The 121,896-nt window shown below is 40.9% G+C and overlaps 1 protein-coding gene across 9 annotated transcripts; it reads left to right on the top strand.

Annotated features, from left to right (window-relative positions):
- The first annotated feature begins 3,208 nt into the window (after positions 1 to 3,208).
- Positions 3,209 to 111,131, top strand: MYO1B (myosin IB). Of its 9 annotated transcripts, none has more exons than XM_038142173.1 (32): positions 3,209 to 3,403; positions 18,862 to 19,002; positions 32,299 to 32,414; positions 51,260 to 51,354; positions 54,245 to 54,349; positions 57,308 to 57,354; positions 60,013 to 60,076; positions 68,333 to 68,431; positions 68,829 to 68,932; positions 69,824 to 69,971; positions 70,640 to 70,758; positions 71,499 to 71,585; positions 71,907 to 71,972; positions 81,223 to 81,228; positions 82,325 to 82,429; positions 83,765 to 83,827; positions 84,574 to 84,774; positions 87,031 to 87,257; positions 87,429 to 87,629; positions 88,655 to 88,748; positions 89,178 to 89,327; positions 91,429 to 91,497; positions 93,078 to 93,164; positions 93,477 to 93,563; positions 96,224 to 96,310; positions 99,430 to 99,504; positions 99,901 to 100,035; positions 100,875 to 100,981; positions 103,457 to 103,589; positions 105,085 to 105,237; positions 106,133 to 106,260; positions 108,820 to 111,131. In XM_038142173.1, the coding sequence occupies exons 2-32, from the start codon at positions 18,868 to 18,870 to the stop codon at positions 108,941 to 108,943; spliced, it is 3,417 nt and encodes a 1,138-aa protein (XP_037998101.1). In that variant the 5' UTR covers positions 3,209 to 3,403; positions 18,862 to 18,867; the 3' UTR covers positions 108,944 to 111,131. The 9 variants fall into 9 exon arrangements, with proteins under 9 accessions (XP_037998101.1, XP_037998100.1, XP_037998102.1 ...); XM_038142172.1 differs by lacking the exon at positions 3,209 to 3,403 and adding an exon at positions 3,722 to 3,798; XM_038142174.1 differs by lacking the exons at positions 3,209 to 3,403; positions 81,223 to 81,228 and adding an exon at positions 3,722 to 3,798.
- Positions 111,132 to 121,896: the final 10,765 nt, after the last annotated feature.

Here is a 121,896-nt window from a genome sequence, read left to right as displayed (position 1 = left end):
ATTGACATCTAAACTGTTTTCCACTCTATCAAGGAAATGCTGTATTTATGGGGTTTTTTTGGTTTTGGGTTACTCTTGCTGACTCAATTTCTTCATTTATGGATAGGAAAAAAAATTGATCTTGCCTAGTTAATCTCACCATATATGGAAATTTTATCTCCAAAAATATTAAATAATAAAGACATGGCAATCAGTGAATATCCTTCAGTATGAAAGATAAAGAAAAAATAGGGATGATATATTTTTCTTTTTTTTTAGCAATCACAAACTAATTTTAAGTTACAAATAATAATACCTGGCTTAAGTACTGATTTGCTAATTCTGGTATTTAAAAACATGGTTCAACCAGCTCATTTGAGAAACCTCCCATCCAGTTTTAATTGATACCATCAGGTGTCTGTATTTCTGGTGAGCTATCCTCATCCTAGCACCATGAACTGAGTCTAGATTCCTTTCCCGCCTTGCTGCAAATCCTGACAGGCTGTGCAAATGGCAGTTCACAGTAGTTTTGTTCTCTGAAGTGGCTGGGTCAGCTCTTCTTTCCCCTCTCTTCCTTGCAAGGTTGGCTAGGAGGTGCTTCCAGCCCCTGACTAGCACTCTTCTGATTGCCAGGGACTGTCAGAGGCCACTCCAGGGGCTGTTGTGTGTTTGATTCATGGTTTGTCTGGCTAAATCATACCCTAAATCTCCACAGTTTGGCCCTTTCGCTCTCAGTTTCACAGTGGGTTTTGTACCCAGCTCCTTGCCTTGAGAAGCTGTAGACTGTAAGGCGGCAATCAAGAAACTGTAATTCTTGATTGGAAGCATCCAGAAAAAGAAAAGGAAAAAAAAAGTCATTTGTAAATAAGCAGCTCTGAAACTGCTCTGATGTACACGGATGTTTGTTACAGCTTTTGGTAAATTGAGATGCAGGACCTGCAAAAAGGGATGCAGACATATTCCCATTTTCTTCTCTGAAATGGCTGTAGGCTGTTGGTGAACAAAGCCCCTGCCTATGCCCCTTCAGGGTGACATCTGTGGGCTAAAGAAAGCATATTCAATGATTCAGTAGTTGGAAATTCCCTTAAATATCCTGCAGGTTACGCTTCGTGTTTGAGAGAGACCTGAATGTGTGCTGAATACTGATTATCCCTGATCTCTTATATGGCCCAGGAGATACTATTTGCCTTTAAGAAAGGAGCCATATTTTACAGAAAATAATTCTTGGTGTCTGACTGATCATCTGTGACCAGGCATGTCTTTCAGTATGTTTATTATTATTATTATTATTTACTGCAGATAATTTCAGTGGTAATTATGTAGCCCAGTAGATGTAGTAAAATGAAAAATATTCTAGATTGAATTGGCTACTCTTTGCATGGCACTTACTTGTTTTGTGGAAAGAAGACAGGTTTTGGGACTAATGTTTCTTCCTTTGCTTGCTCTACGAAGCAAAGAATGTAAGATACAGTGACAGGCTGCTAATTCACATTTTATAGTGAAATTGGAAAATTGCCTGAGAATAGGGATGGATAATGAGGTATCTTCTTTCCCACAAACCTGAAACAAGGCAGGGAATAGAGTGCTGGAAGGCTGGGAAAAACTCTGGGTAATTTTTGTTTGTTTCCTGGAGGACAAGGCAACTTCACAAATATATTATAAATATTATCTGTGTTATAAATATTACCAAAAATCAACAGTGGTCATGGATGGAAGTTCTGTTTACAGGAATCTAAGCATCAAATGGGCAGGAAGAGAGCACCTGAGAAGGAACCAGTGTTACCCCTTTTGAAGCACCATGGTAGGACCATGGAAGCAAAGCTGCACTGCTTTATTCCCCTGTGACCCTTCTCTTTGGATCAAAGGGAGAATTTTAACCTCTGAGTAAAAATTTTGTATTTCAATGCTATGACAAGGGCTTACGATAGTTTTAATGTATTAAGTTGAAATATGTACTTTCTCAGTGAAATGCTTGCAGTCACTGTCTTGGGTTGTTTCTTTTTGTTCTGTGTGTGTTGTAGAAAATTAGTGTTGAGTGGACAGTAGTTGCTTTCCTTACTGAGACTTGTTTACATTTAGATTTGGAGTAAATGAAATTTTAAAAATACATCAATATTGTTTCCCTTTGTTATTTGGGAAAGAATGCAATAACTATCTCCCAGAAAGTAAGTTGAGTCATGAGAAAAGCACTTACCTGAAGGGGTAATGGTGCTGCTCAGGAATAGTTCTTGCCTGTGCCTTTCTCCTAAAGAAAAATTAAGCTGAAAGCTAAACTATCCTCCTGAGAATACCTGCATCAGTCTGTCACTGTTTCCACACAACTGAGTTTTGACCAAGCACTTAGTTCTTCAGCAGGAAAAATATTTTGTTGAAGTAGTTTTTGACCACTTCTAATGAATGCAGTAATTAATTTCACAGATATAAAAAAATAAGGGCAAGACAAATCTTAGGAGCTAAGTATCTGTGCTGAAAATAATAAAGCAGTGATGAGTCTATGAATCAGCAGGGTTTCAAGGCTCTAGTTCCTGGGATGCACCTGGAAGCTGTCTCCAACATTTCTACAGTTACAGATTTGAAAATTGTGAAAACACCTTCTCTTTCTATAAACAGAACGACTACAAGAAAGATGTGTATCTGAAAATGTAGTATTGACTTTGAAATACCTGAAGGGTTTTAACGAGGAGGGGTTTTAGAATGCATATTGCATCTTCACAGTGCGATTCTGATCGCATTGAATCTCGTGATGTTAAGCTGGATTTCTTCCACATCCTAAAGAGTTCGGGTTGTGTATCTGCAGTTCAGGTCCTCTTCTCACTGTTATCTAGCAAATATAGGTTTAGCTTGGGGTTGTATGGAAGCTAAATGCTGTTTAAAAGCAACCCAGCTTGGGAGAAGCCTGCTTGCAAACACGAAACAGTAATAAAATGTGCTAATTGGTTTCTTAGGAAAAAATCACCAGCAGTGAAACTTTTCACACGGGGTATTTCGCCAGGAAGTGTGTCAGTGTAATATACAGACCTGCATTCTCCATCTCATCTGTGAATGGGGAGTTTTCACGGGGGTGGGGAGAAACCTCAGTGCCAGAAACACAATATGAGCCCTTTAGGGCTTTTTCTTTTTTGCCCCTCCTTTCGCACAATAGGGCAGTCGCTCTCCATTGTTGGCGGCTCCTGCGCTTATCAGGGGCAGGATGGGGCAGATAAGCTATGTTTAGTCAAAGCTTGCTGAAAATACATTCGGCTGCTTACACTTAGCTGAGAAATCCCTGAAAACATTATTGCCCAAACCGACTGGGAGCTGTTTGGGTTGCGCACCAAAACAAGCCAATTTCTCTTTTCACTCAGTTTTTCACGGCTCAAGGTGAGGGTGAAAGAAATGAACTGGAGAACTGCAGAGCGGGCGGGTCTGAAGCGCGGGACACCAGGTGAGGAGGGCGGCGGCTCGGGGGTCGCGGGGGTGCGGTGCAGCCCCGGGGTTCGGGGGTCGCGGGGGTGCGGTGCAGCCCCGGGGTTCGGGGGTCGCGGGGGTGCGGTGCAGCCCCGGCGTTCGGGGTCGCGGGGGTTCGGTGCAGCCCCGGGAGCGGGCGCAGCCCAGACCCCGCGCAGGGAGCGGTGCCCGCCGGGCGGCGCTGCGGGCCCGGGGCGGGCGGGCGGCGGCGCCTCCGCCCCTGCCGGGCGGGCGGCTCGGGGCGGGGAGGGGCCGGGGCTGAGCCCCGCTCGCTCCGCTCGGGCTCCTCGGCAGGGCAGCGTCCGCCGGCGGCTCGGGGCGGGAGGCGGCGGGCGGTCGCGGGACGGCGGGCAGCGCCCTTCGGCGGCAGAGGTACAGCTCCCCCGGGACTCCCCGGCCCGCACGGCTCCCTTTGTTTGGCGGCACGGGCAGCCCGCCCGGGACACGCCGCGGGGATGGGGTCGGCGCTGCAGCGGGCGGTGCGGCGGCTCGGCGCCGGCTCTCCTGTGAGGAGAGGGCGGCGGGGCTGGGTGCGGGTGCCGGGCACGGCAGCCCCGGCGCCTCCTGGGCGCCCCTTCCCCGCGCAAAACTGCGGCTCCGGGACTCTCTGCGTGCGCTGTGGCCGGCGTGGAGCTCCGGTGGATGGCAGCGGGGCTGGGACAGCTTCATTTGGGCACGAACGCGGTGCGCACACACCGCGCAGGGACGGTCCGGGGCTCGCTCCCTCAAGTATGAAAGTGTGCGTGTGTGCGTGCTCTTTCTGGGAAGAGAGCGTGGCATCTGTTTCTTCTTGTCTAAAATAATTACCCTGTGTGCGCGGCTTTCCTGCATGCAAAAGAACGGGCTCGGCTGTGGGGCTCGGGGGAACCGTGGGAAGAGAGCTGGTAACTTGGAGCAGGATGATGGATTCTGCTGTCGGGTAACAGCAGAGGAAGACTTGAGGAAGGGCTTTCCAAGGCAGGGTCATTGTCCCAGAGAACTTCCCTGAGGGGACGGCTTGGTGTAGCCTCCCAAGGAAGACAGCCCGTCTGCGCCCATGGAGGATGTTGGGATTCGGTGTGGGACGTCTGCTGCCGCTGTTTTGGGAAGGGCATCCCTTTGTTCCTCGGAGTGGCCAGGCTCCCCGCTGGAAAACAATGGCCTTCCTAGCAGAGCCACAGGGAGCGGGGCTGGCGGGGCAGGCACCAAGTGGTCCAGTGCTCACTTGCCTTGCCTACGGTAGCTCTGTGCTCACACGTGCTGTTTGCCTTTTCCACTAATTTTATGCTCTGAAATTTCAGACCTTGTCATTAAATCAGTCGCTATGTATTTAGTCAGGACCACTATTCTAAGGGACAGACGTAACAGGAACGAAATAAAAGCTAACTGCTGTTAAAATGTATGTCAGAGAAACTATTTAAAATCTATCCAGATTGGAAATGGCCACTGGCATAAAGGTCAGGTAAAACTCCTGACTTCGCGATTTTTGTGTGGAATCATGAGCCTTCCATATCCGTCTGTCCTATTGTTAATTGTGAATTAAGGCTGGCAACAAGCTGCCCATCCTTCCCTGCATGAATCATCACTTTGTCAAGCCCTGTGTTAAAAACAAGGCTTTCCCCAAAAGTGTGCAGTGTTAAAGAACATTAATAGTCTGACCCATCTGTTAAAGTAAAGTTCAGTCCTTGGCTGCTTTTAAACGTATGAAAGGTAAAGACATTCTTCTCATCATGTGCTTTTATTTCCAGTTGTCCCAGGCCTGAGTTTAAGAATGTCCTCAATTTAGTGCTTAAAGCAATGCGCTGCCTCTGGCTTAATTTTGTGTGAAGGTGTGAGGGTTGGAGCGTTCCCACTCTTCCCAAAGTAACATAAAGTGGTCACTGCTTGTGTTGGCTTGTAGCAGTTACAGGCCTGTTAGGTTGCCACAAGTTCCTCCATATCCTTAGGATGTTTCTGAAACACCTTTGTGTGTTGGATATGTAAAAGGGTTCTGGCTCCTTATGAGCACCACGGACAGATTGAGTGCTCAGCAAGGTGAAGGCAAAAGGACTCATGGAAGCATCTTAAATCACAGAAGTGTGCCTTTTTTTTTTTTTTTTTTTTTTTTTTTTTTTTTTTTTTTTTTTTTTTTGAATAGAGGCGCTGTTAAATCACACCTGTGGGGAGGAACTCTGTGGAAATGATGCCAGGGGCCGGCAGTTTAGCTCTGTCGTGTTAGCCCTTTCAGGCATTGTGCAAGACTCGATGTAATTGCCTTTAGAAGGGCAAATGTACATTGCAAGCCTACTAGTGCTTCTGGGGGAAGGGAAAATAAAAGTCTGGCGAATGAGGAGAGGAAGTGGGAGAGAGCAGTTGGAAACATAAGCAAAGTCATTAATTTTTCCCACTGTGCACTCTTAAGAAACTGCTGGCAACATACTGGAGATACTCTGCCTCATGGAAGTGTCAGGGTCTCGCTTCACATGATTCTCTGAGATCATCTGGTTTCCCTGAGCTCTGTGGGAACAGAAATTCCTCATGTTGGAGTCTGATCTCATCTTCCTTCGGCAGCAGTAGTAGCAGTGGCTTGGGAATTGGAGAGGAAGGTGAAGAAAGTGCCAGTGGGACGGTTTGGGGAAAAGCTCAGTTCTGGTGTAGGCCAAGCTGGACGCTGCTCCCTCCTTTCATTTGCCTTGTGTGGTCAGAGCTGGGACAGATGCTGACATACCCACCCAAGTTCAGTGCCCTTTCAGACTGCTGAGCTTATTTAGCACAGCCCGTGCACCAGAGCGTCCTTTGAATCTTACCCTATGTTTCATTCATCTTTTTTTACTGCATTAATGAACAGCAAACTGAAATGGAAAGTGGTGGCTTGAGTGACTGTACGCATCAAGCTTGGGGAATTTCCTGAGTTTGATGAAAGACAAAAATAAAGGGGGTTTTTCCCCTCCCTTATAGCTATGTAGTTAGTCTGTTAAATTCTCAGAGCCTTCTAAGTAGCCTCTTCTGTTTGTTGTGGGACTACTGGCAAAAATTTTAGGAAGATTGAAGTAGCAATGACCAGCCCTGGAGTCTGTAACTTGATCTACAGCTTTTTCTCTTCAACTGGGAAAGGAAGTAACAGCTCTTGTTACACCCTTATGTAACCTCTCCATTCATAACCTCCAAAAAAGAAGGAAACCAGAGCTTGATTTCTGATGTATAAGCTAACATCAAGGCATGCTTTGTCATAAAGAAACAGTAAAGAATAACATTTTCTTCTGTTTTGCAGTTCCCAGAATGGAAAAAAAAGCCCCAAAATCCACAACCCTACCAAAAGTTAAACATTTTAGTTTTGTGCTGATGGGACAGTGGAAATCTCTGCATCTCTTTGTCACATGCTGTGAAGTAGTTGTTAAAGAGGATACTGGAACTACAAGAGGGTGTTTTTGTGGGTCTTGTCTGGTGTGTTTGAGCATTAGTCTCAAAACATTCATCCTTTGCAGTTATGCCCCAGTTTGCTTGTGGTTTGGGAAAACTTTGGTCTTTTGGTATGTATTACTCCAGATTTTGGTTCTAAACGGTGTGGAGACCAGGATCTCTTTTTTTGGTTTATTTTGCTTGGTTTGGTTTTTTGTTTCCTGATAGTGGCACAGCTTTTAAAGAAAACTGTACAGAAAGGTAATCTTTTTGCTTCTCCCAACTCCATTTTACTGGGAAATGTCCCATTTGGGATCACCAAGGAAACTTGTATCCATTTTTTGATATATATTTTACGCTTGATAGCGAAGTCACCATGGCAATGAGAAAGTTTCAGTGAGAAAGACTGGTGCTTAAAAATACAGTTTCAGAGGCTGAGAAGAATTATCAAGTCCCCTTTCCAGATGCAAACTGGTTGGGGAATTCTTCTATGCAGACCGTAAAGCAGGAGTAATGGACCCCAGAGGCCAGAACAACATCCTTTTTCCAGTGCTCCCACTTTTGGGAGGAAAGCAATGGAGAGATGGTCTCCAGCCTGAGTGACCACATTTAACCCTTCAGCAAACAAGCTGAAGGCTCAAGAAAGGAATCAATAAGTACCAAGGAGTAAGGGCGAGAAACATTTACTGTCACTAAGATTTTCTTTCATTTGCAGGGGCGGGGAGTGGTAATTGCCTTTTCTCTGGCTTTGTGAAGTGCTGCTTTGCAATTGCTTCTTCAGTGTGGATGTACTGGTTTACTTCTCCTTGTTCTCCCTGTCTTGGAGAGGCAGAAACCCTTCCAAGGGTCTTCTACTGGCAGAAATCTTTATGTTGTTGGGCAGGAGGACCATGAGAGCAAAAGAAAATAAGAGCCTATATCAAGGAGCAACAGAGGAATACGTGCTGAGTAACAGAAGGGTTGGCGGGTGTTGTACTATCAGAAGTGCTTCTTGTAGATTTCTTTATTTTTGAAATGAAGGCAGCAAGGAAAGACTAATTTTTCCTTTCTGTAAGCAGAAACCAGTTTTTAAAAGCATGTGACCACAGCCTGGTCAGCAGTGGTACAAGTTTCCTGGGCTCACAAATATGCTTTGTATGTGAGCTCTCTTGCTGTTTGCTTGATGCTTCTTTTTCTGTACTATTCTATAATTTTCATCGTTTGTACACTCCAAAGTGCTACTGGGGGTACTTTGAATTGAAATAAGAGTACAAATATAAAATTACAAATAAGAAAAATTAAACTGTAGGCTTTGCTACAATGAGAAAAAACCCAGGAAGTGAGGTTTCTACTCTTTTATATGCATTTTCTTTATGGAGTCTGTTCTCCTTTTGTCTACAAGACTGTACTGGTGTTTGAAGATCTTTGAAATCCTGGGCCTTAAGGTAACCAGCAGTTTTTATGCACAGTGGAGCATATGCAGTGTCCTGACACTGTGCTTAAATCCTTGCCAGTAACCTTTGAGAACCTGCACCTCAGAAATGAGGAAACTGCTGAGTGCTGAAGGGTTGAATTCTGTATCTTGGGAAAGCACAAGCCAAGGAAGTTACTCTGTGTTTTAATGCCTTTGTGTTAAAACAATTTGAAGCACAATTAAGGGTATCCTTAAAGACACTGTAGTGAGAAGTCAGCCCTGCTGTTAGGAGAGGTTTTAAAGGGAGTGAGTTGCTATTAGTCCTCTGCACTGTTTCTCTATGGAAGCAAATAAGCAACTTAACATAGAGACACTGGTGAAGAGATGAAGGGGTGCCATTTTTTCTGTGCCTCTGGGAACCAGTTCACTGTCCACTTAATAGCTTGGCTAGAGCTTCATGTTTGAGGGCTGAGAAGAAGGCTCCTCCTAGCAGAGCTCACGCTTACCTGATGTGAAAGAAGGGATACCTAGGATGTCTAACTTCCAGCAAAAATAACAGCTGCTCTACCTTTTCATCAAGAGAGGCTTGGAGACAGGGCAGCAGAAAGGTGGCAGAGGTTGAAAGGCAGATAATTTTTGGGAATAGTTAAGGCTACAAGATAAACATGGTTGCTGGACTGTCTGGAGAGCCTTACTAACTTTTACATGTGCAAGTAGGTCTGTGACTGATGGAGCATTTGAGATTTGTTGTGCAGAGCAAGCTAGGGAGGTGCTAATTCCCTGTGAACCTTTGGAGAAGGAAAGAGTCGTTGAAGGGGTGAGAATCAATCCCTCTCTCTATGAGGGAATATTCCTGGTAGTGATGAGGAAATATTGCTCAGGATGTACCAGGAATCCTCTGTACACCCTGCTCAGTCAAGATGGTTCAAATAGGAGATGGGGCAGAAAAGGGTGATTGGGATGGTCAAGAAGGATGGAAAAGCCACTGACAGGGAAATGGGCAATACTGGCTATGCATTATATGGAATGAAGTCCATTGAAATAAACTTTTATTGATACTTCCCCGTGAGGGAGAAAACACATTTAAATTTAAAACCAAAACCAAACCCCAGCAGCATTAGCAAAAGCAAGAAGAAGTGGATATTAGTTGATCAGGAATAAATTTAGTCTGTGAATAAGGCACACCATAAGGACTGTTTCTCCTGGAGAAGGCTGAAAAATGACACTCTGGAGCAGTGCAGTGTGGTAGTCGTGGCTGTGGGGTGCAGTGGTCTGGAGCACACAGAACAGATACAGCTTCAATTGCCATTGTTCAGCTCACGGGCTGTCAGGCTGACAAGCTAAAAGGGCTCTGGAGATTACCTCCAGTGATCAAAGAGTGCAGGGCTCTGTTGAAACAAAGTTCACTCCAGGAGAAACCCTGGAAAATCTTTTGGCAAGCAAGGGCAGAGCTGGAGCTCCTTGTGCCTTGTAACATTTCTGGAACACGGGGAGCTTGCCTGTATCTCGTGTGAATAGAACTTTTTGCTTCCTAAAAACTGCCAGATGATAGTTGTCACTGAAACACAGCGAGGGGAAACTTAGTAGCTGTGAGTGTGTGCCGAGTTTGCCTGCCACGGGACCGGCTGTTTTCCGTCTGTGCAAGGGAGTTGCTTTCTATTGATGTTTAAGAAGGTGTCCCTCTCTAAATCTGTGAAGTGTTCTATTTTATTTGGAAAATCTCTGTTTATCGTGCTAGTTGTTAATAAAACCACTGTCTGCTGGCTTTTAACTTCAGGGACATCTGGACAAGAGTGATTACCGTGTGTTGAAATGCAACTTCATGAACTGCTCCCATTGTCTGAAATATCTCTTGTACAATATACAGGAAGAGCTGGAGATGGCTGGATTTAGAAATTGATGACTTTTATCCTCCAGTTCCAGGTGTCTATCTGAAAACTACTGTTGAGGATGAAAATGACAAAATAGTGGATATCGGTCAACCACTTGAGATGAGCAGACGTGACTTAGTACATGTAATTTATTTAAGCCTTACCTTCTCTTAGATTTTTTACCATCTTAGGTTTGGGCAAATAATGCTTCCTCTTCCTGCAGTGCTTGCCTCCAAATTATTTTTTTCCCTCCCTTTATTAAAAAATAGCAGTGTCTTGCTGGACCGAAATTGATGTGCAGAATAGACAGTGATGGCAAGTGGTGGGGTGAAACCTTGCTCTGCTGTTTTACCTTGGCAGCTACCCCTGGGAGAAATAGCACTAGTTGGGTCTGACTTCCTGCAGGTTTTTCTCTTGTGATGTGATTGACTTGCAAAGAAGTAATAATTTCCACTTGAAGCTTTTTCTGCAGCTAGGGAATTTCGCAGAGCAATTTTTCTGCTCTGTGGTACTTAATGAAGGATTTGTTCTCCTCGAAGCCCATGTCTCTGATGGAACGCTTGTGCTCAGATCTCCTCTCCTGCTTGCTTTTGCATGCAAAATCAGCTGTCCTGTTGTCCTTTACTCTGTCCTTTTGAATGAAATTCAACATTAGACACATCTGAGACAGTAGATGCATAGACCCAAGAGATGAACAGCTTGCATGATTTGTCTTATTTTCATAAAATACTAGGCTGAAAACATTCCAAATCTTACTTACAAATATTTCAAGGACCCCATCAGTAAGGTTTTCAGGAGGCGAAATTGCAATGGGCTAGAATAAGACTTTTGGGGTGGTATTTGGGCTACTTCTTTTCCTCCTGTTTTAAATGGAAAAGGACAGGGAAATTTTTGCTTTACCAGACTTTTACTGCTTGGAAGATGATATGGGTGCATGGAAACTGTGAAAACAGTGAGTGCCACTGGAAGCTGTGAGTGCCAACTGCTCTAGGGGTTAGGGTGTATGCTCAGTTATTGTGGCTGGCTGATGCTGGGTAGATACAGGCACCAATGCCTCTCCTGGGATCTGGATTTCCTGAAGCTCCTGATTAGGTTTGTGTTCATCTGTGACCGGTTTTAAGCCTGGTTCAGTGACTGTCGTGCCGACTTTCTGTGGCTGCTTTTCCTTCTGCTGTTGGCAGCTGAGTGCAGCTGTGGTGTTACCTGGCCTGTTATTTCGTTTTCTGCATATCTTCAGGGCTTATCACCCACTGCTTAACAGGCAACAAAGCATTTGAGCACAAGATTAGCGTGTACTCTGGTATTTTAACCCTGTAGTATTAGGACATCTCTTAGTACCTACCTTACCAACGATGTAAATTTGTGTTTGCTCGGGTTGCTCCACCTTGAGCAGCTCTTTTGCCTGTATCAGGGATGTGTGGTTGCCGTGCTGGCTGCAGGAAGGCGAGGCTTGCTTTCTGCCCATCTGCTTGTGTGGAATAGAAAATAAAAATCCCATTTTGGTCAAATATCTTGATTACAGCTGATTGTTGGATTGCTCCCGAGGGACTGAAACCTCAGGTGAAAGAAGTGATCTGACTTTGTGAGGGCTGATTGACTGATTGTAAAGGTGTTTTGTGGGCATCTGCTACTGAGAGCTCTTTTGAACGCAAGCTCTAGTGAGGTGGCAAGCTGCTGGTGTGTGACATACAGCAAACAAAGAAGATCCCCTAATATAAACAAACACTACCTTGGTTTTTGTGCCCCTGTTCTGCAAATGTAACCTTTGGATTGGGCAGGATCCCCCAAAATTGGCAGAAAACTTTAAGCGGCAGCTTGAAAGATTAAGATAATCAGTTTAAAAGTGCACCCACTGCTTAGTGGAGTTTGGCTGTCCAGTAGTAAAACATTTTTTGGTTCCTTTCCTGAAAGAATGAGGATGTTTTCTATGTGTCCATATCCCTTACAACTTTTTCTAAGTTGTGTTGTCCAAACACTGTCAGTCTGAAATCTAGTCTTTGGTTTAGGGGGAGAAGGCAGGAGCTTTGACAACTTTTGGCTTTGCAGTCACGTTTTGTTCCTTATTTTGAAAAAGATTCAAGGAAGTCTTAGCAAGGTGTATGCAAAAAAATGGACCTCCTTTGTTACTGAATACTTTACCCCTTTCTGTAGATGTGGACCTGGAATGATTATAAAACTCTGTGGCTGGGAGATGACTAAGAAAAGCCTAAATATAAGAAACCACCATGGATCCTGTTTCTGCTGAACTCAGTGGGAATTTAACCAGAATTTTGGACTGTAAATAGCCTTGGTAGTGAAGACCTATTTCTAGATGCATTGAAAACACCCAAGGTGTTATCCCCATTAAACTAATTAAAGAAAAAAAAAAAAAAAGAAAACAAGGAGTCCAGAATAACCATTTACATAAAATGCCACTTCACACCTATAATCTTTGGAGCCTGTCAATATCATCCAAAATGTAAAGGAACGTTTTAAGGGTAAAAATGGAGTAGCAGACATATTTTGACTGTATTTTCACAGCTGCTAAAGAAGAGTGCCTTAGCAACGTTGAAAGACCCAAATGTTTTTCCCAAAACCTGGTGTGACTGACCCAGATGAGTTAAAGCGAGGCAGAAAGTTGACTTAGGAAATAGATCAGCCCCAGAGTGTGATTACTGGTGGCAGTTATTGTGTTGTGGTTGCAAAATAATTATCAGAAGTAATTTGAAGACATGTACTGCTGGGACTGTAAAGTATGAATAATAGAATAGATATATCCCATGGTCTCATAGAGCAGGTAATATCCATGCTAATGTTATTCAAACCACTGGGAGAAAAATAACAGAAAGTAGCCTTAGAGAAATGCAAACACAGCCCCCTCAGGCTGCTGAATTAGTTGGTTTTTTTTAGTTGGTTTTTAAGGCAGAGAATGAGGGCAAAGCTGTATCTTCTGCATACATGGCTCATGTGATTTTGGTTTTGTGGTAAGGCACTGTGCACCTTTTTGGTGACACCAGAGTTGTTCATAGTCTCATCATAATGTGAACAGAAGCCTGAGAGAGGCAGCTCTCTCACTTTAGGCGAGAGATTACTGCTTAGTGTGGGTTGTAACCAAGCTGTAAATAAATGTAAAAATAAAAACCACCCCACCCCCACACCTAAACAAAAACCCTAAAACCCCCCAACAAGCCCCAAAGAACTTCAGCAACAACCGAACCTCTCACTTCTTCATTTTTGAAGAACCTGAGTCCTGGTAATGAAGGAAGTTTCGTCCAATGTTTACATCCGGAGGAGATGATGTCCCAGCAAACATTTTGTCCATGTCCTAATGCGGGCTAATTATCCCACTATCAGTTTTTCTAAACTGCAGTTAAGTCTCCATTGTTAAACTATTAAAGGACGATATTGCCTCAGTGGTTGCAGCTGTTTGTTCAACAGTACCTTAAGTACTGTTGAACCTGATTCTTTCTTGAAAATTACCCAATCTTTAGATAAATGCGTGGTGTTTGGTAGCAGAGGCCAGCGGAGCATTCGTTTCTCCTGTGGAATTCTCTGGTCAGATCTTCTGTCATCTAAATTGCAGTCACCGGTGCGAAACTGCCCTAATCTGATGTTGCTGAAGGGCTGTTCCCATTTAGCTGATGCTGAATGCAAACATTCCTGCGGTCCCAGTACAAAAACACCCCGTAATGCCGCATTTTACTTCTGTAATTCATCAGAGCTGCTTGTTGTGAAGTGCTCGGGGAATCCGGTACACGTGTGTGATGTTCGGTGCCCACGGAAATGTAAGAGAGGTTGCACAAGGCTTCAAATAACAGCTCTTGCTTGGTAGGTGAGATGTGAGAAACATTAGCTAATTCAAAAGCTCCAAATTATAAACTTTTCCAGTTTGGAAAACACTGATTTGTGCAGTAGGACTGTGAGAAAGGAAGGAATTCAGAAGCTCTTCAGACACTGGCGAAACCAAAAGGAAAGATGGAGAGTCAGAGGAAGCCTTTAAGTTCTTTGAGTGCTTTTACTGATGATGTGATATCCATTAACATTCCTTCCTGAAATTCGTCTGTCACGTTCCTCAAATCCATTTTCTTGCAGGAAAAACACCATTTTCTTGCAGGAGAAACAGAGGGCTGCAACATGGAGCCGGTTTCTGCACGCTCTTTTCCACAGGACATGGATGTGTCAGAGCAACAATTGAGAGCAGTCCCAGCTGGGAGGGAGGGTGCAGGTGTTCCTGGCAGAGCAGATGGGAGGGCTCTGGAGGGAAAGCAGGGCTTTCCTCTGGATGAGATCAACGCTTTTTCACACGTTCTGATGTCGGGAAATGCAGCTCTGAGTGAAAAGGGCATTGTAACAGTTCAGCTGCAGAGTCTGCCTCAGTTTGCCTGGTGAACCAGCACAGGGTGTTTCCAATGAACTTCCACCTTTGGGGCATCAGCCAGAGGCTGGTGAGACACAAGGTTTGCTGGCCAGCAGAACAGGATAAATTTAAATCCTGCCTCTTGCTAAATTGATACTTAGGCTTGTCATGAGCAGCAGCATGAGATGATGGTTGCAGCCCCTTCTGGTTTTGTTTTGTTCAAGTAATGACATTGTGTCCCTGGCTGCTTTTTGTAGCAGTGGCCTGTCAGTGTCCCCACCTTGTGTGGGCTGATTCCTTCTGGACTGAGGAAAATGGGAAGGGGTGGGCAAGCATAATTACAACCTGTCAGGGGCTCAGGATCAGACCTGGAACATCAAATCAGTTTGAATTTCACTACTGAATTACTGCTGTTGCACATCGTCCCTGTTAAGAGTTAAAAAAGGGGGGTTATCTTCTACAGAGAGCTGGTTGTAGTGAAACCAAAGACTTGTGTTGTTGGCTTTGTTGGTTTTTTTTAAATTTTTTTTTTTTGGGGGGGGGTGTTTGTTTTGTTTTGGTTTTTTTTTTGTTTTGTTTTTAAATAACCAGAACTTGAAGCATATGTGAGTACATCTGTGTCAGTTTTGATGGTAGGGAAATTTTCCTCTTGCCTACAATGCCTGGAAAGAAAAAAAAAAAAGAAAAAGCCAAGCCACCTCTGCAGCCAGTGATAGTTCCAGTGCACCAAACTCTCAAGTGTGAGCTAAGGACTGCACAGCTGTAGGAAGCTGCTGACAATTGTTGCTGTTGCGCTGTTGGAGGGTGATGTGGAAAACCTGGGACAATTCCATCAGGTGCTGTATGCCAATAACAGGGCATTACTTCATTTCCCCCGTGGAGAATGTGTGCGTTTAATTGTACAAGGCTTTGGGGGTTTTGCCTGTTCTCTGCATTCTCTTCTATTTATAGCTGTCATTAGCTCTTTTTCCAGAATGGCCAATGATAGGGTTGCTGTGGCTGTGGGATGCTGGGATTTTTAATTTGCCATCCTCGTGGCCAAGAGGGGCAAGAAGGTTTTAGATTCAACTGAAAATCTAAATTTTATCCCAATCCCGGGCCCTGCAAGCAGTGGATACAACAGTCTGTGTTTTAAAAGGCTCTGTGTGGTGTGGGAGTGTGTGGATAAAAGCATTTTAAAGACACAGCCTGCCCAGCACTTCTCCTCCCAAGCATGTTGTCCAACATAAAACAGATCAAACTGTGAAAGATTACTGAATAGACTTTTAAAATATTTTTCTGAGAATGGAAACATGTTGCATATGTTCTCACTTCATTGAATTTAAGGCTTAGATATGAGACCGAGGGGAGGAAGAACAGATTTGACAACTGCCTACAGAAAAAGGAGATATTTTGAAACACTGCTGATCTTTCCTTTAGGGACAAGAAGGGTAAATGTGGGAGAAGCCTCAAGTGGTAAGTGGGTGTGGGTGAGACCAGAGAATGCTGAAGGAAGAATCTGATCCTCCTGATCTTTCAGGCACTGCGAGCAGGTTCTGGTCCCATCCCTCTCCTAGATCTGGTTCTTGAGTAGCATTCATCTTCTTAAAGGTGTGTGAATGCATCCAAAAGAAGAAGCCACTTGCTTTTATGTTTGCCACTGCTTCCCCAACTGTGGTGAGCACTCTGTCAGCAGTGCTGATGGGAAATACTAACAGCTGCAAGACATCTTTGAGTGTATGGCAAATACTTGGACATGCATTTGGATTGCATTTCTGAGCTTTTTCTGAAGTTTAGCCATGTAATGTTGCAAGGGCTTGATTATTTTTTTTCTGTGTAGTGTGCTGATTTTTGACATTTTTTATGAAGCTACTTCTAAAATTAGCATTTGGTATTTTGACAGTGCTATATATTGATCTTCTACTACATTCTTCTAGTAGATTATTTTCAGTTATTAAGTCCCATTTAATTGATTAATATATGTTTAAACAGTGTTGGTTTCTCTTTGCAGTGCTTTTCCCCCCCCACTTTTTACCTCAGATAGACAACTAAATTATCCCACAGGCTGGATTTTCCTTTGGTAGCTAAACCAGAGCAGGGAACACGACTGGATTCCACCAAAGCAAAGGCTAACAATGCTGCCATGACAGAATACTCTTGAATCATACCTGAGTTTTAACAAATTTTTGCAAAGGCTAGACTGTTGAAAGTGGCTTTGAGCAATTAGTGTTAAATAAGTTGTCTCAGCCTGTTCAATTTTTCCATCATTTGGGTTTCTAGTATTTTCTAGCTTGCAAGTTGATGAAAAATATTTTAATCATAGAATGCTGTAAATTATTGTGGAAAAAACAAGCTAAAAATTAACCTTTGACCCTAAAATGGAGCGTTTCCAAGATATTGATAAGTCAATATCTGTATGCAACTTTTTGATCCAACTTATAATAGTACATAGTGTCTTCCTGCACCTCTTCTGCAAAAAAACATGGCACTGAATTTGGGAATACATGGATATTTTTGATGGGTTTGGCTGCTCTTGCTCTTGAAATTCCCAAGCAGTGATGCATGAAGTGTGGTAGGTGGCATGTAATTTCACAATGGTAAATGAGATATTGTACTTAGAACTTAAATTTTAGGTTTAAATTGCCCTTATTAGGGTTTTGTATTGGCTTTTTTTATATATTTGGCCACAAACCCATTATTTAATAAGTTCCATACTTGAGAAGGGCTTTATTTTTTCAGCCTTCGAAAGTTATTTGAGCATTAGTTGATGTATGGGAAGTAATTAGGTCACTGAAACAAGATTGGTATTTTAAAGAATTTGTCTTAATGGGATGCAGAAGTTGAAGTGATACCTCTGAAAAGATTCTACGAATGTTTAAAATTATTTTGGTGATTCAGAGAGGTGAACTTTTAAGCATAAAAGTATCTTTCTCTACCAAAAATATTTGTCCAGTGTTTCTGTTTAAAATAAATGCTCTTTTGTTTGTTTAGCAGAGTTGACTCAGCTTTGGTTGGTTACCATAGTTCAGCACTGTTTTTGCATTTCCATGTGAATTTCTAGTAATTCCCAGGCTTGGTTCAGGTTTTGGGGATCTTTTTGTATCTCTTTGTTAGCTGCCTGTGGAGCTGTGCTTCTCTTCGTTGAATTTGGAAAAACATCAAGCAAGACTTAAGTCTTGATCTAAAATCCCTCAAATGTCACTCACTGATGAAAAACATCAAATAACTTTTAGAGGAGTAGTGGCTGCAGGGAGAAGGGAGTGGTAAAAGACTTTGCTTGTTTCAAACTAGTGATCTCGTGGAGAGGTACTATGGCAAGGTAGCACTGGTAATATGAGGTAATAACTGCTCAATGGCATTTTGGGAAACAAGAAAAAATATTTAGAATTAAAATGCACGGCTGTGGTAGGAGGAGCAAGGACAGCCTGATAGCATTCTGTAGCTGGGAGGTGACAGCCGACTGGTGAAGCTGAGCTGCTGTTTTGTGTGGCTGTAGCTGTGCAGACCTTGGTTTGTGTGGTCAGCAAAGCTGTCTCTCACCTCTGGTTCCCTGTTTGCAGCTGCTGCTGTGAATCCGTCCATTTTTCAGTCTCCTCGTGAAGCTGAAAGCAGTAACTGTGTGCCCAGAGTTCTTGAGGAGCTCGCTAATCTCCAGCCTTTGGATTGGAGGGATAAAAGGCTGGGAGGATCAAATAAGTGCCAAGTTTTGGCCTGACCTTGACTTCTTTGTCTAAATGACTTCCTTTATCAGACTTGCTTACTTTGTTCTGTTTGATCCTGGTGCCCTGTTCAAGCCCAGCTTCTGGCTTTTGCCACTCCGGTTATATTCGTGCAGTGTCTCCACTTGTCAGCTGGATTGTTGCTGACCCGTGAAAATGTTCTCTCCAGCAACAAAATTACAAGTAAATGAAGTAATTTGGTGGCTTCATGTAGCCAATACCAGCACAGTACTGAAATATAGGCACTTTAGAGCCCAGGGTTCATGAACTAAGATCAAATAGTGTGGTTTTTGTCTCTGAGTGGGTTTGCTGAGTTGGTTCCCATTTGAGTATTCATGGAGTTGGAGAAAAGCAAGTAAGGGTGAAAAACAAACGGAGATTAGGGTTATTGACAAACTTAAACCCTAGTTTGGAGATCCTGATGAAGCTTTTGATGAAACAGAGACTTGCATGCACTTGAACATGGTGTTGGAGTCATCCAAATACTATGGTTTTGATGTCCACTGGAACCTTCATTCCTGTTTCTAGGAGTCTCATGTTTAATGTAAAGTGGACCAGAAGGCATTGCTGACTATTAGAAGTTAAATTTTGGAATCATGTGGACTACCTGGGTAGACGCAATGACTTTGAGAATGTTGCTTGGAAACATAATTGTAATGTAGTGTTCTTTTAACTTTTATTCCTGAAGTCGTGTTACTAGATAATGCTTATGAATACTTAGAATAACCTTGAGCTGAACTTTGCTGTTTGTTTTATTCTTGTTTCTTTTGTTTTTCCCAGGACAAAATGGCCAAAATGGAGGTCAAGACATCACTTTTAGATGACATGATTGGGGTGGGAGATATGGTTCTTTTAGAGCCACTTAATGAAGATTCCTTCATCAATAACCTGAAGAAGCGCTTTGATCACAATGAAGTTTATGTGAGTATATGTTAAAAAATAACATCCTATGGGGAGCTATGCTGTCATTCTTAAGCTATGTGTTTATTTATAAGGATACACACAGACTGAGTGCCTGAACATTATCTATTGTATTAGGGATGTCTTAAACCTTACTTGTGCTGTGGTCTTTCCTGTACTGCATTCTTTGCATTTGATCTTCCCCATCTGGGATGTTTTTCCTTTTTCTTTTTCTCCATTACACAACATGGGAGACCTCTGATTTTCATAAAGAACAGTTCCAGAACTGCTGCTGGCAGTAACTTTGAGGCTCCTGTTGTCAGAGGGTATTGCAGTTATAAATAATTCATTTACAGGGAAGGCACTTCCAGGATGTTAGAGCGGGCTGAAGTAGAAACAATACATGCTCAGAATATGCTACGGGTAACTTAAATATTGCCTGCTATCTTTGATTTGCAAAAGGCTTGTATTTATTACAACGGCTGGGTTTTTAACTAAATACAATGAGCTTGCATATATGTGGAAGTAATCAAAGTCTTCAGGCATATTACTCTCTGAGTGATCATCAACAGGAGAGATCTTGTGAACTGGCAGTTGAAACACAGGCAAGGAATGAAGAGGCAAATGGTGATTCCAGTTAAGCCTTTCATTTCCTGCTTCATCTCTTTGTTCCACTTTTGCTAAAATGTGCACGGTATTGTATCTGTTTTATTGCTTAGGGTTTGTGAACTTACTGGTTTGTAGAGACTTTCCAAGGCTGCTGGTGAGCCTAAATATTTAAGCCAAAGTATATCTGTGATCTGCAAGCAATTGTGTCTGCAGTGTACTCAAATCAAATAGGTGTTCTGTACTTAATTATAATTTAGCCTTCCCCCCTTTTTAATTTTTGGGGTGATTATATTTTTCATTCTTTCTGAGCATTTGAACCATAATGGTTTCATTATACTGGAGATTCGAAAGGAGAAGGTATGGGAGGAACTGTGCTATTTTTGTTTGCTTCTTCTATCCCTTAGTTACAGTCCGTGCTTTTCTACCTCTGCTATTCATTATCTGCCATGTCTTTCTTCTCAATTTTCTTGTTCAACCAGGCCTGCTCCCTTTTCTGGAGACTTTAGGTTGGTAATGCACAGTTGCTCCCAACTGCTATTGTATCATCTCCACCGATTTGCTCCTTCAGGTTGTACTGAGAATTTAAATTAAACAATGAAATTACATTAAGAAGAGACTCTCAGTATCCATGAAAACCTTGTTGAAGAAGAAACCAAAACAATGTGTATTTATGGAAACATTTTTTTCCTCAATGGTTAAAACAATTAACCTTTTTGTTTTTAAACTTCTGGTATACCTTTGAGAGTTACATTTGCAGAACTTCTTGTCTTGCATTTTCCTTGTTCCTTGAGAATGGGTTCTGTTCCCTATGGATAACCCTTGGATGTTGATACAGACAAGTAGATATCAGACTTCTCTTTTCTTCTCTTTCCTGCTCTTTCATCTTGTTTCTGGCAAATCCTTCATTTTCAATAACTTCAGTGGCTGCCTCTTCTGGGAGTCAGAGGGTTTTTTTCCAGTCAGTGGCTTGTATGCTTAATATGTTCCACATCAGTTTTAGGGTTAATACTCTATTCCTAGTGTCGTCAGTAACAGTGGGTGATTCTGACTCATCCCATTCCATTTAACTTAAGAAAATATGAAGGAAAAGGAAAGAGAGCTGTTTGCCTGGAGATTAAGGGAGGCAGTAGCACCCAGCCCAATCTTTGGGTCATATTTAAAAGTTTTTATTTAAAGCATTAAAGATGCAGACCTGTTCTGTGAGGGCACCCTGGACTATGCAGTTTCTTATGAAGGATTGCTATAAATCTTATGGGAGTGGATTTCTCAAGGCGCGGTTTGGTTTCTTTTTTTTTTCCTGTCAACTACTATGGATTTTCCTGTCAACTGCTATGGATTTTCCTGTCATCTACTATGGATTGCATTTAATTACATGTTTCTGCTTAATTCAGACTGGATAGTTTTTTTCTTGAAAGAAACTGAATGTTTTAATGGCAAATGGGTGTTGTGTTTTGTTATTATCTGCTGTTAGGAGCTAGCTGACAATGTGTGTTCAAACACACATTTCTTTGAGACAGTGACAGTGAAGTACGTGTTTCCCCCAGTTTCTGATTCTGCTGCACCTGGCACTGATGTACAGTAATTTAATTATCTGTATCATGTTCTTTGGTAGGTGATACCAGGTGCCACTTTTCCCTAGCAATGTAGGATCCTTTGGCTTGCAGGTGGGAAAGTCTATTTTTTCAAGGTCTTACAAGCTCTGTGAATCCTCAATATGAAGGCCAAATGTCACAGATCTCTGCAAATATTAAAGCATTCACGACATACAGTGGTGGAAAAAAGAGATGTTCATGCCTGTGCCACATGCTGCTACCAAGTATGCAAGTTACTTGGCTTGAGATGCTGCATGGTTTTATTTACCAAATCACTTGAGGAATATTGTCTCCTCTCCATATCAGCTGAGTTTTGCTGCCTTGCAAATTTTCATGCCTCTGTTGCGTATTTTAGAAAATTTGTAAAACAGTAACAGTTGGAATGGTGCTCACTGTAACAACCACGTTAATTTTCAAGTACAAACTCTTCTCTACCTTCTCCTTGCTGCTGCCGCTCATGGCAACTACACTTTGCATTTCTGGTTTTAGACTCTGATGGGGACAATGGAGCCTCTGTTACACTTGGAAGTAGGGCTTGTTTTACCATGTAAAATCTGTAGTTTGCATCCTGGGGAAATCAAATTGCACTATTGAAGAGCTGCTGCTGGTGCTTAACCAGGACTGCAGATTTCTGCTCCTCCAACAAGCTGCACGGAGAAATTGACCACTCAGGATCCGTTCAGAGGGCAGTAGGAATGGATTTGTCCTTTAATGGCTGAGCTGTGGGCCGAAGTTCAGTCGTCATGTCAGTATTCCACTGCAGGCATTGCCAGAAGTTGTGCTCAAGTTTAAAGAACGAAGTCAAGCTGCAGCAAACCTGGCTTACCCAACATGGTTTTCTAAGCTGTTTCCTGCAGACTGAAGGCTCTGTCTGTGCTACATGTGTTAGTTTTAAAAGGGAGTTGTAACCTTCAAAAGAGTTTGTTGTGAGGAATGAGACCTGTAGTGTGGATAGCTTTGAAGATGCTGTAAGGTTGGCCAGATGTTGCACGAAGGCATTAGCCAGGCTTGGTAGGTAAACTCACTAAGGGGACTTAGAGGTGGGCACGAGCTTTTTAGTAAAGCCTGATGTGACGGGATGAGGAATACTGGCTTTAAACTCAAAGAGGGTAGATTTAGACAAGATGATAAGCAAGAAATTTTCTTTATGACATGGATAGTAAAACACTGTAACAGGCTGTCCAGAGGGGTGGTAGTTGCCTCATCCCTGGAAACATTCAGGGTCACCATGGAGATGGATTCTGAGCAACCTGATCTAGTTGGAGATGTCCCTGCTCATTGCAGAGGGGATTGATTGGACTGCAGACCTTTAAATACTCCTTCTAACCCAAACTCTTCTGTGATTCTGTGAAATGTGAGAGTCAGATTGAGCCATCAGTGAACAATGCCAAACCTCTCCCCTCCCCATAGCCAAAGATGACAAGATAGTTGGGCTCATTCCACTAGAAGATTTTTTGCCTTTTCTAGTCTGTTTCACAGTTTTTATGTTTGATGCTGAATGTTTGATGTTGGAGATCCTAGTGCCAGCTCCATCTGCCCCTTTGAAACTCTAGATCTTGTCCACAAAAGCTCCCTTTGCAAAAGCGTTTAGCTCTGGATCCTCTGATGGCCCTTTTGTATCATCCTAGGCATGTTCACTGTAAGCCCTTCAAGAACATTGGCAAAGTTTCATGCCATGGTGCAAAGAGGGCAATGAGCTCCCTCCTAAGGGTGGGGGAGCAGACTGTGGCCTGATTACCTGTTGTTCAATTTTATGTGTATTTGGTGGAAAGTTTAATAGACTTGGGTGTTGTGTTACATACTAGAGCGCAAAGCTGGAGGCTGTGCCTATAAAAATAAGCATGAAGGCTGGTGGAGCTGGAGTTAAGCCAAATATTCTACTAAAGACCATCAGATTCTGCAGTAATCTCATGCTGAGTGGCTTCGGGAGGGGGAGGTTTTGTTGGGTAACACGCATGTGTTAATTGGAAATGGGAATCTTAGAGTTTAGTCATGTCTGGAAATGTCTGAGGTATGTCTGACCAAGAAAAATCTCATTAGAAAGCTGTAATTGTTTATTATATTGTTTTTGCAACTCTTAAACTTTACATTGATAAAATTTGCATTGCTGTTCCACAAAAGCTCTTTTCTGTAACTGTTGGTAACAAAAGCCCGTGGGAGTCTTTCATTAACTTTATGAAGTAAAATGTGGCTCATGGGCAATGCATTAGCAAGTAGGAAAGAATCCCACAATGTTGATTATTTGAAGGTTTCAGGGAGCAGTTTGTGTGGTTAAAACGTGTGACCTGCAGACCGCATGGAAAACTTTAAATGCATTCATAAAATTCAGTTTGTGTGTGATTGATGAATTTTTGACTTGTTCTGTTGAACTCCCTTTCTTAAGGTTTGTTTTTTTTTTTCCTAAGTTGGCTGAAATATGCTTGCCCACTCCAATTCAGCAATTATTTTTCCTTTGCAGTTTGGGATGCTGACAAATGGGATGGGGGAATCTATATATGCATTTACAGTGACTCATGAATGGTAGAGGAAATGGGTAAAATGTTGTATTTGGATTGGTCTGAATCTTATTTTTATGCTGGGTTTGTTGCTTTGTGAGACATGTGAAAGTGTCAAGGGAGGTGTGAGGAGTCTGGAGGGGAGTGGAGCTGTGTAGGCTCACAGGAGTCAGCCTTTAGAGGTCAGATATGGCTTTATTCTGCTGCCCTGCACATTTTTCCCCTCAGTTATGTGGTTTCTTGAAGTCTTCCCAAATTTGCAGAGGTCAACATTTTGTTCCTTACAAGAAAATGTTTGTTTGCTTTTTGTTCTTACAACAAAACAGAATCTTTCTCTGATGTCAGCGTTTAATTTGTATTTTCTGGTGTGTGGAGTTTGTGGGCTGCTTTGGACAGCAGCAGTCTTATGTTACTGAACATTTGTTGTTTTATCACTGAAACATTAAATATTTGGCATTCCAGGGTAATAACTCTGTTTTATCTGTTTGGGGTACCATCCTTGTGGCTGCCTTCTGCTGGCATGGCTGTTGTCATGTGCTTGTTTCATAGACTGATCTGCTTCCTGTTGATCTTGATTGCTTTAATATTTTAGGGTTAGCCTTTTTGGTTTTGACTTGCCTTTACTCCACGGTGTCTGTCTATGCTATTGATTCATCCCACTTTCAGCTACCTTAGATTATTTAGGACGGAATTGCTGTCAAGCACAGGGGCTTTGTTCCTGCTGCATTCATACCTCGTATTCCAGATGCTACATTTGCAAGGACAGGGTAGGGAACAGATTTAGGTGAATGAGACCAGTTGTCCCAGTCTGCATCAGCCTTGTGCAACCATCCCATTGATCCCATGAAGAAGAGCCTTGTGGTGTTGGGAAACACAAATGCAGCTTGTGGGAACGTCTGTATGGTAGTAGTAACTGAGTGACTGTTGAAGTTCAATTTTATTTCCAGTTTCATTACCTCCTGATGCCAGCATGATTGCGTTCACCTTTAAAATGTTGTTGTTGGGGCCAGGTGGGGTCTTTTGTTGGATTTTGATGACGGTTGTTTTCCCCTGTGGATTTAGGGTACGTCATAGCTGCGTGTGTGCTGGCTGGTGGCAGGACTCTGCTTTGCTGCTCCTGCAGCAACGCGCATGAGAGTCTTTCCTCTTGTCAGATCTGACCCTGCTCCCTTGTACTTTCATGTGTTTACTTGTGTTTATCCAGCAAGTCCATCCTGGGCTGCTGGTCTCCCTTTGGGAGTTTGAGCAGTGGCAGGTGTGGTGGCTGTCCAGCTTCTTAAAGGCAGGATGGTTTGAGAGCTGGATCAGAGCAGCCATCCATCCGCCTGTGATGGGAGCCCAGGGGACCTGAGTTTCCTCCCATCTCCTTCTCTTCCTCCCTTGGGGAATGCCTGTGTCAATTTGAGCAATTTTCCCATCAGTGCCTCAACAGTTTTGCCCTTTGAGGGAAGCTACTGAGTTGTAGTAATAATATTGTTGCAGCTGCCACAGGCTAGGACCTTGAAGCCTGCAGCTTCTTCAGATGAGAAGAAAGGCTTGTGTGCCCAAGGCACATCTTTTCTGTGATAGCTTGTGGCCTAAGAAGTATTCTGCCTCCCTGCAAATCTTGCTTTGCTTTGTTATCCAGATCAAAATCCTGTGGATCCTCTGGCCCTTCACATCAGCCTGCTCCGGCAAAACAAACTTTATAACTTGCCCAGAGTCAGGAGTAAAGATTTTCACAGCAGGTTGGCTGCTTTTTACCTTAAAGTGCTTTGTGGGAGGAGAGTTATTTATCTCAAGGCAGTGCTTTGTTTCCTTGCCTTTTTGTACGGCTCCCATGATTCTGAGCCTCGTGTTTGAGGCACTGTTTGTGGGGCTCCATGCAGTATTTGCATGAAGGAGTAAGAAAACAGTAATAAGGATCAGAGAAAACTGAATGCATTTGGTGGGCTGTGTGTAGGGGTCTTCTCCTCTCCTACACACTCTTTTTTTTTTTTTTTTTTGCCTCTGATGTGATGCTTTGAAAAAAGAGAGGAGAAAGTGTAGGAAATGCCTCCAGTTACAGCATTAGCTTAGCCTCAAAATATTGTGTATTTCTTCACTGAGGTGATGATGATATCTGGGGCATTTATTGATGGTTTCAGTGCATGTTATATGAAACCAAAACACTGAAGGAAGATTAATGAAAGACTGACAAATGAAGAAATAGAAACAAAAATGTCCAAGGGCTGTAAAAATATGGCTTTCACCCTGAAGAGCATAGGATAGCCTTGGTTGCAACATGGGAGGAGGTTCCCCTTCTCTCCCCCCACATTTCATTCATACAGAACTAATGGAACATTTTGGAATGAATGCTCTCACTAATGTTTTCACCAGTGGTTTCTTGGCACAGACATCTCCAATCTCCAGCTACTGTTTGCTTGTGAAAACAAGTCTTTCTCTTTTGAAAAGTGGGCAAGCCCTGATGTTTGGGGGTGCTTAAACACTGTCTTGAAAATTCCTCATGCCACCTTTGAGTTGACTTCTTCATTGCTTATTTTCATGTTTTGCCTGTATTTGTATCCTGTGTAGGGACTCTTTTTGTTTGTATAAATCATCCCAGTGTAGCCAGAGAGGAGACCAGCAGAGAGAGTCTGCTTCATTAATAACAGCACTCGAGTCTGTCATGATGATATTGAGGTGAGCAGCAATGTGCACTGAGCAGGGCAGAGGTTTCTGTGCCCTCAAGAAGCTCAGAAGAGAAACCCGATCATTTGCGCTCATGCATCCGTTTCGTGTACTCGCTCCGACTTGCAGTGTGGGTGTCCTCTGCCAAATGAGCTGCTCTTACTTCAGGGCTTGGATCTCAAACAGCTTGCAGTGCAGTTAAGGGCTTGATCCTGGCCAGTGCTGGTTGCCCGCAGCTTGTCCAGGCTGCTGCTGCTTGCACAGTGGCTTGCAGGATCAAGCCTATATTGAAGAATATTTTAGTAGTGTGGTTATCCTCTTTGACTTAGGTTGCCAGTGTTGTCATTGTTTGCTCTGGGATGCAAATGTAGGCTTCTGCCTTTGTGTGACCTCTCTGAGCTTTGTTTCTTGAGTCATTATATCAGCCATTAATGTACTTTGTACACGACTGTTATTTTGTCTCCTCACTTTCTTATTTTCCTTGATTGTTTTTCCCTTCTCATCCCTTCAGGACCTCATCCAGTGCTCTTCTGGGTAGGTTTTTTTACAGCCTTTGCTGTTCCACGCAGGTTTTACAAGGCTGCCTATCCTGGTTAATAACTGCATTAAGCACATAGAGTAGTTTACCAGGATTGGGTTTTTTTTCTATTACAACATACAGACTTTGTCCGCTGTATTTCTGGGACTAAAAATGCTGTTTCCAGGAAGGTGGGCTTGAGCAAGAGGGTTTTCATCATCATGGAGAATAGTCTGTGTTTGCTCAGAAGTCCAGTGATATATTTCTCTGCTCCAGCTCCCAGCTCACTGAAGCACAAGCAGTGTTGGCCCAGCATTGCCTCAACCTGAAGTGCAGCTGCTCAGCTTGGATCACAGGTGGAGTTTATTTTGTATGCGCTGCTGTGGAACTGCGCCGGCAAACCCTGGAGTGTTACAGGATGAAATCCACGTCTGTTTGTTTGTTTGGCTTTTTCAAGTACCCTGCCCATCCCTCTCCACCAAGCAATACAAACACCTCCAGTGCCATACACAGGAATAGGGTAAATCAAAGCCCCAGAAACAGCAATGAGCTCAGGTGGTTTTGCTCTTAGTCTTGATGTTGCTCTCTTCCTTACTCTTTTCAAACATTGTCTCGCAACTTTGTGCTTCCAGCCTGAAAAAAACACAATGGACCAGAGGCACAGTGCATTTAGCTATTTTGTTGTGGCCAACCACAATGTAAAACAAATTTGAGCTCACAACATGATTGTTCAAATAATAGGTGATTTTTTAATACAGTACTGATCTAGCTGGTAACACTTATTAAAATGGGAAGCTTCAATGTAGAATAAAGCTGTAGTTTTAAATTTGCCTGGCTCTGTTTGAGATTGAGACAGCTCAAAACACTTAGAACATGTAAGTACAGGCTTCCGCTGCCATCTCCTTGGTCTCAGCTGTTCTGAACATGCAGTGGCACACATGCTTATGAGTTGGCAAGATCCAGAACTGCAGTAGGTCAGGCAAATGCAAAGGAAAACGAGTATTATATTAGAAAGATAATTTTCATGTGTCACATTAAAAAAAACACCGGAAAACCACAATGAAAACAGTGCTGGGCAAGCCTTTGTTTTAGATTAATTCCAATAAAACCTAGTCACACTTTTCTTTGATCCTACTTTGTCTTCCATTTCAATGAATTGTTTTGGTGGCATGATCTGAAACTCTTCAAACATTTAGGAACCAAATAATTATTTGAGCATAGCCATTACTAAAGGAATGTGCATTATATATATCTGGAGTATTAAAATTGGCCTGCATAAATGGAAGAATCCAAACTAGCAATCTTATTTTACTAAAATTTCTTTGTTTTCTATTTCTGTGCTCCAAAGTTTAACAAATTAAATAAATAGAGAGAAGCCTTGTTGCCCCTGGGAATTAGTGCACTTGCCAGGTACATTTGCACTTGGGGCATTTTGCAGCGGGACTGACTTGTGTGCAGCAGCAATTTCTCTGGGCTTTTACAGGCTACAAGAGCTAGGAAGCAGTGGGTTTGTTTTTAGCAGAGCTGACAAAAGGGATGTAGGCTACAATTCCAAAAGGCTTGCCACAAATGCATGTAGATGTTTAATGATTTTAACCTCTGCAGAAGGTTGCTTTGCAGAGATTGCCGCAGATCCAGAAAAGCTTTTAGGGATACAGAGCGGGCTTTTATGACAGCTGGACAACTTCTGTGCTGCTGCCTCAAGTGGTGTCAGTAGTGTTCCCTGGCTTCTGCAGATGCAGTCTCCTCTCTTCTGGCCCTTGGGGCATTGCAAGTCTAGCTTTGACAGGAGGAAAAACAGCTTTATTAATATACTGTATTGCAGGGTATGAAATATTCTCCTGTTAGTTGTACTAGTGCTGTTCTACAGGATGCCCTTCTTGGGTTGGCCTGCACTGCTTCTATCGTGTGTATCAGATTTCACTGTGCAACCTGGCAGCAGAGGTGTTTGGGGACCTTTCACTGGGCTCACTGAAAGGTTTCTGCAGCCTCTCAGCTGGAAATGTCGTGTATAGCAATAACTTTTCCTAGCCCTTGACTGGGAAGAGGCTGCTGCCGGTACATTTCTCACGAGCAGCAAGAGCCTTGTTATCATCTTGCTAATTGAGGCTTTCTCTTAAGCCAGTCTGCTTGGGTGAGAAAGGCTCTGAAGGCCTTGCATGGTCCCTGTAAACTTGAAGTAGCACTAATATCTTGCCCCAAGTGGTTACATTGGCCTCCAGTCCTAGAGGGAGAAAGTGGCACATCAGAGTCTTGGTCATTGCGTCTCAACCAGTATTTAGAAGTGATGTGTAACAAACATTAACAGTTTTTCCAGTTGAACTGGAATTTGGAATTTTCTTCCTGCTTGAGGTGTTAACCCCTTATCTAAACAGGAATGAGTTGTATGTGTTGTTTTGGTGGAGAATGCAGAGTGTGTTGTCATTTAAGCTAACAGAAATTTGAATGCTCTGTTCTGAAGCAGTGTTGCCCCCCCACATGAGAGATGCACTGAGAAATGATGAGTGAGGGTGCTTTTGCTTTGTTTTCTGAGCCAAACCTCACAGAATTCACCTCTGTGAGTTGCAATAAAGTAGAAGTTGGGAGGAAGAAGTGTTATCAAGAGTCTAGTTACCAAAACTTCAGGAGACAGCAGATCTCATCCAAACTTGCATAAGGAGACCATGTCAAATCAAGAAAGAAATCAAATCTCCTGACTGTGTTCTGTGCATCCATCATCACGAGGCCACTGTTCTTTAATTTTTGTCCTTAAGCAGGGAAATTGAAGAATCTCTGTCGTCCCTGGGGTGCTGTGGTATGGTCTCCCACTACTCTTGGGCGTTCTGCTTTCAGCACTGGAATGTTTCTGTGCTTGTCGCTCGCTTGAGGATTTAAGCCATTTATTTTGTTTGTTTATAATAGAGTTCTGGTGGGAAGACAGATGTTATGTGGGAAAGCTATTTTCCGGATCTGCTTATCCCTGTTATGTGGAATCTCACAGACCACCAGTAGCAAGTAGCTATTAGGCATCAGCTTTGAGAGATTGGCATTTTCAGAAGAGGAAATGTATTAGTTCTTGTAAGCAGCTTTGCAACAAACCCAATGACTTCTTGGCACACTTTGGCCTGGTGTTTAAAATGGATTGGAGTATGTCTTTGTTTCAATATAGCCATTTGACCTTTTGAAATATTAGTATTTTAGGAAATGGCCTGTATTTGTTCGTATCTGGCAGCAAAGAGCTGACTTGAATTCCCAAAATATATTGTCTAAGCACCACTTAGCTGAAGACATGGTTCTAAATAAATCTCATTTAAATGCCTGCATTCAAAATTAAAAATCAAGGTTTTTGCTGTCAGTCATCTTTCTTTATCTTGAAGTCCCCGGGTACTTCAAGGAACTTAGCAATTAAATTGTATGCTATTATGATAGCAGAATAGGGACAAGTCTTTGTGTTCCAAAGGATTCGTGTTTCAAAATATAATGTTTGAGATTTGGCCTTCATCTCTTCTTCGTCTATCTTCTGCTGATACTTTACAACACTGGTTTCACAACAGGCTGAGCTCACAAATTCCTAAGATTTAGGAGGAAACAATTTACTATTGTTTTATCAGAGAAGAGTCCTAACTGGGCTATCTGTGCACTTGGGAAGACCAGAAAGCTTCTTACTCTTTGGCATCTGTTAGTCTTGCCAGGAATCTGTAGACTTTCCAATTGCCAAGGCCGCATGTGTTGAGAGCGAGCAAAGTAAACACTGCAGAAAGGCAATTTTAGCATTTCCATCTTGTTCAGCCAAAGAGATTAGACATAGTTGGAAAATTATTTCCTCCATAGGGGGAGGATGACCACAATTTTTTCTTTATTTGAAGAACATTTACATAAGCACACACTGCGGTGTATGCTTGAAAGGAGCAAAACTCTTAATTTTTTGGCTGCTTCTGATCCATCCCAGGAGTAAGAAACACTACAAGGATGAGCTGTGAGGGTCTCTGGGGGCCTCATGCCACTTGTTTTATCACTGCAGTCTGGTTTATTCCACTCAGTTTGGGACAGAAAATGCCCTGTGAGTTCACAGCTTGTCTGTGCATATGTGTGCAATGGAAACTGGGAAATATTCCTCTCCTCGCTTTCTGCTTGGGACCAGATTTAGTAGTATTTAGCAGGAAATTGCTTTAGGCATGTAAGTTAGATCTGGAAGGGTTGCAACAATTAATGTTTTTCATTTCTTATTTCAGCCCTGGCCATAATTTGGTGCTCTACTGAACATGCTGGTCAGTAGCTTGGGCTCCCCATGCCTCTCCTTCCATTTCAAAGTGCAAATTATAGTATTTTATCTAAGAAATGTTGTGGGGAAAAATCCAAATACCGATTGTCAGGTGCTGAGATATCACTGCACAGAAGCCTTTTAGAATCATAGCACATTTAAAAAACTATTGTTTTTTTTTTTTCTCCTTCTGTATTCACTGCAAATGTAATCCAAGTAATAGGAACCTGTGGCTTTTGTGTTGAGCATATACACCTCCCAGGGAGCACTGGTTACTGGAAAACCCATGTTTCATCAGGTGTTATTTATTTGTTTCACAGTTGTGGAAAGAGATCCCAAACACTTGGGGTTTTTATTAATCTTTGACCAGTATCTGCAGGCAGGATGTAATGAGGTTTTGGCATTTTTTGCCGCTCAGTGTATTTGACTGCAGCCCTTGGAGCTGTGGGATATCTGACAGTTGACTTAAGGATTCAAGTTAATGGTGTCATGAGCAGACATGGCAGTCATGGTGTTCAGAACTGGTCTTCCTTGAGGCCAGCAGTGCATGGCATCTAACAGAGTGAAACAACACATTTCTCCCTTTGCTTCCCAAGGGTGGTGGTGAGTAAGTTTAGAATCTGGAAAGATAAATTGCATTTCTCATCTGCTGAGGAACCATGGCCGGACTTTGTCTGGCTTGAACCCTGACAGTAAATCTCTCCTTTGACAGAAACCTGTCCAAGGCTGTTCCCCTTCAGGTTGCTTCTGTGCCTGAGGCTTTGACAAGGTGACATGAAGTTCCTCCTTGGGAAGAGGGGCACAGTCCAATGCCAGCCTTGCCTTTTGGGGTTTGGTGTGAGTGGCCAAGGGCTGCAGCAAAGCTCGTGTGACATTTGCCATGCAGATGGAGTCAGTTCTTCGTGAACATCTGTGTCCTTCTGCCTTTCCCTCCCCCAGCTGAATTAGTCACAGAAATATGGTATGATTGGGCTTTCTTTTAGAAAATGTTCATAAGAGGCTTTCAGTTATACAGAAATAGCTACTTGGTACCCAACAGGGAGAGTATCTAAAAGGTGTCTTGGAAAGTATGAACATATTTATTCATTGCTACAATTAGGCCTTTCTTGTTTGTTTGTTTGTTTCCACAAAATTATTAAATGGGCAAATAACATATAAGCAGCAAAAGTATGTCAAAAGAAAAACCCACAATAATTTTCTCTTTTCCTTCAACAGACATACATTGGCAGCGTGGTGATATCAATAAACCCCTACAGATCTCTGCCCATTTATACTCCAGAGAAAGTGGAAGAATACAGAAACCGAAACTTTTATGAACTCAGTCCTCACATGTAAGTACAGCAAAGAAATTTTGGTTTTCATTCTGTCTGGCAACAGATGGTACCAGCTGTCTCTCTCCTCAAAAGATCTGTTGATTAAAGCAACCAAAATGAAAATCACACCACCACTCCCCCAAAATGAATTTTTATTAGCTCAGCCGTATTTTAAAGTGAACTTAAAATGAGTTACTCTTTTTCTTTCATGCACTTAGGCCCTGGTATGTGCATTTCAGAGCATTCCTCCCTAACTGTTAGCAGTAGCCAGTATTACAGCACTGTGAAGTAAGCAGTCTGTTTTCAAGGAAATCTGTTTCTTTCAAAGTCCAGATGCCTCCTGGGAGCCTCGAGGTGTTAAATATGTTTGAATCATACAGTGTTACTTTTGATATCTGAAACTCTTAATTTATCTTTGTGCAATGCAGGAAAAAACCCCTCTCGTGGTGAATGCAGAAATGTGTTGGATATGTCTGAATGGTAACTGTAGGAAAATGAAAGCTTGGTCCTTCCTCTCTGTGCCAGCTGGAAATGAGCCCATTCATAGAGGACAGCCAGAGCACCCTAAATGCATAATGCAGACTTTAGGACTAAAATAGGATGAATACTAGGACAAGGTGCTGTCTGCAGGTGTGGGTGGTGTGGCTGAGAGTAAGGCACGTGGTCTTCAAGGTCTGCATGTTGCAGTAATCATTTTATCTTGCCAGTTTTAGAGGTGAGGCTGGAGCCAGCTGTTCCTCCCCACAGTGTGACACTGGGAGGGAAAAGTGTTTCCAGCTGGTTGTGAGGTTGCACCTGGCTCTTCAGCCACAAATTCAGGAGACTGACTTGGTCAATCAGTGGTCAGATAAGTGTCTAAACAGGGCCATACATTTATACATCTTCCTTTAGTGTTAACTGTTAGGTTAAATGAAAATTATGTGTACAAAGTGTCCTGGAAATTATTTAGTTAACTGATTAATTTTTTTGCCTGAACACTTCATCTGTCACTCTCCCAGAAGCATAGTCTGAAATGCAAACAGCCCAATAATCAGATCAAATAAGCTTCTGGTAGTTCTTGGACCTCTTGGTTCTGAACTCTGGCTAAATGCAGGTTTTCTTTCTTCACTCTTTTCTTTAGCAAGCCCAATTGCTTGCTAAATTGACACAGTTCCTTGCTGAAAGAACTTTCTGCTCTGCTAATTTTGTTCAGCTGCATAAAATTTGCTGTCAAATGATGGAGTATTTTAAAAATAAAACCTGTGAGTTAAAGTTTGTCTGACATTCTGAAAGTCAGTATATGTACTTGGTTACACCTTGAATCAAGTACATAGTAATATATTGATCTCCACATTTTTCTGTCTCTCTTGAGAGATGGTTTTTCAGAACAGAAATGGTCAAGAGTCATTCTTGTGTGTGTTATGAGAGTCTGAACTTGGTAGAAAAGTATTTCATAAACATCATTCATTACTAATGACAATAGTTGTATGGTCAGGTTCCCACCTCACAGCAAGGACTTCTGGAGCCCAAACACTAGAAATCTACTTTAAGAGCAAGAGACTGAAGTGAGAAAATATTGACTTTTAATTTGTGTCATGAGATCTCAATTGCTTATAGTAATAGATTTTCCTTGCAAGTTTGGATAGAGTCCCTAGTCAAGAAAAGTGTAAGCCTAATTTGTTTTGGACAGATATGATCTCCATAAATTTTCTTTATTTTGTATTGCTTCTGTGTGAGAGTTTTGCCTTCTGACACCTGCTAAGTGGACAAAATATCTTAAAAAATAAAGGATTAGGAAATAATCTTCGTTATGGTTTCTATTACTGACACATCATTTGCAAACTGTAGAAATATATAAAATTATCTCACTTTATGGTGACCCTGCTTCCCTTCCCACCTGTCTCTAGATGCTTATGGGAGTTGCAGAATCAAGAGAGTCTCTTCTGGCTCTGCTAAAATTGGTAAACTTCTCACCATCTTCAAGAGATATTTGGGCAGTATTGTAGGTGTATAAAGTAAGTGCTTTGTAGGCTGCCTTATGGCATCTCTGGCAAGCCTAAACCACTTCTCATCCCCTTTAGTGTGGAGTTCCTTGTGCTGTACCTAAGGATTTGTGCCAGTCCAGTTGTCCACGCTGTAAACGTGGAGCTGGTCCTTGGATGCTGGTTCATAGATCATGAGTGGAGCTTGCAGGGTGGCTTGGAGCTATTCACTATGCTTGCCTACCCTGCTGGTGAGGACAGACTGAGGACTGACAGACTTTGGGATGGAGCTGGCATCACCCCATCCTTGGAGCTTGCAGCTAATTCTAGGGTTGACTGCTCTGGCAGCAGTAAGCCACTGCTAAAAGCAGGGTTCAGGCGTGTCTAGGGAGGCTGCTGCACTTCCACAGAGACCTTGCAATCTTCAAGGTGGTTCTTTTTTAGCTGCTCTGGAACTTTAATGAGGAGATGCTGTGAGACAAATTGCAATTCGTGGTGTTTATACTGCCACGGGGGTAAAAAGCCTCCATTGATTTGTGGAAATGTACATACTTAGTTTTCTTTGATGTGTAAATCTCTTTTGAGCCATGGACTCTTCAGAAGAATTGAGTGAGTAAGACCACTGAAAAAGACTTTTGGCTTCTGTTGTGTGATCCTGACCAAAGTAAAATTCTTGATTGTTTAGCAGGAAACTAATGCATCCAACCTAGAAAGTGTGTCTAGAAATAAAATTAGATATGGTGTGTTCCTTATTTCAACATCTCTTTTGTATAAATATTGTAACTTTGGTACTAGTGCTAAGTATAAAAATGCAAGCAATTAATTAAAACAAAATTTCTAGTGGTTAGAGATAGCTATAGAAACCAGGTCAGTATGGCACCAAAACTCATCCCTCTCCTGTTGGCATAACATCTCAAATTCTCCAATGTCTGCAGTTTTGGAGAGAACATTCAGGTTTGGGAAGCCCAGGATTTAAGTGTCAGCATCTCTAAAGCAGTCTGCTTTGGGATATTTTCCTAGGGACAGGTCTGTATGGAAGCTCCTGGAGAACCAAAATCGTGTTTTATTGATTTTCCAGGAGTTTTGTGTGGGCTTCTGTCTAGGCTGGAGCTGCTTGCGTGTGCCTCGGCGTGATGGGTAGGGAGGGTGTGCTTGAGAATGTCTGCTGTCCCAGTTAAAGAGCAGGCTTGGCCAGCACAGGGAAACAGAAGGAAAAAGAGACAGAAGTTTATAATGACGGGAAGGAAATCCATACCTGTGGATTTCCTGCTGTGTATGGTCACTGGAGGAAACACACTGTAGGGGGGTGAAAAATCTGTTCAGGTGTTTTCTTAGCCCTAATCTGAAAGAGGAGGGAGGGAACACCTCCTCCTCTGTTCTCTGTTTCCTCAAGAGCGTCTGTGAGAGTGACTGATGCTTTCAGTGACGCCAGTTAACACTTAATTGCAGGGCTTGGACAGGGTTTGTTTTTCTGCTGGTTTGGTTTTTTTTTTAATGATCTCTGGAAACTAGAGTAGGGCCACAGTCACACTTTGAATGGGCAGCCAAACTGAATTGCTGAGAGAAAGTTTCTGGTCAGGTGATTTTGGATAGTGTTATAGCTGATAAAATTTGATTCAAGAGGTTTTATTTTAATCGTTCATTCCTCCCTGAGTGCACTGCTGTTGTTGTGGCACCATGTTAAAAAAAGTGTTATTTTTCTAGGTCTCCTGGAATGCTTGTTTTCATGGTCTGTGGCTATTTGCATAGGTGTAATAGGAAGTTTACCAAGCTTTTTAATTGCTGGCTTGTTGTTTTTGTTTTAATGTTGTTAATCTTGCTGGTTTTGTCTTTATCTGCAAGGCAGGATCAAACTTGTCTCTGACTTGGCAGGACAGAGTATGACATTTCAGTGTTCAAACAGTTTGCTGCTTGATTTGTGCAGTTCTTACACTTCTGTTCTGCTCTCTCAGTTGATATAATTACTCTTTCAGTTGATGTAATTGCTGCTTTGCTTACCTTGTGGCTGAGCTAGTCATGAGAGCAAACCAAGCTGTCTATCTTGCTATTTTACATTGATTTTTACTGGTGACAAAGGCAGCTGCTGGCATCTTTGAAGTGAATGCAATGGGAAATCAAATAGATTATCATCCCACATATTTGTAACCATCATGCTGTATCACTTCCCTACCAGTAACAGATTTGCATTAAGGGGTTGGAGAGCAGGAGTTTTCTTGAATTTCCTGTTTTAACCTTGTCTCCTGGCTACTAGCTGCTCTGTCCCTGGCATGGAAGGTGGCACGTGGCTTTTTGCTCCCCTTTATGGTCTGAGATGCCCTACCTGCTTGCTCTGAAAAAAATTACAGATTATTTTAAGTTGAGGGACAAAGTAAAAGTAGCAGCTGTGTTGCTAATGGCCAGCTACATTCAAATAAGAGTTCAGTCCCTGTGCATTGTTTTTGGCTATGCACTGAAGCTTTTAGGGTGACATTAGGAATCTGGAGGTGGCTTTTATCAGACACTTAATGAATTCCACTTAGGCAATTTGCAGGTTTTTTCTTTTTTTTTTTTTTTTTTAAGTTATTATTGATTGTTTTAAATCTATATGTCTGAAGTTTTCTGAATAGTTTTGCATGTAAAGCTTTCAAATTTAGACTTAAATTTACACAGGCAACTCCAGAAAACCAGCTTGCCTTTATATAGGATACAAGCACAAATACACCAATGTGATACCTGTTAAAATGCAACAATGAGGAACTTTTTAATGTTCCTCATTTCAGTTATTGCCATGTAGATAATGGGATAAATCCCTATCTTGTGGATATCTGCAGTTACTCTGACAATAGATACAATTTGCTGTTTCCTTTTCAACTTTTGAGTTGATGTTAATGCTCAATATAGAAGAGATTAGATTTTTTTGCTTCTGGCTCTCTTTCTTTTTTTCTGCTGGTGTTAAAGGATCAGATGTCTTCAGGAACACCAAGGTTTCAGTCACTCTTTTTCCTCTATGATGTAAAGCAAATATTTTTGTCTGGAGGGCGTGATAAAGCTCCAGCTGTGAAGGATAGTTTTACCTGTGTGTAAAAGTAAGCTTTTAGCCATAGGTAGCAGAGTGGTAAGATGCATAGTAGCTGTCTTTGTTGAAGAAGATGATGGTGGGATGAGAGGCTGTAACATAGTTAAGTGTCCTTCATTGCCTCAGTATGTTTATTTTAACATTTCCGTTTCAGTTTGTACTTTCCTAATCTTCACTTTCTTTCTTTTTCTTTTTTTTCTCTTTTTTAACCACCCCACTGTGCTTTTCTTCACCTTGCAGTATCCCATTTTACAGGCATTTTGTTCTTATTCCTGATAATTCCTCTTCTCCAGAGACTCGGTCTTTGGACTTGTTCATGTGGCTCAGCAGAGTTCTGCTTTCAGAACAGATTTATGGCTGAGGGAGGGTGCTCACTTCAGAGGTTGTTTGGCATAATTGACCACTGGGCAGGGAGGGAACATCTGTGACTGGTAGAAATCATAAATAGCAGTTAGAGAGGACTGTGAGTACCTAATTGTTAAACCCATGCTTGGAGTGAATTGAAAGAAGAAGAGGGGGGTGGAGCCCTACTGAAAACCTTGAAGTCTTTTTTTTTGGTAGGGATGAGACTTATCCTTCTTTTAACCTCTGTAGAGAAGCAGAGCTGGATGTGATGAGCCCACAAATGTAAATCCCTCAAACATAGAGGTGAAAGGGGGATGAAACACCACACTTGCTTCAAGAGCCAGAAGGACTTAATGCCTGAGAAGAGCCTCTTCTATTGCAATGTCCTCTCACACCAATCATGGCATGCACAGTTTCCTACATTTTACACTTGGTTGGAGACCTCAGAAGTCCTTCTGAGGGAGCAAGAGTTTTGAGGAAGGCAGTTGTGATGTGGCCATACTGAAGTGAATGACCTCGGAACAGGCGTTTTGCCAGTTTGAAGGCTTAGGGTATAAAGCAGGGTTTCTTCCACACACAACAACTAATTTAGCTTTTCCTGAAATTTGAGCAGGGCTGTTTTAGTGGGTTTGGATAGCACATATGGCAGCCATCTCGCCCCAGTGCTCCAGAGTTGCATATAGTCTTATTGACAGGCACAGTATTTGCTTGTTTGCTGCTGGTTTTAGATTGCATGAAATTTTCTAATAATGCAGAATAATACAGGAACTGATTTATAGCAGGATGTGTGGTTGTAAGGAAGCTCCAGAAATGCACCCAACACCCACAAAGTATAAACAGCCTGAAAAAGCAGCATATATATGAATGTTGTGCTCTATTTCAATTTTCAGACTGTTCTGGAGTGACATTTAGACTGCATTCCAAAGTTTGGTGGAACAAGCCTTTCTGTTGGCCCTCTAAGTAGCTCAGTCTAAATTAAGAAATGAAAAGGCCCTTAAATTCTTTTTTGCTGTCATTGTGCTGTTGGTGTCCAGGAGATGGGATGTCCAGGATGGGAACAGACAACGTTGTGTAGCAGCAGAGCTTTGTGCAGGTGGGCTGGGGCTGACAGGGCTGCTTGCACACAGCCTGTGTGGAGCCAGGCTGGATTTCTGTGCTCCTGTGGCATTTAAACACTTCCTAGTCTAGGAAGGAGTATATATAGAGACCTCAGGGGTTATAAAAAGCTTCAAGGCAAAACTGCCTCCCAAAATACCCCAGAAGATGGAGAGTGCTGGCTGCCTCTGGTCCCACCCTCCCTCATCTCTCAGTCTCTAAGAAGCTGCAGCAGTGTATTCTGCTGTGACAAAAGCATTCAAAAGCACCAGTTCTGCTGGCTCATGAACACTTTGAGTGTCTCCAGCCACACCAGCTGGCAGTGCTGTCAGTCACAGCTCCTGAAGTGCCACTGCCAGAGGCCCCCTCTCTGGGCAGGACCCACCTTGGCTCCAGGAGAGCTCATCCATCAGTGTCCCCTTTGGAGAGCTCTGTGTGGTCCTAGCCAACACTCACATGCCCAGTGGGCTTCTTGAGGAACAGGAATGCAAGAATTTGGGTACCTTTAAAACGTGGTGAGTTTGTAAGGGAAACACTTAACTTGAGATCTGTTCCAGATGCTTCTGTAACTCTATAATTGTTGTCATGGTGTACAAAGGAAAATAATCTTGGAGCATCCCTCATGAATTAACTGCTGGCTTAGAGCCTCAACAAAATAACTTTGTTTTCAGAACTGTTTTCAAATATTTACTCATACCCCTGTACACAACATACTTCACATTTGACTTCAGTCATGTTGAGGATGGAGAGTCTAATGTTTTTGGTTATCTGTGACAATCTCTCCCTCTTCCTTTTTTTTTTTTTTTCTATCCTTGCATGTGAGTGTATTTGTTACAGTCTGTGTTTATTTGTAAGCACGGAAAAATTTGGAACTTGGCTAGATTATTAGACCAAAGATAATTAAGAAAAAAAGAAAAAAAAAAAGTGCCAGAATATATGTTGGGGATGTGTGTAAATGCTTCAGCAGTCTAAACTAATGGTAACTTTTTTGGCAGATCCCATTTCTCTCATTTTCCTGGAACTGGATTTTTCTGTCTAGAATTTATATTATGCCACTGATATTTTTAGGACATAAAATACCGAGATTTTTTTAAAAACTAATTCACATTGTCAGATGAAGTAGAATGTTCAATAGCTTCATTTTTCCTTTCATTAGAATTTTGGGACTTTTTACGTACTGAAAATAATGAGTTATACTTAAAAAGAAGAAACTACTGTGTTTCCTTTCTTAAATGCAGTCTGAAAAGTGAGGACAGGTAGAGGCCCTGTCAAAAAGGAGACAAATCCCATTTTATGCACTGTGTACACATGGACCAGGATTTTCATTATGCCTTTCCTGCACTGGCAGCCTGGTACTCTCTTTAAGATCTGGGATTTCAAATTGCAAGTAAGAACAGCTGTTGTTCTTTCACTGGAAGTGTCTCATTGTGTTTAATGGTTGTCTTTTTTTCTTCTTTTTTTTTTTCTTTCCTTGAAGCAATTTAGAACCCACTAGAAAATGCCCATCTGCTCTGCTAGGAGCCTTTGTTGTGATTTTTGATACAGCATCCCCAAGGTTGATGTTTAAAGAAACACTAGTAAAGAAACACTAGTAAAATTTCAGATATTATACCACTGTTAAAAGCTGATCATTTCCCATTCAATCTCTTTTTATCAGCCCCATCATGCAAAAGACTCTTTTATTCAGCTCTGGGTACAGCATGGTTAATGGAGTTTGGATTATTGAGGATAAACATTTTCATGTTAGGAATCAGGAAATACAGTCTTAATATTTACAGTCTAGCACACTGAATAATCTTGTACTTATGTTTTGAATAGATAAGAGAGCTGGGACTTGGGTTTACAAACAAAGGTCTGAACTACAAAGACAGTTTAATTGTGGTCATTTCAGTAAATTAGTTTAAATCTGCATTTTTCTTCCATACAGTTTCCATTTTACATACTGCAGAAATTATTTTTAGTTGCTAAACCTTGTGGAGTTCAAGCTGCAACTGGTCTTAATTACTCCAAGATGATTCTTAGTGAGGATGTAGTGAGGATGAGAACAAATATATGCAGTTGACATCCTCCTTGAGCATCAGCATTCCGACCAAGAACGTAGATGCAGTAAATTGTTACTGGAAATAATCCACATGGGCTGAATTGGAGCCTCATGTTTGAGCAGTCTGAAAGAGGCTTTTCATTTCTTGCTTTGACCATTCACAGAAATATAATTTTGGACATATGTCCACAAATCTCATTCACAAGCTTGAGCAAATGGCATTTAATAGACTAGATAGACATGTTAGCTCAATGTTGTACCTGAGCTAACAAGCTCTCAGAAGCTCAGATAAGCTTCAGTGCCTCCTTTGCCCAGGGGTTCATGGCAGGGACTTTATTTGGAAAAGAGAGCTGGGAGGCAGAAATTAAGTTGTGTAAGCCTTCTTAACTTCTTAACAAACTACTTGGATTGTTAAGAGAACTTAAGAGTTACTTGCAAAATCAAAAAGGATTCGGTAACACCTCTGAGTAGAGCAGCAGCATAACTATGTAATTACATAGTGTTGACACTGCCTTTCAGATGTTTTCCAGATAAGTGAATTACTTTTATTTGCAGTTCTGTCGCTGTTGTCTCTGATAAACTTGTGGGCAGCTGCATTCTAGCCTTTGTTACAGAGCCTAGATTTCAAATCTGGTGATTGGCAGCTTAGTTTAGTTTACAAAATGGCTCTGAGGATGTGAGAATACTCCTTCTGCCCCTCTGCCCTGCCCTGCTGAGAGCTCCCCTGCAGGGCTGCATCCAGCTCTGGGCTCCCAGCACAGGAAGGACAGGGACCTGTTGGAAGGACTCCAGATGATCAGAGGGATGGAGCACCTCTCCTGTGAGGAAAGGCTGACAGATTTGGGGTTGTTCAGCCTGGAGAAGAGAAGGCTTTGGGGTGACATAATTACAGCCTTTCTGAAGGGAGCCCACAACAAAGGTGGACAGAGGAACTTTGGACAACAGAATGAGGTGACTGGCTTCAGGCTGAGAGTAGGTTTGGGTTGGACATCAGGGAGCAATTCTTTAACTGAGAGGGTGGTGAGAGACTGGAACAGCTGCCCAGAGAAGGTGTGGCTGCCCCATCCCTGGAAATGTTCAGGACCAGGCTGGATGGGGTTTGGAGCAACCTGGTCTAGCAAAGCTGTCCCTGCCCATGGCAGAGAGGTTTGAGCAAGATGATCTTTAAGGTGCTTTCCAGTCAAGTCCTATGATTCTCTGATTGTATTTCTCCAGTGCCATGATATGAATTTGCTGGAATGCTTGGCATTTTTTCTGCTGGCAAACTGTTGCAGTCCACTGGAGTGTGTTGCAGTAATGCATGGCTGACATCTGTTTACCTGCCTCACCAGACAGAGCTATGAAGTCACTCACAATATATCTTTTGAGATGTTGTAGCTCTCATGTTTGTGCTGCACGCTGGAGTTTAATTGGAGTTTAAAAGGTGAGACCTTTTAAAACATGTCCCTTTCTGTGCAGTGACTATGTGAAACTGTGCACCTCACTTTGCTGTTTTTCTCTCCCTGAGTACTGGAACATGTTTTTTTACTTTAGAATAAAGGAATAAATTTATTTTTCTCTCTCGAGTTAGCAAAGTCGAACAAATTTGTTTGAAAAGCACTGATAGTTCTACAATAAAATTATTTGCAGTGAGAGAAGGCTCTGCATGAACACATGGTGTCAATAAACCCTGCATGGTTCCAAAACTTGACTTGCTGTATCTCTGCTGTCACTGCGTCAGGAGGAAATTACTTCTGCCTTCTGACTTCAGGATGCTTCTGAAGGCTACAGAAAAAAAAAAAAAAAAAAAAGCAGGATTTTCTATTTGCTAAGCAGGAGAGTGTATTTTTGAGGCAGAGACATGCAACACTATTTGCTATAAACATTTTTTCTTGTGAAATCATAAGAGCAGCACTCTGCCCTTCAGCGCCCCAGGAAAACCCCACAACCAGCAGAGCCCTGTTGTGGTTTCATTTGTGAGATGAAGAAGTCACTAGAGTTTTTGAACAGAGCAAATCAGTTCTCTCTGGGATCAGCACACACTGTAAGTCCCAAAGATACATCCTATTTATAAATTAAAAACAAGGTAGAAAAGCAATTAATTGTATATTCCTGTCTGTATAGGATTGAGCAAGCTGTGATAATGATTGTTCCTCTAATAGGATTAGAGTCTTGTCTTCTATGTATCCAACTCACCTGTGGTCTGGGCTTGTTATTTCTGAAATAGCTATGAATAATTTTAAGAACCCCCTTTTAATCACTCTCTGTTTTAAAAATGAGGAATAATTGGTTTGCATAGTTTTATTTTGATGGAAAACCTATTCTTTGTAGCCAGCTAAGTCAAGATGAATTACAGATTTTTTTGGGGGGGTGTTTACTGATAGCATGCTATTCTCATGGTGTAGCAGCATAATGAAGGCATTTCTTGCTCTGCAGAAAAAGATTTCACTCATGTAAAATTTGATCAAAGCTGAACTAAACATTTGTGTTTGGTAAGTGAACTTCTCTGTGTTTCAGGCACATTCTGTATTAGGTACAGAAACTAATTCATTTTTCTGTAAAAATGTTGAGAGTCTCTGTATTTCAATGCAGAAAGGGAATGACTGTTTTCTCCTGCTCCCTTTTTCCTCCCTGTCCCAGCAGCCCTTCATTTCCACACATACGCAAAAGCTCAGAGGTGCAATTCAAATCTGCTTCTGTGTAGATGAAACAGGGATTTTAAATAATTTTGTGCCCTCTAGTTAAACTCTGACAGAAGCCAAGCATGCCAAATCAGTTTGCTCCTCTCTTCCCTTTCTGTTCAGCTGTCTGACCCCTTGCTGCTCCATTTGAACCAGGGAAGTGGAATAAATCCCAAATTTTACAAGCCCAGCCTCAGGGACGGCGAAGCTTCAGAAGGTCCGTGGAGAAAAACGAGGAGCTTGCCATCAGCATTTCTGCTGTGCTGTGGAGCTGCTTCTCCCCTGGTGTCTGCAGGCTCCTCCAGTGCAGTTGGGATGGCAGTTCAGGGAAAAACCTGCAGCTTCTGATGCAGAATATGGCTACCAGGAAGCTCCAGCCTATACTTTGGCAGTAAGAACACAGAGTGTAAGGACTTGGCTGGTTTGGGCAGTCATTAAATCAAGCATGCAATTGCTGATTCATCCTAGCAAATAAACATCTAATTAAATCTGATTTTTGATGAAACAATAGAAAACACTTCCTGCACTTCCCTTCAAGGATATCATAGCCCAATAAAAATATTGATTTTGTGAACAGAAATGCTTTTTCCTTCAAGAAACTTGAAATCTTTGCAGTGCAGGTGGCAGCAGACTGACTTGTTGTCTGTGTCCTCCTGTGTGACCGTGTAGGAGCAGGTGTCTGCCTTGGGTAACGCAGCCTGGTGTTTGGGGTCAGAGAGTGTTTGGGTGACAGACTCATCTGGTTAGTGCTGTGGGACTGGGACCTACTGGTTCGTGCTGGACTGAACCCACAGAGTGTTAGTATGGGGGAGGAGGTGATGGTTGTGTGCCATCCAGCTGGCTGATGTAATTTCAGGGAAATGGGACTAGTCGAAAGAAAATGCAAGCCAAGCTAGAAAGCAAGGAGATACTTGCTTCCCTGCCCCACCTTCGTTATGTGCATCTTTACTTCAATGACATGACCCTGCCTCCAAGCAGGAGTTTGCTGTTTTAGTTCCCTTCTTTAGGCAAAGCCACGAGCCATGTTTGTGTGCAGCTGCAGGTGTTTATGGTGGGCACAGCTGGCACTGGCCCACGTCAGCGCACTTTGGTGTGCCCAAGTCAACCTGATGCTCCATGGAAAATGTGTCAGGGGATGGGCCTGTGGGCTTGGTTATCTGCAGCACCAGGGTTCTGCCTGCTGCTCTTTGCATGCCTCCGAGGACCCAACCTTGGGGCCATGCCCAGGCCACTCTCCTCACGCTCTGCTGGGTGTATTGCACTGCCAGCTGACAGCACTGAGCTCTGGGATGGGATGTGGCCATGCTTGTCAGGCTTGCTAAACTCACAGGGAGACTTTATTTTGTAGTCTGGGTTGGCATGGTCATCCTCAGCTGCAGAGATCCTGTTTTGCACTGGTTGAAAGAAAATAAGGCAACAGCTGGGTCACAGGCTCCTGGTAAAAGGCACTTCTTGTTTTCCATCACATTAATGTGAGCTCTAAAAAGATGTCTTAGATGTTTTTGAAATAGGCAGAAAATCAATAGCTGCATTTTTGGCTTTTCTGTACAGTGCTGTGGAAAGATCACTGTTGGTTTAAATTTATTTTTTTTATTTATTTACAGTAAAAGGAAGTGATCAAAAGTGATAAAACCTCCCTTAGAGTGGAAATGTGTACTATTTTGTGAGAGGGAAGAGGATCAGGTTTTGGTGAGCTGGGAGGTTGTCCAGGCACAGTATTTTGGAAGAAGCATGTCTGAACCTCTCTGTAGGGAGGTTTTGGAGTTGAAGTTCACTGAACACATCTTAAATCTGCCTCAGTCTGAGAAAGTCAAGATTTTCAGCAAGAACTTTTTTTCTTTTTGTCCAGACCTCAGGTTATTGCTCTGAGACAAGTCTTCTGCTAAACCTGCAGTGTATATATGAGCATCAGAGGTTAGATTATAGTCCCAGTCTATCAGAAAATAAATCTCTCTGGCTTTATATTAGCCTGTGTACTGAAGTGTCCTACTCATGAAAATTGAGTGGCTTTGTCCTCTTCCCCCTCCCTTTTTCTCTGTCCCTGCCCTTCTGTAAAGGACGGCTGCTTTTTACAAATCCAATGGGCTGATTTGCACAGCTTTGGGCTTTATTCTGCATCTAATAATGTCACAGTGGCTCGTGTGAATAACAAAGTGGGACGGCCTGTGCAGGAGGTACCCTTCTGCTGAGTGTATTAGCACACAGTGTTGTTGATAAAACAGGTTTCTGCGCTCACCAGGAAAATAAAAATGGAGGATATAAATAGGAGCCAAGGCTTTCCATCTGTCTCAGCACACCTCTTTATCCTGGTGTTTAAATTTGTTTTATTTTCTTTCCCCTGATTGGCATGTTTGAAAGAGCAGCTGCTTGCCTGTGAAGGTCCATCCTAGCTGATGCTCCATCAATTCAGCTGTTACTTTATTCACTCCAGTGGCAGGCTAATCAACCTTTTCAAGTGTGTCAAAGCGCTGAACATGAGACAGTTTGTAATTATGGAAAATGGGAGTACACTTTTTATCCTTAGGGCAATTAAATGATTCTGCACCATGAGCTAATACTATAAATAATCTCTTACAGTTGTTTTTCCTGAATGGTGAATTTTCCACTGAGCTTCAATGGGTGGGGAAATATATATAGCAAATAGTGATGATTTACAATGTAAAGCCTCAAAGCACTTCATAAAATATGCTTCAACTCTTCCTAGCTCAGGTTGTTAGAATTTTCATACTGAAACAAAATGTAATTCTGATGTTTTCCCACTGCATGTCATGAGAGAAAGAAATACTTTCTTTGCTGTTACCCTGCTATTGAGCACTTCTGTGCATTCAGAAAGAGAAGAAAGGAAATTAAATGATGCTCTTAAGTAAACTTGAAGTGATTTAATTACATTTTAGGTAAAATTTATATTAAAAGTGCATGCACAATATATGTATTACTGCTATTCTTTTTAGTCTAGCATGGTATATAGTTTTTGATAAGCACTGGCCTTTAGCATCCTGCCAGTGTGTTTACACATGTTTGGGCAGAAATGAGCCCTGGTACCAGGACTATGCTTCATGAGGAATTGGAACAGTCAAGAAAAGAGATTTTCCTCATTTCCTTTGAAAGTAGCAAACAAGTTGTCAGCCAATGGGCAAGATTAAGCAATAGATGTTCTGAAATGGGCACCCGGGATCTCTGAATCAAAGCAACAGCTGGTGAATAAATGAATTGATTCTATTAGTGCCTGAGAAGAGCAATTGGAGAGAATTTAAAATAGTGATAACGAGTTACTTTTAATTGAGAATGCCAAGGAAAATGAAAGGAAGCATGAAAATGATACCACAAATAAGTACCAGTATCTGCCAAATACTAATCCTGGTGAGTTTGGCTTGAAGGAAAAAGGTGGTAGAAAAGCTGCTCCTGTGAAGTGAGTTTCTGAGTTATAAAAATGAGATTTTTATGGCTTTTGTAATTGTGGGTGCAATCTGGAGTGTTCAAATGCTGCTTGTTTCAGGGTGAGCGGGTGGGGACCTGGCTTCTGGCTCTTCCTGACCCCAGTGTACTTTTTAACACAGAGATGCTGTTGAGATGCTGAAAGTGCCAGAGCCCTTTGGAAGTCTCCCTTGGAGGGCTGTGCTGTTTCCCTTTGTTAAGTTTTTGGGTTAGGACTTTGTGACAGATCTGGCCATCAGGAGCTTGCGGCTGAAGAGGCCGTGCTAGAAAGAAGCCGAGCCCTCTTACTGAGTGAGGTGTGGGTGGTGTTTCGATTTCAAATTGCTTCTATACTTAAGTCTTAGCTAAAAGAGAGCTCCAGTGAATATTTCTGTGTTTGTTGTGGTAAGAGGATGTCATCTTCCTCCAGGAGAACCTAAAAATCAAAGGAGAGCTTATTATAAGGTATGGTAACTGACAGTGCTGACGCACTCATCAGCTAATTCGAAACACATGGTTTATAACTGCTTTTTAAACTCTTCTGAAATTTTACTCAGGCTCTGTAATTGGGAGGTGGCTCAAAGAGTGGTATGTGGTTTAAATCCATGGTTGCAAATGTGGCTTCACAGAGCCATGTCTCTTCATGTCGCTAAAAGGGAAAGGCCAGGATTCTTTGTGGTCTCTAGACCATTAATATGTGTTAAACTTAAATGACCTGAAATGAAATTATTTTTAAACAAATAGGCAATAGCATGGAATTCTATTTTTTTAATCAGGTAGTGTTTGAAGTAAAAGACTCAAAGTTTGTTTTTGTTTGGGTTTTCTGTTACTGTAAAGATTATTATGGATGTTGATAATAGATAGGACTGTGAGGTGTAATGTTGTCATAAAAGTCAACATGGCATCTGAATAGATGTATCTTTTTCTTTGAGATAAAAATCATTGTTCAGACTGACAGAAATGTGCTATTGCTGTTTTGCAGTGCCAGAAAGACAAGTCTTAGTTGTTTAAAAAGATTTGTGGTTATTCCTCCTCCAATTGGATTGTTGGAACATCAGTGATAGATTTTACAGCACTTCTACTGGGTCACTTTTGATAATTACTTATGCAAAACTTGTTTTGAAATGAGTTGATTTATTTTTTCTTTTGTCTGTAGTAGATAATATTTGATACCCTGGTAGGGTATTATTAGGCTTTGTGGGTTGTGTAGATTCAAGAAAATGGCAGGAAATCTCTGACTAGATTGGATTAAATCAGAACTGGATGAAATCCCCCTCTCTCCTCCAACTTCAGAAACCACATTGCAGTATTTAGGCTCTCAGTTTTTCTGTGGAGGAAGGAGAAAAAGCATGATTTGGTGTCTTTAACTATGCATTGCAGGCAGAGTTAATAAATACATCAAGCAGTAAAATACATTTTGACAGGAGCTGTTGAGAAACTTAAATTCATTGTATTAGAAAAGATGAATGGGTACTAAGCTGATTAACTCATAACTCAGTATATCAACAGAGAATACTTCCTCTGTGCTTGATGCTGATTTCATTTTCCAGTGTGAAACTACTGCCAAGAAAATAGTTTCAAAAGTGAAAAACTAGTTGATGGCCAAGATTGTTTGAAGGACAAGAGGCACAGAATGAGCCATCCAGTCTGTAAATTTAAAAATCTCAGAGTCTTATCTTGTTGCTGAAAGACAGTTTCCCTCAGTCTAACGTGTGGAAATCACAGCATTATTGTTAAAGTTTGTCTCATGTGGCCCATGAATGCTCAGGGAAGTTTAGTTCTTTCATCTTCATCCTGTTGCTTTTAACTTTTTCTTTGCAAAAAGGAAGGTAATTTGTGCTGGAATAAGATTTTCTGAGTACTGTTTTACTTTTCAAATTGCAAGTATATCTGCAGCAACATTCAACAAATATTATTAATTTCCTAAATATGTCCTGTAAAAGAGTCTGGTAAAGTATTACTGCTACTGTAGTTTGGATTCCAAACAGTGAAAATGGGTGCCAGAAATTGTGTCATGGTCTCTCAGCAGCAGCAGCAGAATATTTTATATTTTTCTTGCTCGTTCTCCAGCATGTTGGCCACATCACATTGTGACTTTGTTGTAATGCTAAAAACATTACAGCCTGCTACTCTCTTGTAAACACATTTTCACCTCCAGCTGAACTACTGAGTTCAAATGCTTCAATCAGCACAGCAGTATTAAGGTTTGAGAGATCAGCCCTGCTCCGGGTTGGATGGGATGTGGATCAAAAGGAGTTAATGACCTCTGATCACGGGTGTTAAGTGGATGGTCCAGCCATCTGTGCAGAGAGGAGAATTGTAATTTAGTGCCTGGGACAAAACAGGCTGGAGAAAAGCAGGGAGAGAGGTGGAGCCCTGGGTGGGTCAGGGAGCTGGGCAGGCAGATGTGCTGCAGGAGAGAAGATGGGCGGGACACAAAGAGGGGGGAAAAGATGGCCTGGGCATCCTTGGCAGGCCCTGGAGAGGGAGGGGAGGGCGTTGGTGCTTAGGAGCAAAGGGGCTGTGAGGTGTTTCATTTCCCCATTTTCCAAATCATTCAGAATGCCCTCACTTGGTTGCCTGGGTCTCTTGCAGAGAGTGGCTTGGCTGGTAACGTGATGTGACCATAAAGCCATACAGGCAAACAAAACCAAAACCCAAATAAGCAACTGTGAGAGGAGTCTAATACAGGTGAGGGATGAGGAACAAAAAACGGTGTTGCACATGCACCTGATGATAAATTCGAGACAACATGATATGCTCTTCATAAACTTTTTGGGGAGAGAAGGCTGAAGCTAAGGGACTGTGGTAGCAATAAGTATGTACTAATTTTAGTAGATGTAGGTTTGATGTTTGAAGCTTTCAAAGTGTAGCAGCAGGAGCCTCTAGACCAGGCCCTGAGTGGCTCTCACTGCCTGCATTGTGTTGTTCCTGCTTCCCATCACTGGTGTCATGACAAAGAGCTTGCTCTTCTATAAAGGAGCCTGTGAAAAAAGCACCCTATAGCTGTGCTGTCCAAAACAAACACTTGATCTGTTTGCTGTTATCAGCTGAATGCGAAGCTCCTGAACTCTTGTAGAATAAAGAATCAAGTTTCTAAAAAGTGCATTGAGCCTTCAATGATTCTGCATCTTATGTTGACCGGAGAGTTCATTTCTGTTTTTCATACATGGTCTGTTTGCTGTAAATAATAAACAATATCCACTTTTGGTGATATATAAACACTAAATATTTTACTAGATGCAGTGATCTAACAAAGGTCTTGGTCTGTTGAACAGCTGTTTATTTCATGTAAAAATATGCTGGGTTTGGATATAATATTTTTTCCTTAATTGGGTTATGCATTTGTGCCTTTTTATTTGGATTTTGCCTTTGTGTCCTTTTTCAGATACTATTTGTTTAAGTTTTTCCGAGGGGAAAATGCTTAGTTTCCAGAGTACTTCATTCCATTAATTGAAAAATGCAGTTGAAAGAAAATCTTTGTTCTGTCTCAAAATTACTACTAAAGAAAACTAAATATAAGTAAACCATTTGCACTTCTCCAAAGTATATGTTGCTGCAAGGCAGCAGAGCACATCTGGATTCAAATTACAGCCAGTGAGTTTCAGGGTCATGATATTCTGAGGTCCAGGAAAAGACATTTTTGGTACAGGAAATCTGTTGGTTCTTATTATATTCTTTAGGTTCCCTACATGACATTACACTTACTGGCATAAGAATACAGTTAGTGGGAAATAATTCTGCATATTCATGCGCAAGTCCAGCTATTCAAAATGCTCAGTGTTGTAAAAGGTTGTGAGATTTCTTCTTACTGAGTAGAAATTGTGACTTAAGGGTGCAATTATTGCTCAGGGTTCTCCTCTTTCCTTTATCTTAGTCATCTTCAGAAAAAACAATGCCCTGATGTTGCATTGACATTTTTTCAATGGAGAATATGACATTTTGTTCAATTAAGGAAGATAGCTGCACTTCATTAAAATTCTGTTATTTTGTTTTGACTTTGCTGTCTTTAGGAAAACTTCAAGATTATCTTTGCTTGTTCCTGAAGGAGGTCTAAGTCAGCCTCTGAGAAAAAGTATCCATTTTGCTTCTGAGTGTCTTTATATTCTGAAAAGTCAATGCTTCACCACTTATGGAACATTAGCACTTGGAGAGTTGTGGTGTTTGTTGTTTTTCTTTTCTTCCTTGATGTGTGAAGGACAGATTGTAATTATTATCAGTACTTGGTAGTTTGTTTTTTTTTGTTTTGTTTTTTTTTTCTAATTCTCAATTGGCTCTTTCTTTCTTTGCAGCTTTGCTCTGTCTGATGAAGCTTACAGGTCTTTAAGGGACCAGGACAAAGACCAATGCATCCTTATCACAGGAGAGAGTGGAGCTGGGAAAACAGGTAAGGAGCACTTAGGATCTGATTGAAAAACATTCAGGGTTGTTCAGAGTCTTGCAAAGGGAAGCTGGAGTCGGTGAGGGTTGAGAGATGTCAGTAATTATTTGTGTCTGGCCATTGCAGAAAGTGAGTGCTGCTGCACTTGTTGCTGCAGCTGTGAACTCGCATAAAATAGTGGTTATTTCACACTGTCACCACGTTGAAATCCCATGTCATGTTAGTGCAGTGTCCTCATCAGTATCCAGAGTTGTATCAAAGTGATGCTGACTTGTCACAGAGTATTGCAAGGGCCAGAAAATGTTTAGGCTGTCCTGGTGGGGAACTTGAAGACGTGGAAAACTAAATGCTCTGAGTTTTCTAGACTTGATACTTCCACTTGTCTCTCAATAAACACATGCCTTTAAAAACTGGATTATACTAATTATCTAAGGAAAAGAAATAACTGTAGCTGATTACTTTGGAAATTTATCAGCCCTTTGCACACTGTGCTCAGCTGCAGTGCTAACATTGGCTTGTGTGCCGGAACACTGAGTTTCTTAGGCAAAGCTGACATTTCCTTGAAAATGACTGCTGGTGTTGAAACTGGAAGATTAGAAACCAAGAGAGGATTGCATAACTGCAGTACATTTTAGGTAGATCTTAAAAAAGAAAGAAGCCAGTTACTTTCAAAGATAGCAATTTAAAACAGAGGCGACTTGCAGAAGAGACAGCGGGTAGGAAGGCATACATCTGTTTCCAAGTAATTTGAGAGATTTTGCCTTTGCATCTGAGAATATGTGGGGCTTTGTGTGCTTATTCTGAGCAAGACTCACGTAGGTAACAAGAAGTTGCTTTCCCAGACTTCTGTGTGCATATAAAGTGTAGGCATCATCTTTGGTGCTCTTTGATTCGTGGCACCCAACTGAGAGGTCTTGAAGTCTTGTAACATAATCCTTATTTACAGTTCAATGACAGGAAAGCATGTTCAGTAGAAGTTTAGTTTAAAAAACCCAACTTTTATTAATACGACTCTTTGTGGTTCTGTCTGGAAGCTCAGACTTTAGCAAGGAGTCCTGGACTGGTGGTGTTTAATGTCTTGATTTCCTCACAAACTGTGAATTATCAAGCACCTCATACAAGTGAGGCACACATTTTATTGATGTGTTCATTTGAAAGGTGAATCAGAGGCTGAGTTGTTGAACTTCTCTATATGTAAATAGTAGATTTAGATTTGTACAGAGATTTTGAGGGTTCTGTAATTTTTATAGCCATATGGGAAATAATATGAGTTATTCCTTACAAACTTCTTACTACAGATACACTCTATGACTGTGTTTTAAATTTTTGGTAGCCAGAATATTTGACACTTTTGTCCTGGAAGAACTGAAACTGAACTGTCATCAGTTGAGTCTTTTTATTTGCTTCCAGTTTTGTTCTTGTGTCTCTGCATGTTTTTAATGTTAACTGATAGTAACATTGGGCAAGAAAACATGGTGCATCACCAGATAAGGGGTGTTTTGAAATGTTAGGGTGATAACTCTCTTCCTGATGTCTTTCTTGGGCCTAACAGAGTTCCTAATAAGAGAAAGGCCCTTTTTTTTTCTCTTGCTGGTATTCAAAGCCTGTATTGAAGTCATTGTGTGTAAACTATTGTAATAGCTTTTTTGCTGCTTCAGTGCGTGTTTCTCTCAGTGATTGAATGCCTGTGCTTAAAGATGTTGACTGTTTTAGGAAATATTTCAAATTAAGTAATTGGGTAATTCCAAGCTCTGAAGGGAACAGAGTCAAAAATGAGAGCTGGGTTTGAGGCACAAATAAAGAAGATGGGAGCCTTCTGAGCACACCTAAATTTTTTGCTCCCTGCTTGCTTCCTGTGGCAGGTTTGCTCATTTTCCTCTACACATGGGATAATAATGTAATGCTAGCAAACAAATTTGGTTAAATAAGAAAAATCAAAATCCAAGGGATAACATCTCATCTGTCAGTTCTTTCCTGAAATGAGACACTTAAATTTGTAACAGATCTCTGAAGATCTGTTACAAATGTAATGATTTTTTTTTAATGCCCCCAGTCTGGAATTGATAGGGTTTCCAGCTGTTAGTAATTACATTATATATCAGCCTATATTGCCTGAAATTTCACTATCTTGCATCATAGTAACCATCACAGACTCTCTTTATAAACCAAATCATTTTCCAGCTGCTTTTTCTTGACCAGCAAAAACAAAAGGGTTGAATGGATTATCTAATACTTGTTTCTGTCATGGGTGATTGACACCCATATGAACCCAGCTTTGAAAATCCAAAAATTATTCCAAACTTTCTTAAAAGCAACTCCAAACTAGTTTTATTGTTTAAAAGAATGCTTCACTTTGTCTGTTGGTTTTACTTTCAGACAGACTGCAGCGGGTTAGGTGATGTTGCAGCAACTCAGTTGCTTGTAGATTAGAGCTGTAATTGCATGTGTGTAAGTGTTGTATTTTGCACTTGTTATGTATCTGCTGATACAAACTGATTGAATTTGGTGTCTTGAAACTGCCTGGGCCTGTTTATTTTCAGGCTAGATTAAAACATTTCTAATGTGTCAGCACGGGATAATGTTCTTCCCTCAAAGAATGCCTCTTAGTAAGGCTAAATGAAAAAGGAGCAGGTAATGTGCTGTATCCACTGGTGGCTTTTTTTGAGCTTAGATAGAGGCTCTAGGTGTTTGAATCAACAGAATTGCTGATGTAATGGCATGGGTCTCAGAGCAGGGTATGCTCCTTCTGCATTTCCAACAGTGCAGGAGAAAACTGAAATGAATGTGCTCACAGTTGAGAAAACTGAAATGAATGTGCTCACAGTTGAGAAAATGTGATGGAGATTTAGCCTTTTTGCCAATGCTTATCACTGTTTTATTTGGCTCTCCCCCACAGAGGCAAGCAAACTTGTCATGTCATATGTAGCTGCTGTGTGTGGAAAAGGGGCAGAGGTTAATCAAGTAAAAGAACAACTTTTGCAGTCAAATCCAGTCCTTGAAGGTAAGAATCTCACGGAGTATGTGCCAGCATATTACCTGTGTGTGCACTGGTGTCCCAGCTGAGCTGGTTTGGAAAACTGTGTCTGATGATATTTTGTTGTTATTTGGCATCCAAAACCATAGGAGATGCTTTATGTGAATACATCTGCAGGACTTTGTTCAGCTGTGTGTGGGTTTTCTTGAAAAGAAAATGGTTTCCCTCATGAAGGAAGAGCTCAGGAAGTTAGGTCATACTTCCCAGCCTTCTCCTGCTGCTCTCAGAGGAGCTTACCCTTTTTCAACCCTGTCTTGATGATGCTTGTCCGTATCAAAAGACTTGACTTTAGTTAAGTCCCTCTGATTCATTTCCTTCCAAATCATATTATTACAGTTGCTAGTAAACAAACAAGCTCTGCAAGGCATTATTTCTACTTTAGGGGGAAAAAAAAAGTGAAGAAATGGGTCTTAGAAAAACTAAGCCAATCCATATGCATGTCTGTTGTTCCCTGAGACTTATTGTTTCTTGGGTCTGGTGATTGTTGGCCTGTTTTTCCTGACAACTGCCGTTCCTGCTCTCCCAGGAAAGACTTTTATGTTTTTAATTAGCGATTTTAATTTAAAGACATTGCCTGCCAGAAACAGGATTTAAATTTTCTTTTTTAATCCTAGAGATAGGATATATGATCCTCAAAGCTTGCAGTTTTGTTCCATTGTCTAATAATTGCCTTCAGAATTTCCTTGGTTGGCACTGACTTATTTAGATCTATTGTGTCCATTCCTGGCTCAGTCTTACCCAGAATTTTCAAAGCTGTTGTGGTGCTGAGACAAAGTCAGTTGTCAAAAGACAATTTTGCATTATGGCCAGATCATATGTGGTGTTTGTAAAGATTGTTGAGTGTCAGCATAATGTTTATTGCCTTGCTTATGGGTGATGAATTGGAACATATAGGGGGTAAGGACTCAGCAAGTGAAAACAGAGGAAAAAGTAGGGAAAAAAATAAAAGGAAAGGGAATGCAAGAAACTGGGCAGAGAGCAGTGGGGAAGTGGATGGTTAAAACGTGGTCTTCGTACACAAACCAGAAATTGTAAGCAAAGACTTGTAAAGAAAGGATGAAATGTTGACATTTAAGAATAATAGAAATGCTGGATAAGCCTTTCTTTGATGATCTGCTGTGTTCCCCTTAAAGCTGAATGGGGGGATTGCAACCCTGCATTGTTTTGGGTTCACAGAGATGAGCTGTGTTGTTTTATGACTGTTCTGGAAGCAGATTTCAGATCCAGACAGAAATGGCATGGTGGGTACTGAGGCTTTTCTTGCCAAAGCCAGATTCTTCCCCAGGGACTGCCAAATAGATTTGATTTCTTGTTGGTTAGTGAAGCTTAGTTTTAATGCAAGAGGAATCAGCTAAGCTTACTGAAAATTGCCTTATCATTTTATGATGATAAATGATGATTGCCTTATCATTTCAAGGTACTATTTGTTCTACTTGATATGCTGGTAATGCCTGTTTAGCTTTTTTGGAAGGTCGGACACTGGGTTATTCCATAAGGAATAAAAACTGAGCAAGCCTGGCTGCTTATATAGGTTTTAGAAAGAAATTAAGCATTTGTGGTTAGATTTATTTTTCTTTGGTTATGTAGTTCTGTTTCAGTCAAACTCCAGTGCAAGAAAATGACATAAATGTTACATATGCATAATTTATCTTATGGGATTATTTCTATTAAACTACAGTTGCTACTGTAAATTAACTTTTAGAAACAATGAACTTTAGGGAAAACCAAGGAATGTGCCTCATGCTTTATAATGGAACATTTGTGCTTGACTCCATGCAGTTATAAATGACTTTACTGTTCAGCTCAGTGTTTAAGAAAATGCAGCTCAGAGATTTGGTTGGTGAAAAGATGATTTATTGCAGGGCATGAAGATTTAAAAACAATTCTTTCACTTATCCTGGCCTTTAGGATCAACAAACTTTTCATTTTGGCTCTAGTTCTTTGGTCAAGAATAAGTCTACTCATGCAAGTTTGTGGAAGCCTTAAGGCATGTATTTATTTCTGTCCAAAAAACATTGACTTGACTTATCTTTGAGTATATATATATGCTATGTACATAAATACTGGGATAAATAAAGTCTCTTGTTGGAAGTAGGAGTGCTGTACCTAATGATGGAGGGGATACTCCTGTTTTGACTCCATGTGCTTGGACAATGTGGTAGTTTGAGAGCTTGAACTGTCCTCCTCCTCCTTGTCCTGCCCATGCTCTGAGATGGTGGCTGTCCATCTGAATGTAGCCCTGGGAAGTCCTTTCCCAGAGAATTTTCATTGTCATAAAACTTGAGCTAAAGAAATTTAAACCAAGCTATTCAGAAAGCTAGTTTACATCAAGCTGAAGACAAATTTCATTGTAAATGTGACCGATTTCAGCTGAATAATATTCAGCTTGAAGTAGGATTAATGAGTTGAAATGGTGTAAATAAATCCATTTCAAAGCATTGATTAAACTGTCCTATGCAAACAATTTTTAAGTGTCATTCTGTAATTTCCTCACTTCTGGCCTCCAGCTTTTAATGTATTTTGGGAACTAGGATTCATTTCTTTCTCTGAAATGAAGAGGAAGAAGTATTTCCTGTATTTGGGTTATAAAATTATGAATTTGTTGATTCAAACCCCAAAGATATATGATTAATATGGGTACAGTTTTGTTTTGGAACCATTTCCTCTTGTATATTTTTCTTTAGCTTTTTTAAACAAGGAAAGTGTTGAGACAAAACTTCTTTGGACTTCTATAGGTTTTCGGAATTTGTGATCACGTCTGCCGCATTCTGTCCCCAGGGACTGATGTCAATACAATGAACTGGGCATTGTTTCTGAGAAGTCTGTAATTCTTTTAAATATAGACGCACACTTAGATATTTTAGCATTTAAATATTTTTTTACTGATAGATTTGCTTGTTGTATTTGTTTTTTCTCTTTCTCCAGCTTTTGGAAATGCCAAAACTGTGCGGAATGACAACTCCTCTAGATTTGTAAGTATTTTCTTCAGTCCTTTTCGAGGAGCGTGCTTTGCTGTTGGCTATTTCTGTTTTGCCATGTATCAACCATCAAGGCATCCATAGAGGGAAGGAATAATTTGGGGAGCTTTCTTGTAGCTGTCTGAGGACTGTTTGAAGAAGGTGAACACCTTCAGCAACAATCAATCAGTATTTAATTTTTTACGCAGGAGCATGTTCTCCTTCCCCAGTGTGTTAGTAGGGCATCATTAGTGATGCCTCTTCAAAAATGTTTCACCTCCTTGCCAGAAATCTTGTTGGTTTGTGATATGGGCATAGAGTTCAGTTGAATATCAAAGCAGAGGCTAAAAAAGAAAAACAAAATTAGGATGTGGCAGCCTGTGACCGGATGAAAACATAATTACAGTGCAGCTGGATTCTTTAATTTTCTGGCACTGGTGGCTTTAGTGTCAGAGACCATGTGTCCAGCAACTGGTCTGCTTAGTAAGTGGATCTTTCCATGTGATCTTGTTTTCCATTCATATGTATATTTTTTTTTGTTAAAATTACTACTTTAGGTTCCCATTTTCTTTCAAAATGTGTTTGAAACTTCAATTTTTAGGATGAACATTTGCAATGTTTGGTTTTTTTTGCTTAAATTCTTTATAATCAATTGGTTGAATTCAACCTTTTTTGGGCATGAAACTGAATGAGAAATTACCAGAACTGACAGTTGAAAAAGCAGAAAAGTTGATGCTAGAGTTGAGAGGTTCAGAAGTGTGAGTGCTTATCACAGTTTCTCCTGCTAAAATCAGAAAGCTGAATACAACTCTGTCACTTGCTCACTTGTGTCCAGAAAAGCAATATTGTGAGATGTGTGAAGTTGACAAGAGAAGGAAAATTGATTCACTGGGAGAATGGTGTGTTCCGAGTTAAAGCAAATGGATGGAAGTTCTGGACATTGTGAGATTGGAGAGTGGCTTTTTTTTTTTTTTCCACTTGGGAGATTTCCTCCCCTTCCCTTCTAATTCTCAAGAGCTGATGATGTTCTACATGTCTGTGAAGGCTCCTTTTGCAGCTCATTGCCTCTGATGGTGAACAGAGCAAGGGGTCTTCATCACAAGGCCAGGGCCAAAATTTGGGGCACCTGTAGAGGTTTTTTGTTGTTTTTTTTTTTTTTTTTAAATAGAAAGGCTAGGAAGACTGCAATTATGAGATGTGACACTGCAGAAATGATGAGCAGACAGCCCAGAAGTCTTTCCAGGACAAAGTGGAACTAACAACTATTTTGCCTTTCAAGTTCTTGCTTATAAACACTGAGCTAAAAATACTTTTGGAAACACCCAGCTGTCCCACTCCTTGGGAAATGAAAATTTAATTATCTGATTTAATTTTTTTCTCTCTGAAATTCGAATCAGCTCAGAATTAACCTTGAACAATACAGTATAGGAAAGAAAATAGAGTTTAAGTAGAGTCAAGTCAATCTTGACAAAATACCCAGTAAATTAGGAAGTTTCTTTGAGTGAGTCAGTCTAAAGTGCTTGGCTTTTTATGGTGTGTAATAAGAAGTAAAATAGAAAAATAAACAAAACCCAATCTCTTTCTGAATGCAGTGAATGAGGAAATATAAACACAAGGCTTTTTAATGGATTGTTTTTGTCTTATAGTCTTAGGTTTGGAAGGGACCTTAAAGACCATGTCATTCCAATCCCCTGCCATAGGCAGGGACACCTTCTACTGGACCAGGCTGCTCAGAGCCCTGTCCAACCTGGCTTGCTTCTCTGGGTAGCCCATTTCAGTGCCTCACCCTCCTCACAGTGAGCAGTGTCCTCTGCTGAGTGTGTGCCAGAGGGTGGAATTTGGCTGAATTACTACCAGCAGCTTTTATCTTTCTAAACTCCCTTGCCAACACGAGCAGCACTGCTGTTGCCTTTTCTGCACAGTCTGTCCGTTTTGTCACTGTTAAATGTAGCTGTTACTACATTAAGCACTTGTCAAATAAATTAAAACGATCCAAAGACCGGAGCGATCTTTGTGATGTGGAAAAGTCAAGCAGAAGTCAAGGAAATGCAGTGCGCCAGCATGGCGGGGATTGGAAGCGCTTGTGCGGTGACAGCCCGTTAATTGTTGCCTCTGGTCTCCTGAGTTCCAAGGGAAAGGGTTCAGCGGGAAAAATCCATCACTTTTACAAGGCAGGCACACGCTCGGGGACAGACATCCCGCGCTCGCGAGCCGCGCTCGCTGCCAGCCGCTGCTTGGGGCCAGACTCGGCAGCTCTCCTTCAGCTGCCTTTCTTCACGCTCCCAGAGCTCCCAGGGAGAAAAGAAGATAGTTTCTTCCTGCAAGATGATTTCTTCCTGCATCTTTCAGTAAAATAAGCATGGCCATACCTGAATGGCTGCAGGGATTATTTGGTGTTCTTGGCACTTGGAAGTTTGTACAATGTGCATTTTCTTCACAGAACCTTAGAAACCAAGCAAGTTACTGGGCTGCTTTACAGACCCGATTAAAGCTGTTTCCATAAAAATCCCTGGCTGTAATAATGTCTTAGAGGATTTGAATGATTTTCTCTTTTGCAAAAATCTGACAGGAGATTGTCAGATCGCTCTTCCGATCTTTCAACCAACTAATTCAATGTCTTGAGCAGTTTTTCTTAAACAGAAATTTTAATCTTAAAATCTGTTGCTTTCACAGGGAAAATACATGGATATTGAGTTTGATTTCAAGGGTGACCCACTTGGGGGAGTTATAAGCAACTGTGAGTATTACTTTTGGTATCAGCATATTCACAGATGAAAATGTTTTGTGTAGAAAGGAAGATGGTTCAATTATTGAAAAGATCACCTGTGTTAGTCTAATACAATCGCTCTCCATCATGTGATAAATTCTACTTTTTAATTTTATTGCTGTTGTGCTGCTGAATAATGTACCTTAGAGGGGGTGAAAACAGACTTGAAGAGGTAAGCACGATTATTGAATTTACTGCCTTGTTTCAAAGGTACTGAGTGATGCATGTGAGTCTGTACATTGTCTCTGAAGCTGGTGACAGATGCATATGGATATCTGAGGGTCTTTTTCATTCTTGAACCCATGGAATCAGATGTGTTACTAGGTTTGATGGGCCGTGTATTTATGGCAGATGCTGTCCTGTAATTTGCAAGGGTGATAGAGAGTGTGCTGGAGATCGCCATGAGATGAGTATGTTTACTTGGAACCAAAGCCATCTGTACAAATTAATACACCTCAAAGTGTAGGAAAAGGTTTTTAATGAGAGAGGATGAACAGCTGTTGACTTTAGAGAGGCAAAGGTGGCCTTGGGGCTTGTTTTATGACACCTGTTGCAATTCAGAAATTCTGACCAGCTCTCTGTTGGGAAGAAAAAGGCTGGGAACTGAATAGCAGCCCAGAATGCTTTGACTTGCTTTTCTTTTGAGGGTTTAAGTGTAGCTTTTAAAATAAATTCCTCCTCAGTGCTATATAAAGCCATATTTGTTTGGTTTTCTTATTTTTAAAAGGGGAGGAAGAGGGCAGTGAGTGACTATACTAGGTGTCACTGACCCAGCCTTGACCTCTCATTCCACTCAGCCAAATTCATTGCTGCTTCTAAAGATGTGACTTTTGACACCACTGGCATTTTACTGGTTGTGAAATAATGAGACTTGCCCAAGGTGAACTGTACTCTCCATATATAACATAAACATTTTAAAAACACTATGAGGAATTTTGCACATAGATGTAGATTTTGGCTTTTTTTCAGAGGGCAGACATTTTTTCTCAACCAGATCACCTTTTGGAACTGTGCCTGAAGAGCCTAATTTTTGGGACAGGGTAGATCTTGAAACTCAAATTAGTCGCTATGTAAGTGTTTATGGCTATCTATTAGCTTTGATATTTGGCAGTTAACAAAGTTAGAGGCCAAACATAATATATTCATAATAATTAAATGTGAACAAGAAGGTTCTAAAAGGCTGTTATTTGTTTCTTTTTATTTCACATTCAAAATATACACATAAAAATGAGCCCTCCTTTGTAAGAGTGGACATTTAACAATCTGCCTTTGAAAGTACTGCACTGAGTCATGTAATTAAAATATTGTGTCATATCAAAAGGCAGTCCAAATAGTTGCTCTGTAGTTTATCTGCCCCATAAATCTCTGCGTGCTGTAATTATAACATTACATGTAATTGTAATGATGTGATGACATATGTATCAAAGGGCAGACATATTTTTGGATCCATCTAAAATATGCCTGTTTTAGGCATTCTTTCTGTCTTGTCACATGTAATAAATATCTAATAACAAGGAGATTAATTTCAATTTAAGAATAAAGACCTGATGTGTAAGCAAGCCCTGTTGAGGAAAAGATGTTACTTGTTGAGCTATGAAATGTTTCATCCTTGGCAGGGTATGTCACAGGCAAATACTGAGTTCCTGCAGCAGCATGTTAATACATCTCATCTTTGACTAAGTGTTTGCAAAATTTGCTAGTCCATCCATCTCTCTTTAAAAGAGATTTTAAATTCTCTGCCTTTTCAAAGCAAGGTGGTTGTGCTGCCTTAGATCTTTTCCACACATCTGCAGCATTGCATTGCAACATAAACATTTCTGTTTCTGTGAGGCCTCATCATTCTGAAGATATTGGGGGCCTAAATTCTTTTACACCACTCAGAATTTACTCTGGTTTAAGTCAAAATCAGGATTTGTCTTCATAATTCATCAAGCATGAAGTCAAGTAGTGCTGAAGTTTCCTGTCCTTAAAAGGGAAAGTATGATTATGAAAATATTAATAAATATTCTCTGATTTCTGACCATCTCTTGGTTTGGTATTAATATGATGTGAAGATGGCATCATAATGCTTTAGTTAAATTGTAAGAGTTGTGTCTGGCCAGCTTAATTTCCAAACATCAGTTAAGTTAAAGTGGGCTTTTTGTGGCACCACCAAGATGTATTTCATAGTGTGAGTGGCTCGGAGCAGACACAGTGAACATCTAGGTTATTTTGGTGGCGAGGATGGTAACCAAGATAAGCTACTAATTTTATCAGACTGGTGTGGATAAGCAGAGACCCATTAGGCTGAAAGGTCTCTCTTGGAATGGCCTGTTCTGCCCTGCTCTGGAATGCTGTGGAGCTCTGTGGAAGGCTGGTCACTCTGTCTGGGTGACCCTTCAAGGAGTGGCTGAAGCTGCTGTGACCTGCCCTGGAACCATTCTCCTGGTGTCCTTCAATGAGCTCCTGCTTCTTCATGAGAGGGGTTAGCCTGGGAGGAACCTTTCTCAGGATGGAGTTAGAGGGTGAAATTATCATGCCAGTGCACACTGCTGGCCTGCCCTGTCCAGTTTGCAGCCAGTGGGAATGTCCAGCTGACAGATCCGAAACATTTACTGTGCCATAAACAGAAGGGTGAATCTTCTGAGTAAAATCAAAATGGAAATAATGAAATGGAGGGGATTTGGGGCATCTATAAAGGACTGGTATGGACCATCCATCAGGACTTGGTATGTACCCAAAGTGAAGATAATGTTGTGTTTGAACAGTGTCAAATCTGTGCAGTCTCATTTCATGTATGGCAGCTCAGATCTTCCAACTGTGCTGGTTTCCAAGGAAATTGATATACTGTTATGTCAATATGAACAGTCATGAAAAGAAATTGGGAATGGAAAATTTGAAATTAGTGTGATTTATGCAAACTTTAAGTATTTTACTTCCGTCAGGAATTGTTTTCCCCTTGGACTACAAGGCAGAAAGTGTTGCATTTGTTTGATCCATCACCGGTGGGTGGGAGGGTGGAGAAGGCTGACTGAGGTGTGCTGTAAGCCTGAATTGTTAGTACTGCCTTTTTGTTAGCTTTCTGTGAAGATCCCAGCTCATTTTCCTAATGGGTGGGGGATGCTGGAGCCCATGGAAGGTGCTCAGTCCTGGTGCCAGCTGCCAGCCAGCCCATCCATTCACAAATGGCCTGTTTCATGTGCATGGGGTTAGGAAATCCAGGCTGCTCCTGTGGGCATTGCTAAACACAAACCCCTTGCTGTGTTGCCGCCTGGGACTGTAGGCATCCCATCACTGTTCAGCAGCAAACATCAGTCCCTGCTTAAAGGTGTGTTGCTGCTTTAAATGGCACCTGCAAACAGGTAAATGGCATTTACATTTTCTCTCTCTGAGGTGTATCTGCTCTTTGTGGCCTCCAGTATGGTGTTTACAATCTCTGCTGTTGCAGTGGACAGTCTTCTCAGCACTTTGGCACTCATAGGGCTTTTTTTCCAGAGCACTTAAGAGTAAAGGCAGTGTTGGAGTGTTGCTTTCAGCTGGGTGTAATATTGTGGAAATAAATTACAGAAAAGATCAATGTTATTCTTAGTTTTTCATTTATTTTAACTACTTTGTCAGTGAGGATGAGAGAGAGGAGAATGGTAGTTTCTTTTCCACCTGTAATTACACAATAAGACATATCTTCTATAAAAATAGGTATGTTTGGTTTTGAAGTAATAGGTGCTAATTGCAACAGCTTGTTTCAGCTCTGAAGTATGACTGTCCACGGATGCTGCATCTGTTTTGTACTTATTGCAGTGTTTGTGTGCACACTTGGTTCATTAGTTTTGTGACTGGTTTTGTGTACTCTGAATTTGCTGGCCGAAGGGGTTTTGCACAGTTCAGCTCAAAATGTTTTGCTTTCACACTAGTTTAGATCTTTTGAAAAGCATGGATCTTACAATATCTTTCCCAGAGTTTTTGTAAGTCATAAATTTTTGTGTTTCACCTGGAATTGCCTGCTGAAAAATACCTCTCTTTTAGCATTCAGTGATCTTTCCTAATCTGCCTAAGCCCTTCAGTGATATAATGATTAACTAGGAGACAACATTGGTGCGGGTTGGGAAATAAAGGAGATGCACTGCCTGATCTGGAAAAGTCATTTTTAACCAGCAAAATGTCTTTAGAGTCCGAATAACAAGAGATTAAGAAAGGGCACTGTTTTGCCATCTTTTCCAATGACAGCATGAAAGAAATCTGTGTTGTTTATTTAAGGCAACAACTTTTTTTTTAAGTTAGCAAAGTGATAACTTTGCAGCTTACTATTTTTTACTTCTTTGTTCATTTTAAAAGTCAGAAGTAATTACCCACTTACTGAGCAATCTAAAGCCTGAGCTGTGATTGCTGTTGGAAAGCTCCTTTGCTTAAGGAAATATTGCAGAAACGGGACAATTAGACATTATGGGAAGAGATATCCATTCTTGTTCATTTTGTTTTTGTTTTTTGTTTTAAATCTTCACTTGTTGCAGCATCGCCCTTGGTGTTCCTCTTAGCACGTTTGCCACAATTTAGGCACTGATTTTGCCTAAACTAGGATGAGTTTGAGAAAACAAGCTACAAACTATATTAAACATTTTGATAAGCTCATTTTTAAACAGCATTCATCACTTGAGCAAGGAGGATTTAACACTTAAAATGATGCAGTCATTGTCAATGCACATGCTGCTCATTTAGTAGTTTTTGACTGACACAGTTACGGATCCATTTATCCAAGAGAACATTACTATGAGCTTGCTGGGAATAATGGGGAAAAGTTAAGGAGGAACTTTTAAATCAGTGACTTTTTTTTTGATGAAAACTAGATAATCAAGGTAGGAAAAGAAAAAATAATGTGGCTGTAGAAATAAGCTGCTGTGACTAGAACATGTTCTGTAACTTCAGTTGAGCAGCTAAAAGGCTCCTTGTCATGGCCAGCTGAAGAGACTATGACTAAAATAAATTTCTGGATGATTTAGAATGTACCAAGGTAGTGTAATTTTTTTGGTTTTACTGTTTGCTTGCTCCTTTCTTGAATGTTGATTTGATTTCAAGTATATTTAGAGAAATACAAATACCCTAAATTTTTCTGCATCGCTTGAGTTCATGGGTCAAGGAACCAAAAAAATTGTATGCAGTTGTGCATTAGAGTTTGCAGAAGTATTCAGAATCTTCTTTTCTTTCTTTCTTTTATGTTAAGTCAAATTGTTTAGCAGGGTGCTTACACAGATCTCTTGCATTTAAACAGTGATATCTAGGAATAAGAAAAAAATCTTCAGAACCTGAGGCCTGTAGCTGGATTTTGAGTCATCTGAATTGATGGGTATTCAGACAGGAATGTTTCCAAGGCAAATTAATTTTTAAATTTTAATTTAATTTTTCTTTGTTGCTTTGGTGCATGCAACAAGTTAAACGTTCCCGTTGAAGCAGAAGCGCTGTAAGATAATGCAGAAATAACCCATAAGCACACCATATGTAGTTCTGTATGTGCTGTCCTGATAATTCTGCATGGTCCCTACATATAATTCACATAGACCATGTAACAAATTGTAATGTAGGGAGAGTTTGGGGGTTTTTGCTTCTGTGGATTTTCACACAGATGAGCGCCATCTGTCCACACATTCCGCTGTCAACAGAACCACCGAGGGGCCACGTGCAGCAGTCTGAGGTGCAGCTTTGTCTTTTCTCTTTGGAGTGTTTGATCCACAGAGCTGGCAATTGGGTGGGAGTTAACACAAAAGTTACTGGCAGTGCAGTGGTCGCATCAAGAAAAATATGTGTGGTCAATTTATTAAAATGCTAATTAGGGCAAACAGAGGGAAGAAGTTTTCTGAAGGAGTGGGCAGATGGTCTGGATCCGTCCTACAAGTCTGATTTCAGTCTGCATGTGAACAGAAAGAAAAGGAAAAAAACCCCAATGAACACAGATTTGAAAAAGAATTGGCAGCAGCTGCTTTGTTAAGGAAAATACCTGATTTTCTGACAGTGACTGCTTTTTTCCTCAGTTATGAAGACTGACAGAATATGGAATGTTAGGCCTTTTGAAAACTGATTGTGAGGTGGTCAACTTTGTTGCTTCTAAAAATAAATAAATAAGATAAACTGGTGAAAAACACAATTATCCTCCTAAACATAACTAATTTTGCATACATTCAGGAACCTGTTTTTTTAAATCTGCTGAAGGCATGCATGTAATTAGAAGGCTTACATACAATATTTTGCCAGGATGTGTAGCTGAGCTTTTATGACAGCATTTGAGAAAATTTATGGGTAGAATATTTTTAAACCCAAATAAGCCAAACCACATTGCTTCAGTATCCTTTGAGAATACAGCCATTTCCTGAAGTGTGTGTAGCCACTGTGGGAGCTGAAGTTGTTTATTTTTTTTGAGATTAAATTTGGCTGCGATCTGTTCCAACACTTGCCTGGAGAACCTTCACAGCCAGCACAGCTCTGAACTGCCTGCTGCTCACCTTGCCTTTCCCAGCCCAAGTATTAACACTTGGATGGGGGATCAGCCTGTAAATACTTGAAATTCGTCCTACTATTAGCCAATCAGAAGATTAATAAATACTGTCTGAATTTTGTCATTGTTGTCCCTGGCTAATTATGGGAGCAGAAAGTAAGTTTTGAACCTTACTTGCTGCAGTTTAGGTGGAGGAGGGACTCTGAAAACTTGTGTAATTTTGTGGGTTGAAGTTACTTTGGACCTTCAGAAGGGTCTTTATTTGCTATTCCATGGGAAGGGAGGCAATTAGGTAATTACAGTGGGCAGCACAGGCACCACACATTGCCTGTATCCACAGAAATACACCTATTGCACTCCTCTGTTCATGGAGGGAATCCCAGGACAGTTCCACCCCTCTCAGGCTGAGCCCTGATGTCCCAGTTGCTCCTCCGTGGTGGGACTGGGTGAGGGGGTTGGAGCACAAAGGTTGCTGGCCTCAGTGCCCCCTCTAACTTCCCAGATTGCTGAAATGGGACAGGCTCAGTTTCAGCAGGAATGGGAATCTCAGAAAAGGTGTGGTAGAATACACCTCAGATATTCCAGCAAGGGCAAGGGTTTAACAACCCCATGGTGTTTCGTGTGTCCTACCTTTGTGAGACTTCATCTCACTTGGTGGATGTTCTGAAGAGTGACAGCTCCCTTTGGGTGTTTTCTTCTTGCACAGGCTTGGAGAGAACTTAACCCCCAGTCCCAGGAGGTGTGGGGGTGTGTCGTGGTAGGTGCAGGGGGAACTCCTTTGCTGTGTGCTTGGAATGGGGCATTGAATGTCTCTGTCTCCATGTCACTGAATATATGTAGTTTAAGAGAAACACATGGGAATTCTGTGTCTGCTATCTGGAAAAATGTAGTTGTGCTAGTGAGAAGAGAAGAAAAAAACATATGTTTTGTACAAAACCAGCAGGTCACACTGGTACCTGTCCAGATGTTCTCTTACTGAGTTCCTCTTCCTTGTCCTGGAGTGCTGTGAACCACAGCCTCCCAGTGCAGTGCAGGCTGAACAACCTTTGAATTGTCACCTCTGTGCCAAATAGGATGTTGAGTCTGAAGTGGTTGCAAGGTGTTACAAGTCAGTCTGCTGATGCTGCCTGCCTGGATTCCTGCCCTCGTGGGCAAGGCTTAGAAATGTGTCTGTCACTGAGAGCAGTCTTCCTGTCAAGCTACTCCATCAGTGCAGTGCTGCTTCTCAAAGTGCTGCTTTTCCATTTCACTTTGAGTATATCAGGATGGAGCTTCTGCCAGCCCCACTGGGAATTATTTCATAGTCTGATACACCTGAGGATCACAAAGTGCTGCATGATTATTCGGTTTAAATGCTTTCTTTATTTGGTCTCTCCTTTTCATTTACCCATCTTTCATGCACTTAGCCTGGTAACATTTTGCCTCTTCAAACTTTCACCCATAGAGTCATCCTCACCAAATCCTAATTTTGTGGTTGTACTGTAAATCAGCGAACATCTTTTGAGCACATTGCCTCCCTGACCTGACTTCTCTTTGCAGCTCATAGACTGCAGCCTTTACCAGAGCACTGGGCTTGCCCCTACCTCAAAGAAATATTAGAGATATGTGATATACTATGATAAGGTTATACTGACCCTCTTCTAGTTTGCTGATGGTGATATAAAGCAATGAAGTAGAAAATGGTGGAGGGTTATATTAATTTTAAAGGGTTTTGCTCCAGCAGTCTGTGCTTGACCTGTGAGATTTTTGTTGGTTTGTTTGTTTAGATCTGCTGGAGAAGTCTCGTGTCGTTAAGCAGCCAAGGGGTGAAAGAAACTTCCACATTTTCTATCAGATCCTCTCTGGTGCATCAGAAGAGTTTCTCTGTAAGTGTTGCCCTTGTGCCTTGTTCACATGTCAGTTTTCTTTGTATTTAGTGTGCTGTTCCATGCACATCACCTTTTGAGGGAAATGTGATACTGTTTCATTTTTCAAATTATTGGTGGCAGTATCATTGGTAATAAGTGAAGTCCGTGTACGCTTTGATATTATCCAGATACCTGAGTCAGAATTACTGAATTAGTCAGAATTAGTCAGAATTGCTGGCTTAGCAAGGTATTATAAACAAATCTGAAAACATGTTCTTATTCAGAAGGCTAATAATTAAAAGATGCTTGAAGAAAATCCAATAAGAACAACCTATTCCTGACAATGCTGAGTCTGGGATAAAATTGCTACTAACAAGAATGCTATTACTAATGATACTTTTATTTGATTTTTTAGGCAAACTCAAGCTGGAGAGGGACTTCAGCAGATACAACTACCTGGGCCTTGATTCTGCCAGAGTGAATGGGGTGGATGATGCTTCAAACTTCAGAACAGTCAGGGTAAGAAGGAGCAGGGGCTGGCTGTGCACTCAACACCAGTGCAGGGTTCTTTCTTATGGCCCTTGGTCTGTCTGTCCAAGCAGGGCTGGGCTGGGAGGGCCACCTTTTCTGAGTGCTGGTGCTCTTCATGCTGGGATAGAGTGTTTGCACAGGGAAACACTGATACAGCTAGGAAATAGGATCAAGCTTCTGGAGTGTTCTTACAGGAATGCAAAAAGGACCAAAAAAACCCCAAAGAGGAAAAAAAAAAAAAAGAAAAAAATCAAACAAAACTCCCCCCAAACCAAAAAGAAACCAGTAAAAAGAAAGCAAAAAAGGGGTGGGGGGGAAGCCCAGATGCCTTGGTCAGATCCTGGGAAAAGTTATATTTTGTAGTGGCTTAGGACAGCAGTGACTGAGCCTCAGGGACCAGGCGATGCTGACCAAGTTGAAAGAAAAGGAGGATTGGGAGGATTCTCAAGGTGGTTTGCTGTCCTGTTTTTGCTTGGTTGTACTCAGGGACAAGATGAATACAGGACCTTGTTATCCAGTGTATGCAAATATGGCTTCTAAAAGTGACTGGTCGGAGAAGACAGGAGGACCTGTTCATTTGACTGGGAAAAACTGGGTTGGGTTACAAACTAAATTAAGTGGCTAAAAAAAGTATAGCGTTTCAGAAACCCAAATTTTGAATGAGTCCTAGAAGCAGACTGGACTGAATGCCAGCTCCATTTTCACACCTCCTGTGTATTATAAAACTTAATTATCTTAGCATAGGAATTATAGGTACTTTTAGTAGCAGAAGTGTTCATTAACCATTTGTAATTTTGCAGATAAATGGTGACTTTTTCAAGAATGATCTGTTTAAATGTAGATGCTTTTATCTCATAATTTTATTTGTCCCCTTTCCAGAATGCAATGCAGATTGTTGGGTTTATGGATCATGAAACACAGTCAGTTTTTGAAGTAGTAGCAGCCGTTCTGAAATTGGGAAATATCGAATTTAAGCCTGAATCCCGTTCAAATGGCCTAGATGAAAGTAAAATCAAAGATAAAAATGGTAAGATGAGATTAGTGATGGGAAGAAAGCCACTAATTTGTCTGAAGTCATTATTAATTTTGTTGTTTCTGCAGACATACAATATCCTTACATATGAATTAGATTGTTTCCAGAGCTCACCCTCAGGCAACTATGGTCTGCATTCTGTGCAATTTCAATCGTTCTGTTTGAAATTCCAAAAATGATTATTTTTTCTCTTTTTCCCACTTTATTAGCACTTTGTTCTAAAATGTAAAATGGTTCTGTGCCTTTATGTAGCTGCTTGTTTTTTCTGTAGTGGAGGATTTCTGTTCTTCTGCAGTATCTCTGCCTTTAGCGTCAGATTCATTTGGTGATATTTTTGCAGCTGATGTATTTTGAAAGTTCATTTTCATCTGAAAGTTTTCATTATGAAAAGTAGCCTGCTATAAATGGAGGGAAAGTTTTTTTCTGAAAAATAAGCGCATAGGAAATGCTTTCAAAACCAGTAGCTCCGTTTCCTTGTGCTGTGCATGTTTTTAAAAACTCTGCTTGGCAGGGTGGTGGGGAGAGGGTGTGAATGGGGAGCACTTCTGTTGAAGAGCATTTTGGGAAAATACCACACTTGTTAAAAGCTGGTGGTTTTGGGGAAGAAAAAAGCAATAGTATGGAAGGATTGATTGTATTTACACTTTGCTTTTTCTTGCTAGAACTCAAGGAAATCTGTGAGTTGACAGGTATAGACCAGTCTGTATTGGAGAGAGCTTTCAGCTTCCGGACAGTTGAGGCCAAACAGGAGAAAGTTTCAACAACACTAAATGTGGCTCAGGTAAAAAGAGGTCCTGATTTAAAAGGCAAGATCTTTTGAAATGGCAATTTTATTCTGCATGATTAAATCATAACTATCCCAATAAAAACTACAGCTGAAAGGCTGCACTGAATAAAGCACGAGCACAGGGTGTGTTTTTTGCTCAGTGGTTTCTAAATGTTAAGAGATGCTGGATGCTTTGGTTTGGTGTGTGAATTACCTCCAAAAGATGAGGGATAGGCAAATGTTGCAGAGAATGTAAAAACAAGCAGTCCTGCACAAAGCACATGTTGCAAGTGTTGTGGCAGACTGTTTTCATTTAGGGCAACTGCTGTAATTCCATGTGAGCTGTGGGCCCCGGGGCTGCTGAAAAACCTTTGCTGCCAGTGTGAATTCATCTCCCTGTAATGCTGCAGAGCCAGGGTGGCTGCCACCTGTGTCTCATCAGCTCAGGCCAGCAGGAATGTGGCTTCTCCAGCTGCAGCTGCTCCAGTCCCCTTGCCTAGGATTGGGATGGGGGATGTGAGTGTGCAGTGGGCAGCTGGAAGAGCAGGAAGGGAGCTGGAGCGCCCTGGTTGTGGCTGCTGTTCCAGCCAGCCCGTGGCCAGGAGGGCAGAGCTCCTGTGCCCACTTAGGCAGAGCCAGTGCTCCCTGTGCTGGTTTTACTCAGTTCCTTGCACCTTTAGGACACCTCAACAGCAGGAGAATGTTTGGTTGAACCCAGCATTTATAACATTTTTTTTTTCCTTTCTTCTCTTTAGGCTTATTATGCCCGGGATGCTCTGGCTAAGAATTTGTACAGTCGCCTGTTCTCCTGGCTTGTTACCAGGATCAATGAGAGCATTAAGGTATTGTTGCTTTGTGCTTGTAAAAAGAAGAATCAATAGAAATCCTTCAAATTAAAGTGGACAGTAAAACGGTATTTGCCAATTTCATTTCTCCTGGCTGTACACTGTTACACACAAATAACCTTATCACAGCTCAACAAATTGCTCTCTGCTCTGTTCTTAAGCTTGTAAAAATATTCACATTAAGTGTATTATGGGAAACCATATGTAACATTTTAGTTTTACAGCATTTGACAGCCTACTCTATGAGATACATTAATTTTCTCGAATCCCAAGTATGCAGTGTAGAGATGACTGACTCAGTGTTTATTTTTCTTTAAGGCACAAACAAAAGTGAGAAAGAAGGTAATGGGGGTGCTGGACATCTATGGCTTTGAAATTTTTGAGGTAAGACGTTTATAATGGTAACCATTTAGTGAGAGAGCTGTTACTAAAGCTTAACAGAATTGTTCATGAATTCATAATCAGAATATATGTAATTTAACTCAAGCGTGTCATGCCTGACCAAAAAAAACCCAAAAAAACCCAAAAAACAAAAAAAAACCACTAGAAACATAAGCCAAAGAGAGATGTCTTAGTATGTCTGGCAATTGAAACAAAAAATTATAGAAGTCAAACTTGTGTTTTTACACCATAGATAAATAAATATTTATGATGGATAAACTAAATATATTTTGTTGTGGCATACATTCTGAGCATAGGAGAAAGTCTGGCACTGTCATTTCTGCCCTGAGGCATTTTGTGGAAGTCTTTGAACAAGCTGTGTATCCTGAGAGGGAAAAAAAAACCAGCAAACCATCCACCCAACAAAAACTATACATTTTTTCCCTGTCAAAATTAAACAAGGACTTATATTGCATTTTGTCTCAATTGACTTAGGTAAATATTCTGTACCTACGCCTAGCTAAAGATATGCAGCTCACTGCTGTTTGTTTACAATAGTATTTTTAGACTGGTGGTATTTTGAAACAAAACAATCAATGAGGAGTTTTTAATTGGGTTAGAGAGCACCAGGGACAAGGCATTTTCCATAAATCTTGTTCTGACAGTTTTTGTTAAGAGATTTATAGATCTTGGTTGGAATCTGTGTGTGTTTAAACTAGAAACTCATCTGAGGAGAAAAAAAAAATCAGTAGAAAAATCCTGACCCACTTCCCTACATCCCTCTTAAAAATCTGGGGAGGGTGTTTAAGCTGTGTGGAAAATGGGGCTAATTGTTCATGAGAGGGTGGTATAAGTTTCATTTCAGAAGCAAAACATCCAACTATGTGCAAATCAGAGTACCTCTGAAGAGGAAAAGGAAAGCTGAGAGTTGCCTCAAGGGCTTGCTGAGCGAGGCTGTGCTGTTTGCATTAGACACAAGAACATATTTATGAAAATATCGTGCCAGAGGTCAGGTGGCTGAACGGGGATCTTGGTGCCAGATCTCTTGGGAGCTGGTCCTGGAGTAGCTTTTAGGAAGCTGGCACTGGAGTGGTGCTGCTGGCATCCTCAGATAGGACTTGTTTTTAATAGCTCCCCTGTGTGTGGTTAGGTTGGACATGCACAGGGAGGTGGGAGACAGAAGGCACGTGAGCCAGCTGAAGACTGTGTTTGTGGCATGGTGTTCCAGAGATGAGGCTGTTTCTTGTGTGTAATTTTCATCTTTTCTACATTCAGCATCTTAGAAGGTCATAAGTAAGTGGCTGAGTGCAGGAGAAAAATAAAAAAAACACCAGAGCTCTTTTCACTTACCTGTCATGCTGAATTACTGTGTAGTTTTCTAAAAAGCTGCAAACTCAAAAGCTGTCAAATAATGTGGGTAGTTATTGTTCTCTCTTTTAAATGCCAAGTGTTGGTTTTCCTGGAAAAGCTGGGGAAGGTTTTGCCTTGTGACTTGAGGGCCAAATTCATCAGTACATCCACACAAGGTGTGACTCTCTCTCATGAGTTGAGACCTGTGGTGAGGAGAGGAGCCAAGCAGCCTGGTTCAGCATCACAGAAATAACTGAATTGTTGTTTAAATTTAATTATATTAAAGCAACTAATCAATAGATACAATTTTGACAATGTGCAGCCACATAAGTCAAGGAAAATTTAATGATGTCTTAAGATTTATAGCATAACAAATACAGTGGAATTTGGAGCATTTTGCTGTGTGGTACATTTGTAAACACTATAGCCAAACATTCTAAATATTAGCTGAGGTGTAGCTAATGATAGTAACATATCCATCTAATTATAAATCAGTTAAAACCTATGACTAAAAATGTGCAGTTGCCTCTTGAACCTTATTCTTTAGTCATATTTTGATTTTCACATCTGTTCCTGAAACTTAGAGCTAATGTCAGCTCTACAAAGAATGTTTGTTGGCAAAAATGCACTTGAAAAGCTTCATCTCTAAATTTGTGCCTTTTAAATGTGCAAGCTGTTTGATGTGCTGGGGGTAGAAAGGCCTACATTAATCACGTTTCTGCTCAGGAATCAGGTAAGCTTATCATTAGTGGTCTTTGACCTGAAGTGGCCTTGTGCCCTGGAGACAGAATGTATCAAAACCCACAGGAGGTGTAGCAGGGGTGTTTTATATACATGCAGAATATTTACACAGGAAGCTCAGTACCATTGGAATAAGCAGCAAGGAATGTGTTTACTGAAGGCTGATTTTTACATTTAATTTTTTTTTTTTTTGAAGTTTGTTTCCAAATGGGCAGGGCACAATATTTCTTGGGCCTTTTTTCTGTTCAGGATGATTCTTTGGATCATCCTAGAGTTCCTTGTGTAAGAAGAGTGAATAAAGAAATCCAGATTTACCATTCTGAAAGATCCTACGCCTCACCTTCTTGATGACAATAGCAGTCTTGTTCTATTATATGCACATTGAAGCTTTTACATGAGTTTTTTTTCATCTATTTTTGAATTATGGATTTATTTACTGTTCACTGTGGTTTCTGTAATTTTCTGTAATTTAAGCTGAAGTTAATTTGCAAGGGTAACTTGTGGTTTCTTGGAAATTAACAGAGAAAAGACACTTGGAGTATTGATACTGCTGGCATGTTCTCTTTGGGATCTGGGTTTCGCTAGTATATTTATCAAACACAAACCCCACTTTTCAGGCAAACACAAAAGCCATCCAAGAAAGTAGATGTAAGGACTTGGCTGTCTGAAAATTCAGCTTAGGGAATTTAAATCTATCAATAATCCTCAGCCTCTGTGGGTTTGGCAGATGTCAGCAGCAAGCTTGGCTACACAGCCCACAAAATAGGTGCTGTAAAGCTGTATTTATTTTTGAATCCTGCCGTGCCTTTTGTGGGAAGCCAAATGCTGGGACTGAATGTTTGTGAAGCGAAACGCTGAAATTTTGGGTGGCTCTGTGTGAATTGTCTGTGGGCAAGGATTTAGGGACTAGGATTAGCCTGGAAATGCAGGCTGGAGGGCTGGGCTGGTTGTGTAACTGTGCTGCTGGAGCTTGGGCAGTGGCCTGAAGGCTGACACTAATTGCTCCAAGTGTGTTTATCCACATTTCTGAGCGGCTGCCCGCCTAGCCAGCGTGCAGTCCAGACTGAGATTTGGGATGGGCTCGGGATGATGGCTGGTGGCACTGGGAGTTCTAGAATCAGCTTGATTCCAGGCCTCCTGGGGTAGGTTTGGGGCTGTTCCCGTTTTATTCCATGTTTGATGGGTGTTTTTGGGCAGAAAGCAGTTTCTGCATCTCTGCAGAAGGGGTGGGGTTTGTGATGGAGAAGTGAAGGTTGTAGGAGGCAGATGGTGGGGGCCTGGCAGGGCTCAGCAGAGATGAGCAGAAGGCTCTCTCCATTTGCTTTGGGTGTTGAGTTTCCTGTTGTGTACATTTCCTGTGGAGACAAGAAGCAATAAAAATTAATGTCATGGAGTGAGGGTGAGTATTTCATCCTGCCCAGCCCTTCAGGGACAGAAATGTCTGTCTGTGCTACTTGGCTTAAAGGTTTTACTCTGAATATTCAGGCACCACTCTGCAGCTGGTCCATACGATGAAGTTAATGATTTGGAGTGCAGTTTTATGGAAGGTAACAGTGCCAAACAAGGCTTATTGTTGAAATTTGCCAGGCCTTGAGAAGACAGTTTGAGAGTGTGAGTTGTTTCTGCTCAGTCCCTGGTGGAGCAGTTTGTTCCATGTATTTTAGCCTGCCAAGAAACTGGGATGCTCTGGTGAAACTGGGATGCTCTGGTGAAACTGGGATGCACTGGTGAGTTGCAGAGAGGGACTGGTTCCCTTTGGTTGACCAGAGGTGATGTGACTGCCTTGCCTTTGGGGACATCAGACCAACTCCTTTTGCTCCAGGTAGGCAAGAACATGCAAAGACATGGCAGAGCCCACCATATTCTGGGTAAAACCCACCAGTAAATAAAAGTATCACAGGTAAACCAGCCAAACAAGCCTTCCAGCAGTAAAACCAGGTCAATTCCTCACAGTCTGTGATGCACTTTGGTAGCACTTCTTTTTATTTAAGGCAATTTGCTTGTTTCTTGTGCATAGAAGTCCCTTAAGGTAACAGAAAGAAGCTTGGTCCTGCTGCATGTACTGTGTAAGCTGTCATCTGGATGATAAAATGACAGCATCTCTGTTGAGGGAATATGTTAGAAATGTGAAGAATGCATTTTCTTCCTATTAACAAGTTCATAGTTGTGTTAATTGTCTGTTTTTAGCAGGAGGTAACCAAATAAGGAGCAGTAATCATTGAAAATGTCTTTCTGAGGTGTTTAAGGCATGAAAAAAAAAAACCAGGGGAGCTATTTCCACCTTCACCATGAACCTGTAGAACAGCTTGGTCCAGTGGCTGCCTGGTTGCTTTGCCTTTTTCTGTCCTGTCGATTACATGAAGGATGTTACAGTTTCAGAGCATCCTGAGCTCTGAGAGATCACTCCTGGATCAGAGTCTTCCCCCCCACACCCCAGAGGATTATTTTAAAGGAGAAGGGTCTAGTTATTTGCTAGCAGGATGACATATCAGACAAAAAAAATTCTAAGGAGGAAATTGACTTATCAGGATCTTCTTTTATATATATATATTTTTTTTTTAAGAATTTGGGAACTCTTTCTTCATGTCTTGACTTTGGCTTTAACTCATCCATGGGTGTCTGTTTTGTTAGTTGCCCTAATTTCCAGCTGCTTTTTCTAAGCTGTCTAGCTTGCAACAGATTTCCTTTCTGAAATTGTTCAACCCTTAGCTGATGCCCAGAAGTTTATCATATACTGGCAAGCAGCAGTGCTCAAATGTGTGTACCCAGCTCCTCTGCTTCTTTTAGCAAACCCCAGGCCAGTGGGAAAGAGGAGAACTGAATTTTTAATCTACAGTTGATCAACTACCTCTGCTGGCAAGTGTTATGTGGGAGAGGAGTTTTACAGAGAGAGACCCTTGGCTGGACTCTGAGGTGCCAGGGAGTTTTTAAAATACTGTTAAAGCAATAATTTCCTTAAGTGATGGGATGCTGAAAGCAGAGGTGCATCCCAGGAAGTTAACCGCCATTTAATTAATTGTATTACAACACAAGTATTTAGAGAGGCTTATTTTGCAACATGCAGTTTTATGAAGAAAATCCCATCGGCTGGCTGCTTGCAGCAGAGGAAATGCTTGAAATGCTGGAGCAAAAATACACAAATGTTCTGCTTCAGGTTGTGAGAATAATGTTTTGCCCTACAGCAGCTATTTCTGTCTTAGCAGAGGAGTGGTTCTGATAACACAGTAGGTTCTTGCCTGGTTGCAATTCCTGTTGTTCCAGGACTGTAATTATCAGGTAGAGTTTGTTGAAGTGATGGTAGCTGGGTTTTCCCATGGGTCACACCTGCACTGGATTCACTGCCGTTTCTTGCCTTTCTAAGTCCAAATATAGTTCAGACCTGTGTGCCTGGACAGCACAGCTGGGAGCAGGATAGATTTCAGAGTGCCTGGTTCTCTGCCTGGCACACAGAAAGGGCTGGAGTTGGTTGAGCGACACAAGTGTGGTAAATGGATAATACCCCAAGCTTGCCACAGATCTTTCCTGCTTCCATGAAGTACATGGCTTGATTGCCTATAGTGGAATATTTATAATTAAAAGATGTGCCTCTCTGGTTCTTTGCATATACAGATATTTACACGAAAGCCCAGTGCAGTCTAGTTTGCAAGAAAGAAGCTTGATTGCTCAAATGTTTGTACATGTAAACAGAAAAGAAAGGGATAAAAATTGATAACACGCCTTTACTAAATTTGCAAAAAAAATTGAAAAATTGTTACAACTGAGTCACTTTATAACTGGGTCTTTGCTTTCTGAGATTAAAATAGTATCTTTTTCCATTTTCCTTAAATGCAGTTTTCCCATTTTGCTGATTCAACTTCCTAGCATTTATATTCCTTAGTTTCATCTCATAAACTCGTATGCTTGTGTGGTCGTACATAAAACCCCCTATCCCCAGACACCACAGTAGCATATAAATTGAATTTGCTGGTTGGTTTCACTCCTCATTCCACCATTCATCTCAGTGAAGTGAGGATGTTGGTCTTTTATCATCATTACTTTTGCCATCTGGCTTTTTATCTAGGGGCCTGATGGAACTACTTGGGGTCACCTGCTTATGTTAGGAGGCAGTCAGAGACTTCTGGTGCCTGGAGTTGTGTTGATATTAAAAAAAAAAACCCAAGAAAAACCTTACTTTCTGGGGCTATTTGTGATAAAGCAGAAGTATCAGTATCTGAATGTCTTTTTCCCTTCTCACATTGATGTGAAAGTTCATTTTAATGACATCAGTCATGTTGATTTCAACAGTCTCATGGCTTGAAATGTTTAGGGTTTTCTTTTAAAAGATCCTTTTCCTTTAAATGCATCTCCTGTATTATTTTAGCTGTATGTGTTCACATAATGTATTTGAAAAAATGTTGCTGGGCACCTTTTGTCAGTGTGGTTGCAGACTGAGCAATATGTAGATTTTTGGATTGCCTCTGAACAAGAATGGTGTGATGAAAGATTAAAGAGGAAGAGGAGACCTTGAGAAACACCTAGGAAGGTGTGACACTGAGCTGTGATGTACCCGAGTCCATAGGTTTGGATCCACATCATCTGCTTAATTTGGGAAAACAGTGGGGAGGACACAAAAAACACAACCCCTAAAGTTAGACTTTATTAGGCAGGTGGAAGTTAAGAATTGATTCCTGCCTAATGGAAAGGTACCCAGTTTTCAGTTTTAAGCCGGTATCTTAGTTGCCTTATCTTTGGAAATTGTAGGAAACTGGGTCCTCAAAAGTGAATTTGAATTCTGTGTGGGGAGAGAAGGTTAAAAAAATCTAATTATCTAATATTAACAGGAAAATTCTCTGGTTTAGATATTTTCTGTTCATAAATCTAATGGAGATATCTCTGCCTAAGACCAGTAAGAGTTTTAGCCTTTTTTTTTCTTCATCAGAAATATTTTTGTTTGTTTCACATTGGTATTTTACTGGTATAAAAATATATAAAGTCAGCAACAAACCATATATGCTTTTTTTTTTTCAGATGATTCCACGGTACACATGTGGAATCTTTCAAAGAAGAAGTTAGGTAAAATATTAAGGATGAAAGAATATTTTCTGTAGGACTTTCAAGCACCTGTATGTAATAGCTGTGGGTCACAGATAGAACTTTAGAGCTAGTTTATATAATCACTTTATTTTTGCATGGAGAAGAATTTTTTTAGACTTCAAAACTTGCTATTCATGAAATACCAACCATGAAAGTTGATAAAGAATGAAGCTGTATGACACCATTATTTATGAAGTGAGAACCATGGTGAAGTAGGCTTTGATTTTTGTCAGTGAATTTTTCTAGTCCCCTAAATTTAGTGTTGCATCTGATAAAAGATTCAGAGGATAAGCTGAGGGTGGTTGGTTGAGCTGTACCTATAAATTCAACATGACTTTAAGCCTATCTTAGGTGACATTCTGTTTTCCCAGCACCTTTATTTAATTTCAGAGACTGTGGTCTTACATTCCCTGAAGGTTTTATTTTGTATTCCACAGTGCTTTCAAAGGCATAGTTAGAAAGCTGCTATTAAAATGCAGGGATTGAAATGATGCCCTTGATATTAAAAATATCAGAATTACTGCCTGGAAGAGAAGATAACACCTTGAGAAGATATGGTCTTAATTTTGGGGGTTTTTTCCCCCGCTTAAAAATTTCCTAAGAATATTTGCTAGCTCTTCCTCAAATTTTGGGTCTGACTGCACTGCTTCTGTGTTGGTCAAACCCCTTTATGTCACTTAATACAAGTGGTCAGCATAAGCAGCAAGTAGTCTCTGATGGCTGGGTCCCTCCAGCCCCTGTCTCCTGAGTGGGTTCAGTGATGTGCTATCACTGATATGGGTTATTCTTTACTGCCTTCTAAAAGAAAGTGTCAGAAGTCCTTTAGATCCCTTCTAATTCTGTCATATTCATTTCTATAACACCTTCATTAAAATATTGGAGGGGACAACTAATTTGTGAATGTTTGTATATGCTTTGTGGAGCCCTCACATAGTTAAAATCAGAGATATTCATTAGAGGGGAATAAATACACAGCCTCTCTTGCCTTCCTTAGAATTGCTTAGAGATAAACACTAATTGGTTCTTTTTAGGCATGGTTTTTTAAAACCTTTTCTGAAGTGTATTTGATTCACCAAATGTCTTCTGGCCTGCTCAGTTAAGTGTTTTGAGAGTTACAGTAATTTCAAACATTTTCCCCCATTTTCTTTGCCATAATTAACTGTTTTAGCCTTTTGCTCTGTATTATTCATAAAGAACAACATTGCTGCTGCTCTTCAATAACTTTTTTCCTGGAATAGCAATTTTCAGTGGCTTGGCAATGTCAAATAGAATTTCATAGCTCAAAGTGAGCGATTTGTGGAGAACTCTGTGGATTTTGGTTTGCCTTTTTTTTTTTTTTTTGGCAAGCCATAAATATCACAGATACACAGCAAATCAGGAAAACATCTAGCAATTACTTTAATGTATTGTTAATGACCTTTCAGTTAGATGGTTTAGCTGGATTTTCTGTTCAGTTTCCATCCTCTATTGATGACCAAGCCTGTATAATTTGTCAGTGAATAGTCCTGCAGCCCTTTCAATCAGAATAACCTGGTCTTTTGGAGAAGCAATCTCTCTGAGTTGGATGGCATGTACCTGGCAGGAGGATGCAGAGTGTGTTTTACCCTTTCTCTTTGTCTGGGTGATGTGGCAGTTGGGGTCCTTTTACTTCAAACTCGATATATCTGAAGTGATGGCCATATCTGAATGTGTCAAGTAAACTTACACTCATTCTTCCTCCAGCATTCTCTATTTCTATCCACATGCTCCTCTTCTGTTGCACAGATTTGTCTGCCCAAGGTTATAAATATTGCTTTTAGAGGCAAACATTACCTGGTGATTTGGAGACAGGGCCATGCAAGAATGCTGTTGTGTGTTAGGCTCTGATGTGTCTCAACCTCTTGGTTTATTTGGTAATATTTAGACAGTGCCTAAAGATAGACTCACCTACAAAGATGTAATGCATAACATTTATGTAGTACTTTGCATTTGCAGTGATACAAAGATTGATCTACTTGGTATGCTAAATAAATGCTAATAGATGTATTCTGTGTTGTTATGGAAGTAGAAGAAGTACTGACTGCAGTTTATGTAATTTCTTTTCCAACAGAATGCAGTAAGTATGGCTTGTTTGCAGTGCTGATTTTGCTGCATGCCAACTTTTAACTCTCTCATCTAGAGCTATGCAAGTTTTGCAATCTCTGAGTGATAATTGCAGTTGGTGAGAGGGGCAGCATTTGTGGCTGAGGAATTTTGGTGATCAGCTATGATTTTGCTTCATTTAAAACTAAAATGATAAAAAAAAGTAATCTCTGCTACCTCAATATTTCCTAATCTGCTTGTGTGTTCTTAATCTCATTTAGCAACCAGATCCTTAATTCAAACATTCAAATGATTGCACTTGCCTTCAGTGATAAAAATTCTATCAGCATAATTTAAGCTTCACAGGTATTGTATAGAGATTATTTGGGAGTTTAAAACGGCAGAGTGTCACATCACAGCCTGTGACGCTGACTCCTTCCTGTGCCCACCCCTCCTGCTGGGGTCTGCTCCACTCCCTGGTCCCTTCTGCAAAGGGTCACACATCTGCTTGCTCCCTAACCCAGTTTTAGATGAATTAGCCTGCTAGAGAAATTTTAGTCAATGAAGCTCTTTTGTTTCCCACCGTTTCAAGGGGCAGTTTGTTGGCAGGGAGGAGGTGGTTGACCTCTGGAGCCAATAATCTCTTAACCCCGGCTCAGCTGCAACTGGAATAGCAGCTTGAGCCTTGTTCTGTAGGGAAATGGGATGCTTTATTGGCTGCTGAGTGGAAAAGAGCTAATGCTACTGTCATGATTTTATTTATCAGACCCTGCAGGAGTCTACATTTTACATATGGGGACAGATTAGTGCAGGCAAAACTTTGGTTGTTTATTCCCTGACACCACAGGTGTCCTTGTGAGTTGTTAAGAGGAATCAGTGTGGAGGCATCAGGAATAAAACCTACAGAGGTTTTTGTCCCTCCCAACAGACAAAGCCTCAGGGAAGGATTTGGTCTAAAATTTCTGAACTAATCATGATCTCAATCAAATATTACTCCAACCATCACCTCACAAAACTGGAGGGAGTAGTTAATAGAGTGGCTTGTTGACCTGTAGCTGCTGCAGTAACTCAATTCAGCTGGGTTCGAGGCTGTTTACACCAAGCAAACTCAAACATGTTTCATCTGACAGGACAACAGCTTTGAGCAATTCATTATCAACTACTGTAATGAGAAGTTGCAGCAGATCTTCATTGAACTTACCCTCAAAGAAGAGCAGGAGGAATACATCCGAGAGGTAATACTTGAATGGATCTTGCCTTACCCTCCTCCCATTGTCCCTGTAAAAACATGCAGGCAGGCAGGCAGGCTGGAACCATTTTTCAGGCAACAGAGGCACTTTTTGACCACAGGGCTGACATGGAGCATGTTTGTGTGAGGCTGTGTGGTAGTCACATTAAGCAAAAAATGTTGGTTTGGCATTTGTTTCACATTATGAGTTCTCCAGGTAAAAACCAGACCCAGCTCTGATTCATTCGTTGGCAACCATGACTGGCAGTTCTGAGCCAGGGCTAATTGATTTATTAGAACACTAATACCACTTTCTGGTATTAGTACCATTACCCTGCAGCCTGTGTTTTAGATTATACAGCAATGTCTGGGATGCACACAAAAACAGCCACGGCCAGTCCTTCAATTGGGTGGCTAAAATAATAGCAACACAACATGAAAGAAACTGCAAATAGAGTTTGGTTCTAGTGTTCTTTCAGGTCAGAGCTCAGACAAAATACCAGCTCCCAGCTGTAAAAACTGGCACACACTGCCTGTACTCAAACTGGCTGATACCATTTTGCTATATAAACATTTTTTAAAATTACATAAAGTTCCTGCCTTACATCCTGAGGATAACATGAAATTTCGGCATCTCTTTTTAATTTTGCGTTCGGCAGTGAACCATCATTACTGCAATTTGGTTCTTGAATGATATTTCAAATGCTCTGAGAAAAGTAAACTGTAAGAAGTACCACAGAGTGCAAATTAAGAATGAAATGAATATGTTCCTTCTTTCAGTCCTTTGCCCTGCCAGTGCTACCTTGTGATGCACTGGCATCTCATCCTAGAAATTTTATCACTGATGTTCGAAAAAGAATTGAGACACTAAGAACATCTGAACATCTGTCATACTCTGGATTTTTCAAATGGTCTTATCTAAATTTAGCTCTCTTTCTTCCTCCCGTTAAAAAAAAAAAAAAATCCCAACAACAAAGAACTTGGAAATGTTGATCTCAGGAGCTTGCAGTGACATGGGCTGATTTCCTTCTGGCCAGTGGGAGCGTGGGCAGCACGGGAGGAGCCTGGCCTGGAGCCAGGGAGTGCATGGGAAGCTGACATGGGTGGGGGAAAGGAATGGAGAGTGACTTTGGCAGCCACTCAAGGACACTCATTTTGTGCAGATAATGTTAGTAGTAGATGATTGCATTTTTTTTTCCCTTAATAAATGAATTGTTGCTAAGCATGCGGAGTTAAATTTGAATGCAGTACCATGGTTAACTGGAATATCATTTTAATTGCTTAGACGAAAAGCTCCCTCCATTGTTTTCCTGTTCATACATTGATTTATATTTTCTTGTAGGGGATTGAATGGACTCACATTGAATATTTCAACAATGCTATCATTTGTGACCTAATAGAAAATGTAAGTAGTATTCAAGAACCTCTCTGGATTATTTTTAATACATGGATTTAATTTAGCTGTAATGTCTGTATGCATCCTCATACACTAAATTTTGTGAACATGCCATTTGTTGTATTATTCATCTTTTTGTAGCACAAGATTATTTTACTAAAAAGGGATTTTTTTATAAGCTATATTACTTTTGTAGAAATATTCAGCAGTACCTACACTAAAAAAAAACCAAACCAAATCAAACATCTCTTAAATATTTACATTTAGGGCTGTTTTCAATTGCAGATATCACATGCTGCATTGTAGTAACATTTATTTTCATATGGAAACTAGAAAACTCAATTCCTTGTTACTGAGTGTTTGAGGTACTCAAAGTACTTGTATATACTGAGAAGACTTCCAATGCAAGAAAGATAAAATTCCTTAACAGTCACAAAAGAACAGTTTTTAACCATTAATATAAAATACATGGTGATTTTACCATCAGCTGGATACTTCCAGTTGGGTTGGAGTTGCTACAGTCTGAGTAAATTAGACGAAGTTTCAATGTGAATTTCAGGATTCAGTTCTCATAGGAAGTCTTTCAAAAATGCAAGTGCTAAAAATCAGTTGGAAATGGTCGTAAGGTACGAAGAGCCAAACTTTGTGATGGCTCAAAGAATGTTTTCCTGGGTAGCAGAAGTCGGACAGGTGAATTATCTCCTTTTTGTGCTGTGATGGAAACGAGTACTAAAGCTCTTGCTTTGAAACTTCAGAACCAAACTGGAATCCTGGCCATGCTGGATGAAGAGTGCCTGAGACCAGGAACTGTTACTGATGACACCTTTTTGGAAAAACTGAACCAGGTCTGTGCCACTCACCAGCATTTCGAGAGCAGGATGAGCAAGTGCTCCCGGTTCCTCAATGACACCTCCCTGCCTCACAGCTGCTTCAGGATTCAGCATTATGCTGGCAAGGTACCTGCTGGCGTGTGGGGGGCTGGTGTAGCTGACTGAAAAATCCAGACCTGTCTTAAACCTAGAATCTGTGATTTGGGTTGGAAGACTTTAAGAGATTTCAGAAGGGTTTTGGTAGAAATGACCTTAAATATCACCTAGTTCCAAACCCTGCTATGGGCAGGGACACCATTCACTAGAGCTCCATCCAGCCCGGTCTTTGACACTTCCAGGGATGGGGCAGCCACAGCTTCTGTGGGCAGCCTGTGCCAGGGCCTCACCCCCTCACAGGGAAGGATTTCTTCCTGCTACTGAACCTAAACCTGCCCTCTGTCAGTCTGAAGCCCCCACCCCTTGTCCTGCCACTGCATGCCCTTGTACAGAATCCTGCTGCTTGGCTGAAATCAAAGCAGTCCTTTCATCAAGGGAGAAAGGTGCCCCATGTGCCTTGGTGCTCCATTAGGTCTCTGGAAATAAATCATTGCTCACAGTGATAAAAATTGACACACATTTGTTGGTAACATATTTTGGAAAACATGCTCTTTGTCCCTGAGCTAGCTGCAGTTCTTAGTCACATTGTTGGGAAAATGCAGTTTTTGTACATTTGAAGGAACTGAGTTTGATACTCTGTGTTTAAACAGATGGAAGAGAAAGTTATACAGAGGGCTTGCAAACATTTGCATTTTACAAATGTTTGTATTTGCATTTTTCAACATAAGCAGTATGAATAAATACAAGTCTGACAGCTTTCAGTGTGTAATCCAATATGACTTTTTATTAATGAAAATCAAAATAATTAAATTTGTAGACTGAAGACAATCTATTTTTTAAAAATTGAAAGTAAATGTAGGGTTGAAATTATACCTCTTGTCTGAATCTGCTGAAGTGATAATGTCACACAGTAAAGAATATTTGGAAAGTGTTTCATTTCCCTAAGACTGCTTGATGCTTTTTGAAATTTTCTCAGTCTTACAATTTTGAATGGCTCAATAGTTTTTTCATTCAAAATAGTCCTGAAAATATCAGCCTTTCAACCTTTAAGGCTTTCGTTCACATTAGTTGCCAACAACAGTTTGTAACTGCATATAATCTATCAGGGGTTAATGCCTAGATATTTCTTTGGTTGTCAAAAATCTAGGTGAATTGAAAATACCCCAATACTGTGAGAAGGACTGTGCACAGATTGTGTCTTAGCAGGCAGTGAGGGTCTTTGATTGTTCCAGGCATTCACTTACCCAGCAGAGTGAATTCCTCCTATTTTGGGAGGAATGTTGTTTTTCCATCCTCAGCTGAGAACATTTTGATCTTGTCACTGGTCAACAAAAGTTTGACCCTCCTTTTAAGAAATATAAGTAATTTCATGTGAACGGTTGTTTTGGGTTTTTGGTTTTTTTTCCCAGTAGTGGCATTCACTGCACCTGTCAGAACCAGAAACATGTTCTCCAAAGTAAAATGCTGCCCACTGAGTTCCCAGTAACTTGCTGTTGTGTAAAATATGTGTCAGTCCTATTTTCATTCAGTGTTCTGTGTACATAGCACATACCCAGGCAGAACTGAGAAATCATGGATCTGAGGAAGGATCTGTATTACCAGCCAGATGACTTGTCAAAATTAATCAAATACATTTCCTAGCCTCAAAAATTAAAGAAGCCAGTAGCAATCTGAGGTCTGCATGAAGTTCCTCTGGCTGCCTCCTGGGTACCCAGCTGCAGGTCAGAGCTCTGGACTCGTGCTTGTTGATGTTGGACTGCTTTCCTGGTAAAAGTCCTTTAAAATAACAGTCCCCTGGGGGCTGCACAGCTTGCTGCTTGCACTCTGATAGCAAGAGGTGATATTCCATATCTTGTTTTAGTTAAGCAGATAATGTAAGCATTAGTACTTTGAAAGGAAAGGGTATTTTTGTTGTTTTGGCTCAAAAGAGAGGGAGAAAAACCTCGTCAGACAGAAAAAAGGATAGAGTGTTTTGGAGTCTTGGCAGGTGGTGGTGTGTCAGAGTTATCACAGAAAAAGGGTTTCTTCCACTTCAGAAACCAGAATTGATTGACACAGGGAACTGTTGGCAGCATGAGAAAATGCATCTTTCCCAGGTAGCATGTTCACAGACATTTTGTCCAACAAAAAGCCATCCAAATGTCAGATTTAAAATGAAGGCTGAAATAGCCTTTGGTTCTTTTGGACAGTGTCTAAGAAGGAGGAATCAATTTCTTGGGTCAGTTTTGAACTGATCTATGTTGTAGTTCAAAACCTGTGCTGATGAGACTCTTCTCTGTTGTTCAGGTTATGTACCAGGTGGAAGGATTTGTTGACAAAAATAATGATCTTCTGTACCGTGACCTCTCCCAAGCCATGTGGAAGGCCAACCACTCCCTTATCAAAGCATTGTTCCCAGAAGGAAACCCTGCTAAGATCAATCTGAAGAGACCACCAACAGCAGGTTCACAGTTCAAGGCTTCAGTTGCTACCCTGATGAAAAATCTCCAGACAAAAAATCCAAACTACATCAGGTAAATTCCCCAGTGCCAAAGATTAGGTCAACTTGTTTGATGAGGTTATAAAAAACAAAAATAAGTCTTGATGTCCAAGGATAAACTATTGAAACGTATGGTTTAAACTCACCATAATAGCTGTTGGCACGTACAGTGCAAAGAGCTGTCCCTTTTGGTTTTCCTGTGCAGGTGCATCAAGCCCAATGACAAAAAGGCTGCACACATTTTCAACGAAGCCCTGGTGTGCCACCAGATCCGCTACCTGGGGCTCCTGGAGAACGTGCGGGTGCGCAGGGCGGGCTACGCCTTCCGGCAGCCCTACGAGCCCTGCCTGGAGAGGTACAAAATGCTCTGCAAGCAGACCTGGCCCCACTGGAGAGGGCCAGCCAGGTAGGCAAACAGCAATATTTCTACCTGTCCCAGGTGAAATTCCCACCTTCCACATGTCCTGAGCTTTTAATTTTTGTGCGTACCTTGCAAAAGGAATACAGTGCCGGCCTTACTGATTTGGGTCTGAGAGAAAGGCTGTAAGAGAGAGATGCTGCAGTGGATTCAAAATAAATGGGAGGGCTGCAATGATCAGGAGGGCACTTACCTTTAATGACCAACTTTCAAAGTGTAAGGACACTCATTTTGTTGAAGACAGCCATACAATCTTCCTCTGCCCTTTCAGGAATAACTTTGCATAATGATTGGGGAACAATTATGAGATAATGCCTCTTGCAAATCAGTTATATTAAATATATACTTTTAAATTGCATAGTATTCACATGTAGTTTTGCAAATAATGCCTGAGATGGGCAAATAAGCTTCTATTATTTCTTTTTACATGTGGCCACCAAAAGCAAGATTTAAATATCTTTCACAATTTATTAACATCTTTTAGCTACAATATAAGTCTTTAGGTTATCAGGACAATGGTGGCAGCGCAGTATTGGTAACAATAGCATTGCAATAATCATCACAAAGATCTGCACAGTTCCACTTTCCTTTTTTCTGTTGGTGTTCATAAAATGCATTTGATGAGAATGGAACGCTGGCATTTGTCAAACTCGTCAGTCTTTGTTTCACATTCTGACATTAGTGTGAGCCCTTCCTTTTTTCTTTCTTCTGTTTTTAAGTAAAATAATTATAGATGTAAGAGGGGAAAAAATAGGCCATTGCTGATGCTGTAAAATAAAATTTGCTCTTTTTTTTCATCAAATCATTCTGAATCTTTACAGTGATTATTCTTGCCTTTAGCTGAATAAACCACTGAGTAAATGAGTTAGATTTTCAATCTTCTTATGTCAAGCACTATTTAAAAGTTTAAAATATGCTTTCATATACCTTCCATAAATTAAGCTGTGAATATGTAAACTAAGAGGTTTTGGAGCTGGGGGTCATGTTTGTTAAGCTCATTTACTCCTTCTTAGGGCTGGAGTAGAGGTGCTGTTTAATGAATTGGGAATCCCTGAAGAGGAATTTTCGTTCGGTAGATCAAAGATATTCATCCGCAACCCAAGAACAGTAAGTGAAAAATGCCTTCTGCAAAATCAAGCCCTCTCTCGTGAGGACAGCATCATTCACTACCTGCTTCCTACAGATTTTTCTCTATGCAGTGCTTTGATGTATTGCTATGACCGTAGCGTAAAAAAAAGGGATTTTTAATGTTAGGCCATTAAAATCAACATGAATCAAGGTTCTACAATAGCTGTCAGCCTTAATTTAATATAATTTTCAAGCAGTGACTTGTGACATTGTATCTGCCACAGATCTTGTTGGCGAATCTGCCTGTAGCTCTGGAGATGAATAAAACAACATGTGACTGAGGGGGGACTTCAGTAAAGAGGAGATTTCTCTTACAAGAGCTGTGCTTATGGGTTTTCTTCCTTGTCTCTTCTCTCCTGCTGTTTTTCTTCCAATGTCAAACAAAACCCTGCAAACCCCCACATCCAGCTCTTCAAGCTAGAAGACCTGAGAAAGCAGCGTCTGGAGGACTTGGCTACTCTGATTGAGAAGATTTACAGAGGTTGGAAGTGTCGTACTCGCTTCTTGTTAATGAAAAAATGCCAGGTTGTCATCGCTTCCTGGTACAGGAGATACTCAGTAAGATACCATCCTTACTACATGGTGGGGTTCTCTTCATTGCTTAATGCACATAACCTTCAGGGGATATTTTTCCTCAATATGCACAGAGAGCTGTTGAAAGAATTCAGTTTTATGTCAACAGTTATGTACCATTAGAGGGAATAAAGAAAGTTTAGTTTGTATGGACTACTGTTAAGTGCTTACACTGTGCTTGTTTTTAAAAATTAAAGAGCTCACCAGAATCCTTTCACTCTAGGAGAGCAGGATTCCGTGGCTCAGCTGGGAAGACTTCTTTTCATTCAGCTAAAATGCTGTGATTCCCAGCACTTACAGTGCTCTCAAAACATATGGTTAATGTGTAAAAAATGTTCAGTAATATACATGTGCAGTTCTGTGGAATTCAGTCATTCCTAAGCCTTTTTGTGGTTTTGCCTTATTTGGAACACTTGCCTTAGCCTCAAAAATGCTGCCTGTAGGGGTTTGTTTTAATTGTAACTCCTAAGACTTGTAATTTGGTATCATTATTGATACAGTTCATCCTAAAGCAGTTTCAGTTCTGTGTGTGGACTGGGTGTTCTGTGCCACGAACTGAACAGCACTAATACACTACTCTTTCGTGTTTTCTTGGCAGTTTGTAAATAATACTGACTTACTGACTGATAAAAAAAGATTTATTTGTTTTTAAAGCCACTCTTGAACTTCTCAGCTGCATTTAGTTGTTGCTAGAGAACAGCACAAGCATATCAGAAACCTTGATGAAACACAGAAAGAAATTCTTCTTAAACTGCAAGTGGCAGAGTTGACAAATCCCAGTTTTTCAGTTGACAAGCACTTCTGTTTGTCCTCTTGAAAGCCATCAGTGTTTGGTTCACTTTTCTTGGATAGTTAGAGGGAAGTATAGATCATTTGGAAAAAGTATGACTGAAGCATAATTCTTGACTGTAAAAGCTCTTCTCTCTGACTTTGTGTGACTGAAAGCCCTGTTCCTACAAACAGCATCATTACAGAATTGCAATGTGCCCATATGGCTTCATTATGATCTCACACAATCTTAATGAATTTAAATGAACCTACTGCAGCTAGATTGGCACAGCTTTAAATATAAGGAAATGAAAACAAACACACGACTAAGAACTGCTGATTTCTTAACTGTAAGCCTTTATTGGGTCACTGGTGAAACATGGCAGCAGTTGTTTTATTGGTGATGCTAGAGGCGTTTCCTCGCCCTCTTCACATGGATAGAAGGCACTGTTCTCCCAACCCAACATGACTGGTAGGCACTGTGCTTGGAAGGGTTTCACAGGAAATCCCTGGAATGAATAAAGTTTTTTTGAGAAACTCCTTGTGCTGGAGGCTTGACTCGAGGATCTGCAGGCAGTTGTCTGTCTGTTGCCTTGCAAGGCATGACAGACAGCAGCTGTGGCATGAGGGTGGCCCAGAGGGAACCCTCTCCAGCTTGCTCACAGAGATTTTCACTGTCACTGAGTGGGGCTGATGTCAAGTCTAAAAGCCCTGCTGCAAAGTCTGTCAATTTAGTATTATACTAAACACTGGACCGCTGGAGAACTGAGCTTTTTAGAAGGAAAATGCTCAGCTGTCCAGGAAATTTATTGCTCAACCTGGCATACTTAAATAGTACTCCAGCCTCTCGGCTAGGAATCCATGGTTTTGGGTTTTTTCCTCTTCCTAAGTTATCATCAGCCATAATAAAGGCACTGTGGGTAATAGGAACAGCACATGTCTTATGGAAAGGTGGTAAAAAGCTTAGCCTACAAACCTGAGTATGTGTGACAGTTTGTGTGCTACTCTGGTGGTGGGAAAGACAAATAAAGCTCTTACTGTTAGCATTTAATGTGCAATTGTGCTGCTGACCATGAACTTAGTGTTTCTGTAAACAGGGTGACATTGTCCATGCAGCATTGTTGATGTGCTTTGTTTCCCCTCGAGATGGACACAGAATCTACACTCTGATCTGCTCAGTCAGAAATTGTTCACTTTTTACATTTAGTGCTTGTCTCCTCAAGCATATTGTCAAATGTTAGTAATGAAAGGTTTATTATGCAGTGTTTAACAGACATAATATTCTGTCCTAAACATCACATACTTATTTCCAACACAGCAACAAAAAAAATACCAGAAGATAAAGGGTTCGGCTATCACGGTACAGTCGTACATCAGAGGGTGGAAGGTGAGTTTCTTGTTACTGCAGCTGTCTCTGTTTGGAGAGGTAAGGAACAGCTCAGAAAACACTTTCCAAGTGCACTGAGCCTCCTGCCTGTCACACCTTCTCTCCTTGGAGCTGTGGCTGTGCCGTGGCCAATTTTAAACACTCACGTTTGCTGGAGAAGAGGTGAGTTCAGAATGCCTGGATGTGCTGCCTGGGCTATAAATCCCTGCAAATGGTGCAAGTGGGATGCTGGGACCACACTAAACCACTGGGTTATCCTTGAGACAACTTCTGCCAAGGAATTGAGAAGGCCAGCAGCTCCAGAGAAGGATGCTCTGGGGCTCTGCCACTGGCCTTAGGAAAACTGTAGCACTGGACTGACTTGGAAGAAACAAGTTGTGGTTGGCAGTTATTTTATGCTTAATAGGATTCTCAAAGAATGAATCAAATTGAAAGCAGGATTAAAATAAAGAGTTTGGGTTGCCTGGGCAATTTGTTACTTGGCTTAAATCTTCAATTCTCCTCTGTCTGCTAAGCAGAGGAGTGAAAGTGTACTTGTGTTGAGAAAGTAGTTTATTACTGTGGGCTTGTACTCTGCCTCAGTTTGCCACAACTTCACTTCTTCTCTGAGAGGTTTGTACTTTGTGAAGGGATAATCATGCATCCTAGTAGATATTTAAGGAATGGTGCTTTAATAGGAGGTGCAAATGAGACTAACAGCTCACATGAAAACAGCCATGATGCTCAAAGCAACTACTGCTGTCCACCTTCAGAAAAAGCAACCCTAGGCTCTTCTATTTTCTTATTACCCTTTCTTCACCCTGCTAAAGGTGGCTTCCCACTGTAGTTAGAGAAGAGAGAACTGCCTTTAGTTCTGAAGTCAGTTCCCTTTCTGTCAGACAGGGAAGGAAGGGGCTGCAGTTAGTAGCTATTGGTGTAAATAGGCTCTCTTGCCCAGAAGGCTTTAAAGTTTGCCAGCAATAAGGTAACGTGATTTGATTTTGCTGCTTCTCTGGATTTTTACTTTGTCTTCATGATTTTGTTTAAATGAGTTAAAAATATCCTTTCAGTCTAACTATTGATGTGCTGTCTTTTCCCATGAGCATTATTTGAAGAAAACTGGGTTAAAAGCATCATCTGGAGTTAAGGTTTTCTGTTTGCCATTGGACAACAAGCTCTTTTGCAGTAGCATTGGGCATGAAAGCCTGGTATGACAGCAGCCTTCAGTGTGACCTAAAGCCAGGCAATTTACTTGGGATTTGTTCTTCATTGCACTCTAAATGGATTAGACATTTACTGTATGGAGAAAAAATATTGTTGCCATTGTGCAAACAGACATATAGATATCTCAGGTAATGCAGCAAATCTGGGAGAAAACTGAGCATTGAACTAAGATTCCCTAACCTGCCAGTCCCAGTCTTGCAGCACAGAATCCTCCCTGAAGCAGCAGATTTTAGGCTGCGCAGCATTTATGAATGTATTTGCTTGGGGATTTGGAGGCAGTGTTTTTTTGGTTTTGCCTAGATTTACAAGTTGCAGTGCCCCACTTGAAAACCATGAAAAGTTTGTTAGTCAAAAAGAACATTTTAAATTGTTTGCAGGCTCGGAAACTTCTTCGGGAGCTCAAGCATCTGAAGCGTTGTAACGAGGCTGCCACAGTAATTGCTGCTTATTGGCATGGTACCCAGGTAAGAGAGTGGCAACAAACTGTGCAGCTGTGTGTCCCTACAGGGAATGAAGAAGGATGAACCTCAGGATAGTTATCTGGGAATACTGTCAGTGCCTTAAACTGCTTTGACTGCTTCAACTGGTTTTGTTTTTTTCGGTTTCTCTTTGCTGCTAACATGTCGTAGCTGGTGCAATCTGGGAAGCTGGGACACGCTTTAATTTTTGCTGTTTGTAGTGACTGGTTACTTGCTTTCTTTCTTGCACCAATGGGAACTTGCAGTAACCTTTTCTTTCCTAAGCTTTTCTATATCCCCTTTTCAAATGCATCACAGGCACGAAGGGAACTGAGACGACTGAAAGACGAGGCTAGAAATAAACATGCTATTGCTGTTATTTGGGCTTTCTGGCTTGGATATAAGGTACTTCATGCACACATCACATGTCCCCCCTTCATTACTCAACAACATCAGCATTTAATCACTATTTCATAGTGAGAATTAATGACTAATACAATTCACTCTTAAATAATAGAGCATGATCATCGATTCCTTCCATCTCCATTCATGCCACACCTAATAAATCTGATAGCATTGTGTATGCCAGTTTTTTTTTGTAGAGTAGGAAATACTTTGCATGGCAACCAAGTACATATTTGCACTAACAAGCCATTAGACTAGATTAAAAATGACTGGACTGCAGTAATCTCAAATTAGGAATGCATTTAACTACATGTAAATATGCAAAGGGTGGTTTCGGGGGGGAGAGAAAGTTGGGGTTTTTTGGTGTGTTCCTCCCCGTGCCCCCATCAAGTGCTTTCAGTGACACTGTGTTAGTGATCTAATTGAGATTTTCACCACTTATTATAATCTGTACCCTAGACAGTCTTCATCTACAAGTTCAAACCAACATTATTAAGTTTCATTAAGTTCTAGTTATGATTGGTTTAATTGATTCTCTGGCTGTGATTTGAACCCGTAAAGAAAATTCAATAACCACAAGTAAAGCAAAATTTTATGAGCTGATCTTTTAGCAGAAAATGATGTTAGTTTGCAATTCTGAACTTACAGCTCTAGAAAAATCCCAGGAATTTCAGCATCAGCTGTTTGTTTTCAGAAGCAAAGTCCCACTGAAAGATTCTTGCTAATCCCCAGCCTGTAGTTGTGGGTTATGTGAACATTTGAAATGCTGTTCACTAGAGGTCAAAAATATATCACTTTCAATTAATAAATTGCTAATTTAGTTGAAAACCATAAATACATTAGATTTAAAACATTTTTCAGTTGTTATATATGTTGTGGGTGTGTTGTTAGAACACCTTGCTAACTGGATGGAGAAATGTGCTCAAATTACATCTGGAGTACAATGCTGTGTTTGACCTTTGCTATTTTAGTATAAATCTATTAGATTTTCAGCACAATGGCAGCCCTGGGAATCCAAACAAACATGTACAGAATTTCCTTCATACTAGGGAGTCTTTGGAGCTTTTCAGTTCTAGCTTGATATTTAGGTAATAGTATAATTTGACAGACACAGTTTCCTCTACATTTGATTGAGCACAATACATTGAGAATTTATTTTGTTTTTAATCAGAAATCCTTTCACCAAAATATTGCTCAGTATTGCAGAAGAGATATTTGCTTTCATAGTTTTAAGATATTTCTTTGAATCATAAGATATATCCAGTGGATGCAGTAGTGTTAACCATGTTAAAGTTCCTCATTTAAATGTTTAGTAGATTTGGATAATTTTTAACATAGTTTAATAGTTATTTTTATCAACTGACTCACAGGAATTTAGTGAAAAATTGTCTCCTTATTCCTTAAATAGAATATAATAATATATATTGAATATAGTAATATATATTAATATAAAGATAATAATAAAAATTGAATTAAGATTAGAAAAATAATTACAGTCTCTGATAAGAGAGACAACTTTTTATTGATGTAATCTTTTATTTTTTCCTGGGGGAATATTTGGAACAAAAAATTTTTAAAAGTTAACATCAGAAGTCTCTTGCTTTACCAAAAAAACCCACAAACAAACAAAAATAAAACAAGAGTGAGCCTCAAGTGCTCAGTTTCCTTACTTTTCACAAGGTAGACAAATACTTAGCTTTGCATAGCTCTTGCTTTTACATTGCTGTGCAGTAGGAGCTTTTCTGCCAAGCAGATGAGTGAAAACATAATCTCTGAGTCTACATCTGCTGCACATTAACCTTTCCAGCTGCACCAGAAGAGTGTTACTGGCACAGGCTGGAACTGCTGCTGCACAGGTCTGATAACTTACGGCTTGACAAGTGCAGATACAGGGCTAGAGCTGCTCCGACTGAGCCTGTAATACTGGAACTCTTCCTTGAGTGTTTTCATCAGATAACTGAACACAAAGTGTGCTGGTATCTCCTAAAATGTGACATTCTGTTGAGTTGCCCACACATGCCTCAAATTGCTTTCCTAAAATGGAATGATTGATGAAAGGTAGGAAGGTGCCTATCTCTTTGTACATGAGGAATGCGCTAGGTTTGATGGCTTTACCCCTAATTCCACAGATAGACATCATTTAACAGGCTGGAGAATTTATTTTTTTTTAAATACATAAAGATCAAAATTAAAAATAACCTTCAGGATAAAAGCCCTTATTACAGTGCTGGAAAGTCACCATGACACATAGTTTCAGAGCTGATTCTGTCCTGCCCAGCCACTTGCAGTGGAAGAAGTGACTAGATAGTGAGATCTTAGGAAGTCTTGATTTTCATGTGCATCATTTTGATCGTGAAACTGCAGGCAAAGCCCTCCCATCAGAATCAACTTATGGGAGGTGTGACAGAAGAGGAGGAGGAGGAGGAAGGGCTGACAGTGAATAACAGGGCTGAGTAACAAAATTCCCACCTGTGCATGCCACGTCAGCAGCAGTGGAGGCTTTTTGGAGCTTCTCCGTGGCTTCCCAGCGGCTCACGCGGCACGTTGGGCATCGAAGGTCAAGCGCTGCTCCTCCGTCCCCTTCCCTCCTGGATGTGGGAGCGGCGTTTGGCGCTGTCTGCTCCAGGCTGTCTCTTTTGTTCACTCTCTGAACCTTTTAGGCTCGGAGGGAGTTGAAACGCTTGAAGGAGGAGGCTAGGCGTAAGCATGCTGTGGCAGTCATTTGGGCTTACTGGCTTGGACTGAAGGTACTTTCTCCAACACTCCCATCTGTCAACATCAACTCAGTAAAGCGTGGCACACCTTACTAACACTTAATAAACAAGCAGTTGTGTGGGCTCACTAGAAGGGGTGGTTTTTTTTACACATTGTTTAACTATGTCATGGATTTGGCTGAAAAAGTTGTAAGCTGAAATTGCCTCACAGCAACATTGAGGCATTGGGGTTTTTGGTCATATCAGGAATCGCAGGAAGACAAAAATCAGATTAAAGGGACTGTATTACAGTTGTTGACTTTAAAAACTGACCTACCTTGGCAAAGGTCCTATCTGGAAAGATTACAAGGATGTATTTTCTTGTTGTGACCTCTGCTTGTTAGAATGGGAAGTAGGGTGGAAGTGTCTGACTCTCACTGCTGCTCACAGTAGACCCCTGATCCCAGTGTTGAGAAGGGCAGGGTGTAAAGCCAGTGGTCATGTCCTGTTGCATCCAGCAGCCTTTTTAGGGCCTGGCATTGCACACAGCAACCTGTGGCTTGTGACAGCCATGGATTCCTCGAAAAATTGAGATGCACAAAAGCGGTTTGTTTTCCGTCCCTTGCTTTCAAGGACTGGTTGGCAAAAGAAAACACATCTGTAATCTGGAAAAATGTAGTTCTGCTCTGTAAATAGACTATAAAAATGGCATCTTCAGCTGTTTCAGGTCTGTGCCCACATGATTTACATAACACAGTTTTACAGATGCAGTCCTGAAGAACTGCGGAAATCTGAATCTGTTTGGTTTGGCTGGGAGTGACTTCTGCTAATAGGGATATTGTGGACTGCAGGGGTATGAAAGGAACAGTTCACTTGACAATGCAGAGTAAAGTTCAGGTCCCGTATTCTTGTACTGACAGAGATGAAATGGGAAAAATAGTTAGAAAACATATAATTATATATAATACATGTTCATTTACATTAAAAAAAATCCATTGCAATACATACGTGGAAAAAAGAGCTGGAAAATACAAAGGAGCCATTTTAAGAAGTCATTCAGCAGATCAGAATCACACTTTAGGTACTACTGCCAAAGTAGGTCTGTTTTTATGATTTTAAAACAAGGATATGTCCCTCCTGAGAACTCAGAGGCCATTTTATATCAAACAGCAGCATTTAAATGCAAGCTGATGACTCCAAAACCTTTAGGGCACATTACAGCAGGAATACATTTCTGCAGTCTGTGGTTCTCAGTGAGCTTGTTAAACAGTGTAAGCTCCATTTCCAATTTCCCTCTCCCCTGAAATACACAGATTTTTCTGAATAAGACTATCATTCCAATATCTCACTGTTACCACAGGTAGTTTGAAGGCAAAGTGTTTTCACCCGTGACATGCGAGGCTGAAGAATTAAAGTTGATAAAAACAATGAAGATTAAACCAATAAGTTGTGAGGGTTTTTTTAAGTTTTTATTCTGTTTTTTTTTTTTTTTTTAATTGTATGCCAAGTAGATGTTAATGGCATTTGTGGTACTTTCCAGATGTAGGCTTTTCTGGAGCAGCTTGCATTTCTCAGTGCTTGCTTTGCAGCTTCCCTGCAGCACCAATAGGATGCGTGGGTGTCTGTTAGTCCCTTTCTTCCAAATTAATTTGCACACCTTGCAGCTCGCAAAGAATAATATAAAGCCAGATCATTAAGGAGAATCTATGGTGAGATTTGGGATGATTGTGGTTGGAGTGGCTTTGAGTGTGTTAATTTCCATCCCTGAATAATTAATAAAGGATGTACTCTAATTATAGAGCACTAAACCTTGCAGAAAATGAGTGAATAAGAACTCTAATATTTTTTTTCTTATAAAGTGATGAGGAAAAAAATATGCACTGAATTTGCATGGAATGATGACAGCTGAATGCTGCCAGTTTTGTTAATGCATCTTAATGTGTAATTAAGTAAAATCTGTTTACCTGTGGGGTCTATTTGTCCACAAATGGTGACAGATTCTTGCTTTCCAAATGCTGGTTTATCTAATAATGCATGAATTACTATGGGGCAGAAAGGGGTAAATTTTTTTCTGTAAGTTGAAGGGGATTTTATGCTATGGGTTTCCCTTTATATTCCAGTTACAGAGAAGCCAGCAACACTTAGTGAGTTAGCTAAAACCACTAAATTTTGCTCTGGGGTAAATTATGCAAAGCCACGATGTTTTGCCTGGGTTTTGCCCAAAACCCATAACAGGTGTGTTGCAGGCTGTGCCAGAGTTTGCAAAAAAAATTTGAGGGATGTTTCAGCTGACTTGAGGTGAGCCTGGGTGTCACATAAAACTGCAAACCACTTGGGCTCTCCCTAATTGCCTTTTCTGAACTTTGGTCTATGCTAATTAGCACTGATAGAAATACAAAAGGCAAAACAAGTACTTTAAAACTTGCACTTCCAAGTATGTACTAAAAATTAATATTGCCTGCAAAGATTGGTAAAATGATCACTTTTTAAATTTGTTTTTAATTTTATTGGTTTTCAAATAAATTTTGGGCGCAAATATCAAGCTTGCTGACATTAAGCAACTTTTGTGTTGATTCTCTGCTCTTACCGAGCACCAAAATCTTATTTTTCTTTTGAAATGAAGACTGCTTGTGTGAAAAGAATTTTTTCATGGAGAAGTATGCTCTGAAAAAAAAAACAACAAAAACTTTTTATTATATCAAACTCTGTGTATTAAAAAAAAATTGAAGAAGAAAAATCTGAAAATTTCACCAGTTAACTCTGTAATTTATATCGAATAAGTGTCACTTCAGACACAAGAAAATTGTATTATCACTGGTGATGCCTCACTTTTTCTAGTCTAGCTTTATGCAAAAGCCTATTGAAAATTATTCGTGCTGTGAATTCCACAATATTTGAATAATTTGCCTTTTTGGAGGGAATAATTTCAAATTCCTTGATAAGTTTGCAAATAATTGCACTCAGGTCAGCAGAGGCATCTTTCAGACATTGTGGTCCGTGGTCTGCTTCACATAATTTAAGTGTGACTAAGTGATGTTCCTATTTCAGGGAACCCCCTCTGCATGTATGTATGCTTGTTTTAATGTCTTCTACCATAGGGCTTGTTAAAAAAAGTACCTGTGCAAATAAATTCATTCTTTATATTCATTTTGGGGGTTTGTTTAACTTTCCAGGTCCGTAGAGAATACAGGAAATTCTTCAGAGCCAATGCTGGAAGAAAAATTTATGAATTTACCCTTCAGAGACTTGTATGTATATATCTGTACAAAGTACATGTACACTTCCCGTGTTTTAAGTTTTTATTTTCTATCAAATGTAGCTGTTGTGTTATGATAGTCTTTGTAAGGAAACGTCCAAGCACGTGGAAAAGTGACAAATCAATATTCTGATATTGTAAAGAAAGGATAGTGATAATGTTTGGAGGCATAGGAATGCTACTAAGTATTTGCCACACTTCTGTGATACCTAAATCTGTGTTTTTCAATATGCCTGGCTTTAAAAATCCATATTCTGGTTTATGAGAGCTGAGAGTTGCAGTTTGGTAACCGGGCTTTTGAATCACAGAGCATCAGCTTTTCCTTGCGTACTTCAAGAACTCTGATATTTGAACATTAATAAAACATCTTGCTTCAATTTTATCACAGATGCAAAAATACTTCTTGGAAATGAAGAATAAGATGCCTTCTTTATCACCAATAGATAAAAACTGGCCAGCGAGGCCTTACCTTTTCTTGGATTCAACTCACAAGGAACTAAAGAGGATTTTCCATTTGTGGAGGGTAGGACACATTCTGGTCCGGTCTGTGCAGAACTTCTTCCCATGATTTTCAACAGTTTTGTTCACAAAGGGTCTATTTTTAGGATGTGTTTCCTTCGATTCCAGCCAGGATAGTTTTATTTCTTTGGAAGGAGTAGGTTTTTTCATCATTGCCTTTGGCCTGCAAGGGATATAACTATCCTGGCTACTCCTTTCTGGGGCTAGGGAGGGAGGTTTGCTTCCTGCCATCAGCCTGTTAATTAATAGCTTGTAATACTTGTGTCCATGGCCAGGACTTAGACCAACGTTGGAAATGCTGGGTGGAATTTTTTACTTATGAGCTGTGGTTAGCTGAAATTTGTTTTGGATCTTTGGATGGAGAGAACGGCGAGAATCTGTACAAGTGCTGATGGGATGTTTTACTGATCTTGTGGGCTGTGTTTTCTGTGAATTGTCAAGGAACAGTTTTTCTTTCTGAGCGTGCAAAACTCACCCTGTCAGCTGTGTCTTTTTCTTCCTCTCTGCCTACATAAACTTCCAAAATTGTGGAACTGTATTTGTATTTCTTGTGAACCTTTTTAGCACACTCTTCCAATGAATGGTGTGTCATAGATTAAGCTCATGTCCATACTTACAGGAGATGTTTTATATATTATTTCTGGTGTAATTCAGAAGTATCTAGAATGGGTGAGGAGAAAAACACCTCTCCTATTTGTTATCAGTGGCACGTAGGATGGAGTTGAATCACTTCAGAAGCATACAAAGAATGTGCATCTTGAGCAATGAGCAAACATTAGTCTGTGCTGCTGTGAGATTGGGAAAGATAATTTTATGGTTTGTTTAATATATCCTGTTTTGTAGTGTAAAAAGTACAGAGATCAGTTCACAGATCAGCAAAAGCTTATATATGAAGAAAAACTGGAAGCAAGTGAACTTTTCAAGGACAAGAAGGCTTTATATCCAGCCAGGTAATGACTGATTCTGCTGCTTTTGGTGTACAAGAAATTCAATATCCTGACATAGATTTAGGAAACGAAGCAAGATTTCACTTTTCCTCTTAAGCAGTAAAGTGCATTTTCCTTGCTTGACAACATCCCTCCATCCTTTGCCTTTACCATCCTGAAAATTCACCTCAGTTAGAAGCAAACTTAGATGTTGCTGCAGCCACCAGTCCTGTGATAGCAAAAACTTCTGTCCAAAATCCGTGGTAGTTTGTCATTCTAACCCTCCTTGACTCACTTATGCCTTACAAGTTGGGGAACTTGCAGGAGGGAGCAACTTTCACCCTTTTCCCTCATGCCCATCCGGCTGTTTCCTGATATAATAAAGGTAGAGTGAGCTGGAAGGCTCCAAGTGACAATGTCACTCACTCCCAGGTGAGCTGTGCTGGAGAACTCAGGATCCTGTGTTCAAACTTAAGGTGAAGACTGGGTAATTTAAGTGTTAGATACACTGGCACATATATTTTTGTAAAGATACTTAAAGAAATTTCTATTTCCATTTTAAAATCTTTTTTTCTTCTTTTTTTTTTTTTTTCCTTTAATAATGTGAACTCTCTGCAAATAAGTTTTTTGGTTTCTCAGATTATTGAGTTCTTTAAAACTGACAGGTTCTTGTCATTGCTATCTACACTATTCAAGAAAGTGCAGTAGTATTTAATTTTATTTAAGGAATACACTTCTTTTGGTATGCAGTAAAACTGACAAAAGAGAGAGATGATGTCCTTGATAGAAGTTGGCTTACACTTTTTAAGTGAAAACAAGCTTATAAATTGTGTTTTTTCTTGAAAAAAAACCAACCATCTTGTCCATCTCAAGAGAGTTTTCTCTTAGAAGCTGTAGTTTGAGCTGAGCAGGAGCAAATAGAATGAGAAGCAAGGTTCAGCAGAGGGAGGAACAGGAATCTGCAAGAGTTTATGGGAACAGTTCCATGCATGGACAAGCTCTGCTTGTTGTTTGTGTGTTTCCTTGGTTTTGCTTTGTGTCATTTTTTTATTGAGACATTTCCTGTTCTCCTGTAATGGGCTCCATGTATATTTCTCTTTTTTTCCCCTTCAGTAGATCGCTCACTTAATAGCTATATATGCTAGCTTGTGGTTTATTCCTTGTTTGCTTTGGGATGTCATTTTATGCTGCTTGGAAAAGAGAAAGATGGTGCCTTTGGACTTTCCTATGAGCAAGCAGGTTTTTTTAGGTTTTAGTCAGTAGCTATCTGCTCAGCACAGAGCTCCTTGGAAAGGAAGGAATTCTATTTATATCCCTGGTTTGGTCTTTTTACACCAAGGCTGGACAATGAAATAACCTACAGCAAAATAACACACACACATATATATATTTAAAAACTTATATATGTATTTATAGCTATATATATATAGAGAGAGAGAGAGTCATTTTTATCCAAGACATTCTTCAGTGGTACATGTGATAGAGGAACTGTTGATTTCATTTCAGTTTTAGCTATGACTTGTCATCATTTGATCAGGGATGAAGTCCACATGGAATCTACTGTTTTGCTGACTATGGTTTCATGCTGCTAATTAATAAAAACCAAAAAAACCCCAAAGCTCCAACATGGTGGAAAGTTGGAATGCTTTCCCTACCCTGCATTCATTTAGGAACATTTCCATCTCTTTTGGTCTGGTATTCAGAGCTGATTAGCTCCTACTGTTGTTTTGTTGGTTTTTTTTTAATCGGCCTAAGGGTAGAGAAAATTACTGTATAAAGTTTCTGATTAATTAGTATAATAATGGTTCAGAGGATGTGGCTAATTTTCTGTCTGTAGTATAATTATTTAAGGAGAAAGAGGGACTTGTGGGTACTGAAATTCCAGTATCCTTCTTCTTCTTTCCCACGTCTCTGTGTGCCAGAGATGCAATGGCAAAGGCAGTGCTGTTCCACATAATGCATTGGTTTCTCTTGGGCTCCAGTTTTGGCAAAGCTTTGCATCAATGCTTTGACTGAAGTTAAATCACCATTTTTCAAGTGACTTCCAAACAAAGCAAGCAGTGACTATTCATATCAATTCATAATGAAGCCCTTATTTTAACATCCTGAGGTGTGTAAAGATGGGGGAGTTTGCAAGAGCAGCAGATGCTGACAAGGAGCTGCTGCCATGTTTCACAAACCACAGCAGGTCTTGAAGGCAAGTTCATGTCTGTCACTGAAGTCCTGCCTGTCAGCATCAAGAGGGTGTCAGTCCTACTGGGCTTGTATTTTCTGCTCTCACAGAGACTCTCACTGGGCGCTTTCAAATCACACTTGACTGCATATGCAAGGATGTTCATGTGTTTGATATCCAAAGCTATCAGGCCCATTTTGGTAATAACTTCCTCTTTATTCACCATCATTGAGAATGATATTTGGTGCATCTCCTCATGAAGCCTGTGCTGGTGTCAGGTTTGCTTCTTGCCTGGGATTCATGTTTAGCTCGTGTTTGCTTTGCAGTGTTGGGCAGCCATTCCAAGGGGCTTACCTGGAGATCAGCGAGAACCCCAAGTACAAAAAGCTCAAAGATGCCGTGGATGAAAAGATCATTATTGCAGAAGTTGTGAATAAGATCAATAGAGCCAATGGGAAGGTAATCACACAGATTTGATTTATCCAGAAGGGTAGATCATTTTTGTTATAAGTACATTGAAAGTGAGACTCGTAATAGTCTGAGGATTTTTTAAATAATTCATGTTTTTAAGGGCAAGACTGGAAATGTTGGTTTTATGTAACTTGGTGATTTTAAACACCTCTTTTAAATTTACATAAAGATTACTAAAATCTTGTGTTGTGGTTTCCAGTGACTTTTCCAAACAAAAAAGGTATCTCATCAGCTGGTAACAGACTGTATTGTGTCACAGCTAAATGTAGTCTCTGTACTCACCTAAGATCTTCTATTTGCCAATTAAAGAAAATAAACATTTAGCAAATATCTTACTTAAGTATTTAGAATTCTTAACTTTTCAAAGTCCATGCTGTCAGTCAAGATTCTGATTATCACATTGTATTATCTTTTAAAATTATGAGTGGCATACTCTTCTGGCTTTACCTGCCTTCCAAAGCTCTTTGGAAGAAAGAGACAAGTTTCTTGTCATTTGAATAAAGTTGTTACATATGGTGGGTACCTTTTTATTCTGCCAACATAGAACACGTTTTGCATTTAAATTATACTTATTAAAACAGGAAGTATTATTCTGCCTTAGTAAACTTAATTGCTTTCACCGTATCTGTGTAAGTATTAGAAGTAGTAGATCTCAACTTCTCAGATGTAGATGTCATTTATGCATTTGTAGGAGTGAAATTAGGTTGCCCATTGTTGATGCCAAGTTAATTTTCTGGTTTAGAAGGAACTAATTAAATGAAGACAATATCTTTCCTGTACTTTCATAGGCTACAGCTCTCAAGATGAAAAAAAAATAAAAGAACTATGGTTCTATGTGCTTAAGGCAGCTACTTCTTAATTTTAATAAAGATTTTAGTCTTTAAAAGTTTACAGGAGAAAAATGTGTTTGTGGATTAAGTTCTCATTTGTCTCTCTTACTATTTTCTAAGACAAATTTAAGAACACACATTTCATGCTTTAAAATTATTTGTGTTTTGAATGTGAATGCTTATCCTCCTAAAGGGTAATTCCGAGAGATAAAGAGAGGAGAGCGTAACTCTGGAAAGTACTTATGTGATTTGTGTTGCTCTGCATCATAGTTTTGGTGAATAATGCTCAATATAGAAACTTAGAGCATGATGATTTTCCTGGAGATTTAAAGAGCATGAGAAATGAGGTTATCCTGATTTGCATAGTTTCAGAGTTTGACTTTCTGAATTTTACAGCTGTAAGCCAGTAATTAAAGGAACTGTTTATACCTAAGCATATGTGCCAAAATGAGCTAAGCTTCTCAGTCTATAATTAGACACATAAATAAATTTGACCTGATTTTAACTGATCTGCAGCTTTTACTGAACATCAAATGTTCACATTTGCTAATGTGGGCCAAGCTTTTTAACTCTGTGAACTCCTTGGAGTCTTAGTATGAAAACCAGCTCTCTCCTCATGTGGACAATGATCTGCATTTTTTGCATTTCCACAGGCTGCATCCAGGATCTTCTTATTAACCAAAAATAACGTTCTCCTCGCGGATCAAAAATCCGGGACTATCAAGTCAGAGGTTCCACTGGGAGATGTTACCAAAGTGTCCATGAGCTCCCAAAATGATGGATTCTTTGCAGTGCACCTCAAGGAGGTTGGTTACCACTCCATCACAATGTGATTCTTTTACGCGCGGCGATGTGAAACCTGTTTGTTAATTATCTTGTAGCATTAAACCATAGGGGTTTAGCTTGTAGGCTTAGAAATTTATTTAACTTTGCCATAGCTGAAAAAAAACCCCTTTGATTTAAAGCTACTGAAGCCCAATGAGAACAGTTTATTACATTATGAACGATCATTTAACTGTGAAAATCAGACTTTGTGTTTCACTGCAGTCTCTTCAGGATCAGAGTTTTCCACTTGTAATATGGTTCAGGTGCCTTGTGCCAGTGATTTCCTTACATATACTGGTAGAATATTTCTCTCTTCTTTATAGGATGCCAAAAGTCGACGTTGAGGCACAGTTAATTTGTTACTCAGTTCTAAAGAACTTAGCTCAGTGCTATATTTGCCTCACTGCACTGTAACCAGTGCTCTGCTAAAATCATTAAGCTGGCATCTGTATTCTAGCCTAAATGAATTTGAAGACTGTTATATACAGTGCCTTTTCATACTCGCTGCCATCATCCTAATCCTGGTGTTGGTAATTTGCTTTTGTTCCTTTCTGCAAGTATTGGAAGCTTGCTGTGGTGCATCCAGACAAGGGCTACAGAAACACTGCAGTTTTATAGGAAAATGAAGATGACTGTCCTTTAGGGCCAGAAAGGTTGTTTTTTCTTTACCTTTCTCACCTGATTTGTAGATTATTTGGGTGCAAATGGTATTTTGATCCTACACACTGCACTGCAATCCCTATTTAATTTACAAGACAAAAGATTATAGTTTCCTTAAACTGGGAAGAGAAGAGTTCTTGTAAACCCTCCTGCTTGGCTGCCATTTAATCATACTCAAGGTTTTAGTAGTCCTAACTGTTTTCCTTCCCGTTTCAGGGTTCAGAAGCTGCCAGTAAAGGAGATTTCCTGCTCAGCAGTGATCACCTTATTGAAATGGCCACTAAACTTTACCGCACTACCCTCAGCCAAACCAAACAGAAGCTCAACATTGAGATATCTGATGAGTATGTTTCTTGTTTGCTTAGGAGTATGGTTTGCTTCAGTGCAGCATGCTAAGAAGTCAAGTATCTGGTGTCAGAATAACAAAACACTGTTGTGTAGCTAATACTTCTTTTCTCTTGACAGACCACTTGTAAAGAAGGATCCAGTTTTCAGTGTGTACTCATTTATAGTATTCATTTTGGCTTTTACGTCCCTGAAAGTCATTACAGAAAATGGGTTTTTGTTAAAGAAGTTTCAAATAGGGCTGTGAAGCAGAATTGCTGCTGCAGAAATAATCAAGATTTACTACATTTGAGAGAATAAGTTTGCATGTGACTGAAAAGTTCACAGATTACTATGAGATATTTATAGATTAGAGTGGACACTAGGTGCCAAGTTCTTCTGAAAACAACCCAAAAAGAATACAAAGCCTGTTCCCAATCCAATGTAGGTTTATGAAGCTCTATCTCTCTTGTGAAGCTGTAACAACCTATTGTTGTTTGGGGTTTTTTGTTGTTAAAAGGCTTTGTTTGATGAAAAGTCTGCATCTCAAAATAGTATTTATTTCTGCTCGGTACAGTTTCATATTTTGGCCTTAAATAAGGACTGCCCTTGTGGTGTTTTTAGCTATGGAATGAAGGTGTTTTTGTGTGAACTCCTAAAGTTTCCTGAGGAAGAGTCTCCCACTTAGTCCATCATTGCCATATGTCACTTTTGTTCTGTGAAGCGGCCCCTCTTTTCAGTAATGTTGATGATGTGGATTTATTCACTTTGAATGAAGAAGAAAAATTGGAACCCTTTAACAATGGTGAAGTAAATTTCCTGTAGGCAAAACCTGAACCTTTTTATCTGGCTGCACCATACTGTGTGTGTTCTAGAGTCGTGGTAGTGGGTACAGTTTGTATCTGTTCAGATTTGAGGATTTATTAAAAGGCTAATTTTGCTCTTTACTTGAAAATGAAATCTGCCATTTTCCTTTGTTCTGTTACCAGATGTCATTTAATTTCCTCAAGAGTATGTGGGTTTTTTGTCTCTAAAAGAGTGTGGCTATCCCCAGTAAGTTTCTAGTTTAAGGGGGGCTACAAAGGCATAAACTACTAAAGCTAAGTTTAAGCTTGCATTGCACTAGTCTGGACAGCCTGCTTGCCTTAGGTCTGGAAAACAGCCTGCTTTCAGGGAGCCTTGCTTTTTGGGATGTGGTTTTTGTTTCTTCTCTTGCAGATTAAAAACATTCATGTGTGTACTGCTATTGAGTTTATCCAGACTAAATAATTTTAAGCTGTTAGCAGTCCCATCTGCATTGATGGTTGAAGCAGGAGTCTTCTCCCTGCTAGAGTTTAGACACAAGCACAGCTAGGGACTGAGGAGGCATTGTGGCCTTATTTTGACTACCCTGCTTTTTGGGAAGAGAGCTGATGTAAGAATGCTGTTGATGCAGGGCTCTGTTTGGGAGGAGACACACCATTCACACGCATAATGTCAGAACAGTGGGTATAGGAAAATGAAGCGCTGGTGACGAGACAATGGCTGTAAGGGCTGCACACATTTTTGGGGTGCAGCTCTTAATGCTGCACCCCAGAAATGCAGTGCTGAGCAAGCTCTGAGTGCCTGGGCTGTGCGGCAGGAAAGCAGGACCCAAGGGCAGCTCGGCTCAGCAGAGGCCACTTCCTCCCCTGAGCTCTGCCGTCAGCTTGATTTGTGGTTTCCGGCTGCAGAGCAAATTCTTTGAAGTTTTTGGCCTCTGCTGGAGGACTTTTTAAGGATGCTAAAAGGGAAAATCGCTTGTATTACAAAGGACTTTTTAGGTCAGCAAGCACTGCATGTGAGCCAAGAGGCAGCACTGCCTTGCTTATTGCTTTTTATCTCGCAATCCAGATCCGTGAGAGGTTTGAGGCTCCACAGGAGCATGTTGGTTTTTTGTGTTTTTTTGGGTTTTTTTTAAAGCAATTCTTCACATTCAGTGAAATTTCCCTTCCAGTAAAAAGTGAAGAGTCAAATCCAGATTAATTTACCCTGAACTGTAGAAAATGTCTAAATTTGGAAATTGCTGGGCAGGAAGTGGATTTTCCCAGTTGCCGAGCAGGGGGCTATAAAGGCTAACTAAGGATTAGACATATGAGAGCTGCTGAAATACCAGATGTACTAAATTAAGCATAAATCAGAAGAAGAGAACTCCCGATGTTGCCACAGAAGTGTTGAGCTTCCATGAAAACGGAGAAGTCCCTTTGGCCAACAGTGAAGCAACTGGAAATTGTCTTTGCATTTCTGGCGCATGAGAAATTCTGTTTCAAACTGCTTTCTTTTTTTTTTTTTTTCTAAAGGAATAGCAAACTAACTTGTAAAATATCCACAGTTGTAGGAAAATAGCAATCATTAAGAGATACAACTTGAAGGAGATTCTAGCCACACCATAACCTATGGCTTTTTTATTTATTCCCCAACTCTTTATTATTAATACAGAGCTGAAAATGGCATCTTTTGGAGTGATGCTTAGAACCAACAGGAAAAGTCTTCTGCTCCTCATGTGTCTTTTTTTTTTTCTCTCCACACTTAACTAAAGTTTTTCCCATTCCCTCTCTTAGGTTCCTGGTCCAGTTCAAACAAGACAAAGTGTGTGTGAAGTTCATACAAGGCAGCCAGAAAAATGGCAACATCCCAACTTGCAAGCGAAAAAACAATCGGCTTCTCGAAGTGGCTGTCCCTTAACTGCAGCTGGTGACTCTCCCTTTCATGGACTTGTTTCTTTGTAATAGTGCAATTTTAGTGGTTTGGTTTTGCTATTTTTATCCTTTCTGGAGCTGTTGATGGCTAATAGCTTTAGAAACCCTTGGCAAAACATTTGATCGATCGACTTTGAAATCTTTTTGTTCATGCCAGAGTTTTAACCCTCAAAATGCAGATTTTTATCCAGCGAGGCATTTTTACCAGCTGGCACATATCTGTCACACAACCAATCATTCTCTTTGTTTAGCAGCCATATTTTAGTGCAGCATATCATAAACCCACATATTAATGATAACTTACTCGTATTCGTTAGTCTAGAGAACTGCTTAACAGGAATTATACATGGCCTTGATGCTGGGTGGCCATTTGTGCCTGGTGTCCTTTTATCCCAAGCTGTCCAGGCATCTGTCAGGCTCCTCATGTCCTGCCCCTGTGCAGACCAGCAGAGCAGAGGCTGATAAAACAACTCCTATAGCTCACACTAGGACCTGTGTAACTCAACCTTCCGGTCAGTGCAGCACAGAGACATCTAATTCTGCAAAACAGAAGGAACAGATGATTGCACAAGCAGCTACATGCATAATTTTATAGTAAAACATGCAGAAATTTCGAAACAGCATTTTTAATTAGGTCAGATGTTTTTAATGACTTTATAAAGTAGAGATCAGCAGAATTAAAGAAGATTTTTCTTTTTTTCACCAAAGCTATAAAGTTTAAGGCATATTTTCTGTTCTGCTATTCTTCTTTTAAATTATGAGTTAAGATTAGAGCCTGAAAAATGCAATAGTATTCATAACACAAGTAAATGCTAGTTATTTAAACAGTTAGTTATCAAGTGAAAGGTTTGAGCCTTTCTTTTAAATATTGGCATGTACAATGTGCAATAAAACATACGTGACATTTTGTGAGATTATTTATAAATACACTTTTGTGTGGAAGAGAGCGGATTGGTGCAGACTGCATAGACAATGTAGGGGCTAAAATAGATCTGTGTTGTTAATTTGCAGTTTATAGAGTGTACACTACAGTTGTCAATTTGGGAAGAATACTTAGAATTAAAAAGAAGAAAAAATCCTTAATTTGGGGGTCTGTATATAAATTGGTATTATGGTAATAAAACTGTTCTAATTCTGTGCTGTTTGGTACTCCTATGTTATAACCATATTTTTGTACTCCAAACTGTTTTATATAACTCGTGTGCCTGATGTAAATGCGTGCACAGAAAATACAATCAAGGGCCGCATTATGAACCTTCAGTGTAACTGATTGCACTTAATCTTTTATAAGCCAGAAGCATTAGCTGAAATCCTTGAGAGGAGAGATGCTTTTCCAGAGGGAAGGAACTGCTCACGTGAAGGGTTTGTGGGATGTGACTCTGTGATTTGTGGAGAAAGCGCCTTGTATTTTTGCAGTCTGATATAGGACAGATCAAGACCCTGGCTATCTGATGTGCAGTGCTGGAAGTCCAAACATAAATAAAAGAAAGAGAAAGAAAAGTTCAGAGTCTCCTTCCTCTCCCGGTGGGGATGTGATGTAGCACTCACGGTGGTGATGTGATGAAGGCTCCTCTGGGTAGTTCAAGGTTAAAGCGGTGTTTACTGCAACAGGTGTTCAAGTGCTAATGGTTATTAGTCTGAAAAATACAACTGGTTTGGGTTACACCACCCTCTGCCTTGGGATTAAATGGTTCTTCTATGATTTGGATACAAAGCAGTTGTTTTAACAGGATGCTTCAATGCTGCTGTTAAAAGTCCATACATGTGACCTTGAAAGGTGGGAATAATCAAAGGATGTATTTCCCAAACTGACAAAAAGCTGCCTCTTCCTCATAATTGTAGTTCAAACCCTTCTTCTAATAAATGAGTCAGGTTAATAGTTTAATAAAATTTAAATGATTTTACATGTATTGCAATTATAGATGCTCGTGAAGGAGATTTTAGAATCGATTTGTGATGCAGAATTATGGTACTTGAAAGGAATTACTCCATTGCTTTAAGAAGACTGCACATAATGATGACAATGTGGCATTTAAAACTCCTAAATCCTGTATTAGAATTTCTGCTTGGGGAAGATTGGGGATTTGGTAAAACTGTTCACTCTCTTGGAAACCTAACAGTAAGAACCGGATGAAGAAAATTTTAAAAATTAATAAAAAAATAAGGAAAACAAACATTTGAAATCTGATGTAATTCTGTAGTTGCTTGCAGGTAAGAAATGGGAGAGTGGATTAAGAACATCTGGGCATTTGGCCCATGAAACTAGGGTATTACAGGATAGTATGAGGATATTTGTCCCATCCCAGCCAGCTCCAGTACGCATCTCCTCTATTTTTTTGACCTTTGCAGCAAGTCATAACAGCCATACCTGCAAAAGACTGGAAGAGGGACAAACTCCTCACCTTGGTTTCTCTTGTTTCCTTTCTTTTTCTGGACTCCAAATTTCTACCTTGCACATTAGCTGGTACTTTATGACAATTATCCTTTCACTCTTGAATACTTCTCAACGTACAGAGCAAGTTTTGCTGAACATGAATTATTAGATATTCTTCAGAGAGCCATGGCATCTTGATGTTTAGATTTAAGTATCTTGGATGTTGAAAATAAAAATGCAAGGTCACCTAACTACCTAGCTTTTTTTTGTTTTTCCTTTCTTCTGTTTTCTTTTATCACTGTCTGTCAAATGGAGTTGTAAAGAGAAGAGTATTCCTCCTACGGTGCTAATCTTACTTTTGCATCCTTTTACTTTGTAAATGCTATTCTTTCATCTCAAAGCTGGGCAAGGATCACTAAGAAAAAAAATTGATGCATGATGCTTTCTAGAATCAAATAAAATTCTGTTCTTAGACCTGTATTTTCGCTATATCTGTATCTTTCTTACTGCAAAAAGAGCAGGTGACTTGGTTTGAGAGTAATTATACACAACACTGGTGTGTGACTTGAAGAAAGAAGAAATTTTTATTTTGTATGTGTTTCTTTAAGAGGCAGCCTCAGTGATTCACAGTAACATTTTTCAGTCCTTTCCTCATCATAATTTTTGCTGAAAATTCTACAAACTCAACTTTTCTAACATTAGATTTTAGACCAATTGCCTGAGAACAATATTATAGCCAGTTAAACCTGGTTTTTAAAAATGGCTTTGTGCTCCAAACCTATCATATTCCATGTGTTATGTCTTGTGATCTGTTTCCTCTCTTTTTGTGCTTAGCAATTCTATCCTGATTGTTTTTTAATATTTTTGTTCACCATACAAATTATGGAAGAAAAGAAACTAAAATGTAGAATCAGGAAAAGCATCAATTTTAATTTGTTTCTTTTCTTTGCCGAAATGAAAGCCTTTTTCTATACATTTCTGGGGGGAAAAAAATGAAGACTGAATTCAGAATTTTTATGTGAAATGAGAAAATTTTCCCCCAGTCTGTAAAAATGTCACTGTTAATTCTTAAGCTTTTAGATCCTTAATCTTGAAGAACGGAACATATTTTCCACATTCTTTAGGAAATAATCATGGTTATTTTTAAAGGATTGCTCTGTAGTGTGATGGTGATGGGAGATGCACACACCTGTGCTGCTTTGGGCATTAGAACTTCCCAAAAAAATGTTTCAGAGACAGAACTGGACAGGACTCTGGGGATGCTGAGAACTTACACTGGTGTAGAACAGTGTGAACTTGAGGGAATCTCTAGCATGACCAACAAATGAGTTCTGACTCTCCTCCTGTCTAACTTCCCTCCTTACTGTAGTAATTTTTAGCTTACACAAACATATGACTGTAGGTGGGAGGGAAAATTGCCAATTTTTGTAAAACCCCTTAAAGTGATAAAAATTTTCTGGATACTGCTTTTAGTCAAGTGCTTGGTGTGTCAGTGTCCCACTGAGCTTCCAGATGAAATGTAGCTAAAGGTTGGTGTCATGTAGTGTGATCTTGCAGCCATTCCAGCCCAGGATTTGGGGGTTTGCACTGCAGACCTGTCTGTCTGCAGTTGTGTGATCTGCTCAGGAGTTTCAGGAGACTTAACTGAGGCAGTGGCATCCTCCTCAAGGACAACACCATTCACATGTCAGACCCACTTACAGTGAGACTTTCCAGGTTCTGACTCGCTGGAGTGTTTCCTCCTGGACTTGAAGGTAAAGGGAGGTTTAGTGCATGGAAAAAAAAAAAAAAAAAGTTAATTGGCAGGGCAGAACTTGCTTCTGCTGAAACATTGAGCAGTAGGTGTGAGCAGTGGCTGCTTTATGCACAGACTGTTCAGACACTGCCCAGAACTGCCACGTTCTGTCTCACAGGGTGACTCTGCCCACAGCGGTCCCTCAGCAGCACCAGATTTAGAGAGGATTGTGGAGAATTTACAATTGCTGTCAGTAATTGTTGTGGAAATGTGTTTTCATGGAGGTTGGGAGAGATTTGCTTTGGGCAGTCTTGAAAAATTAGCTGGAATGCAAAGAGGGAAAAAACGCTCCTATGGATTTATTGGTTTTAAGTAAACACATTGCTATTTTATGTCTGGCTGTGTTTGTCTACAGTAAACTAGTGCTATTTAAAGAATTGGGATTCTGGTATCAGCTTCATCTCATTATCAGCTAGAACCAGTTCTGCTCCTGTTCCCTTCTACTCATGGATGAATTGAGTACTCAGACTTTAATTCAGAATGAGAGTAAGGACAGTCTGAGACCATGGAGTTAACTTTGCTAATAAGAAATCGATGAAACTGAGTCCTAAAACTGTTAAGAAACAGATTAGCTCTCTCCTTCATTCTAAACCTTTAAACCATTGACATCTGGCTGTGGAGTGATTAGGCGAAATGCTGAAGTATGAGGCACAAAAGGCTTTATATGTGAATGAAAACAAAATTCAAAGAATCTGGATCTCTTTCCTTAATAATTCAGCTGGTTTCCAAGGCTGCTCCCCGCACTCAGCCCAAGGTAATGATCTCTTTGCTGTGTCACATTTTACTGTTTATGGTATCCAATTATTAAAAAACAAAAAGAAAACAACAACAACAACAAAAAAACCACAAAAAGAAAAAGAGCACCCAAACAACTAAGTATTCTTGTGGCCAGGGAATCTTCTTCTCTGGAAACATGGCAAAGTGCTGGGTATCTGCAGGGAGTCCTGGAGAAGCCTGGGACTTCACTGCCCACTTTCACCTTTTTACCCTCTGAAACACTGAATGCCTTTAAGCTGTTCTCTGAAAGTGGGACATGGTGGGTTTTGCCACAATGAATGGGAATTTTTACTGGCCTGGCAATGTCCCTTCTGCACATTATGAATTCTTTCCCCTCCAGTATCTTGGTAATGGGTGGTCTTAGAGATGCTGGATGGTGTTTCCTGCTCTGGCTCACATCACGTTCTGATTTCCTCCCACCCTGTTCCCTCCTGCCTTTGACGTTCCCTGCAGTGATAAAGGGAGGCAAATATCTCCAGGATACAGCAACAGTGTATTCTTTTAGGTTATTCCATTATCTACCACTGCATCTTGGCACCTTGGTTGCCGCTGAACATACAGGAAATGTTCTATTTCCCTTCCAAGAGCTGTTTTAACGAGAGATGCTTTGTTCCCTCTCAAGTTACCTTGTTAGCTGTATGGTATCGCCAGTATTTCCCAAAACTCTGACAAAAAGCAAACCTGAAGCCTGAAACATGAAAAGCTGCTGTTGCTATGTGCTCTGCCTCTTCCTGTTAGAGGAGAGATCTCCTCCAAGTGATGTTGTGATGAGTCTCTCCTGGTTTAATTCACCGCATGAAGCCTTTGAGGTTGCTGTGTGTGCTTCTCCTAGCTGGAAAAAATGAATTCATCAGAATATCAAACAGGCAGTTTCAAACTGTGATGCCAAAAGGAGGGAATGCATTTTTAACTGATGCAAAGGAGCGTTAAATATCTGTGAATACACTCAGGTATCTCTTTACTTGCTAGTGTGCTGTATAGCTATTGGAAGGGATCTTGGCAGAAGTTTAAACATGGAGACTCTAACAGGAGGTGTTCAAAGCAATTCTGTCTGATTGATTTCCTCATAAGCTATTGATTGTTATTAAAATTTTTAAAAAAAGAGTCCCAAAGTTGTGGTTAAGCTTGCAGTGGAAGATCCCAAATTTTCATTATATCACAAACTTCTTAATATCATATGGGGATTGTGGCCTTGTAATGGCAGGCTCCTGAATTTTCATGAACTGCTCTGGGAATGATTAAAAAAAATAAAATCAGCTCTTTCTGATAAAGGAAAAGGGCATTTGTTCTAGACATTTGTGGCACTCTGCGCCATGGTTTAGTTGAGGTGTCAGGGAATGTGTTGGACTCCATGGTCTTGAAGGTCTCTTCCAACCTTGTGATTCTGTAAATAAAAAGCAAACCTACAGCAATATAAGTGTAGCAATGTTTCCAGCTTGTAGTCAGCCCATTACTGGCGCAGAGATGTTCTCCTTGACCCTTTATTTGAGCACTATTTAGAAATGTTGTGTTGATACGACCTGCTGTCCAGCATGTGACTGGCTTCAGGGATGTGAGGTTTGATCTTACCTGTGTGGTTTTCTTCCTACTGGTGAGAAGGCAGGATTTCTGAGGGTAAAACAAACAAAACAACAAGAGACCAATCTGAAAAACGAAAACGGGGACTGTGAGCAATTCCATGCCTCAAGTTTCAGTCACGCAGAATCATGGAACAGTCTGAGTTGGGAGGACCATTGAAGATCTCTCATCCAATCCCTGCTTTGATGAGCAGGGCTTGAACTACATGAGATTGCTCAGAGCCCTGTCCAGTGCGAGCATCTTCAGGTCTTTCTGTGCACAGAGGGTGAGGAAAACCTTTTCAAAGAGAGGAGAGCATCCTTTCCAGCTGTCAGACCCTGGGGTGCTACATCCAGCCAGGGTGGAGCAAAACTAGATTTGATCTATTTTTGGTTACTATGCTAGTCCCGATCCATGCTGTTATTTGGAGGCTTCCCTTGTATTTGTGGCTTTCTCCTCATGTTTTGCACTCCCAGATATTCCTTCCCTCCCCTTGCCCCAGTGTGCCCTGCTCAAGAGGTCTACCTGTTTCTCCAGGGTCTTGATAGTACTTGCACAGAATTTTCTAGAATCTGTTGTAAGAAGGGGCGTGAAATTCTCTCAGAAAGAAAAACAAATCCAAAGCAGAGTATGGGTAAGAGGCATTTGGAAAAGGTGCATGAGCTGCCAGGCATCAGGAGCTTTCCGTGACTGCTGAACTGCAGCCACCAGGGTTTAGCTGCTTTGGCTCTTCAGTCTTGAAGACCTGTGCTCCAAAACCCACATATCATGACTGGTGCCTCACAGGGAGCTTGTGAGGTCTGGCAGGATCTTTTGAAGTGTGTCACTGCTCAGTTCAATGCCAACAGCAACCTGAATGAGTGGGAAATACGTCTGGTGGCAGCACTGCACTGAGGAAACGCTGTCCCTGCATTTCCTGGGAAACTGCTTTTGGTGTCCTTAGCTGGACTGTGTGAACATACATGCTGCAAATAAATGAAAATGAGGGAGGAATGTGGACATCTTCCACCTGGCGCATCCACTGGATGCCACTCCTCACCATCTAAGGGATGTTGTCATGTTGTTCCTGGAGGATTGTGCCTCAGCTCTTGTGGAGACCATACTTCAAGTCAAGTTTCTTTGTTCTTTTCTTGGACTGTTGTGCTTGCAATACGTCATCAAGGTCGCTGTGGCTTTAAGGATGCATCTTTTTTCTCATGAAGAAAAGGTAAGTTTACACATTTTTGTTTCTTTTTTGAGTGAACTGGCTACTAATGGAGTTGAAAACCATTCTCAGTCTTGGGAAAAAAATTAAACAAATGGATCCTAGCAACTAGAAGTAAGACTTGTATTTATAGCTATTTCTTGCCTAGAAATGGCTGGAAAACTAAGACTGAGGCTGCGGTCTCACATTTCAGCATGAGCTGAGCCACCACGTTCCCTGCCACTGCAGGTCTGGCCCTTCCTGGACCCTTCAGTGAGCCAGGACCAAGGGCTGAGAAGTCACCCTGTGACAGGAGCTCCCTGGGGGACACAGATCCCTGTGCAGCCCCATAGGGTGGCACAGGGGAGAGGACGTGGGAGCTGTGACTCTGGCTTAGGTGTGATGCACAGCCATGCACTGGGATAGCAGTTGTGCTTTCTGCAGCCGTGGCAGGTGTCAGGGACTTCATAAGCTCTCTTCAAAGACACTGCGTGTCAAAATCCCAGATTTTCTGGTTTAAGACAGAATTTTTCCAGCCATTCTCGAAAACATAGAAAGGAGAGGAAGCGGTGGATACAGATCCCGCTGCAATGTCACCATCTCAAAGCACGGGTCAAAGTCTCTCTGTGCCCTGGTGCTGACTTTGTCACAAACCAGACCCGGGTTTGCGCAGCACTGGCTGGGGAGTGCTGGGAGCAGCAGGGCACGTGTGCTAATGAGCCCAGCACTTGGCAGCCACGCAGGGAGGCCAGACGTGCGAGGCAGCAGGCGGCGTGAGTGCAGCCTACTGTGTCATTGCACCACATCCGCGTGGGTCACTCAGGGAAATCAGGGATGAACACAGAATTAGTGGCTGTATGAAACCTTCCCCCTCCCAAATGATGACAAAATTCTCATCGGCTTTGCGGGGGCCAGAAGCTCTCCCCGTTCTCATGTAGGTTTGCTGTGCGGACACCGAGCAGCTCACTGCAGAGCTCCAGCTGGGATCATAATGTCATTTCCTCTGCTATTTGCCTGGATTCCTTTTTCATATGTTCCCATTCCCTCCTCAGCTTGCTGAAGAACTGCTTTGCTAATTTACAATTTACCTGCCAGATCGCTCTGGTGGAAAGGTTGCTCTGGGTTTCTGAGGAGATTATTATTGCGCCGATGAGAGAGCTGGTGCGTATGGCTGGCACGGAGCAAAGCACGCGCCTCCGTTCTGGCTCTGTGGGTGCAATATCCAGAGTGCAAGCTTTGGCACGAGCCCTCAGGCTGGCCCGCCGCCAGGCCAAGGATCACATCTCCTGTCCCTAGGGAATGTGAAGTTTAAATCAAAGCAGCTCAGCGATGCGGGGAATGTGCCACCAGCAGTCACTGACTGTGCCCTTCTTCAGAGCAGGCGGTGCCCGCTCTCCCCACGTGCTCATGGCAAACACAAGCAATGCTGCACTGTCAGGCTCCACACTTGGCTTCTCCAGCCTGCTTTCTACACAGTCTGACAATGGTGTGAGGAGGGAAGGAAGGAGAAGAAATGTGGAGAGGCAGCGCAGCGCTGGCACGCTTTGAAAGCTGTCTCCTTCATTCCAGATGTTCTAAATCACATGTGGAGAAGTGTTTGTGGTCAGATGCTGCTTGAAACTGATTGTTGATAGTCTCCTGAGACAGCCTGTGACAAATTGAATAATAAAAATGCTGAAAATAGCATAGTTATTCCCTGGAAAAGCAAAGTTCCCACAATCCAATGATCTGGGAAAGTTGTTGAACTTTCTTTGGACACAATGTGCTCTTTTTCTGTGTGTGTATGTTCAACTTTCCGTGAGTCTTCGGGCTTTTTCCTTATGACCCTTCCTCTTCTTACGAGCTCCAGGCGGCCACGCTTCCAGCCTTCCCAGCAGCAGCTGAACTGATCACCAGGCTCCACCCTGAAGAGCAGGGTGGGGCACTCCATGAACCTCATAGTTTGCTCCCTGGTGTCTGGCTTGTGGCAGGTTTGCCTTTGTAGGACATTTTTCTTAAACTGCTGGGAAAGCTGGCTCACAGGACACCTATTGCTGAAATCCTCACCACAACAGCCCATCCTGGCCAGCAGCAGTCCTCTCCTGGCCTGTGCCTTTGTTGATTCCTTCCCCATTAGTCCACTTGTGGCACTGCAAGGCACAATCCTGACCTTCAATCCTCAGTGCATGGGCAACCAGGGACAGCCACCATGCCAGGGTTTGGTGCTCTGCACATTCTCCCTGAAGCAGGAGGCTTGAGATCAGTGAGTGCCCCAGGAGTTCTTGGTGAGGGCAGATCCCTCTTGACAACTTTGTAGTTTAATTAGTGGAAGTGTAGTTTTGGTAGTGAGAAGATATTTGCTACAGGCTGCTTGCTGCAGTAGTGAATTCCATTTCTGGTGGCAGAGGTGACAAAAGCCATGGGTAGTGACAAGATGTGGAAATGTTTGGAGTGCCCAGAGTGAGACTGTGTGTGCTTTGCTATCCAACAACAGTCCTTATCATTTGATGGATGCTAAATACATACAAGTGACCCGGGTCTGTCTACTACTGGAAAAATGTCACCATTACAAAAACTACCCTTCTGTGTGCTGATTTATCTATTTCTCTGGATACTGGAATTAGCTATAGATCCTGTCCTGTTCTGGCATGAATTGCAGATCTGCAGGGACAATAGATTTAAGGGAAGTTCTTGCAAATGTGGTCTCACATAAGTGATGCACTGTGATGATCTTTTTGTGGGTGATGATTTTGACCATAGCTCAACATAGTAATTTGTTTTATCTGACCGTTCGTTCTGGAGACTAGCAATGTTTGGACTTCCAGCAGAGCTCATGACTGAGGTCATCAGCATTTTAACACATGCACTTGGTTAAAGTCCTGACCCTATGTGCCAAAGTCTTCTCTGGTGCTTCTTGTTCAATGGAATATTCCACTCACCCACCAAGCTGCTCACCCGGAGCAGCACCTCTGCTGCTCCCCTGCTGTCAGGCAGGTCACCAGCTGATGCCCATTTTTGTGTCCTCCCTGACTGCTGTGGGGCTGGGGAGCTTTGTAAGTGAAGCATCTGCAGTGCAACTATTCCTCCCCCACATAAAAATCTGAGGCCTGCAGAAAATTCAGGGGTAGAGTAAAACCAAAGAAATGGAGCAGGATGCAATGAAAAACACAAATGTTTTAGGAGTGTTATAGCCAAAATATGAAAGGCTCCAGTTTCGCAATGAAATTAAGTTTGTGCTGAGCTGTTGTTCTGAAATTTAGATCCTGTATGATGTGTTGAGAATAGCATTTGCAAAAGATTTAATCTGCTGACAGACTGCTGCTCTGTCCAAAAACCACCAGCACAGTTCTCTCCATGACTGTCTCCTACCAGGCACTGCCTGAAATAGTCTAACAAAAGACAGAAAACTGGCTGTGCTTTTTCTGCCACGAAGATGAAATGCAGGGGATGATGGCTGCAGGAAAGGCTACAGTCTCCTCTGTAGTTTCCTCCTGAACAGTTACCTGCCCTGAGTAATGTCTTGCACTCACATCTTCATAGTTAACTGTGCTGCTGAGTCAGAAATTATTGTGTGATCAGCTCAAGAAGTACCAAAGTGACTGTGCTGCTCACCCAGGCTGGCTGAGCCCTGTGCCACCACTGCTGTCCCACAGGCTGCCCATCATCCCCCATCCTCCCTTCTTGAGTTTAGGAGCTCTGTCCCAGCCTGGGGACAGTAGTTTTCTTCCACATGGACATAGTGGTTTGTGGATCTGTTGTTTGTTGGGACTCTTGACATTTCTCCCCCTATTTATCTCAACATGTGTGTTCATTTGAAGACTGGTGTGTTTTTATGTGAAGCTTGCTAGTAGGTGCAACCCTCCCGTGGGTCCTTCTTCCAGCAATAGCAAGTAAATAGAGCTCTTGATATTGGAAAAGATAATTGGCTGTGTAATGCACAGAAAGCAAAATTGCTTTCCTCAAGATGTATTCATCAATTACAGCTTGCCCCAGATGGTGCAGCTTGAACCATTTTCTGGACAGGGAGAAATATGTCAAATAGAAGGGAAGCTGTTTTTGTAATAAATGACTGGGTGCATATGTGCATGACTGCATGGTTTAGCTCTTCCATAATAGGTATCCTATTAACATGCTAATGAACATGCAAACAAGAAGCCAAGGATTATCATTATTTTTGAGACAATAATGTGTATTTTGTTTTGGTTTTTTTTCTTGTAATTAATGAGAATGTTGTCTGGTCTGCTGGTGTCCCCTGGGCTGGTTGCTGCTCAGCCAGGAGGAGGTAGCAGCCCACGTGCTGCACAAATCCTGCCTCTCCTCTTGGCAAACTCCAGTTTGCCTCCACCCACCAAATCTTGCCATGGAGTTCCATGGAGGAACTCCAACATCTTACCAGCTTTCAGGCTAATATGCCGAGGTCTGAGGTAGCACAAAAGCCAAGCCAGCTGCAGTGAAGGCTCCATATGTATTTTTAATGAAGGTTTTAATGGAAATGGCTTGTTTCTGCAGAGAACGTAATGACATGACAGTGCTGTGCAGAGTATTCTGACGAAACAATGCTGCCAGAAAGAATTCCAGAGGGTTGCTGCAGTACATGGAGAATAAGCAAAGTGACCACGTGGAGGAGGAATGGTCAGGGATTTTTGAAGGGCTTGTCTGGAGGGGCTCAGTTCCCTCAGCTACTAATAAAAATAGTTTAGTGGGACTTGAGAGCTCTCAGCATTAGGTGAGATCCAGCTTCTCTGCAAATATATTCCTGTGAGGGTACAAGGTGTTCTGTGACCCTGTCGCTGGCCAGGTGACTCTGCTGACACTGTGGTCATTGACCTTGTCACACTGTTGGTATTAAATGGATCTGCTAAGAGGCATTTAATTAGTTTCCTTTTATTTTTTTCCGTTTTCCCCTCAAAAATCACTTGTATTGTAAAGCACACTGAGCTGCGCTGCTCAGAAATGCTTCTGTGATTCTCAGTAATGCATGAGGCAAACATTCCTGTGGTGTCTCACTCTCTCCTCCTTGTGAGGACACCTACAGATTGCACAGTCCAAGAAAAGGTTCCCTTCTGTGACCAAGGTGCCTCTCATTTATGAGGTGAAATCTTCTGAGGAAGACATGATCAATAAAAATATGACAACTGTACGCAGGATCTGTCCCAATAGGGCTTCTGTGACATTTAAGTGCTACCTGAATATAATGAACATCTGCCAGCTGAGAGGCAAAAAATAACACCACAAATGTCTTCCAGGGAATCTGCTGGTTGCTGCTGTGGCTGA

The sequence above is a fragment of the Motacilla alba genome, chromosome 7 (genome assembly GCF_015832195.1).
Source record: "Motacilla alba alba isolate MOTALB_02 chromosome 7, Motacilla_alba_V1.0_pri, whole genome shotgun sequence".
Lineage (NCBI taxonomy): Eukaryota > Metazoa > Chordata > Aves > Passeriformes > Motacillidae > Motacilla > Motacilla alba.
This window is presented reverse-complemented; position numbering and strand designations above follow the sequence as displayed.

What these genes read in the sequence shown, in the direction of transcription:
- MYO1B (XM_038142173.1), top strand. Translation starts at nt 18,868, where the DNA reads ATGGCCAAAATGGAGGTCAAGACATCACTTTTAGATGACATGATTGGG. An exon ending in CAACACTAAATGTGGCTCAG is followed by an intron (nt 70,759 to 71,498) that starts GTAAAAAGAGGT and finishes TCTTCTCTTTAG; the next exon opens with GCTTATTATGCCCGGGATGC. An exon ending in AGGAGGAATACATCCGAGAG is followed by an intron (nt 82,430 to 83,764) that starts GTAATACTTGAA and finishes ATTTTCTTGTAG; the next exon opens with GGGATTGAATGGACTCACAT.